The sequence below is a fragment of the Saccoglossus kowalevskii genome, chromosome 17 (assembly GCF_978046115.1).
Source record: "Saccoglossus kowalevskii chromosome 17, keSacKowa6.1, whole genome shotgun sequence".
Classification (NCBI taxonomy): domain Eukaryota; kingdom Metazoa; phylum Hemichordata; class Enteropneusta; family Harrimaniidae; genus Saccoglossus; species Saccoglossus kowalevskii.
Window position 1 is genome coordinate 30,947,188 of NC_140657.1, and position 144,179 is coordinate 31,091,366.

At 34.7% G+C, this 144,179-nt stretch overlaps 6 protein-coding genes across 8 annotated transcripts; 3 read left to right on the plus strand and 3 right to left on the minus strand.

Moving 5' to 3' along the window:
* Window positions 1-4,597: 4,597 nt before the first annotated feature.
* LOC102809490 (golgin subfamily A member 1-like) lies at window positions 4,598-33,927 on the minus strand. Of its 2 annotated transcripts, none has more exons than XM_085492324.1 (20): window positions 33,828-33,927; window positions 31,376-31,755; window positions 29,568-29,724; window positions 28,722-28,972; window positions 27,576-27,724; window positions 26,604-26,715; window positions 23,818-23,913; window positions 19,455-19,583; window positions 18,730-18,825; window positions 17,817-18,008; window positions 17,037-17,210; window positions 16,698-16,793; window positions 15,570-15,659; window positions 14,468-14,561; window positions 12,291-12,334; window positions 10,566-10,652; window positions 10,062-10,181; window positions 9,197-9,430; window positions 8,402-8,488; window positions 4,598-7,734 (listed from the first exon to the last, which is right to left on the minus strand). In XM_085492324.1, exons 2-20 carry the CDS (start codon window positions 31,550-31,552, stop codon window positions 7,675-7,677), a joined length of 2,445 nt encoding a protein of 814 aa, XP_085348450.1. In that variant the 5' UTR covers window positions 31,553-31,755; window positions 33,828-33,927; the 3' UTR covers window positions 4,598-7,674. The 2 variants fall into 2 exon arrangements, with proteins under 2 accessions (XP_085348450.1, XP_006818909.1); XM_006818846.3 differs by having other exon boundaries at window positions 12,153-12,334.
* A 41-nt stretch (window positions 33,928-33,968) lies between these two features.
* LOC100366817 (uncharacterized) lies at window positions 33,969-37,120 on the plus strand. Its single transcript, XM_085492128.1, has 2 exons — window positions 33,969-33,997; window positions 34,243-37,120. The coding sequence occupies exon 2, from the start codon at window positions 34,362-34,364 to the stop codon at window positions 35,298-35,300; it is 939 nt and encodes a 312-aa protein (XP_085348254.1). The 5' UTR covers window positions 33,969-33,997; window positions 34,243-34,361; the 3' UTR covers window positions 35,301-37,120.
* Window positions 37,121-38,246: 1,126 nt separating this feature from the next.
* On the minus strand, window positions 38,247-104,495 carry LOC102809948 (uncharacterized). 2 transcript variants are annotated; one of them, XM_085492325.1, is made up of 41 exons: window positions 104,340-104,495; window positions 78,010-78,101; window positions 77,487-77,554; window positions 76,886-76,990; window positions 76,341-76,391; window positions 73,801-73,877; window positions 73,526-73,649; window positions 69,083-69,240; window positions 68,762-68,918; window positions 67,679-67,840; window positions 67,425-67,466; window positions 66,737-66,856; window positions 66,492-66,584; window positions 65,916-66,008; window positions 65,622-65,669; window positions 65,315-65,431; window positions 62,920-63,090; window positions 60,486-60,518; window positions 58,527-58,604; window positions 58,011-58,148; window positions 57,031-57,114; window positions 56,685-56,897; window positions 56,417-56,512; window positions 54,981-55,076; window positions 54,343-54,438; window positions 53,081-53,267; window positions 52,353-52,449; window positions 51,929-51,989; window positions 51,079-51,186; window positions 49,490-49,555; window positions 49,100-49,376; window positions 46,456-48,957; window positions 45,154-45,645; window positions 44,357-44,822; window positions 44,072-44,178; window positions 43,523-43,756; window positions 42,804-42,977; window positions 42,399-42,580; window positions 41,625-41,871; window positions 41,313-41,359; window positions 38,247-40,763 (listed from the first exon to the last, which is right to left on the minus strand). In XM_085492325.1, the coding sequence occupies exons 1-41, from the start codon at window positions 104,390-104,392 to the stop codon at window positions 40,734-40,736; spliced, it is 7,842 nt and encodes a 2,613-aa protein (XP_085348451.1). In that variant the 5' UTR covers window positions 104,393-104,495; the 3' UTR covers window positions 38,247-40,733. The 2 variants fall into 2 exon arrangements, with proteins under 2 accessions (XP_085348451.1, XP_085348452.1); XM_085492326.1 differs by lacking the exons at window positions 62,920-63,090; window positions 65,315-65,431; window positions 65,622-65,669; ... (12 more) ...; window positions 78,010-78,101; window positions 104,340-104,495 and adding an exon at window positions 60,619-60,829.
* Window positions 104,496-116,943: 12,448 nt separating this feature from the next.
* LOC100313699 (paired mesoderm homeobox 2-like protein) lies at window positions 116,944-124,163 on the plus strand. Its single transcript, NM_001168154.1, is given in 3 exon segments — window positions 116,944-117,441; window positions 122,635-122,819; window positions 123,416-124,163. Coding segments are annotated over 3 exon segments (729 nt in total). The 5' UTR covers window positions 116,944-117,194; the 3' UTR covers window positions 123,713-124,163.
* An 89-nt stretch (window positions 124,164-124,252) lies between these two features.
* Window positions 124,253-128,415, minus strand: LOC100376224 (alpha-galactosidase MYORG-like). The gene is made up of 2 exons (XM_002737571.3): window positions 126,565-128,415; window positions 124,253-124,932 (listed from the first exon to the last, which is right to left on the minus strand). The coding sequence occupies exons 1-2, from the start codon at window positions 128,309-128,311 to the stop codon at window positions 124,652-124,654; spliced, it is 2,028 nt and encodes a 675-aa protein (XP_002737617.1). The 5' UTR covers window positions 128,312-128,415; the 3' UTR covers window positions 124,253-124,651.
* Window positions 128,416-129,512: 1,097 nt separating this feature from the next.
* LOC100376071 (alpha-galactosidase MYORG-like) lies at window positions 129,513-134,127 on the plus strand. Its single transcript, XM_085492327.1, has 2 exons — window positions 129,513-131,513; window positions 133,249-134,127. The coding sequence occupies exons 1-2, from the start codon at window positions 129,734-129,736 to the stop codon at window positions 133,527-133,529; spliced, it is 2,061 nt and encodes a 686-aa protein (XP_085348453.1). The 5' UTR covers window positions 129,513-129,733; the 3' UTR covers window positions 133,530-134,127.
* The last annotated feature ends 10,052 nt before the right edge of the window (window positions 134,128-144,179 follow it).

Genomic DNA, 144,179 nt, shown 5'->3' on the forward strand with positions numbered 1-144,179 from the left:
TGATATTAGTCGTTGTTCTTGATGTGTACTGTCTACTGGAAATAGTTAATCTATCAATGATGTCATCATTGTAGCACCTATGTAAACTGGTTGTATTATTTCTGTTTCTTTTTCATTGAAGATTGGGTTGAACATTTCTAGACAAATGTAGTGGCTTGTTATTAACTACTTCACTGTATAATCTTCTTGATTGCTCATTGGTTGTTGTATGTTGCATCTGTGTGTTGGTAGTAAATAATCTTCTTCGTTCGTTATTCTTATTTGATTTGGTACTTGGGTTATTGGTGGCTCGGCTTGGAGTATGTGCTTGTAGTGGAGTTTTCATGTTTGTTGCAGTTTTTATATTGCTGATGAATGTTGATGTACTCTGGTGTTTGTTAAGATGAATTCCATCATATTTAATCATGTTTCTCTCGATATTATCCATGGAGATGAACATTGTTGTACTTCTTGTTAATGATTTGAGGTACCCATTAACTACAATCATTACAGCCAACTTTTTTATATCCCCGTGTCGTCTTGCAAAGATTCCACAAATGAAGATATTTGCATTGGATTGCTCATTTTCAGTCACCAGTAGCCTTTCATGTCTGTGGATGATTTTGCCTTCAGTAATTCCTTGATCTATGTCGTTCCCATCTACATTTATTGTTAAGCTTTGAAGATTCCCTGGTAGTTGGTTGTCTACTAGTGCTTGTTTCATGTTGTCTATGGTTGCTCCACTAAATGTGAGAAATAAGTGGTTTTTTAGCAAGATGTTTCTTCTGAATGTGAGTTGACTGAGAATCACTCATCCCAAGATGTTCAACTTGAGGTGGTATATTTCGTGTCCTGAACTGTTTGTATAGAGTTTTCCTGTTTGTCTCAACAGCACTATGTGTACCATGATGTTCATCTGTTTTCTTAGAAGGTGATAGAGGAAGTGAACTTTAAATAACTTGCTCTACTTCTATTTTATTTTAATCATAGCAGTATTTCTATTAACTTCCAAACTTAATATCGCGATATTTCGCTTATGAGCATGATGATTTGTTGAGTTGGACTTGGGTTTGGCTAACTATTTGAATTTAACAGTGCATGATCGAATCTAACGGGATACACATTGTCAGAGTCAACTTGTTGAAAGGCAACAGTGTGACGTTTCTGTGCTCTTTCGTTAAAGGAAGAACTGAAACTATATCAATTACCTTCTCCTTGCATGACCCAGACCAAGCCAAACAAACACTAAAACTAAGGAGCAACTCTTTTATCCAATATGTCTAGCCATCTCAGACTTTGATGTATGTAGTGTTCTCACTATTTTACTACTATTGTGATCTAATTGTTCACAGTAAATGCATCGTAAGCACACCACCCTAGCCTGCCCGTCCCAAGACGACTGTATTACAGATCGTGTAACCTTATTTTAGAATACACGATCCATTCACACGGTTTCTTATCCATTCATCCCTCTTCCCGCAAATATGTTGAGGCAGTAAACTAGAAGATATACCTTGAAAATTCAAGATGTTAGAATATGTATATGGCTTGTTTAGCGCGACTTGGTAAACTGCGTAGTGCTAAATATCTGAGATTGGTACTAGAAAAAGTTGGTCAAAGATAGTTAACATGAGAGATCGTCTCCGAGTCAACGTGACTACCATCGAAAACACTCTTTAGTGTTTAGTTTACTCCCATTCTTAAATACAATAATTATTAAAGTCATTTTTACGTTCGCTTTCAATCTTCAATCTTGTATAATATACACCAAGTTGTCTTTGTAAACCGGTAATGGTCAAGTCGTCAGCATAAAGCAGACACATTAATTTTAATAGCCCAATATAGATCCCGATACAGATATCAGTCTGAAGCATGTGCATGACCAATTCAAAACTCAATGATGAATAAACTGACAAGTTTAAAACTCGTTGTTTTTCATTTTGGATTTCAGTATTTCATAGGTTATTATATTATGGTCAATTCTAGTTAACGTTTTTTTTTTCAAAATCGACGAAAGCGCAGTACAGGGCGATACTTTCCAAATAGTAGTTTCAAGAATGAACGGGTTGTCAAATGTGCTGCGTTTTTTACGGAACCCCCAACCCAGACTGAGCTTCTACTAACAGGCAGTTACATGTAACGAATACGAGTGTACATAATATAGCAAGATTTTTTCCAATAGCCGAATTCAATGTAATATCTCTACCATTTTTCACAATTTCCCGATACCCCTTTTTAAATATTAGCCAACTTGTTCCTCTAACCCAGTGATTTTGAGAATTATTCCAAATCTGGTGTTATAAAGGTACAGCAGTTATACTGGTTATAATTTACAGTCAGTACTAATACACTTGACTGCAAGTATTTCAAATTATAGACTGTTCTTCCATTTTATTGTATATCATGTAAAATCATGATAACCATTAATACAATGTCCTTGTCTGGTAAATAATACTCAAAACATTCTTGAAGTAAAATTGAATGCGGAACATACAAAGCAATGTATGAGCAGAAATGTTTAGTTTGGATCTTTAGCAACTTTTGTGAGAATATGTTTTTCTTCTCATGTTTCGGGAAGTTTATTTACGTTGACCTGCTTTGAATAGTTTGAAGACTTGCATGCATGTGTTTATCAGCATATAGTAAATGTTTTAAACATGGTTTCAATCTTTACTCTACTAGCCATGTAACCTTGGATTATGTACCAGGTATACGTTTACTCACTTCGCAATGAATTTTGAATGGTTTGGTTAAATGTCAGTGACACATATTTGTCCTGTGGTAATGAATTGTTCATGGCATACAAGCCTTGTAATGATGGAAACGAAGATATTTACTTTCTATTTCTTTGCAAATCAACTAAACACTTGAGAAGTAAATTCTTGTTACCTCTGACCAAGACAATTAGTGGAAAGTGCGAGAAAACTACTAAACTATTGTAGAAATTTTTTTTTCGTATATGCTTTATGAACAAAACAAATAAGAATTTGGGAAATAATACATCAAAAGAAATCCGAAACTTTTTCACCTGTTTTTGGAAGTTCAGAAATAAGAAACTTTCATAGGTTTTCCGTTGACTTGTATGTACGACTTCTTTTAAGCAGTTTCAAAGGCTAATAAGCCATTGTTAATGACATAGTCCCCGATTGGAATTAGGGGAAATGTTATTCATGCCAAAAATAAAGTAATATGGGCCAAAAGCATAATTAATAATTTAGAGTGAATAATTGGCTGGTATTATATCAACAGAAATTAGATGTATTAAATGACTCTTCCAAAATCGTAATATATGGTCAGAAATTAAACAGAATACGCTATTCATGCATTTTTTGTATCCAAACTGAATTTCCTTTGTCCAGGCTCATGTACAGAGATAGTTAATGTTCGTATCAAATTTGAATAAAAACTAACAAATCCTGTCCAAGATACCACATTTCAAACAAGCAGCCTGTCGGCTGAGATAGCTCCGCTGTTAGCAATGCACATTTCAATTAATGAACTGAAGATATCATTAGAAAAGAAACAAATCTGAGAGGGGTCTACCTGAGGTACGTATATGTGTAGTATCAAAGCAATCAGACTTGCTGTTTTCAACAAGAAGTTGAAAATATCACTTTTTTACCAAAAATATTCATGAAAATTATATAATTGAAGATATCATCACGAAATGACATAGTATCAAAGCAACGAGAATTGTAGTTTTCAAGAAGAAGTTGAAAAAGTAAAAAGTTGACACGGACGACAATCACTCATATGATAAGCTCTGCTCGACAAAGTCAACAGCGGAACTAAAAAACAAGCTAGATGCCAGTCGACCATATTTAATCTGATTATAGAACAAACTGTATTCGAATATGTATGATGTATGTGCCAAATATGATTGAAAATGGCCCCTGAGCCTTGGAGATATGGTCAAAAAGCAAGATGGCTGCCAGACAGCCATTTTTGATCTTATCGTAAAACAAATTGTCATGGACATGTAATGTAAAATTTACAATGTATGTATAAAATTTGAACAAAAACTGACAAAGCATGCATAAGATACCACATTTTCAAGAAAGAAAATGGTTGTCAGTCGGCCATCTTTGATCCGATCGCGAAACCAATTGTCATAGACATGTATAATGTATGTACCAAATTTGAACAAAAACTGACAAAGCATGCATAAGGTACAACATTTTCAAAAATACAAAATGGCTGCCAGTCAGTCATCTTGGATTGAACCACTGTGTACATGTCCCGAATAAAGTAATAGGCACATGCGTAACTGCCTTTTATGGTATTCGGTAAAAGACTGATGTTCACAGGTATATTGTTTTTAATGAAGATATTACACCAGAATTTCTACATAATAACTAATATGGTATCCAGGAGGGAAAAATAGTTAGTACGTTAATTGAACTGCAAAGATACATAGAAAATAGAGTCTGAATCGATTAATTACTATACAACTCATTAACATTCCAGCAGATGAACTTAACATTGGAACTTTTATCATGAACACATTGTGCAGCATGTATAGCATTAACATAATAATGGCTGCAGCCACAGAATCTGTCATTCACAAATCTAATACTTGTGTTCTGTAACATGTTACACATAGTACAATAAAATAAACTCTGATATCAACATCTGAATTTTATTTTATATAATTCACCTTATGTTGGTGCATCTCTTTCACATACTAACTAAAACACACTCATTGTATGATATTTTCTATTCCTGGCAAAGAAACAACCAATACCATAGTTAAAACTTGGTTCTTGCTGAATGAGATTGCTAGGCAAAGAACCACTGCGTTGAGTACATGTGGTATATCCCGAGTCAAGTGTGGTTATTCACTGTGTAAAGTGTATTATTCTATTCTTAGAATATACTTGTAAAGGCTACATGGTTGTCATTTGAAGCAAATACAGCGCTATGCATAGTATCTTGTTACAAACACAGTTGTTACAATAAACTTCAAATCTTGTCTCAAATGTTCATACACTTCTATAATAGTTTATAAATTTAATAGTAAATTTATAAAGTTTTGCAACATTGTAGACAGCTGATAGACTTGGTTTGGTCGAAATCATAAACCAGCAAAATTACTTTTTAGGTTATCAAAGTTTTAAGAAACTCCTGACATGTCAGCAGTGTCCTCAAATTATCAATGGCTCTGATTGGAATTTATGTTCTTATTTAGAAGCAAGAATTGTCCTCTGAATGTTTCACAAAAATGTTAACCCAAAACACATCTCACAATTTGTGTGATAGCCCAGTACATAGTCACGATACTTGGAACCATGTCTGCAGTATAGACATTCTTATTGACCGATTTAATTTGAATTTATTTTAAACAATGCATGTTAAACTCAATGTACTAAATAGTATGACGTGATGTTCAACTTTAGACATACTGTCTACTGAAACCACCAGTCAACATCACCTTCCTGCAACTATGAATTTTGAAAGACCAACTGATTTTTCCATTCCAAATATTTTTATGACTTCCTTGTAGACTCCATGCGGAGTTGTCTTCTCTTGTCATAACATGGTAGTAGCAATCAAACCTAAAGTTATACCATGTATAATTATTACACAAGACAAGTTGATAACCAATTACAGAAGTGTATGAACATTACCAACAATAATTTTAAGCACAGAAAACTTTTACATGTAATCTCATGAAGCCTGTAAACCTAATACAACAGGATGTAGATAGAAAACATTTTGGTGGTTGTCTTTCCCTGAAAAAAGAACTGACAATTTACCTTAAAATACAGTCTTAGTACAAGTAGACCTATAAATACATCAAGTACTGTATACTGGTATGAGTTAAACAATTCACTGTTTATATATGCAATAAGAATGAACCACTTTTAACCAAGAAATTTTATAGTATGTATGTATCCACTACTCTACACTAGCAACTGCATACACAATAATTCTTGGGTATACCCCTCCTTCAAAGCCATCAACCTGTGCGTATTACCATTCAGTATATTACAACAATGTCTTCTCATTATCACTCTGTACAGCAGAGATTAATAAACTTTCAAGAAAGAAATTGCACAGACATGCCCTACCCTAAATTACAATACACAACTTTTCTGCAACCAACTTTTTTATTGCATGCAATGAAAAGTCAATAACTTTTTATAACTTAAAAAATTTATATAATTTTACTTTTTTATTTAAAGATGGGAAAATGGGGGATGAGTCACATACACAACAGTGTAATGAGATAACAACTGTATATAAATTAGATATTTTTCTTATAAGGCTATTACAATTCAATTATTTATTATACTACATGCACTATTGTTTTCAAATAAAAATATTGGCCCCATCTTTCCCTATCTCACATAATTTCTAATATATTTACTGTTTTCAGTAAATTAATGATCCGAAGATCACATGTGACCATGCCTTGGCAACCAGAGACCATGCCTTGGCAACCAGTAACCACGCCTTGGCAACCAGTGACCACGCTTTGGTAATTCATCAGTGGCAATGCCTTGGCAACCAGTGACCAAGCCTTGGCAACCAGTAACCACGCTTTGGTAATTCATCAGTGGCAATGCTTTGGCAACCAGTGACCAAGCCTTGGCAACCAGTAACCACGCTTTGGTAATTCATCAGTGACAATGCCTTGGCAATTAGTTACAAGTGGTAACCAGTTACAATGCATTGGTAAATAGTTACCACACATGCAGCAACCAATTACCATAGTTTGGCAAACAGTACCATGTTACTCAATTTATCCTGATGTCTGTTTAGGTATTTTGAAATATAAATATGTGCATCATTTTTTATTCCTATCAAAATGAACATAACATGGTAATCTAAGCTTGATTGACAATAGGTTAGGTGGCAGTGTTACAATTCAGAAATCCTACTCTAGGCTACTTATCTTAGTGTTAAATACTATGCACATCCAACACAATAGTAGTCATAACACACTGATGACAATTCAAACAGATCATTTTTAGATGTGGTTCCAAAGAAAAATACTGAACCCAGATTACCTCACTCCCTGTATGAAAATATATATTCTATGTAACCCTTTGACCTCCATTATTAATTGTTGGTACCTTCCCCAAAATGGTCATGCTAAAAAATGTTATTGTTCCTAGTTGATAAATAACATAAATATTTTTAAGGAATGTTAAAATAGGGCTGTGAAAGGGGATTTGTTTTAAGTTCATATATTGGTCGGTGGTCTTTGTCAAGTTTGAATTATTTGTAGCCACCTTGTACTGATAAATGGGATGAACATATAGAAGAAGCACTGTGTTGGTTTCACAAACTCAGTCATTAGTCAGTGATTTGATAAAACAGACATCAAGTGCAAAGTAGATTTAGGCAAACTGGTGTACAGAGCAATTCTCAGAATCTAAAATATACATCTGTTTCATTCGGCGGTGATCATGTGACTTTCAAAGTTCAGTGCTTGTATTTGATGAAAAACACGTTTTGTTGCTGGGAAGACAAGGTCAGAATAATCAGCCATATCAAGTGCAGTTACATCTGCTATTCTGTGCTTTGTTTCAGTTTACAACTTCAGTTTTTTTGTCTGCTGTTTCTGTTTGATGTAAATGCCATCTCTTTGACCTTTTCCCATGATGCAAAGTGCAAAGCACTTCAAAGTTGTGTGACTTTGTATTGAAGATGCTGAAAATTGCGTGTTGTTTTCTGAATACTAGCTGGTCATCTATACTGCATTTTGAGAGGTTTAGCTGGGGTGGGTTTACTTCCAAACCAGGACATCTGTGAAAGAATATAGAAAAACTTTTATTGTAAAAATTCAATAGTCAGGGTGGTGTGACATATGAACTGTTAATTAATGTCTTAATATAGTAGGCATCTTAATTAACTGAATACATTATTTTGCAACATTTGGTTTAGTATGTTATGGCCAGGTCCAGAAGATACAAGGCTTAGCAGATTCCAAATGTATTTTGTTGTTTTCTGAGAGTACTAATTGATACAGACATCAAAGATTTTTTTTAGTATTCTGTATTTTCCTGTCTGGTTTAATCTCTCATATCATTTAACATAAATCTTATACACTTTGTAAAAAAAAATATTCACTTTTTCTATTACTTTTACTAACAAAAAAAAATCTGCTCGCCATCCCTGATTTTACTCATGAAAAAAACACTTTTTTGTGGCGTGGCAAGGGAAAAAGTGGTCTGGCCCAATAGCGTAAATTTGACAAGGGACATTTTCAAAAATGTTTTAGTAGTAAACATTCAAATTATCATCTCTAAAGCAGCAGAAATTTAACAGTGAGAATTTAACAGAGCTGAACTTTGGGTGCACTTTTGTCTACGGAAATGCTTTCTTCTTGGATGCAAAGATCAAGCCATGAAATCACATTAAAATGTTCAGAGGCTTAATAAAGTAGTGTAATAAAATACACAGAATTCCATACCTTCCATTCTATTGTCTCTTTCACTAGTCTTTCTTCTTGACGTGAAAATTGTAGCAACACAGCTACAGCTTTAATTAACTGCATAGCCTATGAGTGAAATGAAAAAAAAGTGGTAACTATGAAATACTGACTCCGACTCTTGATATCATGACCCCCCCCCTCGTTAATATCTTTTTGTAAAGTTCACAAAAACATGGAATTGAATGACGTTCACAATATTAGACCAGTCAGTATTTTTATCAAGAGTGTTCAGAAACTATATACCATATTATAGTATAATAGTCATACTACTGATATATAGCTACAGTGTATACTTTGTGATATTTCTGTGATAATTTTATTATTATATATCCTTTTGTGTATAGTGACACGTTCTATTTCAATCATAGCGCTTATTCTGTCCAACTGAAATGCCTACATGTTGGTGATGTGGTTTACGTTAAAAGAAGAAAATTTCAGAAACAAATGTTTTGAATGAATGTAAATTTTTTTTTTTTACAGAATAGTCAATTGAACTGTGTTCAAAGACAAATGTATAATTATACTTTTTGTGTCGTTGAATAGATAATACAATAAACATCTTCATACTATATTGTAAATTGATAAGTTAGAAAATCCCTGTAATTATCATAGTAATCTTCTGCATGCATACACAGTGAAATGTTCACTGCTATAAAAAAATTTCTTTCCTTTTTACAATTGTAATTAACAAGCATATAGGAACTTATTTAAATTGTGGATAAAATGTAGAAATCAATTCTAGTAGGTGAGTGACATGACATACATTGAACATACCTCTGGGTCTGAGCTGCACATGTATTTGAATATAACATGTCTAAGATACTGGAAGTTAGTGTCTCTAATTTCATGAGCTTTGAGCGGTTCTATAGTAGCTCCATGCCCCGGTGGAAGAGGAGATATATGTGTTTGATTCATGCCAGATGGTACTGTTGATGACCGAGGTATCATCTCTCTTTCCCTGTCTCGATTATTGATGTCATCTAAATCAGTACCACTACTTTGTATTTTCTACACAGTGAAAACAAATAGCAAAACATAGTCAAATTATCTGCACCCTGTCCTGAATGTCAATTCTTTTGAACCAAATCCAAACTACCATTATTGCGAAGATCAAATAAAAAATGTAATACAGTGATATGGCCATGATCAAATCAAAGAAGGAAGACACTGATATGGCCATGATCAAATCAAGGATTGAAGACATTGATATAGTTATCATCAAATCAAAGATGGAAGACATTGATATGGTCACAATCAAATCAAAGATGGAAGACACTGATATGGTCACAATCAAATCAAAGATGGAAGACATTGATATGGTCACAATCAATCAAAGATAGAAGACATTGATATGGTCAAAATCAAATCAAAGATGGAAGACATTGATATCGTCATGATCAAATCAAAGATGGAAGACATTGATATCGTCATGATCAAATCAAGGATTGAAGACATTGATATAGTTATCATCAAATCAAAGATGGAAAACATTGATATCGTCATGATCAAATCAAAGATGGAAGACATTGATATTGTCATGATCAAATCAAAGATGGAGAACTATGATATGACCCCGACTATAAATCAAAAGTGGAAGATATGAATGTGATTAAATCGAAGATGGCAATTATACACTCACCAGTTCTCTTTGCAGAGTCTTTTTCAAGTCAGATAACCTCTGCTGTTGCATTTTAATAGTTTTATTCTTCTCAGCCAAGTTATCTTCAAGTTCACTGACTAACTTCTTCAACTGATTAATCTAAAAAGAGAAAGACAAAGTTGTGCCACCTCAGGTCTTATTTTAAAAATTGTAATTTTTTATTACCTAATAAGAAGTACACACACACAGTTCCTGTGTGGATACTCTCTGTACATATTACAATGGAATAGCCAAACCCTAATTGATAAATGCGTGCATGTACAGACTCCAAACATTAATATTGCTGCTGAAGTATTTTGACATATTGAATGTAATAATGATATCTAACTGTAAAGTGGCAATCAGACAGCACACAATGGCACAAATCAATACAGCTAGCATTTCAGGAATATCCTCGCAAGAAATAACTCAACTACATTAGTGTATGGGCATACAACAGTAACTATTATAATAATATTTCATCTTAATCTTTATCAACCTTACCTCAGAATCATCAAGATCACCGTCATGTATACTTGTACTTCGTTGTAATGTTTCTATGTTTTTATGTCTCTCTTTCAACTCATTTATCTATAAAAACACCAAACTAGCAGTTACTAGCAGTCACTGCCATATAAGTGTTGAAGTCTCAGTATCACGGCAGTATGTTGACTCATAAACAGTGCAGTATTTGAAATAAATGTATGAATTATACGAGACATGAGATTTTCAAACAATATATTAAATGAAGTTGCATTGTGAAAACGCTATCTGTTCTGAGACAATATAGATTTGAACTTGAGTCAGTAGACGCAATTTTACTGTTCAGCCAAGTTGCTGCTCTAATACTTCTGTGACTTGTTGAAAATATGTTCATATGTAATAAGTTGCTGTAAACCCTTAAATTTTCATTGCCTCATGCAATGCTTTCATTCATGCTTTGATCACCTGAGGGTAATAAATACATCACCGGGTGGATTTGGCGACAGTAGTCAAGTCATGAAGTGGGCCCTCTGAAGACCAAAAATGGAAATGTTTTATATCAGATACATGACTGATTATGATTAGGGTGATACTATTGGATGATATTTAGTTCCTCACACACTATATTGTCCACCATATTGATTCTGTGATTGTTTGAGTAGAAATCTAGGACGCCTCACTCCCCAATGAAATGAATATTTTTAGCAGAAAAAATTAGATGGTTTACAGTAATAATAAGAATTTTAAATATTGTAGTGAGACCATATTTGAAAGAAAGAAATGACATCACTGGGTTATTTCTATGATATAAATGATCTAAATAACATTCAATAAAACATGATTAGAAAACTGGTGAATTAACGCATTAAATATTCATTCGGCATTTTCTCTGATAATTAAATCCATGTGAACAATATAGAACTCGCTATTTTTAAATTTAAAACCCAGCGGATGTGATCAAAATAGTGAAATAACACCAGTAAAAATAAATGATTTTATAGAACACATGCATGACATCAAATGTTGACAACATACACAAACACAAAGAAACACCCCACATATCACTATAGAATGAGATAACAGTGTACCACCACCATCACCACCACCAGAGTATAAACAGATTGTTAATATCACTGTCCAAAAATATCAGGGCTAGGAAGATTAACATCAATTTTAACCAATTGCCACACATAAAAAACTTGTTTTCTCATTCTTTTTCAACAATTTTGATTAAGATCTGTAGGCAATGGAAATTATGTCAATCTGGTTCAAAATAAAAGAATAAATTATTGAAAAATATATAAAAATTTTAAAAATATTTCAGCAACATTTTTTGGGATAAGTATATAGCATTCTGAGTGTTTTTGCTGATTTTACAGGAATTATACTGATAAACGTGATTTCTATATATCAGCTTTGTTAAGTGGTACAGTGATGCAAACAATAGCAGAAATTATTCAAATGGCAGATGCCAGGAACATAATCCTTGATTGGCTAAATTTTCACTCTTTAGGTATGGCTAGCCAATGGGGAGGAAGCTTACAAGTCAGTGACACTGTACCCCATACACAAGTGACATAAGGGGTTGGATGGTCTCGTCAAACTGACCCTCAAGTGACATTGCTTAACCTCCTCCTGTTTTTCATTCAGTGTTGTTTGATACATTAATAAAGTATCATTTTTGCTTGTTTGTAATTTATGTGCTTCACTCTGGACTATCTGACATCTTTCTAAAAGTTCTCTTACTTCTTTTAACAGATCTTTATTCTGTTTTTGGATCTTTTCCTTCTCTGTAATAAACAAAATAACAACAATTAAAATACCTTGTGCAAAAAAAACACAAAAAATCGTATCAAAAACAAAAAAAAAGACATCATGAAACAACATGCACCAGCAACCCAGCAACCCATCATACCAAGTTGGTTGAAATCTGCCTGTGTATTTCTAAATCAAAGAAAGCTTAGAAAGAACTTCTGTGTACTGAAAGTACTGGAGACATATTTAGAATTAAATCAAAATTTAAGATTAGCCTTTCAAACAATAAGCTTTGTGACTACCCCGAGCATAAACCCCTCCAGAGTATAAGCCCACCCCTCTGTTTTTAGACATTTGAGGGCATCCCCGAGTATAGGCCCATTTTGTTTGTATGGGGATCGACGGCATTTATAAAAATTGCATGTAAAAAGTGTATTTCATTGCATAATAATCGTGAGTGGTACGGTAGTTTGGTTCCTGCTTTTACAAGAAAACTTGCATTAATTTCAGGCCGGCGAATGTACGGAACATGGTTCTCACATTTTCTATTCTGTTATTTACTCAGGATGAACCCTGATGTTGCAATACTGATGTAATTCATATTTCTTTTGAGTAGTAGTTTTAGAAACGCCAAAAATGTGACCTTTAGAAAATTGCGAATCAACAGCTTTAAGGAAAAAATAACTGTTTTTTTGTCGAAATCAGATCACATTTTAATATCGCGTTAATTCACTTCCGCATTGCGTTGAAAAAATTACTTTGTCAATAATCGGGAAACTTCGTCTGTATGACACAGACGTTTGATTGGTTAACGAAAGACGTGACCTGTTAGGTCAAAGGAAGTTGTTCAGGTCAAGTTATGATGCAAAACACCATGGCGTAAATTGCTTTGTATCAAGAGTTTGCGTACGATTGAAAACATTCCACAATGAAGATAATGATAAAGATCTTGCCTTCGACTGTTTTTCCAAAGACCTTACCCATTTTTGCACTGTAAATTCAGATGGTATGTAAATCGTATTGTAATAAAATGTGTGTATTTTTATGAACATGTTTGTTTCTTCATTGTAAAAAGTGTTGTGGAAATCAAAAAGAAAAATGCAATTTGGATAATTTGTCATGCTTGGGAAGATGGTTATAATTTTAACCCCCCCCCCCCCAATATCTTTTCTTAGGTGGTCCTTGAGTATAAGCCCACCCCCTAATTTTCCCAATTTTACATGTTCAGGCCCCTGGGCTTATACTCAGGGAAGTACGGTAGTCTGTGCAATGTCCCGAGGCACATTTTAAGTACCAAATTTCATCAGATGATTAATTCCTTGAAAAATCCATAGAAATGATTAAGTAAGTATCATTGAAATGTGATGACTAGAACTTAAGGAGGTATGTACGACCTAGAAAAAGTGCCATATGCGAGTACCAAGTTGCGAGTCGCAAGTAGCAAAATATGCCATATGCGAGTGGTAAAAACGGCATATGGGAGAGATAAAATATATCATTTGCGAGTAGCAAAAAAGCCCTATGCGAGGGGTAATACAAAGGCCAGGAAAACGGGTGTATGCGAGGGGTGGAGTCATTTGCCAGTTTGCTCAACAGCTGGATTCGTTTGCTTATAATAAAATAACGTACGTTCAAATGTGTGTATCACAGTTAAATCAAATATTTACCATGGTTAGGAAATGATGTGTACATGATTGTTTGAGATTGGCATGATGTTGTTGAGGCTTTTACTTTAGGGGTGATTCATATATAAAAATAATGGTAGCAAATAGGTGTCAACACTATCTAGCCTAGGTGTCAACCGGCGCACGCCGCCCGGTACTCAACATTACAGTCAACCAGTGTACGCGGATTACATTGCGAAGGTTGCAAATAAAAGCAGCTTCAACTACTATTTCCATGTAGAGCTTTTTGTTTTTGAACCATAACCCAAAGTGTATGTATAAATAAACATTTTAAATACTATGCAAAATATTATTGTATCAAAATGATGGTACGTTAATTAATTAAAAATTGATGAATTCATTCAGTAAACCCCAATAGCACATAATAACAAAATGATAATAAAACTGACAGGATGAACTACAGTTAATAATAATTCTTTAATTACATAGATTTCAATCCAGAATTGGACGAACAAATTCTTGAACAATGAAATAATACTTTACCATGAATAACTTCTTTAAGATTCTCTTCTTTTTTTAACAAATGTTCATGTAATGAGTTAACTTGTTCCTGCATCATTGGAGTTTCTTCATCGACCTAAAACATAAGTTATTGAAAGAGAGAAGTGGTAAGTAAAACATAAGTTATTGAAAGAGAGAAGTGGTAAGTAAAACATAAGTTATTGAAAGAGAGAAGTGGTAAGTAAAACATAAGTTATTGAAAGTGAGAAGTTATCAGCAGTAAATATTCATAGCAACCCCTCCAACATGAGGTAGCCATTGTCATCAATATTAATTTAATTTTATAATCATTATTTTTTTAACAAGTCATTGGCATGAAATAATCCCTGAAACAAGTTGGCCATTTTGAAGCAGAACTTGAAATGAAGTGTGACATGACGTAAGAAGTCAAAGATTTATGAGTGTGTGGTATGAGACTGCAAACTGTGTTTGTATCAGATTGTCCTTGCCTAAGGTATCGTTGTAAGTATTCTTGCTAATTATTATTTTAGCTTTTAAACATTAGACAAATCAGCAAAAATATTGCTAACAGGGTGTTCACATATGGCAGGTGGTCTTTATATATATAACCAGATGTACATTACTTGGGGTTTGCAACGTGCATAGTACTGTATGGTGACATCATGTCAAGATCCCTATCAAGTCTCATTTCGTAGATAGCGAGACTGGTGCTACGACTTTCTGACATGACATATATCAATGTTCAAGATTTACAATAAAACATGTCTCACCACTATCATAGTGAAAGAATGTAATACATCGAAAATGTACAGAAAATATAGTTATCGTAATCCGTCATATCGTGATCAGCTATTTTGATCCACCTGGACATCCCAGTATCCTAGTTACCTTGGGCATGCGCATTCGCATTTTTCTGAGTTGATACGCTTATGCGAGAGCAAGATTGAAACGGGATCTTGGTATCATGTCACCGTAGTTGCAAACCCCAAGTAATGTACCTCTGACATACATGTAACCCATTATAAAACACAAATAAGTTTTTCAACACAATAGCAATTCTGTCATATTGGTATGATAGAAACATACCAGTAAATATTGTAGCGATACACAATTGATGTCTTACCTGCTTTGCTAATAACTCAGCCTTTCTTGTCATTTCTTCTAAAGATCTGTTTACTGATATACACTCCCTTTCTTTTTGCCGCAGTCTTTCCTAAGATGCAATAATAAACCATATATACATGTACAAAATGATCAAAATGGTAAGCATTTAAATTTAACAAATCACAGTCCTAAAAATTCCCCCCAAACAAACATATCAGGCTTTTATTAGTCTCTATTGAAAATACTATATTGAAGTTGTATATTTACCAGATTATTGTTATGTATTTAAACTAATATACGTAATATAGACAGATTCAACAGTTTGTATTGGCATGGTATTGGCAACACATGTTTCTGCTCAGTAGCCGAACATTACCAAGTAGTTCTGCAAATTTGGTTGTGACTGGATTTTCAGTATCTCAAAGTATCACAGAACCACATCATGATTATCATGAGTTTAAAGATGAGCTATATCAAAATCAATATTTAATGTGAAGCATTTTTCATTAAGATTAGTCTGAGATTTGTTGGTTGATTTTTTTTTATGTATTGCCATAAAGTGCCTATTGAATTTATAGGATGATTATTGTATTCGTGTTATCACTGTGTCCAAGTGAATTTTGAATATGTACTACCTACAAAGGTTAGATATGTTTTGTGTCCAGTCTAAGCAGAATTAGAACAGCACTGCAAGACTAGATTTATTGTTATGAAGACAATAATAACTGTTGATAGATGGTGCAGTACATCACATTTTTATCAGTATAATGTTGTAAATTTCAAATTTGATTTTTGGTGATGTTACTCAAAATTGAAAAGACTTTCAACTTTATGCACAACAAATTAACACTGATCTAGCAAGCTAACTTTGATATACTGTAAAATACTTTATTTTCGCTTGGAATTTAATTTCGCTATTGTCGCTGTAGGAATGATCCAGCGAATATACCTTTTTTCCTATATTTCACATTCAACTTGTCAAAAATCAGTGAAAATAAATTCCATACAAAACACCAAAAAATGTATTTTCAGCGAAAATTAATTCCAGCTAAAATAAAGTATTCTACAGTAATACAGAACATTCTCCAGAAAGCACACATGCTTTCATCTATTATTAAAGCAAAAAGAAATAAGACAAGAATCTGACCTTTAAACCCTGGTAGTCTTCTTCTATTGTACCAATTTGTTTCTCATGTTCAATTTCTTTTTCAAGATATTCAGTTTGCAAATTTTCTAACTGGTACTGATAAAGAACATAATAGAGAAAGTTAGAATATTTTTATGCGAGCATATAATATTTTGCTGTATAGTATATTTAGGATAATTACACTAGCCTGAAAGTTTTGCATCTACTGAGAATATGTTCAATGCATGTGAATATAATGTCAAAATTAAAACTTTTTAATTTGTAAAATGCTCAATATATTGAGATTATAGCATATCACAATTGAAAAGACTAATAATAGTCAAACTCTTTTATACTTACTATTCTTTGCTGATAGTTTGCTTTGTCAAATTCTTTGGTTGTTTCTAAAGCAATAAGTTGACTTTCCAAGGCACTAATTTTATCATGTAAATGTTGTCTCATTTCTGTTGTCAGTTGTTTAGCATCCAGAACCTGTTGTCTTGATCTATGTAGTTCAACTTCCGTTTGAACTTTCTAATAAAACATAAAATTGTTATATGATGAAATAATACATAAAAAGTAAATTACCGTCATTTGACATTGACCATTAGAAAACTGGGAGCGAGGTTTGAGAAAAAAAAATGTACAGAATATATTTTTTTTTAAAAAAAGAAAAATTCTACATAGAAAACAGCACACCCATATAAATTTACCTCAATATTACCTCTAGCTAGAAAGTGAAGGAAAATAATTATTTTATCTTCTATCTCTCACTGCTAAGCTGCATGGCACAAAGTGATTCATAATCCATCTTGGTAATACATGTATTACATATGATCTCATCAGACTAGACAAGGTGCATTCATTTGTTTTTGCTTTCAAAAAATATGAAATATTAAAAGTAGATACCCTTTCCTGACTTTCATATTGAGAGTACCAGTATTGGAGGTTTTTAACCCTTAGACAAATATACCTACAATGTAACTGACCATGCACAATTCAAACCTTTTATGGGGCATATATTGTTCAGGGGTGATACCTCACAGATTTGCAAAGTGGGATTACAAGTATTTTTCTTCAATTGTTTATTTCTACACTACTGGGCAAACATGTATGTGCATTGCATTAAAGTTCACTGACCTGAACCTCAAACTTAGACTCTGCTTCATTAGCTAGTTCAAGATTTTTAAGTGCCCTATCTTCAGCTGCTTTGAGGGAAACCTTAAGTTCTTCTACTTGTTTCTCAAAATTCTGTTTCATTGTCTGTGTCTGTTGTTGTGTCAATGCCAGCTCTTCATTGTCTTCAGCCATCTTGCTGTTTAGATGAGATATCTGCAATTGTGGATAAAATATTGTATTATTCTGATAGATGTGTGTGTGGCAGCAAACACTCACCATGCTGTTCAAAAATGATGTGATATTATTTGGTAACAGTGCCCTCGATGTCAGTTTTCAAAAAAATTATGTACCGGTAACTACTACAAATGTATTTAAAGAAGAGTTAACAATAATCCACTAGATATTTTTCGATGTGTTGGTGTGAAATATCAATTATTTGAATTTCTAACATCAGCTTGATTCCAAATGAATTCTACAAGTTAAAACTATGTACCGTACACATATTGCGAGATATACTGGTGTGTGTGGATCAAATCTAAACACTGCACACTAGCGCAGTATCATAGCATAATGAGATATTTTAGGGGTCCCTAGAAGAGGCCCAACATAAAGTCTATAAAGTGGTCATTATCTGATGAAAGTGTCCACAGACATTCCAAAATCAAAGGGAAAAGGGGGTCTGCAGGCAATGTGTTAAAAATAAACATCAAGTAATTTTTTTTTTAATATACAAAGATGTAAAAATCAATCTACAGAAATTATTTTTGATTTTAATAAAATTCTTTTACTATGCAAATATTTCCACCCAAAACTAATCAGATCTTTGCATTTTTACATCGCATCTTTTTATATTTCAGATACATATATTAGTACATATACCAGGTATAAACTGCATGTAGTTCTCATATTACTAGTATACCGTAAGTTTCTTTACCTGTTGTTCAAGACTGGTTATTTTGGAACTCCAAGTGGTTTTTACATCATTCACATGCTGTCTAGACTCCTCAAGCCTTTCCTCCAATAAATCTCTCTGCAAAACGCAATAATATACACTAACATACAACAAGGTTTATGTAGCTAGAGTGGAGATGAAATAATAGTATTGAAGCATGACTTTTTATTATACATCTTGATGCAGAAACAATGGTTTTAGTCATCCATAAAAACCTGTACAATGCAATCTTTACAAGAATTTTTTGCGCCAAAATTATGGTCCAACATTTTGCATACTTTTGTTATTTTTGGACCAGAAAGACATAATTTCCTATTTGCTATAGTAGTTGATCAAACAATATGAAAACATTATGCAAGTATACATTGTGATAGTTGATACAAATACTGTAAAACGTGTTAAAAAAGCGACATGCAAATTGTGGTAAATGACGCAATAACGAAATGCTGCTTTATCGAATCTCTCTTGTCATTGTTGATTTCCTGTTTTCACAATACTTGTCTGTGTAATTAGGAAGCGCCCCAGATTTTTATGTTTCGGATTACTGTATACAAATCCCCAAGTCTTGGCCATTTTGAATTTATAATAAAGTCATCAGCGACATCTTGAATCAGTTCGCTAAATTCGCTAAAAAGACATGCTTGTATAAAGACGTATTAAAGACGTGTTCAAATGTGCTATAAACATATACAAAAAAAATGACTTACTTCAGTTTTGGCAGCTTTTAGTTGGTCATCGCTATTGAGATCATTATCTTGAAGTCTCTGTTCTAATATAACTATTCTCTTCTCTAGATGTGTAATTGTGCTTTCTTTTTCTTCCACCAAACTAGACATCTACAGTCAATGAAAGTCACATAATAGTACATATATTAGGAAATAAACAACATCTTTCTAAGCAAGTTACATAATAAACAGAAATAAGATTGGAAAAATGGAATATGTGAGTTTTAGTATCAAGCATTTATAAATTACACCAGTCCATATAAGGGAATTTTTCATATATGGACCTTTACAGATTAGTTATATACATAATACATTAGTAACATCAAACTAAGGCCAAAAAACAGACCTGTTTCTTGAAAAAATTGTGAGTTGTTTTATTCGTTTTTAGTGTTTTATTCAAATACACCAAAACATATGTGTATAAACTGTCCTATCATATATTGACACTCACACAAACCAGAAACAGATCAATTTTTGTGGCCTAAAAAAAATGTTTTATACTAAGTGCTTGTATATTTAATGCAACTTTATTAAAATTGTTGTACAATCGTCTTATACAGGCTTATACACATGACTAAGGGAAAGATTCTCTACTCACAATATTGAGCTAGTATTGTTTATTATTCTTGTAAGCCTAAACACAATGACAATCACAGAAATGTCCAAACCCCAAAATATAATTTTAAGTCAGTCCCAGACGTACATAGTAGAAATGTTGCTGTGAGGAGAAATGAATCTCCTGGTCTAAAGTCTATGCATGGATATTTCTGCCATATACACATCATGTACAAAAATAATTCAAACGATTTTACTTCTGATCAATTCTTGCATAAATCAGAAGGTTAAATAAAAAAAAAAATTATTTGTGAGAATCGTTGCACTGGTATATAGTTTGCATCATTAATTTGTCAAACACAATTATGCTCTTGATGCTAACTTATTCATTTTACACATATGGTTGTGTACTTTAATGGCCCTATAGTAATCAAGGCGTTAGCAGAAGTTCAGATAATATACAGGTAAAGTATGATAGATATTCCCTGACTAAGTCATGTGTACAAGACCAGGTATTTAGTATACACTAGCAATATAATTAAAACAATACAGGTTTAACCCTTAATCTGCTAGATATATTTACCAGATAAGGGTTAATACATAGTATAGTATAAAGCCATAATGTCAAAATCACATACAGTATAGGTATACATACATAATTTTGACATTTTGGCTGACATCAAATTTATATAAAACTCTACCTTCTTTTTCTACAATTCCAAAATGCAAGCAAGAAGTAAAAGGTATGATATTAGTGATAATAAAACATATAAAGTCAATGAAATGGAAATTAAGTTATGCATATGTCAAAAACTAGACCTAAAAAGACAATGTTTCTTCAAATATGATATGCCCAAGAATTAAAGTCTATTTATAGCAGGTTAAGAGCTCCATATAAAGATGTATGCAGGTGACCATATAAGGATGTATGCAGGTGACCATATAAAGATGTATGCAGGTGACCATATAAGGATGTATGCAGGTGACCATATAAGGATGTATGCAGGTGACCATATAAGGATGTATGCAGGTGACCATATAAAGATGTATGCAGGTGACCATATAAGGATGTATGCAGGTGACCATATAAGGATGTATGCAGGTGACCATATAAGGATGTATGCAGGTGACCATATAAGGATGTATGCAGGTGACCATACAAGGATGTATGCAGGAGACCATATAAGGATGTATGCAGGAGACCATATAGGGATGTATGCAGGTGACCATATAAGGATGTATGCAGGTGACCATATAAGGATGTATGCAGGTGACCATACAAGGATGTATGCAGGTGACCATATAAGGATGTATGCAGGTGACCATACAAGGATGTATGCAGGAGACCATATAAGGATGTATGCAGGAGACCATATAGGGATGTATGCAGGTGACCATATAAGGATGTATACAGGTGACCATATAAAGATGTATGCAGGTGACCATATAAGGATGTATGCAGGTGACCATATAAGGATGTATGCAGGTGACCATATAAGGATGTATGCAGGTGACCATATAAGGATGTATGCAGGTGACCATATAAGGATGTATGCAGGTGACCATACAAGGATGTATGCAGGAGACCATATAAGGATGTATGCAGGAGACCATATAAGGATGTATGCAGGTGACCATATAAGGATGTATGCAGGTGACCATATAAGGATGTATGCAGGTGACCATATAAGGATGTATGCAGGTGACCATATAAGGATGTATGTAGGTGACCATATAAGGACATATTCTGGTGACCATATAAGGATGTAAGCAAGTGACCATATAAGGATGTATGCAGGTGACCATATAAGGATGTAAGCAGGTGACCATATAAGGATGTATGCAGGTGACCATATAAGGATGTATGCAGGTGACCATATAAGGACGTATTCTGGTAACCATATAAGGATGTATGCAGGTGACCATATAAGGACATATTCTGGTGACCATATAAGGATGTAAGCAAGTGACCATACAAGGATGTAAGCAAGTGCCCATATAAGGATGTGATGATATGAGGATGCAGACATGTGACCATATAAAGATTTATGCAGATGACCATATAAGAATGTATTCAGGTGACCATATAAGGATGTAGGGAGGTGACCAAATAAGGATGTAAGCAATTGACCATATAAGGATGTGACGACCATATTACCATATCATTGACTGAAACAGATGGAATGTTAAATAATCCACAGTACTGTATTTTCTCTATTACAGGTAGTAGTGCAAATGACAAAGGAGTGTCTTTTCTAGGCAGAACAATTCATAAATTAAAGATCAAACATACAGGCAAATTGACATGTATGTTTTCTGAAATGTAACTTAATATGTATTTTCTCAACTATAACTATGGTAAAGTATTTGACTATCAAGCATACATAATCTAGCTATAATAAATAAACAAAAGAATATGTCTATGGATTATTTAATTTTTCACTCGTTTGAAAGTTGTTAGAAAACACTGAACCAATTTCACTATTTTATTGATTTTTTTACTTTAAAAAAATTATTCTTTGCTAGAGATAGTGATTTATTTTAGTTAATACACAGATATTAAATTGACTGTCAATTGATTATTTTATAATTAATATATTCTAAATTTAACTTATTGTACTGGTCTTATTTAAATTATATGATGTTCATAGTTAATGTATTTTTTTTTTCGGAAAACAAAATAATATCAATTAAAATCAAATCAAATGAAGAAGATGAATGAATGTTTGCACCAAAGTTGAGAAATAAATAAAATCAAAATAAATTCAGGCAAAATAAAGAAATCATATTCTGAAACATGCACACAAATAGTGGTCCAGTGTTCTCAACATATATAATGGATAGGTAAGTAAGATGACAAGCCAGATGACAGTAGCTTGCATAGACAGGAAAATACCCAGATGACAAGAGTGAGTAAAAGTTCATAGTTGAATGACTTAAGTATTTCATGCGGATGCTTTAAATCTTTGAATGTCATAATGCTTCCCACCAACATGTAGATGCAGCATATTGTACATTTTATGTATTTTATTAAATTTGTTATTTCTGACCAAATGAATTTAAGGTAGAAGTCTACTCATAAATTTTGAAAAAGTTCGTCTTAAATTGCATGGTAATGTTCATTAGTTTATTGTCTCATGGCACAATGAAATAGATTTTATTTGGTGTATTACAGTGACCTAGTTTGAGAAATTCCTTAGTATACAATCCTATAGAATACAGTGTTAAAGAAAAAACATTTTTTGACAATTTTCAAAACCCAGATGTTTGAAATAATTCTGGACAATAAAAAGTTCCAAATTATTTACAATATATGATTTTTTTCCAAGCCTACAATTTGAGATATGGCATAATATCTCTGCAACAGGAATCAATGGTAAAAGCACTGACACTGGTCACTATCCACTAAAATAAAACAATAATTTTCTCAAAAATTTCTCAATAAATATCTTTAAACACCAAGGAGTACAGTTTATTGCAAAATGAATAAATTCTGGGTATTTACATTTATGAGTAGACTTCTATCTTAATTTCACAGTAGCTGCAGGTCTTGATCAACATTTTAATATATTAAACAAATTCGTCAAGTTTATGATGTGAAAGCGGGCAAACTTTTGGGGTTATACACAGAAGATAGATAGATAACTGTTCCCGGATGACAGAGCATTAATAAATTTGTGTGCATATCACATGCAACATGGAACTCAGCAATTTATTCATTTATTACAACTGTTATTTTTACAGCAGAATAGCAGCTGAAATAAATGTTGATTTAAGTGATGAGAGTTACCTGCTGTCTAAATACATCATTACTATGCTTTAATGAATCATAGTCATCTTGAAGGGTATTTAGTTTACTTTCTAGGTGGTGTAAACTACTGCATTTCTAGAATACAGGAAAATGAAGGAAAGGAAACACAAAACAACATGTAACAAATTAAAACAATTGCAATACATTATTGACATGCATCAAAACAAATATGACATAAAAGATAAAGGATAACAGTAATTTATGTGCAACCAATGAAGTGTCTGACATTATTGAGATTGTATCTGCAAGAAAAAATATGAAATGAAACTCTCGGTATCCATGGATTATAAATAATCAGTGACATTTTTTTAGTGATACCCTCATACATATCAAAAACAGCTTTTCATTAAATTTCTCATACCTTTCGCAGATTATTATGTAGTTTTCTACAATATCTTTTTTTTTATTTTGGACCAAATAGACATAGTTACAGGTTTTGATCAAACTTTTTGAAAAAATATGCAATAAATTATGCAGGTTTATTTTGGAAAAGTAATAAAACTGACATTATTGTTAAAAGAGAAATAATCTCTTTATTCTTCATGCACAAAGATAGATGCACTATAGAAGTACCAGAATGCAGGTAAAGAAGTGGCTTCAGACTTTGATATTTTGATAATATCTCCAGGTCACCTACTGGTTATTAAAATACAGACTAGACCAAGAAAAAAAAAAATTTTCTGGTCAATTTGTTTTCAGAAATTAATGCATGCAGGCTTTTTATTTTTATTTACAGTTTGTGCTTTCATTATGATTTTTTATGAAACATGATTTTACTTTCTCATTTAAAAAGAAATCGCACAAAATAACTGAAACTAAAACTACGATGAACATATTTTTCACTGACATGTGCTAATCAGAAAATGAGATATTTTGTAGAGAACCCTAGCATTTTCGCAATATCCATTTTGTAAAAACCATGAACAGAAATAATATAAATAACCTAATAAGAATAATGCCCTGTATAGTCGTGCATTGTGTGGATGCTGCTGACACATGTAAGCATCAGATAAAATTAAAATCAGATTGTAGCTGCGATAAAAAAAACATGAAATGAAACTCTGCATGCATTCATAGATAATAATCAGTGACAGAAACATATTTTTAAGGATACTCTCACACATATCAAAACAACATTTACTGACAAATTGTTAAATTTTGTAAATTTAATATAATGTCTTTATAATTTATTTCGAACCAAATGGACACAATTTCCTATGAGTTAACATTTTTGAAAAAAATGGAAAAATTATGAGGGTTCAAGAGTCTTAATTTGTTATTAATATTTCACATAAACATTAGATGATACAAAGAATATTAGAGGCACCTTTAAAAAACTTGTATACATACATGTATAGGAAGCAATTTTCACTATAATGATCAATTCTGAATTTATTCTGACTTTTTATGAGGCAGAAATTTGTTGTCAATATTTCTGTGCCACAAAAAAGCTATCACTAGACATTATGTTGGATCAAATTTACTGATATGATTTCAATGTACCGGTATACTCGCAAGTTTACCCAAATTATGAACCCAAGAACAAACCGAAAATTGCTTATATTGTTATTTGTACCAGACAAATCTTCACAAATTTTTTCAGGAAAAAAATCCTTAGATATTAGATGTTCAGCCAATTTTGTCCAAACCAACAGCCTCAAATTGATAAAATTGTGAACATTTGTAGTTAATAATAACAGTTAATAAAACTAAGTCATGATACATTTTATTTGGAATTGGAAAAACTATAGATTGAATATATAATTACCACCACTTTAATAGATTATTGACAATACATGTATGACAATAAACAGCTGGATATATAAAGAATAATTATATCTATCTGGGTATGATCACTACTACACAGGGTAACAGCTGAACACAGTAGGATTTGATTTAGATATGATGTATAATTTCTACCATGACACATATACACCAGTCAATATTGAATGTCATTGATAGTGATAGTAAAGCTAAACCTAACTTACAATTATTTTATTCACATATATCTAATAACTCAATGTCTACAATGCTACAGAACCCCAGAAGGCAGTATGCATGACACCCCCTCCCCCCACATCCTACAATATCTGACAGTATTTTGGCCTACACCAATTAACTTCAACTGTTATACCTCAATTTTTGAACTTTAATATCAATTAACATATTTTTGGAATAAAAATAATGAGGCTTATGCACGAGATCTGTTACTTTTCATTGCTGTTATCACTTTTGTTTTCTGAACATATCTCTAATAGGATCATACATCAAAGTCACAAATCTTACTTTAATGGAAGTACGTGCTCTTCTAATATAGCAAATACTGTAGAACCATTGAAGTTTTTTAATTCATAATTGTAAAAGACAATTTGTATTGCCTAATTTTAGTTTTGGTTGTTAGGTCCTTGCTAATTACTATTAACTACTTGAAAGCTGGAATTTATTCATGAGATGCTTCATTGTTATGTTTTTTTTTGTGAAATATAATAGATGTGAAATAATGACATCAGCAAAATTGTAGAATAAAATATCCCCAACTTTTAATAATTCTACAGTATTCTTTCATAATTTATTTTTAGTTTTCCAAATCACCATTCGACACAAATATTAGAAGGAATACTGCAGGGACATCAACGGTTGGTTAACTTTGACATTTCACCAGAAGTTGTTGGCCAACTACGTATTGATCAGCTGTAATATGATTGGTTGTAATTGTCGACTGGTAGATTTAAATATCATTTCACTAATACATGTAACACACCTACCTCCGATATTTCTTTATTTAATTCTGCTACTTTTTCTGTATAATTTGTCTTTTCTCGTTCAAATTTTATTATAAGATCTGCATTGTCCATTCGTCCTTGTTTTAAATTATCTCTGTAATGTATATGAACAGGAATTTTTAATATGAATGCAATGAAAACCTCGCACGAATTGTAAAATAGTAAGATGAATCTACATTTATAGAAATTCTAATGCAAATTGGATATGTTTTGAAAAAACTGTGTTTATTGCAGACTGTTGTTGCTAGTGTCATTGCTTATTCACAAAGCATGCTCATTATGTGTTTTCTTTTGTTTTGTAATCAAAAATTTCCAAGCGCTCACTCGTCCTAAAATGCTGTTGGATAGAAATACTTTTTTTTTACATGCACAACATGCATGCAAGCTTCCCATGAGATTTTCATCACAGTGTATATAGTTAAGTTGCTTAACCTTACCTTATCAACCCTTGATACAAATTAACATATACCAAGATAAAGCATACTGTAAAAGGGTTAATTATTCACTGGGTTTTAATTTTGCTTATTTCGCTGACTGGAAAATGCGCTAAATTAAAATCCAGTGAATATGTAAAATTTAGTATAGAACACATTATCTAAATGATAAAACCATGAATTTAAAACCTACTGAATATGCCTGAAATGCTAAATCAGTGAAATTTAAACCCAGTGAAAATTAGTCATTTTACAGTAGTGCTAAAACACCAGGAAGGAAAGCATGGGGGTGATATGCATAACAGTCAGCTGACGAGGTATGTAGGTTTTAAAACATTCCTGCTGAGATTATAGACACATAAACATTATAAAATACTACCTATTTTTAAAAATTACAATGTATTTTTCTTTATCACAGTTTACTTTCCATTCACTGGGTGAAACCAGTGAGTATACCAGCACCCCTAACCCTCCTTGTATATAACTATTCAAGTAAGTTCTACCTATGAAATTGACATACCTTTCTTTTGTAACTTTCTCTAATATCTTCTTATTTGTCTCTAGGCTTGTCTCAAGACTTTCTCGAAGACGGATATTTTCTTCTAATTGTTGTGTTTTAAGTTTCAATTCATCATTGCACTTGGAAAGCTCCTCTTGACAATTTAAAAACTAATTAAAAAAAAAGCAATTAATGATTACATGATTAATCTATAATTGTTATCTGTGTAGTGTACATGTACTTTACAGAAGACAACCTGCAGTCCATATAATGAGCTGCTTGCATGCATTAACCTTTTCAAGACCAGGTTTTCTCCCCAAATTTGCCTGCACTTTTTTCTTATATTCTTCAATATTTCTGGAAATGGACAGTAATTTTAGAGCCAATAGACAAAACTTGAGTCAGTTTGGCTATCTTTGTCCCAATCTTCTCAAGGAAAGAGCTATCAACGGCACTATTTTTAGTGAATTTATGATGAAAAGAGGGAGCACGATTCTTTAAATTGTATAAGTTTTCCATCAAAATTTTGGTTCAACATTTTTTGATACATTTTTCTATCATAATAAGTGTGATAATAAGTTTTCTATGATAATAAGTGCATGTATATATCGCTAGTTACATAAACATCATAATTTTGGCTTTGTTTACATTCTATTATTAAGTCTTTGAAACTTCTGTGTTGAGATCTTATCACTGATAAGGACAAGTTTAATAGGACCCAAGATTTGGAATCATCAACTCCAGTTATAGGATACGTTCCCTTATGTCACAAAATGACACATAGCAAGTATCAATTTAATCAAACTAGCAGTATCAAGAATTTTTGATCAAAAATGACAAAAATATTTGCTAAAATTATGAAATATTCAAATCTAATAGAGGTCTATCCAAAGTACATGTATGCATATACCAAGTATAAACTAATTGGAGTAGAAGTGTTCAAGAATTACGAAAATGTTCATTACAAATAGAGATTTGTATATATTATTAACAAAATGATCAAATCTCATAGAGGTCCACCCAGGAACATATGTATCAAGTAGAAAAAACAATAGGGTTAACAGCTTTCAAGAAGACAGGGCGATGATGATGGACAATCGTCTATACCAGCAGGGCTTAAAAATGATGTATGTTGAGATAGGTGACAAAAGACAAAAGTTTTCTCACCAAATGTTTAATTTTCGCCATTTCTTGTGTCTGAAATCCTTGCAATTCATCACTTTCTTCCCTATTTTTAAAAAAATTTGCTTCCAATTTTTCAACTTTGTCTTCAAGTACTGATTTCTCTTTTAATATGCTTTGTAATTGAGTTTGATATTCCTCTTCTTTATTCTGTAAAACTAGTGCATGATCCTCGCTCATTTTGGATCGCCGCACCTGGTATTCTTCATTCATCTCTTGTATTCTTTTTAACCCGGCTGAAGAAAAAACAGAATATTCAGGAAACAGTAAAATCTGACTGAGCTGACGACAAAGCTGTGAAATGACAGACGGGATGCCTTCTTTCTTGAAGAAATGTTGCTATTTGACAATAAATAATGGTATATACATACACTACTAAAGTTTACTAGCATTCATGGTAACAAAAGTTACAGCTAACCACTGAACAAAGATAAAACAATACATAAACAGTTAAAAATAATGTAATAACTAGTGTAATATCCATAAATCTGTTATAATTGGTAAGAATTATAAAAATGTTTTCAAGTGTTTGTAATACATCCTGGGTGAAAAAGACCCAGAATTGTCAGTATCTTGGATATAGTGAATCTGTTTGATTCAACAGGATCACATGACTTTTGAACATACAGGGTTGACATATTGTGTATACAAAATGTCCTTGTTTTATTGGTAACACAATAGAAGTGGAGTTAATGCTGCTATTCTGTGTAATATGTTATAGCTGCTGAAATATGGCACTGATTACATTTTAAAGGTTTGTTGCCTGATGTTTTTGTTTGATGTCTTCTGTGACAATTTTTTCCAATGAATAAACACATGAACATATCTTACCATCCTGCTGTTTTTCTAAAGCGATTTCTAACTTGTCCTTCATTTTAATTGCATCTTTTAACATTGTGCCATACTCGGTGACCTTGCTATCTAAATCTTTGATTCGCTCATTCTTTTTGGATATTCTTAATAACAGTTCTTCTTTTGAAGCTGATGCCTAAAAACAATGTAGAATGTAAATCATCAAATATTTTGAGATTATTACAAGAATACAGCAAAGTATGAACGCAACTAGTACAGTGATCGTATCAACCACTGCATAGAGAAGATCAATGCAATCCAATTCTGCCTGAGAGGAGACTGTGGAATTAGTGTGATAACTTTATTATACATTTGTTACTGCTAGTACAACAGTTACAGTGTAATCAGGTATAACAGCTCACAATGTCATAAAATAGTATATGTTCCTGCACGGCCGTTTGAGCCACAAACTACATAGTTGCTGTGTCAAATGTAAACAAAGGAAAGTATTTGAATATGACGTAAATATGACGCACAAATATTATGAACAGATTCAGACAGTGTTTAAACAAACAAATGTTTAAAAAAAAATGACAGCCTCAATCAACAGCTTCCATTATTTAAGAGTAGGATACCAAATTTGAAAGGTATAAGGTGAAGAGAAATAGCTATGAAATGTTGGTTCTTGTAGCTAGCTTGCAACCTGTTCCCACGGCTGGTTCAGATTTATATTATTTTATTTTTTTTTAATGTTAGTGAAATGTCACAAGTGTTGTGATTAGCACACACCAATTGAACAGCATCTGGGCTTTCATCTAAAAATTGCATGCTGGGTACACATGAAAATAATTTAGTTCATGGTAATGTTTAAACTAATACTCTAAAGGCAATAGGGTTTTTGACTGTCTACTACAATGCATTTCAGAAATGCACGAATTTGATTTATATAAATATTTATAAATGTTCCATAAAATTCAAATAAATTAATAATGGTTGAAAACCCCTAGACCATGGAGTTATAATCTGTTTATACCTCCATGCCTAGACCAATCACCACACATTCAGGATGCATAGCTGTAAATCGATCAATGACTGAAGAAAAGATGTGAAGCCTTATGGGTAATGGGCATTGCCAAATGGCTTCTACAGCCAATGGAAGAGTCTTCTTTGGGTTATAATAAAGCGTGAGGGTCTTCCGTGGTAAATGTTTTATAAATATTTTATAAATGTCCATAAATCAAATTCATGCCTTAGTGAAAATGCCAAGTCAGTGCAATCAACATGTACCGGTATGTTAATTTATTCAGCCTGTAAAAAATTTTGTAGCAATAATCATTTAGTGTTTTTAAACTATCTTACCGTAATATCATGTTCAATGGCAATAACAATTTTATTTCATTTTGTATATCATTTTTACAACACCAGAAATCACAGCAGAGCTCTTGGGGCAACAAGTTGACAACTAAAACGTGAATTAGCTGACAGCTTGGGATTTGAATAAACAGTTGGCTAACTCTAGATATGACAACACATGTTGACTGTCATGCCTCCTGTCTGGGATTGAGCATATCAAAGATGGTTTGGGTATATGAAGGTTGGATTTAAAATGGGTTGAAACAATGCATTATCATTGATATGCTGCTGTAAGACGACTGAGAGTTTGTGTAATCCACAGCTGTACACTTTAAAGCAATGTGCACAGCAGGTGCATTGTACCACAGACAGAACACTAAAGAGCAGTTAATTTTCTGAAAATTGGTGAACCCAATTAGTTACTGGTAAATATGTAAAATGTTTGGGCTTCAATGACAATATCTCCAGTGCTATTATGAATGGAATAAACTTACCAATGGTGAACTTGTCCTTGATTCATTATCACTTTCCACTGATTCCCTTCTTCCTGCGCTATTTCTACTTTGTGGTTCTCTTCTCGTTGCCTGGCCGGGACCGGGACTGCTAAAGCTACGATTCAAAGGATTTTCTCCATCTTCTTCAACAAGTTTCTTTTTCAACTTAGCAAACATTTTGATTGCAGCATCTACACCAGCCTAAGCTATGACATTAGCACTGTAGATGATATGTACAATATGTACAGGTATAGTTCTGACAGACTATAATAATATTAATATACTACTGCAACTACGACTGCAAATCTGGATGATATGTACAGCTGCTGAATAACCAGAATAATCCTCTCCAATAACTTATAGATGAAGTACCTTGTAACCTGGTGACATAAATAAACAGAATATAAGCTGTAAATTTGTGTAACTCATAGTGCATGTCAAAGTGAGCATATCACTTTTGTGAAAGGTGTCACATTCATTTTGTGTTCATTTTGAAAAAAATACTATTTTCAATCTAAAATGTTGATCTGTCAAAAAAATGATTTGGATCAGTTCATGAAATTATTAAAATTAAGAGCTGTACATTAATTGAGTATTGAGAGGCATATAGTTTTAATTTCAAATTCAGCTTCTTGTCCAAAATTGTGATTACATATTCAGATCCCGGCAGATTTTGAAATCTGATTCAAGATGCTAACTGAAATGACAAGAATTTACATTAGTTTCCCAAATTAGATTTGACAGGCAACACAAGAATATTAAGATCAGATGGTATAAATGTGAATGATGTGAAAATAACTCCTCTGACAAACCACCAGGTTACAATATATGTTACCTCATGTTGTCTCGATAATTGTTGTAGAGATGACAATCCATAAAGAAATGTAATTCATCTTCAGTTTTATTATGAAGACAGTTTATGCAAGTTCTAATTTCATTTGTTGTTTTAGTTGAGTGTGTCTACCTGTTTCAATAGCAAGGTTATGGTTACTGGTTCTAAATTTACATAAAGTGTTTCTTTCTTTGAGGGGAAGTACAGATAAATATGGTTCATAAGTACAAGTATATTTAAACATTACATATGTTCTAAGCTTTGTTTTTTCTTTAAGGCATTTTTCCCAGAATTTTATCACATTCATAATATTAATTTGTTTCGAATCCTGTGTTAAACTGTTTCCCACAGCAAAATTTTGGATAAACTTTTTCTATTGATGTTTTACCCATTTATTGCTATCTGTATAGAATAGGATTGGATTGGATAGGATATTTTATTTGGAATGTACACAAAAACAAAACATAAAATAACACAACTAATCTAAAATAATTTTAGAATCTGAAATACAAAATTAGCTAGAATACTACAAACATATTTGTCTACACTTGAGAAAATCTTGATAAACAATTCTTCAGTTGGCAAGATTTGGTAATCAGGTGAGTAAACAAATAGTGCATAGAGGAATTTTTCCAGTGTTCTGAAAAAATGTTATGTTTACAATGAAAAATGTAATGTTTTTCATCACCCACGTCATTAGAGTCATACTTGTTACATACCCTGTCAATTTTATTTATTTCCCTGTGACGGCCTGTTTCAATTGGCAAGAAGTGGGCTGAAATACGGAATTTGGTTAATGCTACTCTGTGTTTTTTATAGTTTTTTATACCATCCATCATCCATATTGATGACCAGTTTTGTTAAACTGACTTTCCACATTTATTGAGTAACCTTTCCTTAAACAGATTTCAAAAATTTGCCTGTTTGTCATATTTGTAATTTGTTTTTGGACAAATTTATACCAAGGATCGTATTTAAACCCACTACATGTACTTTCTTTAAATGCAGCTTCAATAATTAAGTTGTTTGTTTTCTTACATGACAATCTTTGATAAAATTTCATGACAGTAGTACAAACATCAATTACAAGTAGGGAACGACCAAGTTCACCTCTACAAGCAATATTGTATATTGTATATGTAGTTTATACCATCTATAAGAAATTTTAATATAAATATATTACGGCAGGCACCTTGTTGTGTTGATTTGTTGACCGATGAACTTGCTGGAGTCATGATGACAAAACAGATAATCTCCCGATTAGAGAGTAGGTGGGTGCATGGTGGGTGTGTGGTATTATTTATACCGGAAATCATTATTATATTTTTTATACCAAGCCAAATATCATGCATAACAACAAGTGTAATGTTTATATCACTGAAGTGTAAGGACAATTTTAAAACTGTAAAATAAGTCAGCAACCCGATCCCAAATCCACGATCAACGCGATATGGGCGATCATCATTCAATGATTCGCGGAGGGTCACTCAGGCGTCAGACAGAATCCGGCGACCGGTGAAAGGACGATGGGAAGTTGTAATTGATAATAGTAGGGTGATTTGTAATAATTAGAAGTAAACGTAACCTAATGCTCAATATATATACAGAAAATATACAAACCTCTCATTCAACAAACGAAATATTAGAAGCAAATCGTAAGTTCACTGTAGTTAGCGATAGGACGCCATATTGACTTTCGTGGCAGTCTGCACAGCCGCAGTTGTTGTGATGATGTCACAAGGTCAAAGGTTGGAATACACAGCTGGGCGACTGGGCGGAGAGAGAGAAAGGTTTGTGAATATTTGCTGTCGGTTGATGTGAGTTATCGAAGTTTGAATCTATGATTTGTCGTCGCTACATATTTTCATCATTTTATATTAATCTCAACGATTGCAATTATAGGAAAATACTGTACATGTAATTTTCTGAGAATATTCAAGTTACCAGATTAATTAATTCCTAGCATTACAGTTCATTTCATTTAAAAACATATTTGTGGAAGATTGGAGCGTAATATTTTTTTTTTATTTGTCAGGTATTTATGTCCCCGTAACCCAACATTTAACCTCTCTGTTGATTGGGACACGATATCTAGCCAATGAAACTATTAACCAATCATCAACGACGAGTCTCACACAGCACACTGAAATCAAAATGGACGACATGGATACAGGTGACCGTCGGATATGGTCACCATATGACAAGTCATTCACCAAAGTAACTTTAATACAAGGTTCAGGATTGGCCTCTCCGAATGAAGGTGCCACTTGCATAGTGGAAATCAGTCGATTGACCGGAGGATGTCACGTGACTGATGACGTCGTGGGATACCCGCTTGGAAAAGAAACCAAAACATGCATTGGTGAATATGATGCCGACTTATCCGAAATCGTAGATGGTTGCCTAGAAACCATGAAGGAAGGTGAAGTTTGTGAACTTCACATTCCAGAATCAACATTGATGGAAAGAATCGGTGTTGATTATTTGTGCAAAATGAGAACGACAGTTTGTGTTGAAGATGTTGACAAATTGAACATTATTTTGAAGATTGAACTCAAACAATTTACTAAAGTGATTGAAAAGTGGAAAATGTCTCAAGAAAAGAAAATTGAGACAGCTGAGTATCAGAAAGGCAAAGGAAATGTATGTTTTCAGCAAGGTAAAACTGTACTTGCAGCAAGACGGTACAGCAAAGCGTTAAAAAGTCTTATTACAGTTGTTGACATGAAGCATTTAAATGATTTGCCAGTCAACATGAAACAACACTATACAGCATTAAAGTGTTCATGTTCGTTGAACTTGGCTGCTTGTTTACTAAAATTGAAGCAGTTTTCAAATGTTGTCAAGTTGTGTTCTGATGCATTAGAAATTGTGGGAGAGAATGTTAAAGGATTGTACAGACGGGGACATGCTTTTAGGAAACTTGGTGAATTCGAAAGGGCCAGGGAAGATCTTACTTTTGCACAGAGACTAGAACCACACAATAAAGCCGTGCAGGATCAGATAGCAATACTGGATCGTGATGTAAAAGAGTTGGATGACAAGTATGCAAAAGCCATGAGTAAAATGTTTGGAGGTCCTGTAAAATCATAAAATGAAAGGTTAATCATGGGACAATTTAAAAAAAAAATTAAACCAACTTTTCTGAAACCGAAATCTATTTACGACTAACTTGCTTGAAGTTAGGCCTTACTCCATGGTCCATCCTTACAGCACATTAAATACTTATTTTTCTGTGTGCTAAGTTCACAACCCTGTCTGTGTGTCTATTCCACCAATATCACTAACCATTGCATTTCAATGAAACTTGGTACATTAAGTACCGGTACTATGCGAAAATGCTCAAACATAATTAGTTTTTTTATTAAAATCTGTGTAGTTATCTATTTGCATAATAATTAGTCAATTTAATTTTCAGCATTTATTGAGACATCTCAAGTTATAATTATCCCATTTTAATGAAACTTGCTACACAGATACCCGAGGCAGCAATACACATATGTGATTAGTTTTGGGTGAAAAATCTGCACATATTTAATTGCTTAATTTGCATAATAATTATCAGCTTTTTCACTGATATCTCAAGAACTAAGTAACTTTGAACATCGATGCACGGGGCAATGTACAGGTGTGTGTTTAGTTTTAGGTTTAAATCTGTACATAATAATCATCTAATTTGAATATTAATTAGCCAACTTTAATTTTCATCAAAAATGGCAGAGCGGAGCGGCGTTGTTCATCATTGTCCGTCAATCCATCCATCAACAATTTCATTTTCAACTTATTATAAACTACTACCGGTAGGTGCATTGGTTGGGTCTTTGTCAGATTTGTTCATTTTTGTTGACGATATCTTCAATTCCCAATTTCTTGAAAACCCTCAGCCAATTGCTTTGATACTTGTTATGAAGGTACCTTGGGTGGGCCTCTATCAAATTTGTTTTATTTTGTGATGATATCTTCAATTTTCTAATCAAAAACAAACATTTTTGTCATTTTTGGTAAAAAATCTTATATTCATCTTCTATTTGAAAACTTTCAGCCTGATTACTTTTGGTTGTGGTAATAACAACTGAGGTCGTGTGCACACTTATATTTCAAAAAAAACTCAACACATTTCAATGAAACTTTGTACATAGGTGCTCTGGGAGTCAGATGTGATTACCAGTAGTTGAAATTCACGCATATTAATGAACTAATTTGCATAATTAAGTAAGCAATTTTCTGATATCTTAACCATTTATCAGATTCAAGTTAAACTTTGTGCATAGCAGACTGCAAACCACAGATGTACAATTAAATGTATTCCTTTTACTTTAATAAGAGCATTCTGTTATGATAATAATCAAATTATTGCTTTCATATTGTGATTCTTGTATAAGGTAGTTTGCTACCTTCAAAATTCTTGAAATTGAGCGAGAGAGGGTTAAAGGTTACTGTCATGTTCAAAATTCTGAAATAAAAACATTTGATCAATTGATCGAAAATGCGTGTTTTGAGCAGTTTACAATTGGTTCCTATGGCAGAAACATTCCATCATACATTGTATTTCCAAATTTTGTTTGGTGACCTTTGATCTATTGATGAGGGCTACATATGACAGTCACGATTGTAGAATTGGAATAATAGTACATTAGTAAGTTATCCATGCAATAATGTGTTTACATGGATTTCTATGGAAAATTTTCAAAAATGGCCATTTTTTGGATTATTTAGCATGTTTTCTTGAAAACACATCCTTAAAATCTTTAAATACGAATGACTTGCCTGTATGTAAGTTATTGAATAATTTACTGTGATCAGTTTTTTATGGTTCTTAATGTTACTAAATTGTGATATTGTATTCTAATTGTATAAAGTGTTGTAATGACGATCTAAGTTGATTAAAATAAATTTATTATTAAAATTACAAAGTTGTTGATAAACCTGCATTTATTTTGATAAACTTGATGAAATGGTTTTGACATCTCTTCCTCAACTTGTGCACTCACTGTTTTGCTTACATTATAAAGTAGCAATATTAATAGAAGCTCACCATTATAAACTGTTACATTTGAACTATTAATATTGCTACTTTGTTAGCTAAACAGTGAGCTATATTATAATACTCCTGGTTGGGTTGCTTTTTTGTTCACAGTAAGGCTGCATGTACATGATCTATTTTAATAGTAAAATTTTTTAACAATTCAGGGTTATTGATGATTCTGTCATCTCTGATTATTTGCAATTGATTTGACTTGTTGATTTCCGTGTATGTCATCCAACACCGAGTTTTATTCGTCAGCTATAATTACTAGTCATCAAAACAATATCCAACATACCAAGTAGATATTTGATTTGAATTAACATGGAATGTAGCTGCAGTTTCATCACAATTTGTGAAATAAAACTGAATTTTAACACCCTAACTATGAACCACATCTAAGCAATTAAGTGTTTGCATGGCACTAACCATGCATTCGCCAGATGGCCATAGCGTGTCATTGTTTACAGACAAGCGTCTAGCCATGAGCCTTTGCATTTTTAGCTTGTGTTATCGTCGCTTGGGACTCAATTCTCGTGCAGGTGACAACCCTCCCGCTTTAAAACACACCACACAATGTTGACATGATGGAACAAAATATCAGATGCAGCATCAACTCAAATATTCTACTACAGCATAAAGAGATAACTGCAGCTAAGAAATTTAATGTCAACTGCAACAATTATAGGGAAAAGGAATGAGTCTATAGCTGCAGTTACAGCATTTGCTGTTAACTCCTGTAATTGGAGGTTTTGTCATTTGCTGCAGCTGATGGGAGGGGGGGGGGGGTGGTGTTGCTGTCAGTTTTTAGGAAAGTGTAATTCTATAATTTGCTGTCAACCGCAGCAGATTTAGGGGTACCTAAAATTCTTATTTGCTGCAGTTATATAAGTAAAACAAGATAGGAAATTATTGCCAGCTTTAGCAAAAAGGGAGGTCTTGTCAACTGCAGCAATTGCAGTGGAGGGGGGGTACATATACGAGCAGTACATGCATAAACAGAGTTACACCAATGCTTAGTTTTGTAGTATATAGATTTATTTGACGCTGATGGCCTAATACTGTGTGTAATGTGACAAGATATAACATGTTGAATTTCAAGTATCCACATTTTCAATTGTCTTCGACTCGTAATACATTTCAATTGAAAAAAAAATGCTTTTTCTCCCAAAATATGTAACAGTATGGCAGTAATGATTATGTATGAACGAGGTATGTTTAAAAGATAAGAATTGAAGGAACCATTTTATTTGGAAAAGCGGTGTTTTTACATCATATGTAGACAACCACATAGTAACTGCACCACTCTCAAAAAGAAAATAGATCCTTGTATATTCATGAAATTTTTTTTTCTAATACCGTTAAACTTAATATCAGTAATAGTTTAGTTGTTCACCACAATTACATAACTAATTTACACAAAAGACTTTTGGCATACAGAAGACGCTGAAGAAAAGAATTAATTACATCATATAATAAATTATTACGTAAAAAGAAACTATATGATCTTCAATGAAATCAAGCATCACTAGAATGGAAGAGCCGAAAAATTAAAACAATCATACAACTTTTGGAGAAAAAAGGTATTACTACAGTATGCTTCGAAATAAAAAATAATTAATTAAAATCTAAAACCCCTAAAATGAACTGGTTACTATGATAACAGATCAGCCATTTAAAATCAAATTTCCTATTGGCAGCGTCATACTACTTTATTACAAAATTAAAATTAAGTTTTTGCATATTAAGTACGCTTGAACAATTCCAAAGGTGATAAATAAAGGTCAAGTTTAGATGTAGCGATAGCTACTTTGGTGAAACCTATGTCACTTTTATCATTTCATGTCAGAAATGGTCCACATTTGAAAAAGATTCTCTGAAATGTTTAACAAACATCGATTGTCAGACTGGCTGAAATTCCTTGCAAACAGAAGCTTAATTTTCAGTTGGCGTGTCAAATCAAGTACACCTTCTAGATGACTCTGAAGACACATGGATATACACTGTAAATATACACGTAGTTGTTGTTTAATTTAAATCTAACATGGGCTGACATTTTAAAAGTAGGCATACATTCCAGCTCTCAGCTTCATAATTTTTCTTCCAAATTAAAACAAGATTTTTATAAGAAATCCAACATGGCAACAAGCCAAACATTGAGTAAATAAAACCTTCCTTGTACTGTTACTAGTAAGAAAACAATAGCATAAATAGAGTCCTAAAAAACAAAGATATTTACAATACAATCTCCTCTAATGGCCAGAAAATAAAAAAAAAACATTGTTACAGAATTAGAAAGCACCATTTCCACTACCTATAAAATATTACAGGAAATGCATAATATATATATTCAATTGTAAAACCATTAGAAGTTAAAAGAGAATTCAAGCTTGCTTATAAGTGTCTTGATTATTTCATTATAAATTTGAAAATTATCTTTCCTTTTTTAAGAGTTTGTTTGAACACTATCAAGTACAGTTTGTGTATTTCAGTTTCAACAAAGCTTGGTTACTCTAAGGAATGAGAATCTTGAAAATACATGAGGGATGTAAAACATGCAGATAAACACCTACTATATACTCAACTTCTAGGTTGTCAATCATAAATAGTATTTAATTAAATCAATGTACGTCATTTACAAAGTAATTGGAAGACACTATCAGCACCAGTGTATGTACAACATAAAAAGTAAAATGGCAGTGATAAATAAACCCACAAAGCAGGTGTTTAGTCAATGTCAGGTAAGTGTTCATTCAATGAATTTGGGTTATGTCCACTCCTGCAAGTGTTCGTCTAATGTTCAAGCAATATTAAGTGAGTGTTCATTCACTGAATCCAGGTGATATCTACTCCTGCAAGTGTTTGTCCAATGTTCATCCAATGTTGAGTACATGTTCATTCAATGAATTTTATAATCAATCCATTGTTTATCCAATGTTAAGTATTGTACAGGTAAATATTGAATCTGCCGATTGAAGCATTCATTGAGTCATCTATGCTTGTTTTGATCACAGTCTGTCTCTGCTACGCATCATCTGCAGCCAAAGCACAACCTCAATATCAGAAGATATATTGATGGTCCTGATGTTTGTTAATAAATAACAACAAATGTCAAAAAGCCTCTGGCACTTCAGAAAAACTGGTAGAGCCAGGTTGTTGGTACCAAAATCAGTTGTTGAAATTACAACAACTGGAAAGGGAGCCTCTGGAATACTTTGTCAGAAGAACTAGTACAGCCAGGTATTGGTACCAGAGTCATTTGTTGATTATTAAAAACTGCGGAGCAAACAGAATCTTCTATCAAGAAATGTCCATCATAGATATTTATCACTGATTCTAAGTAATCATCTTCTTCTTTTCATGAGTTGGCAGCAGCACATCATGTCATTTAATTTCCAAGCAATAAAATCTTCAATCGGTAGACACTGATTTATATCATAATTTCCATACCCCCCTCCCCCCACTTTTCTGCTCACCCCCCTCTCTTGTACTTCCATCCTTTCTTAGTGTTTGGCCTGATCTTGAGCTTTATGCTGGAAATAATATAGAAAAAGTGAAATTACCACCATACCAACTATTTAATTTGACACATGGACCTTACAGGTATTTTCCCATGTTCATCCATATACAGTACTACCCTTATCTTAAGATACAATATTAAGTTTGATCGAAACTTTTACACAGTAATTTCCAGCCACATTATTCCCTGTAATGGGATACAGTACTTGAAGAAAAACCTTAATTGTAACCAAACTACTTTTTCAATTCAAAATGGCTGCCTGAGTAAGGCTTAACTTTATGGAGTCTCTATTTTCATGGGGACAACGTTGCTCGTTTTCATTTATTTGATTAAATATTACTCAGTAAAATATCAAGAATTTGTAGTGCTTTTAAAACTTCAACATGTTTATTAATTATAAAACATATAACAAACATTTGTGATGAAGTTCAACAATCCAATATTACATATAAATGCTATCCAACAAACATTTCCCATAATGCCACAGTCCCATAGTGCCAACACAAGAATTAGTTTGTGTACTGGTATAACTTATAAACTGTGCCACTGAGAAAACTCTTACCTCTAAGTTGATCTTGGCCTGCTTAAGAACATCATGAGTTTTGTCCACTGTGGAGGCAAGTGAATTCAAAAGTTACGAGCAATGTCAATTTCAAAAAAAAAAATTAAATCAATGAAAGCAAAGTTATTCACACCAACAACCAAGGTTTAGTCATTCATCTTAGGAATACAATAAATGTCTTGCAAACATTGTTTTTTATTTACCACTGATAACAAAATATTGACACATGAATGGTATCATGTATACCCATTGCTAAAGTGTACAACTTACAGAAAAGGTGTTCTGCACAAATAAATCAAAAATCCTACTTACATTGCCGAGCAATAGCGTTTTCCATGCCTTTCTTAAGCTGATTCGTTTTTTCCAATCTCTCCAGGGCATCTTTGAGCATAGCCTGTTGTTTACTGATGGTAAACTTGAGTTTTTTGTATTCTTCTCGGGAATAGACAGTTTCAACGTAGAAGGTCGCCATTGACTTTAATCCTTCAGCAAGGAATAGCTGCAGACTTTCCACATTGTGTGTCATTTCCTTTAACATTGGTACTTCATGTGAACCCTGCTAGAAATGAAACAAAAACAGATTATTATTATTATTATACTATCCTCGGGGTGGAGCTACGCCACAAGACATTGCTAAGGAGCGCACCACAGTAACCACGTATTTCTATGGGCTCTGCTGTGGAAAGCCGGTCGAAGAGCCAGTGAAAATAGCTAAATTCAAGAAAACAACACAAACCCAACCTAGAACAACCAAATTTATATATGTTGCACACACAGGGGTAATCTTGTTACACTGGTTACAAAGTACGGTTTTCTGACAGTTTTCGGCCTTTCTTTTCACTGTGATGGTTTCCAGGCGATGAAAATGCCCAGATGTCCACACCCGAGAATTATTTCTTTAGTTATTATTTAACTGTATGGCAACATAATTCAGGGAAATCTTGTTTCTCAGACTAGTTGACACTCACAGTATCATGGGCTAGTATTATCCACTCATGCTTTATTGCAAGATAATACTAGCTCATGACGTCACTCGTATCTACTAACAAGTGATATCAGGTGAAAAATTATTCAAACACTGATTACCTTAATTGCCATTCGTTGGCGTTCATGTATTCGCGCTTCCATACCAGTTAATACAACTGATATCTCTTCCATCTGCTGTTTGAGTGATTCATACTCTAAAACGTCTCCGATGACCTTTACATCTCGTCCTCTGTGTTTCCTGGTTTGTATATCGCCACCAGACATCCTTAAAGGTGACACACCTGTTGACAAATCAGTGTAATTGGATTTAATGTTTTATCAATATTCAAAAAAAATGATCAAATCTTGTCATCACACACACATTTTCAAAACCTTGGCCTCACACATTTTTTTTTGTAACTTTGCAACCAGTAAAGTGTTCCATATTCAGTAGAAAACAACAAAACAGCTCTTCCTCTTTACAAACAATTACACACAAATAATTTTAATGTAAACAGTTCTAACCTGACATGGATGAGAGGATTGGGTCATCAAGCTGTACAGTTCCATGTGATCTAGACCTTGGTGAAATACTTGAACCATCTCTAGTATAGTGAGGACTGGTTCTACCATTATATAACGTTGGCATTGATGAGGCTGATTTCATACACTCAAAATTATCAGTTTGAACAGGTTTATCTACAGATTAAAAATTCAAAGATGATTATATTAATCACTGTGGCAGCATGTTATCCCTGTCCACATCCACAGCTAATGTGATGTTCAACAGGTGCATTTTGCAAAAGTAGCGGTAGCATCAATTGCTCATAGTTAAGCATTCTCGTTTTTCCGAATAAACAAAACAAACTATGCTCAATTTTATAAAACAGCTAATCAATAATGGAATAATATCCAGTGTTTGATAAATCCACTGTTTCACATATTACTCAATAAATCTGTTCACCCAGTAGTACCGCCATCTTATGACATGTTTGTGTAAACATAAACAATGTAGTACGCACTGCATGAGTCCCACATCAAACAACACAGTGACGTATTATCCCTATAGTATTTGCTCTATTACGGTAGTAGCGCTTGCACTGTAAGTCAGTGAGATTTTTCTATGATCGCAATTTTAATGATTTAGTGTACAGCCAATACAGTTTATATATGCTTCTATTGGAGAAAATACAGTATCAGTGTATGTATTTTATGGAAGGTTTTGAAATTAGAAATCAAATTACCTTCAAACAGTCGCCTTGGACTGATTCTATGCAAGTCTGAACGACTTGAGGATTTGCTTTGGGATGACCTTGAACTTGGTGACAGCTTTTCATTGGACAGTTCTTCAAGTTTGACTCTGAGTGCATTATTTGTTTCAATGCTTCTTTCTAGCTGAATCCTCAATTGTCGAAGTTCTTTAAGTAATTCACCCAGATCCAATCCAGATGATGGTGATTTTTTACTGGATCTAGAATCTAAATTATAATAAACATAAAATAAAGAGATTTTAGATTACAACATATAAAGTACACTACTGGTAAAAAAAATTTTTACTTTTGAATGGCAAACATTTTCCTACTAAGATGTTGCATTTCTTTTGTATTTTTCAATATTTTTCATTAATGCTAGATCAAATGAACAATAATTTACAATTGACGACACAAGCATAAGAAAATTTTAGGGGAAAAAATTATGCAGGTTGATTTTGTGAAAGGTGACTTTGGTGGTAAAGGGTTAATTGTAATCCATAATTGTTAAATCCTTGAAGTCTGAAAGAATTGAAAATTTACCATCTTTCGTCAACTTTTCAACAAATGACAGTTCCATCTTCAAAGTGTTGTTAAGTTGTTTGCCTTCTTGGATTTGGTCCATTAGCAACTTCTTCTCTTCTTTTAATCTGTAATTACAACCAGATACAACAGTTACACTGATAGGTTCTCGCATCTTTCCATCCTCAATATCAACCAATCAAAACATAGTTTATACATGGAAGGACAAGGTTGAATATACCCACACATCATGCAATAGAAATATGACAAATTTAAATAAAGTAGAAACTGAATCAATGTTCTTACCTCTTAATATCAGACTGTGACTTTGCATATTCAGTCCTAGCTTTATCCAATGCCTTCTGACTGTGTCTAACTGCCCTTTCATTCTCAGCAATCTTCCTATCCTTATCACTGAGTGCTTCGTTCTTCACATACAACTGATCCTCAATATCTGCAAACTGTTTGTCTTTCTCAGAGAGCTTCTCCTTCAATCCGGCAACTGTCTGGTTCTTGATGCGCACCTGGTTGTCTGAATCAACAAGTTGTTGGTCTTTTTCAGAGAGTTTTTGCTCTAATCTTGAGATGGTTTTGCACAGTTCGTCTAATCCAGCTTGCGATTGTTGTTTTTGGTAGAGCTGGTTTTCAGAATCCAAGAGTTGCTGGTCTCGTTCTGCGAGCGTATTCTCTAGCGCTGCGATTGCTTTACGGAGTTCAGCATTGTCAAGACTCAGCTCAACGTTAGTCTCTTGAAGGTAGAGGTTTGCAGCTTCTGAAAAAACAAACATCAATGATGAATACAATGTAATAAAATTATTAACAAGCTGTAAATAATACTGTAATACCATTTCTTCCACAAATCAACTTTTTATGATCATCAAGTGTTAATGTTGATTGAAAACCATTTGACCAATCAGAGGAATTGTGCATTTGACACATACTTGTTATCTGTCGATGTGGATACACATGCATCTACTCATTGTATTTGAATAAAACTCAGAAATATTATTCAATTATTTATTAAATAGAACGGAGGTACACAATTGTGGAAAGCCATAGTATTCAATGAAATAAAAGTTACAAATGAGTGAAACTAAACTTACCGCTTCCATTCTCTGCAATCATGGCTAATTTGTCTTCCAACTGTTTCCGCAGCTCGTCATTAGTATCAATAGATTCTTCCAGTCGCTTTCGTAGGGCACGAATCTCATCTAGATGTTGTTTTAATGAATCCTCGGACTCATCATCACTGTTACCTCTTGATTCAGCTCTCTGACTGTATGCAACATTTTTAAAGACTTCAAGTTCGTTTTTAAGAGATTTAATCAAAGCTTCACTCTCTGCAAGTTTTTTACTCTTGTTGTTGAGCTCTGCAAGCAGATTAGTGTCTGCAAGTTTTGGGCGTGACTGCAGCTGACCAGATTGAGAGTTGGATAGTGTTCTTTGAGGGGACTGGGATCGAATAGTATCTTGACTTAAAGATGTACTGATGTCTGTGTCATATCCTGACTGGGCATGTGGCGGTGTTTGGAAGATATTTGATGATCCTATATCAGCCTCTGACACTGCATGCAAATAAACACTTGACCGTGATTCTGAAATAAAAATGACACATTATCAGTTAAACCTATGCATGACAAAACACCCACATAAACTTTCAATTTAATTTGTGGATCCTTGCATGTTAAAGTATAATTTTGGAGTCAAAAAGTGGCATTATTGGTCAAATATTTGTGCTGTGTTCTATTAAACTAACTTTCATCAATTTTTACTAAATTCATAACAAAGATGTATCATTAAATCATACAGATGCACATCAATTTTGTTTGGGGATCCCTGCATGTATAGTTTTGGGGAAAAAATTTCAATTTCGCCCATTTTTTTTTTTTGGGAACAAACATTTTGACCCCAACCCCCGAAAAACATTCCTTAATAAACTGCGAAATTGTCAATATATGTAATATAAAACTGAGCAATGCATTGCCAACAAAAAGCAAAAACAAAATTTTAAAATCATTGTATAAGAATTGTTAGGAAAGAAAGGCTAAAGGGTTTCTGTTTTATATTTTGTTTAAAAAAACTAATGGTTACGCAAATGGTAAATTACAGGACGCATACAAATTACTGCTTTTAGTGTCACGATTAGTTGGTTCATTTCACAAGTATCATAAAAGTTACAGAAAAAAGTTTGAAAATCTGTTTTGATTCGCTTTCATTTTCCGTTATTGGGATAAATGTAAAATTTCAATATGTACGTATGTGCACAAATGTTTTAAAACTAGCTTTATATAGAATAGGAGTTCACCATCAAGGTCAGTGATCCTTATTGGCAATATTTCTAGAAGAGAAACTATCACAGAGAACAGACATGGTTTACATCAACTGAAAACACACAATAAATGTACCTGATAGCGTATCATCCAAGTCTTCTATGAGACGTCTACTCTGATCAGCTTTGTCTTTGAGTGAGACCATTCTATGAGGGCTGACACCACCAACAAAACACCATTCACCGACTTCATTCTGTTTAACCAGTGCACTCATTGTGTTGACAAGTTCTAGAAGGTGACTCTTTAAAATATTACTCAAATTTCTAGAATCTACAAGTTGTTTCTTCAAAGCCGCGATCTCAACGTCAAGCTCTTGGAAACTATGCTCGTGTGTCTGTGAAGAAGAAAGCGGCATTTTTTCTTTCAAGTTATTCAGATCATCCGCAAGGAACTGACTCTCTAGCTCAGCCACACTCTTTTCTTTCTTGAGCACTCTGTTTTCCGCAGTTAGTACCTCCTTCTCGTCAATCAGATTTATTCTTTCCGCTTCCATAGCTTGAAGTTTATTTTTAAGAGCACAGTGGTTTTCTATAAGTAGCTGTAGCCGACCGCGCAAAGCCTGACCATCGCACTGTGCACCACGGAAATCAGTTTCCAAGTTCACATACTCGTTTTGTAAACTAGAGTTAAGCTCATAATAGTTCTGAAGTTCATTCTTTAGTACCTCCACCTCTTCTTGTAGCTTTCCCAAAGCTTCCTCGTTGGCAAGTACTTCATACCATGTTCTATCCGAGCTATCATCACAAAGACTGACACAGCTGCGTGAAGGGCTGGAACAACTGCGGGTTGGACTAGAACTACGGGAGCTAAGTAACTCTTTAAGTTTTTTCTGAAACACGTAAGCCACCTTCTTTGCTTTCTGTAATTGCGACTCCAGATCTTCAACTTTCTTTTGCAGCTCTCCAACATTTGCACACTCTTCGTACTCTGTAGCAATAGTTGATGGCGACGAACCCACATCATCATTTTCGCGATAAACAAGGGCAGAAGACCATTTTGGTTCATACTCAACATTTGAATTATAGAGGTTGCTTTCACTTTGGCTTTTGCTGAATGCTGGTGAAACTGGAGGTACAATGCCTAAAGCCTTCATACGATTACGACATACTTTCAATTTATCTGACAATTGACGGACAGTTGCTTCAGTAGCCTGAAGCTTTGAAGAACTTTTCTTATCTTTTGACTTGAGATGACTGATTTCAGCTCTCAAGTTATCAATTTGTTGTCGAAGAGCAGAATTCACATCCTCAATCAGTGGAGTTACAGACCCTTGTGATTTTCTCTCTGGTGACACTGCCAGTTTTCTTCTGGTGTCAATCAGTTCCTTGTGTGTTGCTTCGAGCTCAGTTTTCTGACGTTCTATCTCTTGTGCCATATCAACAATGAGCTGAGGATTGAACACTGGTTTCTCCTCATCTGTGGAAGTATCCAACTGAACCTGTTTTCTCAGCAGAGTTTCCACCTCAAAGGCTTTTTCCAGCTCTTCCCTCAAATGCTCAAGTTCTTTATTTAGTGCTGCAACCTCTTGATTTCTTTCAACCAGGTGTTCTTTGCGCACCCACTCTCCGTCAAACTTTCCCAGTTCAGATTCAAGCTCTGCGTTGTCTTTTTGCAATTTTTCAATTGCTTCCTGATGCTTGCTCCTCTCCACCTTCAATAGATTATTCATTCCTCTAGCTTCATTCAAGTCAACCCTCTGCTGTTGCAGCATAAGTTCATACTTCTCTCCATCGGAGCGATGTTTTTCCAACTCGCGTTGCAAATGACAGACTTCTTGATCTTTATTATTAATCACTTGTTCAAGATCTTGAATTGATTTCTGATCTTCCTGGAAGCCATCGACATCATCTTGAAGTTGACCATTTATATCTTGGATTTCTTTAATCTTCATCCGAAGAGATCGGTTTTCATCTCTCAATTCAGAATTATCTTTCAACACCTCAGATAACTGTGTTTTAAGTTTGTCAAGTTCTTGGAAAAGTCCAACACTAGTAGAGGGGCTTACATTGGCAGGGGATGATTTAACTTTAGTCAACTTATGCCGGACATCGTCCAATTCCTCCTCTTTGTGTGCTAATGTGTTGTCTCTTTCTTGGAGAAGAGTCTTAGCCTGGTCGAGCTGTTCTTTGAGAACAGCCACAATGCTGTTGTCTTCATCTTTGGAGTATCCCGCTGGGTTTTCCAGCGCAAACGCAAGTTGGCGTTGTAAGTTCTTGTTATGGTTTTGAGATTCCTTCAGCTCTACTTCTAACTGATTAATACGCTGTGTCTGATTACTCAGTAAAGCAAGACGTGATGATTCCTCTTCATCTTCTTGTCCAGGAATACTCCTCTGATCATCCTCGTTTATTTCTCCAAGGGTAACATTATGCTGAGTTGAGACAGTAGTCTGGTTTGCAGAGCTGATTGGGTACTCTGATAGGTCCATGTGGCTGCTTCGTTCGGCTATTTCCTTCTGAGGCACAACTCTGTCAGGGCTAACATTACTGTTACGTTGAAGTTCTTCAAGACGACTTTGAAGTGAGGTATTCCATCTTCTACTTTCATCAAGTTGCTCTTTAAGAGAGCCCAGTAAATCTGAAAACAAACAAAAATAGCGAATTTAAGCCTCCCATCAACACATTCAGTATAAAAACAATAAAAATAGAAGAACAGTTTAATTAAATCAAAAAAAGGTCGGATTATATTTCACAATTTAATTCAGTAATAATAATATTACCTGCATCACTACTGAAGCCACTAGATGACGGTGATAGTGGCAACGAACGTTTGAACTGATCTCTCATGTTTTTAGTCTCCCTCAGACTCTTTTCTAGCTCTGCACGCAAGGCTTCTACGGCCGACAGCTGAATCCTCAATGCATCTTGCTGTCCAAAGTCATCATCATCTACATCCGGCATGGTTGAGTTCTGTAAACTCATGCTTTCGTAGATAACTTTCTCAGCATATAGAGCCTCTTTCAGCTTTTTCACCTCTTCCATGTTTTTGTGCCATTCCTTTCAAATTAAAAGATACCAAAATAATCAATACACAGAACACAAATTCAAATTTCTTCATTAATTTTTCCATTCAAAAATACAATAGAATATTTCATTTTGTTTACATTCACCTCTTGGTCTTTGTATTCTCTCTCGTCACGTTCTTTCTTAGGAGAGTCCATTTTATTTTGCAAGTCCTATAAACAAGGAAACAACAGTTTAATAATCCCACAAATAAATCATTAAACAATGGCTAAGAATGTAATGCAACAATTATTCTTGTTAATCCTATGAATACTACAGTGTTTTTTTTGGTGCAACATTTTGCATATTTTTCTATAATTTCTGAATCAAAATTTATGAATACACAGATTTATTTGGAGATAAGTGGCAAATGTTTATACACTTCTGGTCATAATGTTTTTGTAAGTGCACCTAAGGGTACTTTTGCAAAAGTCAGTGACTCCCTAGCTTAGCTATATTTCACTTTCTTGACTCACACAAATTTGACTAGTGCATAAGTAATTTTGTTCACAGTAATTATAAGTACAAGCCTGTTTTTATGTTTGATGAATTAGATGAAGCTGTATAGTATAATAGGTTTGGTTTTACACACTGTTAAGACAAGCAATACATCATGTAACATCTTGATCTGAATGATGACACCCCATGAGGAGATTATGAACGTTAACCTGCCAAGATTTTCCAATAAATCATCTTCAATAGTCCAATTACATTCCATAATTTATATTATTTTTCTATATTGCAATTAGTATTTCATAGTATAACTAGGTTTTTTAAAATTTTTTTGTTTACAGAAAATTTTATTTGAAATGTTTGCTGAGATACTATGCGAAAGTATTTTTAACTGATTCATGATGAGTTGCAAGTTTGAAATGTTTGCTGAGATACTATGCGAAAGTATTTTTAACTGATTCATGATGGGTTGCAAGTACACAAAATTGGAAAGAGGCTACCACCACCACCAGTGATTAATTTTCAATCAAACACATTTTTTCTCAGGTGTCTTTTATTTGATTTCAGGACATAGATAAAATTATGCTCGTTTCTATTGTAGTTTATGCTCTGAGCATTTTTTGAAGATCACAGATAAGCAAATCAATTTTCTAATAGATCTAATTAACTTGCTTTGATCATAAAAAATGTTTAATTCTGTAAAATGTTTCATCTAAACCATAGTCAACTTTTGTCACAAAATAAACCGGCACATGTTTTAATTTTTTTTTTTAAATCTTGTTAATGACCTGTAGACAATAAAAACTATATTTTATTGGTCTATATAGAAAAATAAATAAATGTGCAAACTGGAATAATAAAATGATTCTGAAAAAAATGATGGCTTTCAGTAATTGAATCCTTAAATATTTATAATTTATATTATTATTATATTCAAGAAATATGTGTTGAAAAAACATCAACATATTTTTGTATTCTGAAAATCGTGGACTTGAATAATAGGAAAAATAAATGTCAAAAAATATCTACATTGCAATCTTAATAAAAATCATAAAAATAAAACAATCATATTACATCATGTTGGTATCTCCAGTCATTGTTTTGTAAAAACTATAGTGTATATATGCAAATAATTACAGAGCAATAAAAATCAAGTAATCAGAGCAATAAAAATTATCATATTAGTAAAAATGTGATGTATGTAATATGTTATTATTATATAATTAATATATTTTAATTTTACCTTAATTATCTGGTCCTTAACATTCCCGGCATTAATCAGTGCATCAATGTTCTCTTCCTTTGAGTGCAGTTCAGTTTCCAAATCAACATTTTTCCGTTTTGCCTGGGCCTACAAATAAACATCAGAATATGAAAACCATAGCATCGATGGCTTAAAAAAGCATCATGGTTTGGGGTGTAGCTGCTGTTGTGCTAATGCATTGACAGTCACAGTGATAGGGGTTTTGGCTGAGTGATGCAGTATGGTCTTGATAAATTAATATAGCGTACAAAAAGTCAAGTTATACAGATATTATTTGAAATGTATTTTTTTAGTCACAGATCTTTTCAATATCTAAGAAGTGTAACATACACGAAAATACAAATCCATATCCAGCTGTAGACTCTTGATATTAGCCTTCATAACCGCCCATACTGGAAGCGGGTAAGATGTAGAGCTGTGACTGAACACATCACAGCGTCTGAAGTATGTGTTCATAGTTGCAACTGATCTCACGCTGTCACTGGCAGCATACGCAGATGTACAGGTAGGAACACCATATGGATGTACAGGTAGGAACACCATATGGGTTGACAGCACAATATTGTTTTGTTTGTGTGTGAGGGGAATTGACCATTATTCGAGAGGGGTGGTCAACTTAAAAAAGGAGGGTGATTATAGTGATCAACCCACAGTTGGAAAGCAGCTGAAGACGCCTAAGACGCCTAAAACCCCTCTCAGGACCACAATTTCTACAAGTCCATCTAATTATGTATAATTAATTGGCAAACAGATAAATATCAGTACATCTGCTGCATTCTATTGACTATGTCACATAACAAAACACTATTATCTAAGCGCAAACACTTACCAATTCAAGATGAGCCATTTTGTCTGCACGTTGCTGTTTTTGCAATTTTTCTATAATGTTCCTAAAAAAGAAGAAAAACAAATTAAACATTGTGACTACCATATTGTTTATATTAGTAATGCATACACTTATGTAAATGAGAAATATGCATAAAATAAATTGTATTATAATGATCCAACACCAAATAGATGCAATGTTTTTATTTCAGTGTGTTTCTAATAGAACAAATATGGTAAATTTAACAGCGTTTACGATGACTACATGTCAAGGAAATTGTGTGTGTTTAAAGAACAGTAGACAGAATGTCACAGCTACAAATATTTCTAGGATTCAAACAAATTTCTCTCTTGAAATTAAAGCAGTTTACAGTATTTCAGTGAAGGAGAAAGGTAATATGAACGCCATGTTAAGAATGTTTACATACTTAGCAGCTGTGAATTCTTCATCTTGTTTTCTGATGTGAGCTTTAAGTTTCTCAATGTACTCATCTCCTTTACCGGCTGACAATTCATGGATCATAGCTAACAGGGAAATAAATCAACAGTCAATATTAATAATAATAGTTTGAATCAACTCTTTCAACAACTGTCTACCTTTGTCACCTTTCACAAACTAGCTTTTTTACATATCTCCAACCCCTTCAACACCAGTCAATATTTGTCACCTTTCACAAACTAGCTTTTTCTGTGCATATTAATTAGGTTATTTACATATCTCCAATCCTTTCATCACCAGTCAATATTTGTCACCTTTCACAAACTAGCTTTTTTCTGTGCATATTAATTAGGTTATTTACATATCTCCAATCCTTTTATCACCAGTCAATATTTGTCACCTTTCACAAACTAGCTTTTTTCTGTGCATATTAATTAGGTTATTTACATATCTCCAACCCCTTCATCACCAGTGAATATTTCTCACCTTTCACAAACCCTTTCACCACTATTATTTACCTCTGTAACCTTCCAAAAAATTGTTTTATTCAAAGAATGTACATGTTGTCTTGATTTAAATTCAAACCCTATTTGAAAATGTTCAGAATTTGACAGCTAACATTCACAGTAACAGCACTTTTATCTCCAACTTTGCAATTTCTGTGATGTCATGTGACACTTGTATCTCCTACATTTCTAGGTTTACTCCAGTGCTTACCTCTTTTATCAAGAAGTTCACCCTGAAGTTTATTGATCTCTTTCTTCAACCTGGACACTTCAGAATTGGAAGACGCAAGGGGACTTGTTTGCTGGATGGCATGGTTAGCTTGCAGTGAACTCTGAGGCTGTTGTTTCTGCAAGGCTAGTATCATGCGATCTTTGTCGCGACCATTTTCAACAAATTTCTGAAAGGAACAAAGGGTGGTTAAACAAACAAAATTCAATACATGCAGTTTACTGAAGTTCTGTAAAACGCTATTTTAAGGGAATGTACAGTTACAAAAATTCACAAATTTTGAAAATCACTGAAAAATAGTTTCTCACAAAATTGAAAGTCAAGTATTTTCTAAAATTGTTTACCCATAATTCTTCTAGTAAATTGATAAATAATTATTTTTGGAAGTGGCTGGATTTTTAGAAGACAAATTAAATTTTTTTTTTAATGGAAAGATTACGGTATTCCGCTTTCTTAATTTATCCTGAAAATAATTCAGTGGACACTAAATGTCAATCATGTTCTGACATAAACCACAGCTTTTTTTCAGATCTTTTCGTTTGAAAAATTAAACTTTCCTGAAAAATCAAAATAAAAGAAATATGCAATATATAAAATACAATAAACTTTACAAGTTTTAATTGTTTTTACACGATTCATGCATTGTTACTTTAACATGCAATTTACAAGATATTTCTAGCGCTAAAGAAGAAAGTAAGGTGTACCGTAATTATCCAAATACTCAATATCAAAAGCTATAAGCATACCGGCAAGTCAGTCGCTCATACCTTTAATCTATAATTTGGACAGTTAAGGTATAACTAGTGTTTCCTAATGCAGACATAACAAAAATGACTGAGACAGCATATTTCATGCACACCAACCTAGAGGACAATGCATAGTATTTAGAGCACCAACATTGGGACAAAAGCAATGTATCAGAAAAAATGGAAAAAAGACAATGAACTGTGTTTTCTTTCTCAAGGTACAAGAAAATAACAATGTACAAGAGTAACATGTATATAACATAATGAAATCAAAGATGGTAAAAGACAACAAAGAAAGAAATCTAATAAGATAATAGTATACATGACTAGTGTACACATAAAATACCATGCACAGTTCAAAGCTTATTACAGATACGCAAAAACTACAACCAAAGCTAAAGCCGATAGACAGCCAGTAACAGCTAAACCCGACAGACAGCCAGTAACAGTTATAGCGTCTTTACCCAGACATGCTTTTTTTATATTTTTAGTTGTTACCTCAATCATTTTATCTCTTTCCCCGAGAGCAGCTCTCATCTTGTTCAGAACCGTGTTTTGCTCTCGATCAGCACGTGTAAGCGTGTCCTCGACGCTCTGAAAGTGAGAGGTTGCCATGGTAATGATGGACTTAAGAGAGCACTCCCCACAGAACAGAATTCCTTAAAGTTTACATTTCAGGTAACCATTATACATACATTAAATAAAAATCATTGTAGATATTCATTTATAATAAACATCCATCCCAAAAAATTTTAATTTTAAACACATGGCAATGAAATGTAAAGGGAAGATTCACTATGCTTCACTTTATTTGACTGGGAGATGAAACTCAACTAGCGAATTTTACTCGGTGATAAAGCATCTAAGGCAATATTAGTCATTTGACAACTCTGTACAAAAGCCCCTAGTGACAAGCTCACTGGAAACTATTCAATCCTATCAAACAATAGGTTAATTATTAATACTTTACAGATATATATGCCTAACCACTGCAAGTACATGCTGGCATTCCTGATGGACAACGACTGATTTAGTAGCGGTGTTACTACGTGACTCCAAGCATCATTAGCTAACAACATAATACAAAAAATTATACAGTTCAACGAACACACACACAGGGTAGGATTTCAACTTACTTCAAGTTCGCGATCTCTCTCACTGATTGCCTTCTCCAGCTCTCTAATGGTATTGTCTTTTTCAGCAATTAACCGATTATGCCTGTCATTGATTTCCTAGAGTACAAAATAAATAGTGTAACCATGAAAAAAGTTCAGGGGAACCATAAATAAATAATCTGATTGGCACCTATGATCACTGACATTTTGTGGTTTTCCATAAAGCTGTATATAAAATGGTTACACTGAGACATTGGTTTTTGAGGGAAAAATATTAAGTGCATACAAAACATGAAGTTTTACCTGTAAGTGCAAAGACACATATAAATTTAAATAAAAATTGTGTGATATAAGTATGAAGGAGGACAGGGTTATTAAGTTATTTTTAGATCTAATAAAATGATGCTTAAATTTAAAAAAATTAAAGAATGTGTAATCACAACAATTAATTTACCCTTTTTTATTTTTTTTTCTAGAAAAAAAAAAAGATTTGCTGCAGACAACACACAGTGAATTAAGACTATCGGTAATCCAAATCTGATGATATGCAGATATTTGTACGTATATTTTTACGTGCAATAAACCAGAACTACGTGTAAGACATAGTTGATTAGAATATAGCAATACATCCACACTTTAAAGAAATACAACAATGTATGTATTATACATTACACACATTGATATTTAAATTATCAAAAACAATTAACCATTATTCGAAAAAAGGAGACTAAAAAACAAACTTTAACAACTTCATAATAAAGTCAGCGTACTAAATACCTGTTGAAGTGACACAGGTCTGGGGGAAATATCCCGACGCGACATTATTTTTAACAACCAGAGCACATACAAACTAAGAAGAGCTGCTTCGTTTACGCGTTACAAGACGAGACATGTTGCTACACGATATTGTAGATACCCCTTCTATAGTAATCCCACAAAGCAAATAAGAACAACAATAGCCTAGGTATTTCAGTGAGGTCATTAATCCGTTCTAGTCAGCAATGTGGTTGTACGTTCATGTAAACTATAGGCCAGGATTCAAGTGATTTAATAACCAAGGTTTACCAGGCCCAGGTCATAACCAATGCATTGTGGTTTGGAAGCTACTGCCTGACCTTTGAACCCTATATGACATCTAACTGTTTTCTATTGTAGTGATTTTTTAAAGTGACCGCTATACAGACAATGTACACACCTCCTCTACCATATAAAGGTCACGCCTTCCTTTATTGATTTTTATGGGATCTGATGTAACTAGGATATTCTATTGCGCCAGTGAAATTCGTACTGAAACTGTCAGATGCAAGATATAAATCGTATAATTACATATAAACAAACTGATAACCATAGCAACAAAAACCGTGGTAGTTGAAGCCCGGAGGGGGAGGCATGCTTTATGAATATAGTCATACAACATAAGAATCTGTTATACACAATTCTGTGTGCAAGTGTTTTACCTTAATATGGTGGTCTTTATCGTGGATTGCTTGCATCAAATCATGCGAGGCTTTCTCATGAGCGGCAACAGCTTTGCTTCTTTCCGCCATCACATCCTTCAGTTAGAAAAATAAGGAAACTGACTTAATTATGGTTTTTAGATGAAATGCTGAAAAGTGAGTATGCACAGCAAAAAATGCAAACCAACCATGTCTTCAGCTAAAATGCAATCCCAGAATTCAATAGTACGGCCTTCATGTGACAAAAGACAACAATACAAGTACATACCTCAAGGAGTTTATCCCGTTCTTTTAAGCGCACATTGAGCTCCTGAATCATACTGGCTTCGTCACCATTAAGAAGACTGTCAGGTCGGGCACTCATTAACAAATTCTCAGCAGCCGACTGGACACGATTGTCTTTAGATTTCACGGCTTCCTGCAGTTTACGAATCATCGCTTCTTTCTCAGCGACGACCCGATCATGATTGGAAGCAGAATCCTAATCAAAACAAATTATAATAGTAAAGTCAGTCAAGATCTACATTTAATCTAATTTTTTTACAATAAATATCTGAATGTCATGTTTATTAAGTTGTGCAGAAATACATTACAATAGATGAATAATTAATTACCGCTAATGATGTTCGCTGTAAATCCAAAGCACGAGAGTACTCATCAACCTGTGTGCTCAATTCTTGAATCTGATTCTCCAAACGCTGTAACAAAATAAAAAAATTACTGTTAAAGCTAATGAATGTCAAGTCGCCTTTACAAAATAAACCTCCATAATTGTTTGTTTTGAAAATTTGGTCCATTTGGTCCAAAATTGAAATGGAAATTATAGAAAAATACATAAAAATGTGGTACATCCAACAAGTTTTTGGGAAAACAAATACTGTAGAGTACTTTATTTTTGCTTGGAATTAATTTTCGCTGGAGTAATTATTCAGTAAAAATACAATCTAGCAAATATACTTTTTTTTCCTATATTTTACATTCAACGCATCAAAAATCAGTAAAAATAAATTCCATACAAAACACCCAAAATGCTTTTTCAGTGAAAATTAATTCCAGCTGAAATAAAGAATTTTACAGTATGGTAACAAAAAGATCCATCACAGATGTTTCAGATGATTGATGCTATTATGACTGGTGAGCAACATTTGCTAAAACATGTAAAAATAACAATACAACTCATTGTTTTCCAGAATACAGGCAAAATGCTCAAAATAGTGAAATTTATATAAGTAAAATGAAATGATTTGACAGTTTTATTGAAAGTATGTGACTGAGTGTTGCAAGCATTAGTTTTAAACTTTGTCTGAACTATAGGCTTTAAGCATGACACCCAAGATCACACATCCTGGTACTTTCAGGGGTCACACATCCTGGTACATTCTGGGGTCACAAATCCTGGTACTTTCTGACAGCACAAAATCACTATCAATGAGAACTTTGCAATTACTGTTACCAAAAAATAAAAGCAGAGTCATTGAATATAATCAAAATTATTGCTGTTGTAGAACAACAATACCCCCCGAAACTCTCAGGATGTATGACCTTTTGGGGGTCATATGTAAGACATACAAATGTATATAGAGGGTTAACTTACCAAGTTCTTATCTTCTGTCATTGTGATCTCACTCAGTGCCCGTTGAACATCTCGGTCTCGATCCCGCAGAGTCATGTTTAGACTACGGATTTCATCATCTTTAGATTCAATGATTTTAAACTTTTCATCAATAGCATTCTGTAAAAAGACAAAAAATCGTATACATAATTAATAAACATAAAACCCAAACATTATTAACAGAGAATTGCATTCAACCCACATTTCACATAATGCCTTAATTATCCCTCACCAACATTTTGGTTCAACATTTTTACAAATTTCTTTATATTTTGGTCCAACTAAATATACTACCAGTATTTCCTAGTTGGTTATAGAAATTGATGAAAATTATTTGGGTTATTTTGTGAAAAACAAAAAATGTTGACTTTGGTGTTGAAAGATTTAAACTTCTAATAAATTCAATAGTTTCATTTTGTGAGTTTTTTTATCCCAAGATGATCTCTATTCTTCTGTGATGTAGCGCCCTCTAACACTACATATGAGAAATTCACTTACTTCTGCATCACGTTCCCTTTTCTTGAGTTCCTGACGGAGACTTTCAATCATGATGTCTTTACCTACAGCTTTGTGACTCTGAAAAACAAAATAAAATTCAACTATCAATATTAAATGCCAAAATAAATTGGTGCAAATATTGCCATGAAATAAATATTAAAGTTTTTATCACTTTTCTATTGATCTACTTATTCCACTAATTTTTATAAGTTTTAATAATTTGCGTGTTGATATACTAAATCATAATAAAGCATAAACCTTATTAACCCATTGAATGCAAGTCAACTACTTTTCACTGAAAGCCATTGTAATTTTTTCTACATCCTATTCAAAGGCAGCCAAAAAATTATTTCCATTTTGTCCAAAATTAACAAAGAAATCATCAAAAAAAAGAGACACAAAATGTGGAAAATGTTGCTCAAGATCAAGTATAGCCAATGAAAAAAAAAAATAGAAAAAAAACCCCATTAAAATGTACAAAATGTTCAAAAAACATTTTGGCGGGAAAATTTATAGCATTTAAACAGTAATTTTGAAAAGCATATCTCCACTGTAATTCATTTGTACATGTATGATGCTGCAATAATAAATAATAAACTATTAAATTTTAGTTACTGTAGAATGACTAATTTTTACTGGGTTTAAATTTCGTTGATTTACCATTTCAGGCATATTCAGTGAGTTTTAAATTCACGGTTTTATCATTTACATAATGTGTTCTATGCTAAATTTTAAATATTCACTGGGTTTTAATTTAGCGCATTTTCCAGTCAGCGAAATAAGCGAAATTAAAACCCAGTGAATAATTAACCCCTTTACGGTACCCAGAATGCTCTTAATTTTAGAAAATTTGCAAGGAATAATTTAAAAAAAACATGAAATGTTCAATACAAGGTACCAATACATTTGTTACTATTTATGTCTCATGAAAACTTGTGACACGTAAAGATGCATGTACTACTGTCATATATTGCACTGCTATAATTGTGCTGGTAGACTCCACAAACAAACAAACATTGAAAATACTTGCATAAACATGCCAACCCCCATCACAAAATATCATACTAATAAAATTCAAATCAAGCCAAACATTTTTAATACACGTGAATACACGCTAATAACAGATATAAATAGAGAAATATTTCTCACAAATAAATAATAAAATGATTGAAAAATTGTTTTAATTTAAAACGTACACAGATTCAATCTGTAATTTATAAATAACTCTTACCAACATGACTAATTGGAATCGAGTCAAATACTGCGTGTCGTTCCAGATTGACACAGACATTTCAGCCACACACGTACGTACATACACACACAAATTAATCCTTTTTTGAATATCTGGGAATGTTTTATCCAATTCCATCCATGGAGATGAACATGAAATCGAGGAATGCCATTTTGTGACACATCATGACTAACCCATGGCGATGTATACATGTATAGTTATACGTATTATGCAAATTAGATGTATTTTGGGCCTTCGAATTATTAGTCTGCTATAAGGGAAAATAAGGGACAACATCTGTTTCTGTTTACACAATATAAAACTGCATGAATCTCCAAATAAAATGTACATATAGCTAAACACAAAAAAATTTGCCTGCAATTCATGATTTATTTCATCTTTCCAATTCAACAAGTGGTGTTATTCTCCCCGTGAAAGCTATGCCACCTGTATACCAAAATGGAACATTCCAATAAAATCCTGATAGAAAAACAATAACATTCAAACGTTGTGCTTTTTCTACACAGAAAAATTAAAATTACAATTTTAACATTCCTCATGTAAAACAATTTTGATATTTAATTTTAATTTTGCAAATTTCAATGTGATGTAACCTCGTACACACTCATAACACCTGTTGCAGCCACCTCAATACCACTTTGCATAATTATCTGACCATGGCACATGTATACAACAACAGAAATTAAATGAATAATTTGAAATCTTACCTCAGGTGCAATCTTATGTTTCTCCATAACCTCCTGTGGAAAAAAAAATTATACAGGATAAGAAATACGAGAAATTCAATGTCATAACAAAAGAAAATTGGTAACTATAGAGATATGTACATGTTGTGGTTACATTTCTATGTTTTTCAAGTTCAGATCTAGCACTGTTTTGACATGACTGGCTGAAATCATCATCTTCAACATCTGTACTATCAGTTTCACTGCAGGCCTTGTTATCCTTACAGGGATGACAAAAACATCCTTTTTGTACGGCAATATTATTATACAATGTGGTACAGTACATATCTGGTGCTGAGCAGTCCATACTATGCAAGTACTGAGGCAGCCATACATTTGGATATGATAGATTCATAATAGGTAAACTAAGGGTGATTACAACCAGCTGGACACTATTTGTTACATTGCAAAGAACACTGTTAAAAGCTATTATGTATCCTGGGTCATATAGTCACTCATTAAATGCAAATTATTAAGTATATATACAAAGTAAAAAAGCAAATATTGTTTCACATTCTTGTATCAACAAAGAAAAGTCTCGCTTCGTAGAATTCAATTTTTGTTTTCTTTTTTTTTATAGAAAAATCTGAATATGTTTACAACTGAATTTAAGACAAGAAATCAACACATTTCAAAGTAATTGGGAAATCATACAATCTCTATATTCTTGAAAAATTACATGATGAATTAAAATTTTTACGATTAATGCAACATTAATTAATTTTATGGTCAAATATTAAAAGGAAACCCTTTCACATACCCTTTCGCGTGGACGGGTTTCATGTTCTCTGCACGTAATAAGCTCGGTTATTAAGCATCCTTTTTTGGGGATGCCCGGTGGCCGAGGGGAAGACGTGTAGTGGCGTGAAGCTAGGCGATTAGGTGCCGTACGCGAGCGCCAGTTCGAGTCACGCACGCAGTACGTGTTTACTATAATTAGACATAGTCTTTACCTTGCCGTTTATTCGGTGTTATTTGCTTACTTTACTTCCTATGTCGACAGCAACTATGAGTTTAGAAGTATTGGAAATGTACTTTTATTGGAAATGTACTTCTATTGGAAATGTACTTCTCACAGAACTAATATGACACATATGTACCCATGGCTTGTATGTACTTCTATTGGAAATGTACTTCTATTGGAAATGTACTTCTATTGGAAATGTACTACTATTGGAAATGTACTTCTATTGGAAATGTACTTCTATTGGAAATGTACTTCTAACAGAACTAATATGACACATATGTACCCATGGCTTGTATGTACTTCTATTGGAAATGTACTTCTAACAGAACTAATATGACACATATGTACCCATGGCTTGTATGTACTTCTATTGGAAATGTACTTCTATTGGAAATGTACTTCTAACAGAACTAATATGACACATATGTACCCATGGCTTATATGTACTTCTATTGGAAATGTACTTCTATTGGAAATGTACTTCTATTGGAAATGTACTTCTATTGGAAATGTACTTCTATTGGAAATGTACTACTATTGGAAATGTACTTCTAACAGAACTAATATGACACATATGTACCAATGGCTTATATGTACTTCTATTGGAAATGTACTTCTATTGGAAATGTACTTCTATTGGAAATGTACTTCTATTGGAAATGTACTTCTATTGGAAATGTACTTCTAACAGAACTAATATGGCCCATATGTACCCATGGCTTGTATGTACTTCTATTGGAAATGTACTTCTATTGGAAATGTACTTCTAACAGAACTAATATGGCCCATATGTACCCATGGCTTGTATGTACTTCTATTGGAAATGTACTTCTATTGGAAATGTACTTCTATTGGAAATGTACTTCTAACAGAACTAATATGACACATATGTACCCATGGCTTATATGTACTTCTATTGGAAATGTACTTCTATTGGAAATGTACTTCTAACATAACTAATATGACACATATGTACCCATGGCTTGTATGTACTTCTATTGGAAATGTACTTCTATTGGAAATGTACTTCTAACAGAACTAATATGACACATATGTACCCATGGCTTATATGTACTTCTATTGGAAATGTACTTCTATTGGAAATGTACTTCTATTGGAAATGTACTTCTAACAGAACTAATATGACACATATGTACCCATGGCTTGTATATACTTCTATTGGAAATGTACTTCTATTGGAAATGTACTTCTAACAGAACTAATATGACACATATGTACCCATGGCTTGTATGTACTTCTATTGGAAATGTACTTCTAACAGAACTAATATGACACATATGTACCCTTATCTAAAACAAAAATCAGTCAGATATTTTACTTTCTGTATTTGGCTAAACTTAGTGAGAAATGTTGTTATTGGTTTCATCATGTAAATCAAAAAAAAAAAATTCTGTGTTCCAAATCAATATATATTTTAATAAAACTTACAGTTATTATTTTATCCTTGTCATCAATTCCTTGTTGTAGCTTTTGAATGAGATTATCTTTATTTCTAATCTGATCTTGGTGATCTTGTAAAATCTGCTGGTAATGCTGCTCTATTCCAATCTTTTGCTCACTTAAATCATACTTCAAGTCACCAACTTGTTTTGTCAAATCCTGTAACAACAAATCGCCTGTTAAAAATGGCTCCATTCTGGGTTTAATTTGCCAGCCATGATGCATGCAAATGTGTGTACCTCATGACCCCAGATTGACCTGCATGTTCAACGCCCCATATACATTCCAGAGCATAGTGATTGATTCATACACTCAGTGATTTGATTACTCACAAGAAAGAGATACTTCTAAGGTTTATTGCTGTGTTCTGGGACAATTTGATAATATAAATATGCACAAACTGCAGATTTCAGTTTTCCCTCTATTTTGGATTACAGCAGCTTGCAGAACTTGATTCAAAAGTATGATATACAACAAATGATACAAAAATAAATGGAGAACATTCTAATACAGTACTTGCCCTAGTACACGTACCCACATTTTATGAACAAAGATATAACTTATGGTAAAAAATTTTAAAAAAAATTAAAAAGTATGATTACCACTTTTTATTATATGCAGAAAACCTACCACTGACCATTGTGATAGCCATGTAAAATGATTAAAATCAGTTGGTATGGCTACAAATCCAGAAATATTGGAGCACTGGAAGTTATGATGTCTAATCACCAAATTAAGCTTAATTTTTATTGGTGTAATCAATCAAGGCCACCTCATGTTAGAAAAGGCTTCTAAAATTCAATTTCAGAATTATGTAGGGTATATTATTTCTCAGAAACTGTACAAAGTTCAATTTCCTGTGATGCTTACAGGGGTCAGTGAGATGTTTTCTACAGATCATACAAAGCAGGAATGTAACATGAAGGATCCATTAAACAATTAATGCAAATTTTTATTTATTGGAGCTTCAATTGGAGATGTGTCAAAATTTGAAAGCCTATGATATATTTGCACAATTCCTGTATATTCCTGTTACAATACATACATAATGAACATTGATGCATCAGCTCAAAGTATTATGTACAACTACATTTACATCTACTGTGATATTTCAGACTGCATAAATTAATCATAACACAAGTACACAAACCAATTGACAGTTAAATCTCAACTAAACAAACATTGATTATCAAAAACACTTTTTATTGACCTTTTAGTTTTGTGATCGAATATTTAAACTGTCAGTTATTGTCAACAACCAGACAGGGCTGCATATATTACTGCTGACAATGAAATCAGTGCTGAACATTTCAAAATTTTACAGTACTGTATTTGCTCTAATAGTAGCATAAGAACTCACATTAATGATCAAAATAAGTAACATTTTTAATGATTTAGTATATAACTAATGTCATTCTGGTTTATATTTTTATTCTGTTAGAGATGTGCTTCCAATAGAGCAAATACAAATAGTATATACCAGTAAATTAATTTTAATTAAAAGTATTGATTAGACTATATAAATGAACAAATAAATAAATAAACTCACATTAGCATACATACATATTACGGAATTGCTTAGTGTATATACTATGGAATATTTTATTTTCGCTGGAATTAATTTTCGCTGAAAAGGCTTTTTGGACATTTTTTATGGAATTTTATTTTCACTGATTTTTGATGAGTTTAATGTGAAATAAGGGAAAAAAGTATATTCGCTGGATTTTATTTTCACTGAATCATCCCTTCAGCGAAAACAGCAAAAATAAAGTATTCTACAGTAATGTTACTTGTGAATTTAATAAACTTGTTACCAAAGTAATAATAAAAATACTGTGACAATTTGTGATTCAATCAAAAAGTTACATTCTTTAAAAGACCATTTTGCAAATTTTTCTGACTAAAGAAATTCACAAAACATTCGTCTCAACAAATTTGAAATCTGTTTTTGGGGTACAGATACAATGATTAACTACTTTTTTTGAGGTAACAAGTTCATGAACTTGCATTATTAACTTGCTATATTTTAGATGACTAAAATAAGACGCATGTTTAGATACAATTACTGACTATCAGTTTAATATACTAACTAACTAAGCCCTTATATTTACCGTAACACTGTTCTTGGCACTGCTAAGCTTTTTACCTAAATGTGTAATCACTAACACATTTCTGCACACCTTACGTTCATAGCTCTGTGCAACAAATAGGCATCCATACACATACATCACATGTTCACAAAATAATAATAAAAAACGAGAGAAAAATTAAAATAAAGTAAATAAAAACAAATCTTTACAATATCAACATAAGCAAATGTCACCAAGAAAAAAAAAAAAGTTTAAATATTTATGTTATTTGCCTTTAGAGGGCGCTGTCTCACCTTAATAGCTTCCTCCTTGTTCTTCAGAGTGTCACTGGCCACAAACTCCGCCAGATCTTTTCCTTGCTTCAGACCATCAACCTCGGTTTGCTTACGAGCAAGTGATTTTTGAAGCCTCTGTTTATAAAAAGCAAAATGTTAGTTTGAAAGTGGCAATTCCTGGCTACTACTTTTATGTTTTTAGTTTGGTTAAAATAACCACTAACCATGAATACGAGTTTGTTTTTTGTTTTATCTGAGCACTCAACAGAACTCAACTATTTTTCCCGTCACCAGAGCCTGATCGTTATTATCGATTGCCACTTACGGTGTCTTCCAAACGAGTTGGTTCAACTCTAGCATAGTTCGGGTCAAACTAGAATCAACAAAATTTGGAACAATGTACGCAGTTAGGTGTCATGTAAATACCCAGCATGCATTTCAATAGCAAAGCATACATACCTAAACACTACTCCAACACTGGTACAGCCCAAAAGCAAAATAAAAAGTAGGGGAAAATTTGCCTCCTTGCATTTTAACTTAACCATAACCACCTTATGCAATAATGGTACAGCCCAAAGCAAGGTTAGAGATGGTTCTATCAATGTAACATACAACATACCTCACATTCAAGTTCGCGTTCATGAAGTTGAGATTTTAAATTCAGAATATTATCTTCTTTTTTACTTATCATCATTTGTTGTTCCTCCGCACCCTGGAAGAGAGAATTTAGAAAGAGTCATTGATTGGTGTCAGTGTCAGACCAGCCACCTCAATGAGTCTCAACAGACAGTCTATTTCAAAAATACAAAGAAGCCATCTTGATACGTCATAGGGGCAACGTTAATGCTAAATATCAGTAATTCTACATTTTTGTTGAGCAAAACCATTTAGATTGCTAGTTACCTCAAGCCAGGTTATTCGCAAACAATTCATAATATTTTTATGAAGTCAATGAACTTTTGTCCACTAACTATAGCTATTTTGGGAATACCAGACAGTGAGTGTTGAAGTAAGAGAAAGTCAGAACACATACGACAGGAACTTGTGAACGATTTGTCATCAACAAAATTTCACTACATCTTAATAAAGAAGTATAGCAGTCTTTCAGAATACCATTTGTTTAATGAAGTAGATGTAGTATAGAAGGTAATTTTGAGCAGCGTCTCATAAGTAAGAGATAACAATGTTAGCATACCTGACATCTATAGAGTTCAGCATTATGCATGGCTTCTTTTGTTTCTTTTATTGTCTTCTCTTGTTCTTCAACTTGATCACAAAGTTGTTTTACCTGCACAATCATTGAAAAACAAACAATAGATTAACTTCTATGTGATGTTTAGAAGCTACTGCGAAGATGTACATTACAAGTTTATAAATAATTATTTTGGTTTACACAGATATAAGATAAAGATGGAGGCTGCAATATGTATATTTCCTTACCTCTTTCTCCTTTTTCTGCAACATTTCAGCAAGCCCTTTGATGGCTTTGTCTCTCTTCAAAGCATTTGTCTCATGGTTCTTGATTTCCTGATCTCTCCAAGTCATCTCATTCTCTAATTCCTAAAAATGGGGAAAGGAATTTAGAAGCCGAGCTACCAATAGAGGTTCATTGACCCAAACATCTGACTAATTTCAATAGTTATTAAAGTTGAAACATCACTGCCAGAACAAGCAATGAAATACAAATGTTTTTAACATTAAACAATGTATAAAAATGATTAAATATTAAAAGTTGATATTCTGCCCTGACCTTTTCACACAGTTCATATTATATGAGAACTGGAGGTTCTTATCCCATGCATGAACAAAGCCCCCTAACTCAGTATCTATTGTTTACAAACTTAATTTAAGCAACTAGCATGAATTAATATTCTGTACTTAATTTCTTATTGCCATCAACAATATCAATATTTCATAGTGTACATGTTGGACAGGAGATGGTACCTCACAGATTTACCAACTACCGCTTTTAATACACTATTTTGTATTTATTTATTGGGGCTGCTACTCAAGGCTACAACATTTATTCTCAATCTTGACAGGAATGCTATTTGGTACATTTTCATCTTTATTTGTGATTAGGTAATCATTCTATTTACAGACAAGAATTGATTAAACTGAGACTCACCTTGAGGTTACTCTGTGCATCAACCAAGGCCTTATCAAGATTCTGGAATATACAAAGGTATAAAACATGTGATTCATGGCTGGCTACTGTACACATACATCACTAAAGCTAACACATTGACAATGGTGAAACAAAAAAATCCGTTCTTGAAGTACCCATTGTAGACAAAAATCACACTGACACAACAAAAGACAAATTAGTATATCTACCTTATACCCCAACCACACATCAATCCCTTGATGCAATACACATACCTTAAGCTGACTGTCCTTATCTTCAACCAATGAACGGAGAGTTTTAGCCTCCTCTTCCATGAGTCTTTTATGACCCACATACTCTTGCTTCAAATTTTGAATTTGATGTTCAGTTTGCTCTCGTTCAATATCCTTCTCAGTGTCAATGATTTCTTGCAGTGTCTAAAACAATCACAATTATGTCACTATTACATCACTGTGATGTCATTTATTTACATTTTTGCCGACCAGCATGCCCATGTCTGATAACAAATGAGGCCAAATAAAATTAAGTGTGTTTCTGGTAACATTGAAAACAAAATTAGGGTAGGTAGGAATAACTTTTTATTTCATGAAGTTAATTATTGATTTTAAATTTTCATTATTCCGTAGGACTGCTTGGCCCATACTGTTTTATGAAAGTATTTCTCAATAAGATACCACATCTTGCATGTTCAGGTTGACATTTTGGTTCAAAAATAAAGAACTTCAAGTAGAGCTGAATGGTACAGGTGCCTATTTTCCATAAAAAGATAGAGGGTCAGCCTGAAAAATCTAGGCAAGATCTGGTTACAAGAAACGCATTATTTTTTATTTGTTCTAACACTTAATGAACAGCAATAAGCATGCGATCTGCAGCGATAACGTTAACCATGTTTTATTAACATGAACACATACATGTATATTTACTAACAATAGCATCGAACAACACCACTATATTTAGACGTGCACACACTCGAAATGAAAACGAGTGAGAGAGTCTATATGAGCAGGTGACAAAAATAAGAAACTCATGAACTCGCTAATTTTGGGCTAGAACTTTGGTATTCTCAGGGCACCGAAAACAAATGTTTGACAGCCTATAGGCAGTCAACTGCATTAAAACTGCTTTTCAAAAACAATGTAGTGAGCCATGTTACTAAACCTTTGAGCACCAACATAAAAAAAAACTGAATAAATTCCCATCAAAACCTGTCAGCAATGGGAAATTATGTCTATTTGGTAGATAATTAAGATAGGAATTATAGAAAAAAATGCATAAAAATAGGAACAATTTAGCAACGACATTGTGTTGCACCTTTTTAACCCTAAAATTTGTTTTACCTGGACTTCCATCTCCTTCTGAGAAGCTGCTTCTTTCAGCTGACAGATGTCTTCCTGCAAGGCGATGACTTGATTATTGGATTCCGTTCTCTCTATGTTCATTTGATCAATCAGTTGATTTTTAGTTTTCAAAGCGTCATTCAACTGAGCTATTATTCTGTAATAGAGGAATCACAATTTAATTATTACGAGTGAATGGTGTATGTACAAAACAGTGCTAATAATTTTCTTTTTAAATTCATAAAAAAGTAAAAATCATACTTCTGTACTTTTGATCCTCAATATCTATAGAACTAAGAGATAAGATTACTGACAGCTTACCGATCTTTTTCCACAATAGTGCCTTTCTGCATTTCCTGAAGCATGGTTCTCTCTTCTTTACTTGATCCAAGCTTTTTCTCGTACTCCGCAATTTTCTTATTTGCCTGTCCAAGCTCCTCCTGTGCTTCATCAAGTTTTTGACGCAACAGTTCCGCCTCCTGAAAACAAACATAAAAGATGTGGAACTTCTGTGAAGCTAAAAATAGAACTATATTTTGTTGCTGAAATCAAGAAGCAAATAAGTAAATTTATTACCAAACGCTTCAGCGTGGTATTAAGAGTTTGTTTTCAGGGGTGGGTGATACCAAGGTGGGAAATGGATGCACATATGGGGTTAATTCCTTGAATTGCAATATAGAGGGTTCAAGCTGAAATACAATATATAGTGTTTTCATGTTTCGTCTGATATTTCTGTGGTATTCTGCTGCTGTAAGTAATGCACGATTTGTTCCGAAATTCAGTATATTGTGTGTATTCCAGGGTTATTCGTTTTTTTGCTGAAAACACCCCTATTTTTTTAGTGGCAGAGTCGAATAGTCTGACTCCCACTGGGAAATCTGCATTGTTGCTTGAATGTGAGTTAATTAAACACCTTTTCCAGACCGGCGAAAGAGTATACAACAGCCAATTTTAACAGCCTGTCACGTGATTTTAGTCTGAATGTCAACATGAAGAGGCTAGTCCATTTTACGCAGGAGTAATTGGGAGTAGAATATGTGAGGGATAGTATCAACAGAGATGTGTATAGTGAAAAGTAATATCTATCCTTCATTTGCATCTCTGAGCATTTCTGTTTTAGTATATTGGTTTGAAAATGTTGAACTTGCATGATTTGCAATGTGTTTTTTTAATGGGACTCCCCTATTGATCGAATCCCGGGTTTGAACGAGAACGGCACACCACGTGATTCGTTTGAATACAATGCTGATGGCAAACATGCCGTGTTACTGCAGTACTGCACTGACGGGATGACTTACTGGTACTGCATGCTACAACTTCGCTTGTGATGTTGCTTGTTAGCCATGGATTACATGAATCTTGATTACCAGTCAAATGTTGCTCATTTGACGTTGGTAATCTTTATTTGGAACTGAGTAACTTCCTGGTACTTCGTACTATGATAAAAATCAGTCAACATACATCAAGTTCTCTCAATCGTAGTATTCCATGTGATGTACACCTAATATGCCAAAAATGTTGCTGAACGATTTGAACTGAATAAAAATAGCAGACGAAAATTTGTTTACAAAATAAAAATACTTCGGTTGCCAATGAAAACCGGTAAAAAACAAGCAATATGTTTTCGGCTGTTATCATGGAAGGGACATGAACGTGAAGCTAGCGTCTGTTTATAACTAAAACCGGGCACCTTATACGAGGTTCGCAAAATAACATGGCAGTCATTAGAAGTCACTTTATTTTATTGTTAGGACGTATTCAGCCGTTAAATGTATTATTTCCAACCGTTTTGCGATAGTATTTTCTAGATTGGAGGCAGCATTTACATTTTATTCAAAGTTCAAAGCTGCGTTGGGATTCCGTTGACAGTGGTAACAATGTCGGCGCCGGTGATCTCTTACCAGTGCGCAACGTAGCCACAATAAAAGGCATGATCATTTGGGCACTGCTATTACAAGACTTTGGCTGTTGCCATGGTAGCGGTGGGTCAGGATTGTTTTTCCAATTAGTGATGGTACGACCTGCCTGTCAAGTATGAACCGTGACAAAATCAGCCAAGCCAAAAAAAAATCACAGAAGAGTTAAAAAGCCATTCCTGCTGAACAGTTACTCTAACTTCGGGGTCAACTTTCTCATTAATGAAAACAGATATCAAAAATTCAAATAGTAACTTTTTGCCCACACTCAAGCCGAGTACAATGAGCTATGTCTGAGGTGTTGTATCACAGGGAGTTGGACAAACTTATGTATTTTAATAAATTATTAAATAATAAAATGTTATATAACTTTTCTTTTACCCCCCTCCCCTTCCTGGTATCTATTTCAAGTATTTTTGTCAGGTTCAAATCGCTCACCAGCATTTTTGGCATGTTAGATGTACATCACATAGAATACTAGGATTGGGAGAACTTAATGTTTGTTGACCACCTGGAATCTGAGTTTTATAAATCTTGAAGGGCTCTCGGAAGATCCACCCGCTGCCTGGACCCGCAGTGAAATCTCCGATTAATATGGAGCCGCAACCATCAACATCGATATACCATGAGGTTTCTGTTGGCGACGTTGCGGCGTTACTCAGTTCCAAATAAAGATTACCAACGCCAAATTAGCAAAATTTAACCGGTAACCAAGACTCAGTCCATCCACGACAAGCAAGCAACATCACAAACGAGGTTGTAGTGTGCAGCTCACGAGTCAGCGACGACCGATTTCAACGAAAGTCATTCCGTCAGTGGAGTACTGCAGTTGCACGGCATGTTTGCCAATGCACAGATCTGTGGAGGAACTTTTAACTTCAACATCAACCGTGTATCGTAGTCGCCCAGTTTAAGTTCTGGTTCTGTCGTGGTCCCAACTAAAGGGCGACAGTCGTCGTGTCGCGTCCTGTTCGATATGGGACTCATAGCGACGTATACAACGCGTGTAAAATACATTGTTTATTTACATGAAATTCGAACACGCGCTGCGCTACGACCACCGCGCTTAAACATCCACGAGTTATTTATTCGGACAATGACTTAAATTAGACGTCTGATTATTTTATTTTCACACGTACAGCGACACGCGTTCTACACTGACAAGCGTTGCTAGGTCGCAGCACTGTCTTGGAGCATATTAATGGGCAATTGGGTTCCCCGATCTAAATTTCTATCCCGGTTTGTTGCACGTTCTTTTTTTAATATGAAATAATCAAATATGGGACATGTGTATAATAACAGAACCCCACACCCTCCCCGTGGCTTCGCTCGTGAAAGTACGGCAGCAGGATACACCGCATCACTCGTGAAAATAACTTCCATACGCAATGAAAGCCACGGGGAGGGTATCTGTCATAATACTTCATTATCACTGAAAACATTTTTCCCCTGAAATAAATTCCAGTGAATATGCCATTTCCCCCATACTCTATTGAGACACAGCGCAGTGAAAATTGGATTCACATGTAATGCTTGAAAACATGTCAGAAAAAATAAATTAAGTGAAATTCTACGTGACTTCATAATAGTTGGAAATGAACACATTACACCCGACCCTACCACTCTATATACAATGTAAACTACACCCCAAAACATCCTTTCACCCACAGTTACTACCGTGTTTCACCAGTGTATTCTATTTGACGTCAGGAGAAATTGAAATAAACAAATTAATTATAATTTCAGCCTCTAGTTGACCACTGATTAAATAAACTACCTCGTCTTTATGTCAACTTGCAGTTATTCGTTGCCTACACCAGTGACTTCAAAATATATGTTTCAATCCCAGGAATTTCACTCGCTGTTAATTGCATGGGAGTGGCAGTCTTTAATGAATTTCTATTGTCATGTCAATTTCTTGCGATTACTCGAACATTAAGGCTAGCTGTAACCACATACCGCCTAGGTGCTGTAATTAAATCCTGGTGTAAGCACCATATGAACTATGAACAATGCATGTGAAGCCAGCTGTGGGGTATATTCAATCCTATAGATTTCTCATTGTTTGGTAACTATTTGCTGCAAATGCAACAAAAATCAATATAAAAATATTACCCACACAGCATTCTACAGGTTACTTGTATCTTATAGTGTTGATCAGGTGACAGAAGTAAGAAACTCATGAAATTTAGGGCAAGAATTTTGGTATTCTAAGGACATCCATTTTGAAGGCCAAGATTTTTAAAAATACCTTGGGCTGATTGAAATTGTGCAGAAATTACTGAAGGGCATCAATGCATTCAGATTGAGCAACGAGGCATTTGCTTCCACGGCCTCTGAATTTCAAGCCCTGCTCTATGTCTCTATTGATTTCCCTTGAAATGAACAATACTGTTATTGTTTCTTATGACTTTGATACTTTGTAAAAAGCTGCAGCTACTGGACGCAACCATTTTCACAAGAGATACAATTTATTTGAAATATACAAGAAAATTAAAACGTGTGCAAATTTAGTTATTATCTATAGTAGGAAAATAACCAGAATCTTAATATGTAAAGAAAAATCCAACAATTGGTGCAGATGCTCAACGAACACACGACGATGTTTTCTCTTTTTTTTTACACTCTCTTTCATATTTAACTGATGTTGTTACAAAAGACAATAGAGTCATCAGTCAATCACAACTAGGAATGTTACAAGGAAAACAAATAATGAGATAGTGGTCAGGACCACTGTAAATTATATTATTTTGTGGATTTTAAAATTGTAATGGGTAACCGTTGCCCCATGGAGTTGAATGTGATCAATATTTGGTGATATAATTTGAAAAAAAAAAAATAACCTCACCTCTTCAGCGAGCTCAGCTTGAGCTTTGAATTTGCTTATCTCCATCTGGTTCTCTACCCTAAGATCATCCCTGAAATGGGTTGTCATGGTTTCCTTTTCATTGGTAAGACATTGGATGGCAGTACTGCAAATCAAATAAACACAAATGTTCAAAGCTCACCATATACATGTAATGTACTGAAATCATCACTTTACATGGATTATATCCATACGTGTCATTATTACAAGATTCTTCGGATTCAACCTTTATTTTACAAAAAAATTAAAATACATACTGTGCTTTTGTAAGAAGTTTATTTCGTTCTTCAAGGTCCTGCTTCAAATTTTCAATCTCAATTTTCAAATCAATTATCTGGAAAATAAATATAAAATATTAACTGCAAGAAAATGTAGCATATTAATTAGCATAAAATTAATATTCATTAAAAATCTATAGTTTGATATTACTGCAGTTTACAAACCCACCACCATACTACAAGTATGTATCATTAGAATAATATATAATCTATAGAGAAAACCCTCAGTAATATTATATATCCTGACATACATAATGTTACACTCTGAAATCATTTATATAGCTTTATTGATGTATTGGGAGGATTACAGAGAATGATTGTGCAAGGAAACATTGTTCTAATTTGAACAATCAATCAACTGTCGGGAGCCAAAATGGTCGCCAACATTTAGATGCTATGGAGATCATTGTAATTTGATCATTTAGTGCACATTTTCAACCATTCATGCAAATTCCAAAAATCAAATATTTCACATAATAGTATCAGAATCCCAATATTGCTATATGTATGACATCAGAACTTTAGTATGTGAAAATAAATAATTGGATATGACTAACGGCAGATTTGACTGAATTGAATACACTAATCAGTAAGTGATAAATGCACAGCAGTATAAAATGGTAGACACACAAGTACAAATATTTTGGATTCCGTCACAGATTTTTAGGAAATAGGCAACAAGATAAAAGCTACAAATACCTGTAAAATGATGACATTCCAGCGCTCAATCGAATCAATAAAAACATTTTTAATATGTTTGCTTCCAGTCGTCATTTTTGTTCAAACAACTGACATGATGTGACACAGTGTTGGTTGGACATGTAACAGGTGTTGGGGACGTCAGAAATCAATGCAGCCACGAGGGACACACATTTAATGAACATATATTGTACAGATTTAGCTTGGCTTTTAAGGGATGGAAATGAACTATCAGTAGATTTTAAGATCTGAAATCTGTGTATATTTTTGATAACAGAAAAACAGTGATTTGTAGAACAGTCTTATTCCCAAAAGTGATCAAATTCATTAAAAACATAGATCAGAAATCAAAAATAATTTGTTCGTGAGAAAGAGTTATCATTAATTCAGCATGAGAAACATAGAAATCAACTCACCCAAAGATTGGAACATCAAAATGTGAAATCACTAACTATGGTTCAGTCCCCACTACACAATGATGGAAGGATAATAATGCCTCATTGTACGGAGGCAGGGAGCTACCTTATTATGCAAATGAGCATTTGTTGCTCTTTTCACTCTATTGTAACACACTGTTAGAGAATATAAAATAGCCAATGCAAATGAGGCTAAGTTCAATCGCAACACTACATATTGTTTACAACTTTTTCAGTTAAATTGATGAAAAATAAAAATGAATTCAGAATCATTATTTTATTAACTGTGATTAGAATTTTGTAGTTGCACTATTTTCAAACTTACGTCTGTTGTTGTGGAATGACCCATATCAAAAAAGAATGAGGTCAACCCAATTTGTCCAAAGCAAGGGTCAAGTAGCTTCATCAACATTTGTGATTTGATTGCTGAGCAAACACTGACACATGTTTTATTGAGGTATGATTTTCAGTACTTAGTGTCCAGAGTCAAGAAAGAACTAAAACAGTTGTTATAATGCAACTACCGGTACATATACAGTACTCAAATCAACATACTTGAATATTGAATATTTCTGCCACAGTGATTTTTTTCAAGGGGTTAGTGAGGTACATTTATATGGACTATATAACATGCAATAGTCTTGTATTAAAACAGACATGTTGGGAAGATATTGGGGGTGTTCTTTCTAAGCTTTATTTATTTGCTCAGTGACATCACCAACTAGCTCAGTGACATCACCAACTAGCTTAGTGACATCACCAACTAGCTCAGTGACATCACCAACTAGCTCAGTGACATCACCAACTAGCTCAGTGACATCACAAATTAGCTCAGTGACATCACAAATTAGCTCAGTGACATCACAAACTAGCTCAGTGACATCACCAACTAGCTCAGTGACATCACCAACTAGCTCAGTGACATCACCAACTAGCTCAGTGACATCACCAACTAGCTCAGTGACATCACCAACTAGCTCAGTGACATCACCAACTAGCTCAGTGACATCACCAACTAGCTCAGTGATAGCTTGTTGCTTAGAGAGAACACTAGAAAGTGTTATGGTCACAGTATCGCAGTGTAGATGGTCTAGCAATAAACAAACACAAAATTGTATTGACTCTTTTAGTAGCACATAAACTTTAAAATGACAGGTGTGTCTATAGTCAAAATAAGTTGCATTTAAATGTCTGCTATACAATAAATGATTATTTCCATTTGTTTAAGATGTGCCAATACAGTATCTATTGTTACTTTTCTCTTTCACCAAATACGACAGTCGACAAGAGCACTCATAACACCCTAAAAAACTATCCAGTTACATGAAAAGGTAAGGGTTAACTCTTGACCCAGTGGGATCACCCAAGATAAGGGAACTATTTATCTTTTCAATGATTTTGTACCTCATTAGCTTCTGAACGTCTTGCTTTTACTCGTTTGTTTCCAAAAGAATGCTTTGATGATGAAAGAAAAAGTATTTACGAGTGGTTGTTACATGTTATATTGAAACCCCACTCTTGGAATATCAAACATCCAAAACTTCATACTCAAACATATTTGGCGTGGACGGTTTCCATTTAATGTTGTTTTAAACACTTGTTTGAAAGTAGCAGTAGTAATCAATGTGTGAATTACGAATGATTTATGATGTTTTCAAATGATGGTACATGTAGTTACTCTATTGATATTTTGTACATTTCATAGTTTAAGGCCATAGCATGTTGTTGATGTTTACAAATAAGTGTCATGAGTCTTTGCATTTTTAGTGCATGTTGTTATTGTCACACATCAACACTATGTAATACATACAATGTATATGCAAGGTGGTAACAATCAATACCACATTATTTGTTGAGCATGTAAACAGAGAGTATAGAAGCCGTTTTCAATATTATTCTTGGGTAGGGACAAAGTAATTCCTGAATGTGAACATGAAGCAGTAACTTACCCCACGTTCTTCATCTGTGATATCTCTATCCTTCTCTAGTTTTTCTTCCATGAAGTATATTCGGATCTTGAGTGCAAAGTTTTCGCGCTTTAGCTTATCCACACGCTGCAAGTAAAAAATCATTATTTATATTTTACACATTACAGGTTTGATAATGCAGCAGGCTTTTCTTTTCGTGGTGAAAATAAAGAAATCGACAAAAGTGACATGACTGTGGCTTCTCTATGACAAATTTACATGGTGCAAGTACTTCAGCATTTATAATATATGAAATGTTAAATTTCGTAAATTGTAAATGAATGTACAGTAGTATAGAATGCTTGGTAATATAGTCATTACAGTCATTGACCCACATTGTATTCAATATAGGTTCCAGGTTTTTTTCTAAAAAAAAAAAACTGCAAGAGGGAACGCTGCAATTCAGTGGAGCCACCAAGTGGGGGAGATAGGGTTCTCCCTACGAAGGTGTGGAGTTTTTGATAATTCTAAGTTAAAATGGAGCATTCTATGGCTTCCTTGGGGCGAAAATTACTATCAGACACTTTAATTTTGTATTAACATCTGAGAGCATTAATCTAACAAATTAATGAAAACTACTTACCTCCTGATAGTCCCCCATGGTACGAGGCATGATGGGAGACATACGACCTGAACTCATGTTCTGTATCACTGCAAATAAAATAAGTTATTATTAATATCATGTTTCAAGTAATATGAGGTTATTACGAGGATACCTCAAAGTATGCACAAAGACAGTATAGATGGAGCATCAACCGAAGCGCAGCGTACTGTCTGAGTGCATACTTTGAGGGATTCTCAGAATAACCTTATTATTATACATCTTTTCCTTCCAAGAATACATCTTGGGAATGCCGAAATCCGAAAAGTTTAGAACAGAATCAGCGAAATTGGTCTGTAGTAAGTATTGTTACAATCACTAAAATGTTCCTCCAACTATTCTCCGATAAATGGTCATCACCAATTTGCACGTAAATATTTGATTTCCAGTATTAATCAGTGATATAAAAATGTATAAATTGCAAGTTCAAGTACACAGAAATTTGAAAATGAAATATTGGATATGTTCACAACATATAATAACACTCGTATGTGATATAACTTACTTGGCGGTCCTTCGAGTCGATCAGTGAAGTCCATCCCGTGAGTGGACCGACTATGGTCGATTCTCACCGGAGGAAGTCTGCTGATATTTTCACTGAAGGTAAAATAAAATAACAAATATGAGATAATTGCAAGGTATGGTTAAGGACTAGAAACAAATTTCAAATAAATTTATTTTCTAAAGATCAACGCTGGTGAACATCTTTTTATTTTAATTTAAAAACAGTGATTTTATATTTCATGAAAATGGACTTTTTCATTTGTTTTTTTTTTGGAATAATATAAAAAAATATAGAACTGATGACCAGAAACCTACAAATGTATATGTCATACTTGTATTCAATATAAATTTAAACACAATAGATAATCATTAAAATATATATTTCCTTTGACTATCAGTAGTTTTTAACATACAAAACAAGTTAGCAAATATGCCTGCATCTATTTTGATTTATTTCTCTAGTTTAATAAGTTTTTAAAGGCAAAATTAAAATATCGTAACACTTTAATAAAAATTGTGAAGACAAGGAAATATTTATTTATTAACTCCTCTTGTTTGTTTGGTTAAACTATTTACTGAAATTGTAAAAAATAAGTATGATAGATGTTTACTAGAAATCATTCTACACTTGAAAATAATGTGAAACATGTCATACGTGTAATTAAACCGTCCCAAGCGACGATAACAAAGCACGCTAACAATGCAAAGGCTCATGGGTAGACGTTTGTAAACAACGACATGCTATGGCCGTCTGTTGCATGCGCAGGTGACGACTCCCTCGCTTTAACAACATAAGAAATATTTATTAGAGGCACCAAGAAATAGGTAAATATATTCATAAATATATGAATATGCAAATGAATCAAGTTTTTACTACATAAATGTAAGCGAATTGCTGCATAGCATAAAATCAAGAATACAAACACAATGCAAAGCAACCATACAAAAACATTGACATGAACTTCTGAAAATTTGATTCAAAGTTTTCAAACCAACCAAAAACTTCTTAGAACAAATACAGAACTCCTAAAATCAACAACCAAAAGCAAAAACAGCTTTGAGATAAAAAAAAAATATCAAAAATAACCTACATTGACTTAGCAATCCTGTTATAATCCATCCTGATGCAAGATTAGGAAAGTTATGCACTTTGTTTGCATGGAGACAAGATTCCAAACACAAACTAATAAATATGCGGAACTTCTGTGATGTCACAAACACCAAGTGTCATTTGCATATTCCATTTGCACACTGAACTGTTCTAATTATATGCAGAACTTGTGACATCACAAACAGCCAGTAACTTATTTAAATATCTAATCAATATGCAGAACAAATGACATCACAAACTCATTTGCATATTATGCTCAAGCTTATTCAGAACACTTACACTGCTACTTATGGATTCTACTGTTCCATATCAATGGAAACAACATTTTTTCAGGCAGATTTTTATCTACTTTGAACAAGACAGAAGAGTCTCCTTTTCAGAAAAAAGGTTGATATTCCTCCAAACACTACTTATTTTATTTTTTTAACTTCATTGCCACTTCCATGGTCTACCAATTTCAGCCATCTTAGGTCAATTTGATGACTAAAAAAATTAGGACAGACCCCAGGAAAAATTGCTCAGTAAATTTTCGAGTGAATATAAAGGGCGGAGAATGAAAGTTATTTTATTTTTGATAAAATTCAAGAAGCAAAGAATCTTTTTTTTAACCAAAAAAAACTGTTTTTTACTGTTTCTATATTACATTACCTTCAACAACATTTTATTTTTTGGGCTGGCCAAAATAAAAACAAAAATCTTTACAGCAACAGCTCACCAATAATCACGTCTACTATATATATAAGTATTTTTGAAAAGTAAAGTTAGTTGAGTTAAAATATAATCAGAGTTGTTCATACTCTGAGAAAATAATTTGTTTCTAAGCATGAATTATTTTTTTAAGTGAAAAAATGTGTTTTAAACTCAATCTACGGCAACTTTATTTTTGTGTATTTTAAAACAAGGCTCCTCATTAGCTTCTTATTTGCATACAGAAATTCCCCTTGTGACGTCAGAAGGGGAAGTCGCATGGCAGCTTGCATTGCCGATACGTGTAAATAAAGCAAATTTTTTCTGCAGTTTTCTCGTCTTTGACTAAATTTTCACTTATGTACTTGTTCGTCGAGGAGGGATGGACCATAATGAACACATAGTATCAATTTTTGTTGCATGGGGTTGAGTTAGATGCGAAATATGTCCGTTCTGGTGTAGCTGGTCACCGTGATCGTCAGCGGCGCATGTTTGTACACTGTCGCTGGACAAAATAGAATTTGACGCCGGAATTATCTCGTTATTTAGCAGGTTACTAGGCACGTCACTACACTGTTTTATTTCATTGATCGTCTGAGTAAAACTTTCAAAATTAAAATAAAAGAAAACATATTTTGACATTCTAAACATTAGACTATAGTGATCACTATAAAATAATTAAAAAAACGACAAATCACAGTTACTAGATAAATGACAGCCGCGTGGAAATAAATTGAAATTTTGTTGAAATAGGTGAACGCGTCGGGTCACGACGAGGGCAAGTGCGTTAAAAGCGGCGTTTAATTGGATAACAAAAATAATCGAGATCGACACGCATACAGATAAATTCAGAGTGGATTTGAGTTAGCGTGATGCATGGCATGATTGTCATAATTATAACATCATATTAAAACTTTATTTGGTGGGAACACATTGACCAAGCCGGGATTCTTATTTCATAAATTATTACGCAGATCAAGCTGCAAGCATGGATGTAAAAAAAAATTCGACATTCAACACCAATCACCAAACAATTCAGAAACTTTTAGCCTTCGAAAATGAAAACAATTAGCAGTGTGTAAGGGCTGTGTAATTTCCTGTTTCTCCGACGCTTCGTTTTCGTGTCACTGTCAAAATTATTGCTACCTTTTACTTAACAGGGACTAAATGGTCTCTATAAAACGATAATCAGGATCGCAAAAAAAGTCAACTCATTTGAAACACTTGCCGGACATCTCTCTCTCTTCTGAAATCCGCCTCGGTGATGGTCCGGAATCTATTTCTTTCAAAAGTGTTGCGCCAGGTTTATGTTGTCGGCGTTTCTCTTTAAACCTAGTTGTTTTTTTCATGGACGAGGACAGTTTTTCCAAAAAAATGGAATCTGAGGTCAAGTGGCTTTCGTCCACTGATGTCGCACCTTCGGATCGATTAGAAACGTGTGAATACTTACACTATGACTATACGTTTCACTGCAACTGCCCACAACACAACATCTAAAAACTCTCTCTCTCAAAAAAAAATGAAAATATACAAAATAAAAAGAAAAAAAAACGCCGACTGAAAAATGTATATCGTTTAAAAGTATACTGAATGACCAGTGTTATTACGGCTCAGGGGTATGACTTCCTCTCACATTTTGGCATTTGGTGGCGCACTTTCGGCGAGAGTCGGAAATCCGGAAACAGTCGACCGTTTCAGGATAGATGGGCGTGGCTACAACACGAGAAATATCCCAAATTTACTTGGATATGAGTAATCATTTTCCGCAAAAAAATCAATAACTGCCCATTTCAGTGGGACACAGATCTAAAATGGGAAACGTGGGGGTGGGCATTGCACAGGCACTTTAAGTATTTCTACTATTAAGAACACACAATAATATGCAATAATTTTCATGTGAAAAATACTGTGAACATATGTCTTTAAATATATCAATGAAATGTGCCACAATTTTGGCTTGACTCAGGAAATTTGTAAAACTTTGTCCGTCAAAAATAAACAGATACCGGGTACACTCGTATACAGTACATAGTCAATTCACAGTCAATATTCAGTCAGAAAATATACTTTAAATAATTAATCTTTGATTAATTATACTGCGAGAAAGAATCGATCATTATTTATTATCATTTGGCAAATCAAATACACTGTGCAAAAATTGATGAAAAAACAATTGCATAATAATGGACTAGCAAAAGTATTCCAACGTTTGATTGTGGAAAAGGTGAATTTACATGTACACTGCAGCGTACCTGGATATTTCACTATGGAACACACATACCATATTAGCAGCACATGTGATTATGTAAGCAGTCATATTTTAATAATCTAACAGATGCACTTTGAATAGAGCAAATAGAGTGCATATTCCCATGATATTCTCATTATTATCCAACTTTTCCTCTTTGTAATAATAATTTATTGTGATATAGAAACACAAAATGCCAGCGAAAAGCATGCCGGTGTCATCACATGCACTCAGTGACATAATTATATTTGTTTTGTATGTTGTAAACAGAGAAACATGTACAAATGTGACGTGAACGTGACACTTATGTCTAGATTCCATTGATTTGGGTGTCAGATATACATGTATGATAATATATATTATTAATGATATTGTGTATATAGTAATAAAAAAAGGATATATTGACATGAACATGGTGACAATTTTTAAAACAATCAATATTTATAATATTGAATTTTTCAGTACTGAAAATGTGAACATATTAACTTCTTCCTTAAGAGGCTCTCCATTTAAAAACTGAAGGATGGGCAAGAGAATTTTGGAAAATTAGCGTAGATGGACAGAAAGTCAATTAAAATGTTTGTGACTAAAAGAATGGGAGAATGTGAATATATTTGCAACAACAATAAATAAATCTTGTAAATTTACAGTGATAACAAATGTACCGTTAATTGCATTTTCCAAACAGCTAAGGCTAATATTTCTGTAATTCTAAAATTCTGACAGACAAATCTTTGGGAAAAAAGCTGTGACATGCATGTATAAAAATAATGCACCTTATGCATCTTATTTAATTTGTTTGATCTCATTTCCTCTTGTATACAAGACTACATGTATAAATTTCCACAAAATTTGTATTTGTTTTGGGATATTTATATAGTGTTGGATTAAGATGGGTTGAATGCATGTTAACAAACAAATGCTTAAATGTCACCATAATGTACCATGATTCAATGGTACAATACCAGGGATTGAAGCTACTCCCTTGACTAATACCACATATACACTGATTGTGATACATTTTAAAAGATAATATTACCAGTAAAACATTTTACAAAATATTGTATGAAATCCAATCTGTGTACATTGTGTCAGTATTGCATATACAAAGAACTGGTGGCAGCCCACATGCAACACTAAGTCAGTGTGAACTTGACACCAAAAAAACATATCAGGGGTATCTATAAATATAAATATCTATAAAAATTAAAATGATTTTTCTGCACATGTGTGTACATAATGAGAGACACGTAATTAGATTTTTAATACCGTTAATACTTTTCAAGGATATACTATTTTTCCATAATCTGAGTTGTTGGAAATCCTGTCAGTCTGAAAGTTGTCTGAAAACAATTTTTAAATTAGAGTTCTGTGATAATCTCCATTCGATATATTGGAATAGCTGGGAAACAGAGCACACCAACCATCTGTGTTGCTTGGTCAATATCATTAACAACTCTGACTCACACCCTACTACACAACACACAGACAACTTCCTGGTTGGTGAGAAACCTGATACATATGCTGAATAATTCACAGATGTCTGAGGTCGAAAATACTGGGCATTCACTTTTTAATAATTATTTATTATGGAGATGGATCCAAAACCAAAAATATGGAAACCCATTGAACGTTTCACCAATATAGAATGTTTGACGAGGAACGAGGGATTTCAATCCTAAATCCTTCAGCATGATGGGGGGGGGGGGGGGGAGCTCGTGTATATGGCTGAGATTCAAAAGGCTATACTATAATACTATCACCAAGGAGTGAGTAACACTGTCCCACCCAATCCATCTTTGCTAACAACTGAGCAGTGAGATATGGACAATTCATTGAAGCTGCATTATGAGTCACTGAAATGTTGACTAAGAAAAAATGACGTGCATATGAAATCTCTGAAGAAAAAAAATCAAGAAATGATTACCAGTAACACATCTACACGACAGATTGAGGGACAAACAGAGAAGAACTCCAAATTTGACTCACTTTCACTGTAACAGTAACGCAGCCGCTCAATACCATAGTTATAAGTAGTCTTGTATCATCACACTGATAGCGTCACAGTGTCCAATTTCATATAACCTCTAATGAGGTCATGATATTTATATTCTAAGGTCAAGGGTCAAGATACAATAATTAATTTAAAATACATCCAATATCAATTCAAACTATAATAATATTTTACCTTCAAAGAAGACTATTTTCCAAACATGTTATTGTGTATTTCCGAAGGGGGAATGCTTATAAAGTGAATAGCTGAAATCAATCTTTAACAAATACATCATACCCATACATCATGCTGCTAATGCTTAAACATATTAATTTGTAAGATGCAGAAGTTGTTGCTATGGGTAACAAACTACATTGTATTTTTAAAATTCAAAATGTTCATAAGAAGAAAGTGGATTTTTTTTTTTACTTTCTACATGTAAATTTTGGCATCTACTCAAAAAGTAATAAAATCCTCCAACACTGTCAACTATTTGACCATAAAAAAAGGTTTTATCAAAATACCAGTTAAACATAATAACATTGTTTTTAAGGAGTAGAATATCAAAACATGACCACATATCATCATTTAAGGAATTCAAATAACCACACTGGTAACACAGACAAAAATAAAATTGGAGTTTACACACAACAATGCTTTAATCACACTACAGTAGCAATAAACATAAAACCCCACCCACCTGTTTTCAACTTATATTGAAAATATAATCACCATTCAAATAAGATTACAAAAAGTAGCGTACACTAATTTTTTCAATCTTGTTTTGAATCAATTTCAGAAAGAACATTACCAACACAATGGAGGCAAATATTAATCAAGGTGTTAAGGAAATAAAATATTGTGTCTAATGTAGTTAACTGATTTACACATGTATAACAATGAGGGGCAGTAAAGTTGTACTACATCACTAGTTATATTGGGGTTATATGCAATGTAACAGTTTTACCACATTGTGTGTTCACAGTTCTCATGATTCGGTCACAGAGAACGCTATATTATCATGACCAGGCAAGCTTGTTGAAAGTACTATATCAGATTTAGATTTAATTCGAGGTTGATAAATACATGTATTATTATTTCATTTTTGCTTTCTGCATGGTTATGTGCGCAAATACTGTAATTCATCATTGTTGGATCTAATCTCCACCAATTACAGAAAGTTCAATGTCAGAATAAACATTATGATAATATTACCATTTATATTTCATATAATATTTACACAAAAGTTTGAAAAATGTGAATGTTAATCACATGGATATTCACATTCTGTATGCTGGACGAGTGTACATTCTATCACCCATGTATTAACATAGGGCTGAAACTGTCATACAGTGATGTATATATTTATTAACAGGTACATGACACCCCCGTTATATTTTAAAAGTATAATTTCCTACACTTTGTTTCATTATCTTGAGTTTCAAAAAATAAGTTTCAGACTTTTTATAATTGAATAGGTCATATCAGGTTCTTCTTTTTTCACTCAGAAGAGTTTTAACTAATACACAACCCAATTACGCAACTTTTGTAATTAGGAGTATTTTGTTTGCTTGTCCGTCACAAGCATATTAACTCACAAAATATCAGCATTTTCCAAAGACTATCATGAAAATGTATTGGTTATTTGAGTCAACCTTAAATATGGAATGGATGGATATAAGTATAGTCAATACTGTAAAATACTATTTTTGCTGAAGGAATGATTCAGTGAAAATATAATCCAGCAAATATACCTTTTTTCCCTTTATTTTACATTCAACTTTTCAAAAATCAGTGACAATAAATTCCATACAAAACATTCAGAAAGTCTTTTCAGTGAAAATTCATTCTAGCTAAAATAAAGTACTTTACAGTGGTTGGAATTAATGTTTGCTGAGAACAGTAATTCTGTGTATTGAGTTTTGTAATGTATACAATATAACACTGGGCTCTCTCTGGAATTTGCTAGGTAATAGTAAATTTACTAATCAAGAAAAAAAAGTATTAGTAAACTTTGTCTGGAAACTGCGGAGCATTTTCCCGCGACCGAGCACAACAGGGAAGGAGAGGGAGGTGTCCCCTCTGTCGTCCGCCGAAAACAAGAACAGCATGCTGAAAATGGTGCTTGCTGGTGCAACCTGAGCTCTAATTTTGTGTGTAATTTCATGACATCAAATTAGGCAGTCTGCTCCACAAAATGTACCATTTATGATGGTACAACAAAACATCACAAAACATCTGGTAGACACCAGAACCTTTATTTGAATAACTCAGTATTAATTAAACATATTCATGATAAGCTCACATTGTTAACAGTGGGGAAAATAGTCATCATTCAAAAGTTCACTGCCTAGAACACAAGTCTGTGAATAAATTTTCACGGGAAATTTCTCAGAAAAAAACTCTATGCCAATCAATATTATTATGAAGTAATCTCTTGTGCTCATCATGCAAACCCGCATGTTGACGTTTATGACGACACAAAATGACTATTTATTTTCATCGAAATTTCTGAATTAAAGTGAAAAAGTAACTTTCGGTCTTGTAACTCGATCTCAATGCTAAGAATGCCCGGTAAGAATGTTACACAAATTATAGTATTTTTCGATCGATTCGCTAACATTGTCTCACCTTCCATTAGCTGTGGAATCATAGCCCTATGTTGCCGACCGCATTATTTACGTGACAGACACTGGCCGGCCCATGTTCGACATACAACAACAAAAATAAAAACAAGACGTCCGAATGAAATTGGTAGGGCAAAATTAGATTGTATGACGCACCAAAGAGCTACGGAACCGCAGCTAACCTTCCATTATTTCTGAAATCGTGCTGCAGTACGATCAACTTTCCGTTTCTTGGTGCTGTCAGGGTTAGGACACCCATATGTTTCTGGTTCTGAACACGATTTAGCGGTTTCTCCATCTCGTCGTGAAAAATACTCGTCGAGCAGTTGTCTGCTCCTTTTTGACGTAGTCTCCATTTTCAATAAATAAACAAATCACGTGTTTGATAAGGGCGACATGAAACCGTTCCATACTGAGAGTAATGTCGCGGGGTATCTTGAAACACATGTCGACCAAACTACGCATGTGCGATGACACCAAAATAACTTTAGAGTGGAAAAATACATTCAGTGGCAGTTCCGTGTTGATCGCGATCACCATGTAACAATTGTTGCAATCTTAGAAGTAACGGGACATTGTTTAACTTTAAAATGACAATCACTCAAACCGTAACACGCGTGATGATCATAGTCGAGTCTTGACAATTAAATGAGGGCGATTTGCGAGGGTATTTTGTACAAAATGTGTTCGTAAATCCTACTAATAGATATTTATTTTGTTCGTAAATCTCGTCCAAATTTCGTAATTTACGACATTTGCGAGCGACAGCGAGAGCACAGTAACATGTTGAAAAGAAAAACTTTTTTTTTTTCAAATTACTCAACTGCTTTACAGCTTACACTTTGAATGTCACTAATAGATTTTATAGATTTGTCAGAAAAAGAACAAAAGGTCCATCTTGAATTAATCCAGGAAACTATTATATGTACAATGTGTGCATCTATATACATAAACCATCATTACATATATATACAAAACCAAAATCAAAAGACCAAGCATTTTCCAAAACATTTAGAATGATTCAATGAACAATATATATTATGCAATGATGGTAAACTATTTTACCTGCTTTTATACACTTGGTACAACAAACAACAAACAAAAGAGGGACTTAAAAAGTGCATGTCAATGTAGATGGTAACAAATCGGGTTTGCATGTAAAATCTTAACAACTCACCTAGTGTAGCACTGAGTAAATGTTAAAGGTAAAAACAATCACTGACTCAACTAATATACAGATTTTAGCTTAAAGCATGATGTGGTATTAGTGTCATACAATCTTTTACTGTTGCTATGCACATCCTGATTTAAGTTTACTTATATTAAGGCAAGTCAGCTGTTAACAGATCAAGATATTGGGTTATTTTATTGATAATCATAAAAATTATTATACATATTGGCTGGCAAAGATGTGCAAGTGGCAAACACAAACAAAACCTACCGGTATATTAGATATTTATTAGCATAATTTAACATAGTAATTATTGTGCTCATGAATATGCATGAGTTACAAGACACTTGTGCATACCACAAGACACAAGAGTCTAAATCCCAATTGATGGTCATAAATTAAAAATGTGCATATTTAATGATATGAAAATTAATAATGTGCTTATTTAATAAGCTGACACTACTACCAGATTTTAGAATGCAACATCTTACATACAAAATTAAACCAAAGTTATTAATGTTGACAGGAACGACAACAACAACGACAACAACACATCTTCAGCCTCAACCCTCCTCTTCTTGAGGGAAAAGAAATTACATGTTGACACCATTAAATAAACCTATTAATGTTGAATTAATAACTGCAACTGTTTTATAGCAGCTTTACTTAGGTAACAGATGTGGGATATGACACTTTGTGCACATAGTTTGACATGCAGAGATTACCATGTACATTATTACACAGTGGGTGGTAGAAGTCAAGCAAGTTAATACATTCCGTCAGTTTGACGGAATACACGACTGTTTTTTCAACAATAAATATAACAACTTCTATCTTAATTAATTGAGAATTTTTACGATGAGGACATTGTAACTACAACGTCTGAAAATGTTTCAACATAAAGTACCTGTAGTAAAAACACCATATAGCCACATGATAATTGTTATCACTGTAGATTAGAGGAGACCACTGCATTCCTACTATGTACAACAGGGAGCAGAAACAGAAATTACCACCAGCTCACCTGTGCTCCCTAACAGGTACACTTACCGGGGGTAGTTAGAGAACCCTTCAGAAAAAATCATGGTCTCTAAAAACCAAACATCACATACCTAAAAAGTCAACAAGTTGAACTGTACAATCTCCTCAGAGGCTACACAGAAGCATGAACCATCGATCAAAGCGTATAAGCCATACAGAGTTTGATATTACCAGCGATTTAGCACCCAGATACCTTTTAAACTGTGTATTGTACTTCACCTTAGAGAAGAGTGACCTAAGCGATGACAATAGCACTTCTCTAGTATCTTGGTTCGATAGGTCAATATTAATAGACTTTTATACTCTAAGGGCATACAGAGTATTACACATGTTATCAAGTAGCTACAAATGCAGCACAAAGGCTATTATTGAGCGTTCCAATTTGAATCACCAGTGGGACCCACACAGTGATATAATTGGGTCGCTAAGAGCAAAAAACTAATTAAACTTGATATGCAGGTTATATTATATTCAAATATAATAAATGTGTCAGACAAGTACTTATAAAAAATATACTATAGAGATCAGGTCAGGTGACAATGAACAATGCCCAGGTAAGTTATTCGTACATTGTTAAATATGCCAAGACATGTAGCTAGGATATTTTTAACAATGGTGATACCCACCATCAATAATGCATAATAGAATGACTTCACCTACATTTAACAGAAAATACTTTGTGCCAGGTGACTAGAAAACATTAAAGTTTATCTTATCAGACGTTATGCACATTGTACACAAACATGGTGAGAAACTGCAGAGAAATTGAAATTTATTCTGCATGTCTGCACGTCCCAAAAAGATGCGATCTCTCTAATAGAAAGAAATACAGGAAGGTTGTGGAGGTCAAAGCGACCCAGTCGAGCAGAATGCATGTTCAAATTTTGTGTACTGTATTTGACACGTGTTGTGTATGTCACATCAGGGATTTTTTTAAACAAGGGAACAGGGGTGCAGCGCCCTCATGTCATGGCCATGCTCCTTTACCCTGGGGAGCAGATCCTCTGGCAACCATAAAATTCTGATTGACCAGGAATCACATGTGGCCATAGTCTTCAACTGTGACCTGTATGATAGTAATTTTGACCCCAAGGAAGCCATAGAATGCTCAATTTTAACTTAGAATTATCAAAAACTCCACACCCTGGTAGGGAGAATCCTATTTCTCCCACTTGGTGGCACCAATGAATTGCAGTGCTCCCTATTGCATTGTTTTTCTAGAAAAACCTCTGTCACATGGTACAAGTAGAGAACACATCATTGTGTGATGGCGCTCTATTGCACTATGGTAGACCATTTGACAGTTTTATGGTGACACATGTGACATTGTTTGCACTTGACATAATCAAGTGTTTTTCCCAGTAGTTCTACCACAAGCTTGGACAATTGTAGTAAAAAGGGAAAGCATTGCATTACTTCATTGATGTATAACGAGTCAATATTTTTAATAATGATTGACTGAGCCATGTTAAAAATCAGTTTGATAACATTTGCATGGATGTGTAATAAAAATATACACCTTAACTTTCTCACCCAAAGTTGTCTGCACTTTTTTTGTATTTTGTATGTATACATGTACACAATTTTAGTCAATCAAAAATAAAAATAAAAAATTTGGCTATTTTTGTCCGAATCTTCTGAAAGAAAGTGCAGACTATTACACTTACAGGACTATTTTGTGAATTTGTGATGAAAAGATGGCAGTGGTGGTGAAAATGTTAAGATCACACACACACACATACATACAGTATGTGTATGAGAAACATACACTGTATTTACTCTATTAGAAGCACAACTCTAACAGACTCGTTGCACATAAACCAGAAAATTAATTCATTGTATACTGAATCATTAAAATATGACTTATAACCATAGCACACCTACAATGTATGTCATTTAAGGAAGTGTATGTGCTACTACATTGAACATGTAATAGAGTGAATACAGTGTTGTGTGGCTCACCGAAAACATCAACGAAGGTTGATTTTAATATTCAATTACACGAGTCAACATAAATAATATGACAGACAGGTGTAACAAAGTGCATGATAAATGTAATTTAAATTCACCGCTGTAATCTATTATTGACAGCTGCATGCCCAACTCTAAATTTATAATTATAAACATATGCAGCGTTTACTTGAAATACACACACAACAATTTCCATAGGAATCTATGGTAAAAGTATTATTTCAAATACTGTAGAATACTGTGTTTTCGCTTGCATTTAATTTTCGCTATTTACGCCGAAGTAATGATTCAGTGAAAATAAAATCCAGCGAGTATATTTTTCCTATATTTTAGATTCAACTTGTCAAAAATCAGTGAAAATAAATTTCATACAAAGCACCAAAAATGTCTTTTCAGCGAAAATAAATTATTTTACAGTAAAATAAAATTAATCTCATAACAACCATTGAGTACCAATTTTACTAAGTACTTAACCAGTACATATGATGTTTTCACCATATTGTAACCAAACAAAACATAGGAAACAATGGTAAAATGCTCAAAAATTGTTATTTTTTGTTGAATAGTATAGTGTTTTGTCTGGGTTTAGTGAACAATACCATAAAATATTATCACATTACAAACATCAAGGAAATCTGATATCTGTTACAATGGTAGCCATGTACTGGTACTTACATGTATGTACACTACTGATCACCTGACTCTGGAGCAAATTCCATTCAAAACCACATGTTATCAGAATTTAACAGTACAGAGAAACCATGGAGACCAATCAAATTATACATAATACAATTGTGCAGGAGGAAACATCCATTAGTGAAATTGATGAGTCAATGATCACAAATTGCTAGTATTAAACATACAGTACTATAAAGTAGTTAGAAGGCGAGATGACGTCTACCTCTAACACTTTGCTGACTGCAGCAACAATGATCTCTTGTACAATGTAAATGGAAGCTCACATCATGCTTACATGTACCTAATTATAAATACATCAACTAGTTTTCAACAGTTGCTGTGTTATAAGTTCACCCAAACACTGTGCAGTTCATAAAAACAGATTTGTCTCATTATGACCCCAGATTATTATTAAATTTAAAGCAGTTTTACACATCATGGTACCGTGACGAACACTTCATGGCATAGAAACTAACCTGTAGTGTTTTCAGAACACAAACTGGAGCAGTCCATTCATACACTCAATGCACCAAGATTTAAAATGTATCAATGATATAAACAAGCTTTTTATTATCAGTGAAGCACAGTTCAGCCACACGCTCACCTGTGTGTGGTACAACAATACACTCCAATGCAAACACATGAATAGTATGCGACATTTGAAAAATTGGAAAGTGCAAAGATCGACTTTTCCCACATCTTCTGGTAACATCTGTAGATGCCATTAAACTAAAAAGGATTAAAAAAAATTCACATACTCTACTGACTGTCAAATTGTTGCTGTGTTCTCTCTGATAATTTGACATATTACAAGCATTTTAATGCATGTGGTTTGTTTCAATTACTTGCATATCTCTTTCCACTTTTCCTATTGCATAACATTTATACTGAGCATGCAGGTTATGAAAACATACAGTAACCAAGGCAACAAATGGATCTTCTGCATTACTTATTACAGAATTCAATGCTGATGGTTTAATTTTAGCAGAATTTACATTCAAGGTGTTAGTATAAAATATTAAATCAATTACACTACCATGTTTAATACACCACCTTCTGACACTGATAAATACCATTCATATCAGCTATGCGTAGAGGTTTACAGCAGATAATGTTACTTTTGTATTAATGCAATTTTTTCATTGCTAGACAATTTCAGGATTTTATGAGATTTATGAAGACAAAATTTTTTACTGCTCCAAAATTAGTCTCTTGAAAAATTGAAGCAGTTTACAGTATACGTAATTAATAACATTGTACGTAATATCCTCCTCAATCTGTCACATGGCGACCTAAAATTGTCATTTGCACTCCTTTCTGAAGTAGTGCTCTGGTAAGCGCCACCCCTAAAAAGCATGATTTTTGGAGCTAAGTACCCTGAGCGGTAAGCCGGACGAGTACATTATTTAACAGAATCAAATTGGTGGGGTAACTATTGGGACAATCATGAAAATAAACAGAAATCATTACTACAGTGTGTATTAACATATCCAATGTAGTGTTATCATAGTACATGTACCGTATATACATTACATCCATGCTGAAAAAAAACTACAGTTTTTAATAACATGTATTTGAGAAGGACATCATTGTCAAAACAGAATTCACCCTAGTCACAATAATATTATTTCTTTTCGTCAGGTTCCATTCATTTTGACTGTATAGGCTTTCAGTAAGTGATGTGTTAAATTAAACATATTTGATAATAATATTGGAGTAATTCACACCTCAAATTGTTGTTCCTTGACTGGGCAATAGAGTGACTGTGCTTACAACTATAGCCTTTGACAAGCTCCTGTACACTCACAATTGTATTTGACTACTTACAAACTAGGATGAACAAGATGGTGGATTTGATGACATACTATAACACGCAATTGTTCTATTATTAGCTAATATTATTACTTTATTCATTAACCATTACCAGAGTCATAACTATTCCGTATAAGGACTAAGATAAAGTTACACCTATAATTAATTTATACATAGATAACAGTAGCATCTTCCATGAGGTACAAGGCTATTTTCTTTATGCAAAACCCTACTTTTCCAAACGTTTGTTAAAATTGTTAATTCATATATTATAAAGTATTTAATGGTCAGACACACTCTGCATCTCATTACACTTGCACTTAAGGTAGCGGGACTATTATTTGCATACTTGTTTTCATCTTCTAATTGTGACTAAATGACTACAAATAGACCCGGGAAATATATATTTTTAGAATCGCCAGACTTCAAGCTTTTCACAAGTGTATTTTGCATGCCCGTATCTGCATTCTACGACGCGTTACTCAATCAAAGGTGAAAAATTACTTTTTCTGTAAAAAAAATATTTATGCTGGCGATAAGAAGTATTTTTTTCACTTTTCCTAGTTGTTCAATAGTCTGGTAAATTGAATGTGTCTGGTTAGTTTTATTCAAGCAACGCGTTTTAAAAAATAGTGTCCTGAATTTCAATTACTGTTTTAGTCGCATTGCCCCCAACTCAAACCACAACTCGTTGGTAAATAATCGATGAAATAGTTTGTCTGGACACATTCAAGTTCCTCTCATTGTCACCTTAAAGCTGTGAAAATTTGGTGTTAATCCGACGACAATAAGTATACGTTATTTTTTGTTAAAGACCTTGTATTTTGAAAAACATAAACTCCTAGAAAACGTCCATGAAGTAACAGCAAAGATTTTCAAGCTTGTTTATCGGCACAATCAATTTGTTTTCCCATCAAGGTCTGTTTTACCATGTGTAGGGACATCCAAATGTGTAAGGCTATTGGAAACCCAAAAAATAAAGGAATGGGATAGCTATATTTGGATAAATTCGGCATATGAAAACACCAAAATCAATGATTTTTTCAGTGGCTGTGTAACCATAGACCCTCCAGTAGAGGGTCTATGGTGTAACCTTGTGTCTGACACATTCATATGCAAATGACTAATCTGTGAAACAAACAGGGGCGGAGACAAACCACTCAAATGTTTGGAAACACTCATTGTGTGTCAGATAGCTACTGATAACACATCCTAACATTGCTTTGTCTTGAGTTTATCTTTGAAACTTATAGGCACACAGATTAAACCTGTGTTGTTGATTTTGGAAAACACTACTGAGGCTGCCTTGCTTCCCTTCAGAAAATCTACATTTTAACCAACTTACATGACATTCTATGTTATATTGACTTTATCATATGAAAGTTTATGGTGCATTTCATCAATTAATAAATAAATGTGAAAATCGTAATTTTCAACACAAATAATAGTCTCGCTACCTTAAGTAAAAGCTGCATTTTATTCATTTTTTCATATTTTTAAAAATATGCATGCTATTATGATAAATATATGGCATGTGACATATCACTATGTGTTTACTCAGTGTATATAAGTAAAGTTGATATTGGTGTAGTACGGTATGTGACATATCACTATGTGTTTACCCAGTGTACATAAGTAAAGTTGATATTGGTGTAGTACGGTATGTGACATATCACTATGTGTTTACTCAGTGTATATAAGTAAAGTTGATATTGGTGTAGTACGGTATGTGATATATCACTATGTGTTTACCCAGTGTATATAAGTAAAGTTGATATTGGTGTAGTACGGTATGTGACATATTACTATGTGTTTACTCAGTGTATATAAGTAAAGTTGATATTGGTGTAGTACGATATGTGACATATCACTATGTGTTTACTCAGTGTATATAAGTAAAGTTGATATTGGTGTAGTACGGTATGTGACATATCACTATGTGTTTACCCAGTGTACATAAGTAAAGTTGATATTGGTGTAGTACGGTATGTGACATATCACTATGTGTTTACTCAGTGTATATAAGTAAAGTTGATATTGGTGTAGTACGGTATGTGACATATCACTATGTGTTTACTCAGTGTACATAAGTAAAGTTGATATTGGTGTAGTACAGTATGTGACATATCACTATGTGTTTACTCAGTGTATATAAGTAAAGTTGATATTGGTGTAGTACGGTATGTGACATATCACTATGTGTTTACTCAGTGTACATAAGTAAAGTTGATATTGGTGTAGTACGGTATGTGACATATCACTATGTGTTTACTCAGTGTACATAAGTAAAGTTGATATTGGTGTAGTACGGTATGTGACATATCACTATGTGTTTACTCAGTGTACATAAGTAAAGTTGATATTGGTGTAGTACGGTATGTGACATATCACTATGTGTTTACTCAGTGTATATAAGTAAAGTTGATATTGGTGTAGTACGGTATGTGACATATCACTATGTGTTTACTCAGTGTACATAAGTAAAGTTGATATTGGTGTAGTACGGTATGTGACATATCACTATGTGTTTACTCAGTGTATATAAGTAAAGTTGATATTGGTGTAGTACGGTATGTGACATATCACTATGTGTTTACTCAGTGTACATAAGTAAAGTTGATATTGGTGTAGTACAGTATGTGACATATCACTATGTGTTTACTCAGTGTATATAAGTAAAGTTGATATTGGTGTAGTATGGTATGTGACATATCACTATGTGTTTACTCAGTGTATATAAGTAAAGTTGATATTGGTGTAGTACGGTATGTGACATATCACTATGTGTTTACCCAGTGTACATAAGTAAAGTTGATATTGGTGTAGTACGGTATGTGACATATCACTATGTGTTTACTCAGTGTATATAAGTAAAGTTGATATTGGTGTAGTACGGTATGTGACATATCACTATGTGTTTACTCAGTGTACATAAGTAAAGTTGATATTGGTGTAGTACAGTATGTGACATATCACTATGTGTTTACTCAGTGTATATAAGTAAAGTTGATATTGGTGTAGTATGGTATGTGACATATCACTATGTGTTTACTCAGTGTATATAAGTAAAGTTGATATTGGTGTAGTACGATATGTGACATATCACTATGTGTTTACTCAGTGTATATAAGTAAAGTTGATATTGGTGTAGTACGGTATGTGACATATCACTATGTGTTTACTCAGTGTATACAAGTAAAGTTGATATTGGTGTAGTACGGTATGTGACATATCACTATGTGTTTACTCAGTGTATATAAGTAAAGTTGATATTGGTGTAGTACGGTATGTGACATATCACTATGTGTTTACTCAGTGTATACAAGTAAAGTTGATATTGGTGTAGTACGGTATGTGACATATCACTATGTGTTTACTCAGTGTATATAAGTAAAGTTGATATTGGTGTAGTACGGTATGTGACATATCACTATGTGTTTACTCAGTGTACATAAGTAAAGTTGATATTGGTGTAGTACGGTATGTGACATATCACTATGTGTGTACTCAGTGTATATAAGTGAAGTTGATATTGGTGTAGTACGGTATGTGACATATCACTATGTGTTTACTCAGTGTATATAAGTAAAGTTGATATTGGTGTAGTACGGTATGTGACATATCACTATGTGTTTACTCAGTGTATATAAGTAAAGTTGATATTGGTGTAGTATGGTATGTGACATATCACTATGTGTTTACTCAGTGTATATAAGTAAAGTTGATATTGGTGTAGTACGGTATGTGACATATCACTATGTGTTTACTCAGTGTACATAAGTAAAGTTGATATTGGTGTAGTACGGTATGTGACATATCACTATGTGTTTACTCAGTGTATATAAGTGAAGTTGATATTGGTGTAGTACGGTATGTGACATATCACTATGTGTTTACTCAGTGTATATAAGTAAAGTTGATATTGGTGTAGTACGGTATGTGACATATCACTATGTGTTTACTCAGTGTATATAAGTAAAGTTGATATTGGTGTAGTACAGTATGTGACATATCACTATGTGTTTACCCAGTGTACATAAGTAAAGTTGATATTGGTGTAGTACGGTATGTGACATATCACTATGTGTTTACTCAGTGTATATAAGTAAAGTTGATATTGGTGTAGTACGGTATGTGACATATCACTATGTGTTTACTCAGTGTATATAAGTAAAGTTGATATTGGTGTAGTACGGTATGTGACATATCACTGTGTTTACTCAGTGTATATAAGTAAAGTTGATATTGGTGTAGTACGGTATGTGACATATCACTATGTGTTTACTCAGTGTATATAAGTAAAGTTGATATTGGTGTAGTACGGTATGTGACATATCACTATGTGTTTACTCAGTGTACATAAGTAAAGTTGATATTGGTGTAGTACGGTATGTGACATATCACTATGTGTTTACTCAGTGTATATAAGTAAAGTTGATATTGGTGTAGTACGGTATGTGACATATCACTATGTGTTTACCCAGTGTACATAAGTAAAGTTGATATTGGTGTAGTACGGTATGTGACATATCACTATGTGTTTACTCAGTGTATATAAGTAAAGTTGATATTGGTGTAGTACGGTATGTGACATATCACTATGTGTTTACCCAGTGTACATAAGTAAAGTTGATATTGGTGTAGTACGGTATGTGACATATCACTATGTGTTTACTCAGTGTATATAAGTAAAGTTGATATTGGTGTAGTACGGTATGTGACATATCACTATGTGTTTACTCAGTGTACATAAGTAAAGTTGATATTGGTGTAGTACGGTATGTGACATATCACTATGTGTTTACTCAGTGTATATAAGTAAAGTTGATATTGGTGTAGTACGGTATGTGACATATCACTATGTGTTTACTCAGTGTACATAAGTAAAGTTGATATTGGTGTAGTACGGTATGTGACATATCACTATGTGTTTACTCAGTGTACATAAGTAAAGTTGATATTGGTGTAGTACGGTATGTGACATATCACTATGTGTTTACTCAGTGTATATAAGTAAAGTTGATATTGGTGTAGTATGGTATGTGACATATCACTATGTGTTTACTCAGTGTATATAAGTAAAGTTGATATTGGTGTAGTACGGTATGTGACATATCACTATGTGTTTACCCAGTGTATATAAGTAAAGTTGATATTGGTGTAGTCTGGTATGTGACATATCACTATGTGTTTACCCAGTGTATATAAGTAAAGTTGATATTGGTGTAGTACGGTATGTGACATATCACTATGTGTTTACTCAGTGTATATAAGTAAAGTTGATATTGGTGTAGTACGGTATGTGACATATCACTATGTGTTTACCCAGTGTACATAAGTAAAGTTGATATTGGTGTAGTACGGTATGTGACATATCACTATGTGTTTACTCAGTGTATATAAGTAAAGTTGATATTGGTGTAGTACGGTATGTGACATATCACTATGTGTTTACTCAGTGTATATAAGTAAAGTTGATATTGGTGTAGTACGGTATGTGACATATCACTATGTGTTTACTCAGTGTACATAAGTAAAGTTGATATTGGTGTAGTACGGTATGTGACATATCACTATGTGTTTACTCAGTGTATATAAGTAAAGTTGATATTGGTGTAGTACGGTATGTGACATATCACTATGTGTTTACTCAGTGTATATAAGTAAAGTTGATATTGGTGTAGTACGGTATGTGACATATCACTATGTGTTTACTCAGTGTATATAAGTAAAGTTGATATTGGTGTAGTACGGTATGTGACATATCACTATGTGTTTACCCAGTGTACATAAGTAAAGTTGATATTGGTGTAGTACGGTATGTGACATATCACTATGTGTTTACTCAGTGTATATAAGTAAAGTTGATATTGGTGTAGTACGGTATGTGACATATCACTATGTGTTTACCCAGTGTACATAAGTAAAGTTGATATTGGTGTAGTACGGTATGTGACATATCACTATGTGTTTACTCAGTGTATATAAGTAAAGTTGATATTGGTGTAGTACGGTATGTGACATATCACTATGTGTTTACTCAGTGTACATAAGTAAAGTTGATATTGGTGTAGTACGGTATGTGACATATCACTATGTGTTTACTCAGTGTATATAAGTAAAGTTGATATTGGTGTAGTATGGTATGTGACATATCACTATGTGTTTACTCAGTGTATATAAGTAAAGTTGATATTGGTGTAGTACGGTATGTGACATATCACTATGTGTTTACTCAGTGTATATAAGTAAAGTTGATATTGGTGTAGTACGGTATGTGACATATCACTATGTGTTTACTCAGTGTACATAAGTAAAGTTGATATTGGTGTAGTACGGTATGTGACATATCACTATGTGTTTACTCAGTGTATATAAGTAAAGTTGATATTGGTGTAGTACGGTATGTGACATATCACTATGTGTTTACCCAGTGTACATAAGTAAAGTTGATATTGGTGTAGTACGGTATGTGACATATCACTATGTGTTTACTCAGTGTATATAAGTAAAGTTGATATTGGTGTAGTACGGTATGTGACATATCACTATGTGTTTACTCAGTGTACATAAGTAAAGTTGATATTGGTGTAGTACGGTATGTGACATATCACTATGTGTTTACTCAGTGTATATAAGTAAAGTTGATATTGGTGTAGTACGGTATGTGACATATCACTATGTGTTTACTCAGTGTACATAAGTAAAGTTGATATTGGTGTAGTACGGTATGTGACATATCACTATGTGTTTACTCAGTGTACATAAGTAAAGTTGATATTGGTGTAGTACGGTATGTGACATATCACTATGTGTTTACTCAGTGTATATAAGTAAAGTTGATATTGGTGTAGTATGGTATGTGACATATCACTATGTGTTTACTCAGTGTATATAAGTAAAGTTGATATTGGTGTAGTACGGTATGTGACATATCACTATGTGTTTACTCAGTGTACATAAGTAAAGTTGATATTGGTGTAGTACGGTATGTGACATATCACTATGTGTTTACTCAGTGTATATAAGTAAAGTTGATATTGGTGTAGTACGGTATGTGACATATCACTATGTGTTTACTCAGTGTACATAAGTAAAGTTGATATTGGTGTAGTACGGTATGTGACATATCACTATGTGTTTACTCAGTGTACATAAGTAAAGTTGATATTGGTGTAGTACGGTATGTGACATATCACTATGTGTTTACTCAGTGTATATAAGTAAAGTTGATATTGGTGTAGTATGGTATGTGACATATCACTATGTGTTTACTCAGTGTATATAAGTAAAGTTGATATTGGTGTAGTACGGTATGTGACATATCACTATGTGTTTACCCAGTGTATATAAGTAAAGTTGATATTGGTGTAGTCTGGTATGTGACATATCACTATGTGTTTACCCAGTGTATATAAGTAAAGTTGATATTGGTGTAGTACGGTATGTGACATATCACTATGTGTTTACTCAGTGTATATAAGTAAAGTTGATATTGGTGTAGTACGGTATGTGACATATCACTATGTGTTTACTCAGTGTATATAAGTAAAGTTGATATTGGTGTAGTACGGTATGTGACATATCACTATGTGTTTACTCAGTGTATATAAGTAAAGTTGATATTGGTGTAGTACGGTATGTGACATATCACTATGTGTTTACCCAGTGTACATAAGTAAAGTTGATATTGGTGTAGTACGGTATGTGACATATCACTATGTGTTTACTCAGTGTATATAAGTAAAGTTGATATTGGTGTAGTACGGTATGTGACATATCACTATGTGTTTACCCAGTGTACATAAGTAAAGTTGATATTGGTGTAGTACGGTATGTGACATATCACTATGTGTTTACTCAGTGTATATAAGTAAAGTTGATATTGGTGTAGTACGGTATGTGACATATCACTATGTGTTTACTCAGTGTACATAAGTAAAGTTGATATTGGTGTAGTACGGTATGTGACATATCACTATGTGTTTACTCAGTGTACATAAGTAAAGTTGATATTGGTGTAGTACGGTATGTGACATATCACTGTTTTTACCCAGTGTACATAAGTAAAGTTGATATTGGTGTAGTACGGTATGTGACATATCACTATGTGTTTACCCAGTGTACATAAGTAAAGTTGATATTGGTGTAGTACGGTATGTGACATATCACTATGTGTTTACCCAGTGTACATAAGTAAAGTTGATATTGGTGTAGTCTGGTATGTGACATATCACTATGTGTTTACCCAGTGTATATAAGTAAAGTTGATATTGGTGTAGTACGGTATGTGACATATCACTATGTGTTTACTCAGTGTATATAAGTAAAGTTGATATTGGTGTAGTACGGTATGTGACATATCACTATGTGTTTACTCAGTGTATATAAGTAAAGTTGATATTGGTGTAGTACGGTATGTGACATATCACTATGTGTTTACTCAGTGTATATAAGTAAAGTTGATATTGGTGTAGTACGGTATGTGACATATCACTATGTGTTTACCCAGTGTACATAAGTAAAGTTGATATTGGTGTAGTACGGTATGTGACATATCACTATGTGTTTACTCAGTGTATATAAGTAAAGTTGATATTGGTGTAGTACGGTATGTGACATATCACTATGTGTTTACCCAGTGTACATAAGTAAAGTTGATATTGGTGTAGTACGGTATGTGACATATCACTATGTGTTTACTCAGTGTATATAAGTAAAGTTGATATTGGTGTAGTACGGTATGTGACATATCACTATGTGTTTACTCAGTGTACATAAGTAAAGTTGATATTGGTATAGTACGGTATGTGACATATCACTATGTGTTTACTCAGTGTATATAAGTAAAGTTGATATTGGTGTAGTACGGTATGTGACATATCACTATGTGTTTACTCAGTGTACAAAAGTAAAGTTGATATTGGTGTAGTACGGTATGTGACATATCACTATGTGTTTACTCAGTGTATATAAGTAAAGTTGTTATTGGTGTAGTATGGTATGTGACATATCACTATGTGTTTACTCAGTGTATATAAGTAAAGTTGATATTGGTGTAGTACGGTATGTGACATATCACTATGTGTTTACCCAGTGTATATAAGTAAAGTTGATATTGGTGTAGTCTGGTATGTGACATATCACTATGTGTTTACCCAGTGTATATAAGTAAAGTTGATATTGGTGTAGTCTGGTATGTGACATATCACTATGTGTTTACCCAGTGTACATAAGTAAAGTTGATATTGGTGTAGTACGATATGTGACATATCACTATGTGTTTAACCAGTGTACATAAGTAAAGTTGATATTGGTGTAGTACGGTATGTGACATATCACTATGTGTTTACCCAGTGTACATAAGTAAAGTTGATATTGGTGTAGTACGGTATGTGACATATCACTATGTGTTTACTCAGTGTACATAAGTAAAGTTGATATTGGTGTAGTACGGTATGTGACATATCACTGTTTTTACCCAGTGTACATAAGTAAAGTTGATATTGGTGTAGTACGGTATGTGACATATCACTATGTGTTTACCCAGTGTACATAAGTAAAGTTGATATTGGTGTAGTACGGTATGTGACATATCACTATGTGTTTACCCAGTGTACATAAGTAAAGTTGATATTGGTGTAGTACGGTATGTGACATATATCACTATGTGTTTACCCAGTGTACATAAGTAAAGTTGATATTGGTGTAGTACGGTATGTGACATATTACTATGTGTTTACTCAGTGTACATAAGTAAAGTTGATATTGGTGTAGTACGGTATGTGACATATCACTATGAGTTTACCCAGTGTACATAAGTAAAGTTGATATTGGTGTAGTACGGTATTATGTGAATTCAAAAAACATGGTGAAAAGCCTCTTTACTGTACAAGACAACATTTTCAACAATATATATAGAACACATCTCTTACAATCTTGCTGCCCTCAAAAACTCACATAATCATATTGAAAAGCAGTGTATTCCTAGAGGAAGTCATATGAATTATACATCACATCTATCATAGGTGAGAATATAATTAATATCTAAAAATAGAAATGCTTCACAGGTGTGTTTGGGATGTTTAGAATGCCTGTATAGAAACCAATAAACTTGTTTATAATACGAACTAGCTTCAGTCTACTAAACTGTTCAGGCAATTTAAACTTCTTCTCCTATTTCAAGGGTTTATTGTTTAGACATAAATGGGCTACTGTAAATAGACACCTCGAAAAAAAAAAACGAAAAAAAAAAACATTTTTTAAACGCTAACAATTTCCCCATCAATACAAAAAAATGTTATGCTTTGAACTTGAATTTGAAAATGAAACTCACCTTATGAATATTTACATTATGATTATATACGTGTATTATGGTATTATGTAAATTGTAACGGTTCCCAGTACAAATGCAAACAGTTTATTGGACTGCAATACAACAAGGTGCGCCATGATTTCCGGTGACTGGCGAGACTCGCAAAACATATAAATACGGGTATAAAGAAAGGTCATGTTCACAGTCAAGGCACATTCACATTTTTCGCAGTTCTGAGTTCATGTATACACAATCGCGCCTCAAATTAGGATGCAACTGCAATTTTAAATGTTGTACCGTTACACATGGAACAATAATCACACCCTGTATAATGAGCACGGTTAGACACGTGTGCGTGTTCTCATTTGTTGTTGATGAGATGTGTGTGTCTTTGGGTGTAAACAAGACCAAACACGACGCCGAGATTCATTCATATGAAGAAAAAAACAAGACAGACAGTGCACATCATTCAAGAAAAATCCCACAAACACATATTTGAGCTAAATATGACAGGAATACTCAATATCTCGAACATTACTTTTATATGCACAGTCAATCGCAGAAAAAAAATCGTGCATCGTTTGTTTGAGCTGATTCGATCAGCTGGGCCATTGTATCACGCGCAGAACAACTCGGGGTACACTGCCCACACCTCTCCCTCTCTAGGAATTACTTACTTGTCGTCGACGTCGATGGGTAGGCTAGGGTCGTCTGCAGCCATGGAATCCATCTTGGTGTTATTGCTCGGAGAGACGTCGCGTAGTTTTCGTTGAAATTCAAATCCGGTGCGAGATAATAGTCCACAACGTTTATTTTGCCGCCATGTTGGATCGAAAACTGACGCATGCGCTCAAACTTTCGCGCAGTGCCGTTTGGGAGTAACAGGGTCGGACCAAAATGTATCCAGGGAATCAATGACAAGGAAAATGTTCCCGTTTTGCCTACGTACGAACAAACAATCATATCCTATACAATTTATAATCTGAGATCTGTATTCCAAATGTGAATTCTGTCATTAGAATGTTTTTATCGTACATCATTAAAATTGTTATGAAATTTGTTGTTTTTTTCCTACAGAGTGGTGGCATCTGGTCTGGCATAAAACTACTTACCCGCCTGCCACGTTAAATTACCGCATACGAACCTATTTATTGCATATGAATGGTACAATGGAAAATAATAATTGGTCTATGGAATTATATATGTTGGTCTTTTCATTGAATTTATTTCTGTTTATTTTATTTCTTCTACTTTTTCTCTTCAGGGGCGGGTTATTTTTTAATTTGAGGGTAGGTACAGCGAGCACGTTGTAATGATGAAATGGTACACAGCTTGTGATTATATTATTATTTAAAGTAGCAACTAAAATCCATGGCTGTTGTTTTAAGTGCTTTACTATAGTGCAATACTGTGATGTCTTTTTTTTTTGTATTTAGGGACGAACCAACTGGACCACTGGGCGATAACGGCGGTAGCTTCAAATGTTAAAACACAGATAACCATATGCCTGGGACTATAATGTGCCTGTATCCATCGCAACCACCGCTAGATATCTTTTTTTTTCGCTTCTAAATCATGTGCTTAATTACAGTCTCTCTATCCTCCAGAGAAACTGCGGCTTAACTTTGCTTCTTAAATTCTGAAATGCAAACGTTCATAGTAATAACAAAAATACATGTGCTATTTGATAGCATGTTTAGAAATAATAAAGTGTTAGAATAATTTTAAAAGAAAAACAAACAGTCAGAGAAACAGCTCATTCTCTTCTAATAGAAAACAATGCTAGTATATGGGTCTCATATAAACAAAGATGGCGATGGTTGCGCAGATCAACGAGTGCGATACTGAGACGTTCCCAAGCTTTAATTAAGTAATTTTCATGTTCTTGGAAGGTATCGAAGGAGTCACCGGCGGTAATCAGTGCAAGTCGCGCCCAGGTCAAACCTCATACTTGTGATTTCCATTGGAAGAGCGCATTGGATTGTGGGGAAATCAATGTTTATCAACACAAATGTCGCACATGCGCAGCGCGACGACCACCGCTCTTTAACTTATTAGGATTTCAACTCGGTCTTGAAGTATTTTTTGTCTGTGTTTACAATACACTCAATGAAGTAATGTTGTACAATATTTACATTTACTATTTCTAATTCTGAAAAGTATCATTTTGGCAAACTATATTGTTGTTTTAATTTTTCATGTTGTACTTCCAGAATTCAATATCTGTCATTTTTATATTCTGAATGATAGATTTGAATAAGTATCTGAAAAAATCACTGAACAATTTGTATAATTTGCTTTTATTTATAATTTAGCTCTTTTTGACTTAACCCATGACAAATTGATTTGTTAGAGTGATTCAAGTTTCCGGAAGGTTTCTTATCCAAAACCAACATGTTGCATACTATATATTCACCAAGAATGAGTATCCACAGACTTCTGATCTATAAGCCAGATTTGATGAAAATGTGTGGATATGTCCTGCAATCTGTTTCTTTGATTTTAGCAACCGTGACCAATCAACTTCCATTTCATTGATTGGCTATAATTGAATTATAATTCATTCCTGAGGATTGAACCAAACGTTAGCATACTTGCATATGGGAAACCAATGAATTAGAGGTTGGGTAAATGGTGAGCAACTTAAAGTGGGGGAGTCGTCACCTGCGCATACGCCAAATGGCCATAGCGTGTCATTGTTTACAAACAAGCGCCTACATAGTATGAGCCTTTGCGTTTTTAGCGTGTGTTGTCATCGTCGCTTGGGATTCAATTCCCGCGCGTGCGCAGGTGACGACCCTCCCGCTTTAAATTGTGCAAGACAGCTTAATCGGGAATCCGTTTCGTATACGGTGAGCAAAATGACTTTCTTCTGAAACACATCAAGTGACGTAATTAACGTTGACATCTGTGTTATCATATTTTTTGGATAGAGTGTTGCAAGGGCTACAATAACATGTAAAAATTGTTAGTCATGAATCAGTAATAATTTTTTTATCAAGCTTTTTCTGTTTTTCCCAACGAAAGTCTACTACGTCCTTTAGGGTTGAACATTTGAGGGGTCGATATTAAATAGTGGACTCATTTAGTTCAAAGCGTGGTCCCTATATGTGTTTCAGGGGGATACCCACCACATTTAGTTCAAAGCGTGCTCCCTATATCTGTTTCAGGGAGATACCCACCACATTTAGTTCAAAGCGTGGTCCTATATCTGTTTCAGGGGGATACCCACCACATTTAGTTCAAAGCGTGCTCCCTATATCTGTTTCAGGGAGATACCCACCACATTTAGTTCAAAGCGTGGTCCTATATCTGTTTCAGGGGGATACCCACCACATTTAGTTCAAAGCGTGCTCCCTATATCTGTTTCAGGGGGATACCCACCACATTTAGTTCAAAGCGTGGTCCCTATATCTGTTTCAGGGGGATACCCACCACATTTAGTTCAAAGCGTGCTCCCTATATCTGTATCAGGGGGATACCCACCACATTTAGTTCAAAGCGTGCTCCCTATATCTGTTTCAGGGGATACCACCACATAAAGTTCAAAGCGTGGTCCTATATCTCTTTCAGGGGGATACCCACCACATTTAGTTCAAAGCGTGCTCTCTATATATGTTTCAGGGGAAATGTTGCTCACCATTTACGGCAAGGATTCCTTAATTGCAAAATTTTGCTCTTTGCTCGCCAATTGTTTTTGCTCACCCCCCCCCCCGATTGGAAGTATTGCGATTGGGGCAAAGAACATTTCCCGCAGCTTGATTTTCTCGTTATAATTTCCACTTCCGTCTTTGTTAATTTACAATTTCCAATTAGACAAGAATAGTTTGTTGATATTACTGAGTTGTTGCAAAGTGTGTTACGCATGCAAATTGCAATGTTTTGTTCAAACAGAACAATAAAGACTTTTGGTACAAAAAAAACTAAAAAAACTGATTTTGACAAAATAATTCAGAAATTTATAATAAGAATATTTTTCATAATTACCGATTACACAAGGATATTACAGAAACAAAGAATAATTTTCTATATTCTCTATAGTTTTACCTTTAATAAATATGATTTTACTTGTTAAAAATACTGTATCTTTCTGCATAAAAACGAAAGAATTTCACAATGTCGAAAACGGAAAGTCTTTATCGCAGTGTTTTCAATTTTATTTAGGAAGGGCGAAATTACAAGAAACCATTTGCTTTTACTGTAAAAGTAACGCGTTGTTGGAGTTTCGAGACCGATTATAACATTTGATAGACTCACAGCATTGTTTGGTGAAAACATCAAAGGTATATCTCTCTAGTACCATGCAGCGACTTTAAGGCCCTGTGATTGTTTTTTGAGATACTCCTAGAACAAAGGGTCAGAAACCATAACTGGTTACTGGAAAGATCCATCATTAGTTTAGCTCTAAAGTTCCTCAAAGACGATTATATGGGATACTAGAGAAATGTGAGATGTGGTTCATCAACGGTGGACGATTCCAAGTTCACCTTTTGCTGTATACAAGCACAGTCCCTCTCTGATACTCGTATTTCTTTTCCACTGCGCCCATCTAGCGCCCCCAATATCACTTGTAAAATAGAAAACTAAATAGAAAACGACAGTAATATAATGGTTGCAGAACATAGTAAAACAACAATAACAAAAATACATACGTCAACAAATAACGTAATAAAAAATAACAATAAAAAAAACAACTAAGCATTGAATTGTGTCTACATCGAACCTTGTGTAAACTAAAAAGATGGCTAAATTGGGTTTGTAGTTTCGGTGACTAACCACAGCTGGAATTTAGGACTGAATCTGACCATATTGTTTTACCTCCGTTTTTCTGGCCTGTTTTTACTGATTTCGGAGAAATTTGTGTGTTTCCAAGTCGATACCATTGCACGTCATTCACCCTCGGATCGAGGCGCCCTCTTCGGCGAGGTCTGCTATTATGAACTACACGTAGAATCAATGTTGGCACCCATATTTGACACTAGACTGTCGGCAGTTGTCTCGCCTAAATATGTGCACAATAAGCGCGGTTTGAGAATAATAGAAGATCTCGCCGAAGAGGGCGCCTAGATCCGAGGGTGAATGGCGCCATGATATTCACGCCACTTCACTTGATATCAAATATAGTTTCTGACTTGATTTTTTTGAATAATTTAGTATTATTGTTTGATTTTGCTTATAGTATGCCCACATAATATACAATACGGCAATCCCCCAACTATGATAAACATGTATCGTCGACAAATTGTTTTTCGGCGATGCGCTCCGCTAGGATTTCCCTTAAGACGCGCAGTCAGTGATAGTCTAAATCGTTTCTTACATTCGAATTCATTGATTGAAATGGCGATGTTAATAAGCCTTTACAGAAATCTATTGTCTGTGTGTCTGTTAAAACTTGAAAAGCTGGTGACCCCGGCCTGCACTCTTGTTAGGCGGAAACATTTTGGAAAACAAATTTCTGGCCTACCGTTACCATGGCAACACCAGAAAACATTTAACCCTATAGGCTTGTATTATTTATTTCCTATTTAGTTTTGAACTAAATCTGGTCCGGTCTACGACGTGTTGCTGTGAACATGTGTTTGTTGCTGATTTTCTGAACGAATATGTTTGTTTGTCTGTGAATGTGTTTTTTTCTGTATGTTTTCTTGTAGTATAATTGATGCTTTTTTTCGCTTTTCAGATTGCTTTTTTTTCTTCAAATTCCTCACCCTATCCACGCCCGATTCTCTGAATGGTCTACCCTTATGATAAATCATAAACTCGTGTGTAATTCAATATTGAACAATAAACTAAAATAACCGTCACGTAAAACAGCGCCAGAATCCTGCCTCTAGAAAAACATGATTATCAAATTTCATCAGAATGCCCCGAGGCTAAAGCCGAGTTTCGTGTATCTTACTTAATTACATTTGATATAATTGCTAATTTTTATAATAAGCTTCATTTATAAAATTCTGAAAATGTAAATGATAATATCAACACGCAGTTAATGTATCAATTATTCACCAATGGTGCACGCTGGGAGATTCGACATGCCATGGTGTCTGGTTAATAAGCTCTGTCGCACCCATAGCACCCACTCATCCAATTTGAAGCCAATAACTTCCCCCCGCTTTGTGTGAATACTTTTAGTCTTATTAGTAGATAGATTATTTAAACAAATTTAGAAACATAGAGAAAATATAAAAAAGTCATGCCGGCGTTTTGTGGGACCTCTTTTCATCTTTGGTTCATCATGAGAATACGTTTGGTAAAGGAGATGATACATATATTTTGAGATTACCAAGGGTACATGTTTCAAGTTCCCTGTGGTGTATGACAGAAATGATACTGCCATCTGGATTTGTACTAATGTTATCAATATCTGTGAGTATTCAGAATGTAGTCACCAAAAACTATAATACCGTCATTAAAGTTGGGTATACGTACATAAATGAACCTCTTCCTGGCAATGCATAGTGTGTGAAAATGCATATGGATGGCCGATGGGGCTGATTAACTGTATATTCAGTAACTAATGATGGTATTTCCTCCTATTGGGAACCTAGCCTTGATTTTGCTCTCTTTTAAGTTCGGATAGCGTCATCCGTAGCCAGCACGTGCACAAGAAAGCGGAGGTAAAACAGTTCCAAGAACTTCAATTTAACACCAAAAACAAAACAAAATATGTTTAAATCCCAGTGGAAGTTGATAATCACGTGATATCAACAACGACCAGCGAGTCAGGGTACACGGGTGTTTGGTCTGTTATCGACCGCTTTCGGCAAGTAACATTTTTCGATTAACTATTTTCCCACGAAGTATTTCAGCCGTAAGTAATTCTCCAGCTGCGTTCTCCACTTGCATACACTGATTACTACATTGTTATGAGGAGTGGCGCCGGGGAACTCAGTGTTCGATGGAAAAGAAACCCAGTAGGGCAACTTGCGTGAGCATTTGCCTTGGCCGCTGTAGACATCCATAGTCCCGTTCGTAGCATATCTTTTATGAGAGCAAAGTTTCTTATGAACTTACCATCTTTGACTTGTTTTAAGTATTTACAAATAAACAAATAAATAATACCCGCCGTCAGTTCTAATTTGTAAACTACAAAGTTTCACAATTTGTTGTTTAATTCCAACATCAGATCGAAAGAATACTAGTATTTGTTCACGCGCGGCCCTTACTGATGAAATGTTGTACAAGAAACATCTTATTTCAAGTTGTTTACTCACTTTCGTGCTTTTTACACCCCGCTGTTTGGTTTCATTTCTTTCTCAATTGTAACACCAGACTGAGTGTAGTTTTACGGGGAGCAGGCGGGTAGCTGATACAGGTTACAGAAAATAAAAACGGCATTTTACGTTTTTACAGGAAATAAAATGAAAGTTTCATTTACAGTAAAAAAAAAGGTTTTACACTTTACAGATAAAGCAAATTCCTAATAACATTTTACATTTTTATAATATTTTCGATAATTTGTGTTTAAAGTTCAAAACATGGAAATTGCGTACGAATTACGATACTTAATTTAGAAAATGATTTATACGCTTAAAAAATAATTTTTTTGTACAAATTACTGACGAATAAAATAGCTGATTACATTTTACACATTGTTTATTTAAGTTACATTTTTACGAAATTAAAAACATGTGATTACAGTTTACTAAAATACCCCTTGCCGACCCTAGTTTACATATTCATACATGTTTTGATTTGACATGGACCTGAAACATGGTCTATTTACAGACCTTCACTCAGAAGACGTTCTCAATCGGCGACGAAAATGACGATGTCTGTAATCCATACTGAGACTATCAATTATAAGCGCATTGCTATTTTAATAACTAGAGTACACAGAGCTGAAACAGAGTAGGGTCTCGGATGCCAAGGCACGTCGTAAAACATTATACAGCTGAACAAGTGACGCCATAGTTCTTGGTGTGAAACGAACAACTGTTGCTTCATTTCACCGTTAAACTGCCAGTCTGTAAGTCACAGTTCAAAAGAGATATAATTAAACATGCTCTATACAATCAGTCCATGTATCCCGTGGAACTAGGATACTCGCATGTATACGTCCTAAATTAATCTGTGGCATTATATTATATTTTATTGTTTGTTTTGCCTCATATGTTTGTCAGAAATATTAATTGTGATACATTATTTATGTTGTTAACGAGATTATTCGCTGCGATGATCCTATAAGAGTAAATATGAGTACTACATGTCCGTCTACCTAGTGTCAATGTATGCGTTATCCTGTATCTAAGCGTTTTAAAATACTTATATGTCACAGTTATAAGTGTTGATCAACTGGCAAAGTGTTATTTTGTTTAAACCCTTTTTAGCTCCCTTCCTAAAGAAATTTGTTCATGAACAGAAGACTGACTACTCATGCACAATTGATGAAACAATTTGACAAAATACTAGATTAATTTGTCTAATCTCACAACAGACTTACTAACTTGATTAAATTTGTAATTGAAAACAAAAGATAGATTAAGGATTAATAAACAGCGTAATCCCCTGAATTGACAGTTTCCTCTTTAAATTTTGAATTAATATATAAATATACATTAGGGTATTTCAACAGTCAACAAGATTATATATTTTAAAATCAAGTTTTTGTAGAACGTAGTACCAAACTGTGGATTCTATAATAAAACGACAACAATAAGTACCATGTCAGTCACAATATAATTATATAAATAAGTGTTCTTAAGTACAACGTGGTAACATTTTCCATGTATTTTCATTTATGAATTATCTTGAATCAAGTGAAGCGACAACTCGGGTGTTCTTGTTAAATTCGAAGGGAGTGAAACAAATCCAATTCAAGTCTTCTGGTTTACTCAATGGCAACTCGTGAAACTCGCTGGAAAGAAACGCCGTACTATTTCATTTTACTGGTAAATTACTGAAATAAAAATACATTTCTTAAGTCATTCTTGCTTCAAACCTTTCAGCAACTTTTGTTCTTAGACTCGTATGCGGCGTTTTAAATTTAAAATTTTTGTTAATATTTACTGTAGGTTCTTAATTATTATTTTCCCCGGATTTTATTTTCTGCATTAATTTCACTCACCACAATACAATTGGCATCTATTTGTTAACATATTTGCTGCACGCTATTATTCATTCCATTCCAGTAATCTCTATTTTTCGCCAATTATTCTTGCACTGATTTTGTCCATTGTTACGTACTACTTAATATTATTTCTAAAAATACTAATTAAGAAGGACTAGCTTTTATTTTGACCGTTTTTTTCAGTCGCGTGATATCGTTTGAATATTTACTTTATATATTTTTATATTTTGAATATTTGTAATGTCTTTTTGGACCCCACTGAGTATTCTCTAATAACTAACCCGAGTGGTATTTTACATTAGTTATTCGGACTTCGCTGATTGCGTAAAACGGGTTTATATATGATTTCTTGAGTTGAACTGAACCAATCACTGGACTGAAACTATTTGTTGGGAATGGTTTAGAAATGTGCACACAGCCCATAGACCTAATGTATTCCAGCAAGCCGAGAGAAAAAACAAAACAACTCTTTGGAAAAAATATTCACATTCTGAATATAATGGTTCAACCTAACTTCACCAAACCAGTAGTTTATCAGTGTTCAAGGTTACTGGCATTACAACAGATTTGGATTTAGCTTTCAGAATACAAAAGTATCGACTATTTTTCAGTTCATGCCGATATTCATTTGTCATGTATTGTATTGCATGCCTTCATGATTCATTTTTGGTTGGAAGATACAATTTGAAACTAATATGAAATTCCAGCAAAACTGTAAAGACAATTTATAATGGAACGAGATATTGAGGTCCTGTAATTTTTGATAGTTTAGCTATTAATTATGACCATTTAAATAAAAAATAAATGTCAACTATCAAAGAAACAAGAACACAAACAATGCAATAGGTTGCGTACTAGAGAGAAGGTAGTCGTAACTGGCGACGGATTCTACCCAGTCAAGAACCAAGCTTGAAACATAATATTAGAGGAATGATTTGTTTATTTGTTCAAAATGTTAACGCCCAATGTCACGACAAAAATCTCCCAGCGTGACGCACACGGACAACGCACATTGCCGAAAACACAAGGTCCGACTCAATAGCGGCCAACACACGCCGGAACATCTATCATTAGTGTTCAGGCCACGGCGAAATCAATTTGCCTGTAGTTACAAATTTGCTGCGAATCAGTTTAGAATTTTTTAAAGAAATGTGAAGTGCATATACCCACTGTAACTAGTTTAATACACAATACAGCCTATTAAAAGCTGGTTTACATTTCGTTATTCGTTATGGGATACAAACATAGACCCGAGGACATTGATTAATGTGTGTATTTATTTCCCATTTCCTCAATACAGTGGAATTCGTTACTTCATTTAACGGGGGGGGGGGGGTCACGTTCGCTTGAACATTTTCGGATATGCCTAAAAATCCTATGTTTGATGCACCTCGTGAAATGCATGTTGTTACATTGTAAGGTGGTGTACTACTATTAATAGAATTGCAGACTAAATACTAAACGTAGTACATGATCCAAACCATGATATTGTGCTGATCAAATCATACACCAATTAAAATGACAATTAGGGGATAATCTCACTTGTTTCCATAGAAACAAAAACTGTACGATGGTTTCTCTTCCGAAAATATTATACGTTCACTTCCGGCGGTCATTTTTAATTGAAAACTCGTAGTGTTTATTTGAACTGTTAATGAAGTTCGAATATACCTATGTCACGTGATCACCCGCATCACTGTCAGATGGAATGACTCTGAAAGAACAACTCCGCACAATTGTTCGAATTAATATAAAGTAAAATAAGTAGCACAGTTCCTCTAGAGGGACTGTGTAAGTAGTTTCTTTGAATACGCACTGAACGTTGAAATATTTGCTTTGGGATGTGAAATGTTTCAGACAATATGCACCATGCAATATCGGCACTGGTCAGTTCGTAAATACGTCATTTCCTGTCTGGGTCACTCCTGGAAGTCACACACTTTTTCCAATTGCCTGCGATTTAGGGATCAAAACAGCCTTTATTTGAGTTTGATCATTTGAGATGATTTGATGGATGCTACAGCCCGTGGATCCGGAGAATATACTAGCAGCTCCTGGTCCATTCTAGATTTGGACTGTGAGGACACGATCCAACCACAGTCTATCTACAATTTGAGGGCTGAGAACGAACATAAAAATCTATATCATGGCCATCTTGGTCGGGGTGACCAACACGTGATACATGGCATAGAAATACACATGAAAATACAGATAAAACGACATACTGTAAAGGGGTTAATTATTCACTGGGTTTTAATTTTGCTTATTTCGCTGACTGAAACATGCGCTAAAATAAAACCCAGTGAATATGTAAAATGTAGCAAAAAACACATTACCTAAATGATAAAACCATGAATTTAAGACTCATTGAATATGCCTGAAATGGTAAATCAGCGAAATTTAAACGGAGTAAAAATTAGTCATTTCACAGTATATGTTCACTATAGTGACTGTGGTCATAACACACTACTCATAGAACAGTTGTTTTCGGCAATAGTCCTACAGTCCGCCCTCTATCAAGGGGTAGCGATATTTAAAAATTGTTGATCCATCGGCGGCACAGTGTGATATCGATCTGTGACAACACTCTAAACATGTCTACTCTCAAAACCCTGTTTCACTTGGTCGTCTACCCAGGCTGTAATTCAATGCGCTTATCTCCAACTCTCTGCAGATCATACCTTCCGGTTCGAAATACTAATAACAAGAAAAATACGTGATATCCCGGATGTCAATGTGTTTGATTACCCAAGACGTTTTTAAAGACATTTCTGCGGTCTTGTGTTTATTTTAATAATGTAGATACACACCTCTTTTCTGTGCACATAACATATACTCCTGCGCTGCTCGTGATAAGTAGAAAACAACAAATGAACGCGGAAAAATGTACAATATTAATCTGATTGAAAGAGTGGTTGAAAGGGACGGGCCGTTTGAAATCGCGGTGAAAAGCAGAAAGGTTGCCGATTGAGAAATTTGAGTTGACTGTCTGAGCATGTTTTGACATTTTGTCCATTTCAGACCGGCATGCATTGTTATTTCAATCGAGTGGGTACGAGAATAGTTTTTCAGATGACTTCCTGTTTTCGTCAGATTATCAGTGATATTGATTCACGCTCGCGATGGAGTTTCATGCCTTCACAAACTCCTTCGCACACATACAGCTCGACTTGTCTTCAAGTTGATGGGTGAATACGATTTCTGTGTTGTAAGAAAATTCCGATTGTTTGAAGTTCATGCAATCGGTGTCCGAGGGTGCTAATTTTGCGTCTGTGTTGCACGGACCACGATGGTATTTCTGCCTTCATATATTCAGCAATGTAGACGCCTTATGGAAACATTCACACAATAAAGATAAAATTGTGATAATGGTGATTGTTGTGAAGCAAAAACGTCACGGTAGTTTCAAACATAGAAATGCTCAGTATTAGTGTGCACGCTTAGCATTTGTGTTTTGTCTCAGGGGACTCGATAATATCGACACAAACATCATGATGTTCAAAGAGAATTAGTATTCTTTTGCTGAAGTGCTGAATTATGCTAACGCACATGCGCATTACATTACTGGTGCGTACTATTTAATAATTTGATTAGGTCTTGGAGTTAGGAAAGGGATATATACATATATAAAAGTTCGGAACTTTGAAATCTTATTATCTTTCCGACTCGGAAATATCACGTTGTACAACGTTTTCGTAGTAGAACAACATTGTGATATACTGTAGGCGTAAACGATAACCCCTTTCAAAATTGAATGAATTCAGAGAATATTGCAGAAACTTTGAGGGTTAATTTTCCCGCGACAGGCAAGTCGTGAATTTTGATTTAAAAATTAAAGCATATATGTGTTAGCCATGGCAACAAGTGTTGATGGAACTGAAAGTCAGCAGAATAACTCTCACGATGTACTTTAATTGTAACTCAATCTGTGATCGAGTGTTATTTAACCCCTTCTTCCAATTGACTCTTAAAAACAGTTAATTAATCTAAATCACGCTCTTGTGTCGAAATAAGCTTCGCATATGTGAAAGTGTGGACGGTTTTATCAATCCCCACCCGCCAGGCAGTCCCACAGCCTGTGATTGGCTGTTACTGTATATAGTTGTCAGTTTGTTGTTACTTCGACCAATCACAATGCTTGTCACGGAAAAAGGTGTGTCTATGTAGGATTAGTCGCTCGTGGGGGCGCCGCGGGGAAAGGAAGGGATCGCCTGTGTTGTTCGGGAAGTATTCTCGTGGGATAGCTCTGGTTGTCGGTGCTGGTGTCGGTATAGCGTTTTCACTTTCATCTCGAATAGTCTTATTTCCAGCGAGCAAGATAAGGCGCGACTAAATCTGACCAGGCCATGTGTGATGTGTTGTTGCGCTGGAGTTGACAAGATTTACGTTAAAGCACTGTTAGTATATAGCCCAGACCAGTTTGTTGCTGCTGTCCAGTTACGGTCAATTGTCCAGTACTAGCATGGACGCGTACACTAGTGGCAGGACCGTTCCGAACGTAATGTACTCGTCCAACGCTGACACCCAATGTCGTGGGTTTTCTGTGTGTCAGCTTCTAAATCTCCCTGACTTTTCAAGTTCACAATGTAAAGATAGCAATATACATCGAAACAATGTTTATAACGACGTGGAAGCCTCGTCAAAGGTGACGACTGACGATGTAGGTGACGATATAGAAGACTTAGAGAACGGAAACAAAATCAATGAAGGTAAGACAAAAATACCCTCTCTCCATTCAGAAAATGTAGTGCAGCTTGCGTAAAAGGAACGCATGTTCAATTGTTTCGGTTTACTATGCTTGGAGTATGTGTGTACATATATACCAGTTGCTGTTTATGTGTGCATACGCGATTACTATTCTATTTCCAGAATAAGTTAATGATGTAAACATAACGAAAGCAATAGACAATTGTTAATCAGAATATCCTATCTTATAATATACCCGGGGAATAAAACTAAAAATTCAATGTTTCATCTCGAATCCACGTACATAAAGCAATGTTGCTATCAAATATAATTATCGAAATTCCCTTTACGCTGTCCCGAGCCATGCCGATACATCTAAGTACCTCTTCTTTTGACATCACACAAATTACAGGGACGTGGCACGACGGTCGCTCAGCTGCACAGCAGGGTACGCAGTAAGGTCTGTAGGGTTTATATAGAATTTTCAATTAAAAGTTGGTTAGCGTGTACCATAACACCCGGCGGACTGACCGGTGTAAATTGCCAGCAATTGTCTTGAATATCCACCCTGGATCGTGATATGGAACAGTAAATGAATGAATTAAGTTATGGAATTAGCGTTACTGACAACGACTTTTAAGTTGAACACTATGTATAGGGTATAAGTTAGTATAGTACCATATACTGAGTAAAACTCAAACCACTTGTGATGATAGTATTTGTAAACGTTGTAGAACACGCTACTTTTCATTCACTGCAACCTAGGGTTAGCAGTGACGAAGTGTTCTGACAGGAAGGCAACCTAGGTTTAGCAGTGACGAAGTGTTCTGACAGGAAGACTCATTGCGGCATCCCGCCAAGTTTTGGCTTCTTCCCGCCCTGGTATGTGTCATATACATTTTTAAGTAATGGAATTATTGTTGTCATGCTGTTACAGAATGATTAATTTAGAAACATGTGTAATCAGTGGGTGTTAAGAACTGTAAACGATATAAACATACCAGCTGGTTTTCATTCATATTTGCATACGGCATATGTTCACTCTTAATTCATATATTTGATTACAAAAGCAAATACACAAAGTGTGTCTACATGCACGCAACCATACTCGATGTTTCAGAAAAGTACGGAACAGCATTGGAAAGCATTGTGATGTTCAGGAAATAACAGTAGTAAAACAAAAACGCCTGACTATGAATATAAACAACACATTACTTGTATTCACAATGTGTTCGGGAACAAGTCCAAAGATACCGGATAGCCGGTGTAGTTCATTACCACCCCGTCGAGTAAATAAATTGTTGACGTATCGGCGATATATTTCGTTTATATAGTACATATGGTTTGTTTTTGCTGTATTACACTTTGAAGAAAGCATGTTTTATTAATTTATTGTTAGTTTAACCAATGTTTATTTATGACCAAGAATCAAATCAAATAAGCTAACGAAAACTCTCGCCACTCAGCGTGATAGCTGCAACTCGTTCAGGATGGTATACAGATGGAGGTATTCTTCCATGGTCTTACACGACTACAATCATTGCCAGTTGTCAATACACCAGGCTTGCTGCCATAGTAACCGAGTACCAAGGATGGGTGTGATTTGACACGCCTTATACGACACCATTGAGACAGTATTTGTCATTATAAGCGCATGTATTGTTAAATCACGGAACTACTAACGTGGTTTGCTGTTCAATGGTTTAAATTTAAAATTATAGCAGAAATCACAGCCCCTTTTTTGTTGAGCGACTGTGCAGAATCTTCTCTTTCATTATCACAGATCTTCTTGCTGGTATATATTGTCATCTAGTGCGTGCCGCGGCCGTCGCTTAGTTTAGCGACAAAATCGTAACGGAGGCTATAACTATATACCCAAGAGTAACCATGTAAATCGTTAGAAAACTATATAGTGTTAATTACGAAAATAGTATCATCGTCAGATGTAGTGGATATTAGCAAAGTCTCAACAATGTCAATCTCATAGAATTGGACACATAACTATATACTATAAATTACTGTACGCTGTAACACAGGGGTTGTAAAATACCATCCCACCACTCTTTCACACACAGTGATATAGGAGGGGAAAGGGGGATTGCTGGTACAGGTTACAAGACATTTGTTGCAAGAAATAAAATGAAAGTATCATGTACAGTAAAAAATAAGTTTTTACACTTTACAGATAACGCAAATTCCTAATTACATTTATATAATATATTTGATAATTTGTGTTTAAGAATCAAAATTGGAAATTGCGTACTGAATTACGATATTTAATGTGGAAAATGCTTTATACGCTTACGAGAAAATAAAATCTACAAATTACGGACGAATAAAATAGATGATTACATTTTACACTTTGCCCATGTCTACGAATTTACCGGCGTTTTTTATTTATTTAAATTACATTATTACGAGAATAAATCAATTGATTATAACTTTTGAAAATACCCCTTGCCGACCCTCATATATGGACTGTGATTGTAAAATGCCACCCCACCACTCTTTCAGCACGTTCGGGTTGGTATAGTTCAGTTTCATCGCTGTCAAATAAATTATCTCAAAATCAGTGTGAGTCATTTTTATGTAAACAACTGAACGCACCGATAGTATAGATACTTTGGAGTACGCGTTGTTTATTTTGTAATGTAGTAAAAAGTACCTTCTATTTCAAACAACGTTCTGTCCAAGGCAATTATATGTTGACACTAATAGCACCCAGTTACTACAAGACATACATGCCTCTTGTAGAGTTTACTTTATATCAAAATTTAAGGTTAACAATAGCATAGTGTTTTTTAAAGGTCGAGCGGAAAGTCACGTAACAATCAGAACCTCGTGTTATATTGAAGATGCAATAAGGATGAAAACATGTAATTTTGAATATTGCTGTTTGATACTGTTTTGAATATTGCTGTTTGATATTGTTCTGAATATTGCTGTTTAATGCTGTTTTAATATTGCTGTTTGATACTGTTTTGAATATTGCTGTTTGATATTGTTTTGAACATTGCTGTTTGATACTGTTTTGAACATTGCTGTTTGATACTGTTTTGAACATTGCTGTTTGATACTGTTTTGAATATTGCTGTTTGATACTGTTTTGAACATTGCTGTTTGATACTGTTTTGAATATTGCTGTTTGATACTGTTTTGAATATTGCTGTTTGATACTGTTTTGAATATTGTTCATTGATACTGCATGTTAATAAACACATTGGATTATGATTTATCACAAACTAAAAACGTTGATGTGAACACCTAAGTATTCATTCGATGAAACAATGAAAGTTCATAGGGCGCATGTGCAATACTTGTTTTGGTACGTACATCACCGCACATGCGCATTAGATAGTTTTCATTTGATTGTTAGTGTACGATAAATCATAATCCAATTTGGTCCTCAAAATGCCTCATAAACAAAAAATATTGGAAAATACATGTTTTCGTACATATTCTATCTTTAAAGGGTGGATGTCGTCACGCAGTGCGTGTTCTGTAACAACAAATGTATTTTACACGCATTGTATACGTCGCTATTAGTCCCATATCGAACAGGATGCGTCGCGACGACCACCGCCCTTTAAGTTGGAGCTTACAAAGAAAAGTAGCATATTTTGAAATCAGAGCAAAGATTATGTAATATAATTAACAAATCTGATGGTACTTTTAATTGTCAGATATTGCGATTAAACAAGCACATCTTCAGGAATTCGTGTAGTCGTATTATCTAAACGGATCCACGCACCCAACGAAGAGGCCATATCCATGATTGGCAAAAACTCATTCAATAAAGGATGTGAATTTTAGGAAATAGAATTCACTTGCGTTTGAAAACCAAAACATACACGAGTTGCATTCAATGTCAATGTCACCTGGCTTAACAAGTTAAAAATAAAATAATAAAAGTATTAATATTCAAATTATCCAATATTTCTTCTGTGGTAACAACATTTACCTGGATTCTGTTGAAACTTTTTAAGCTGCTTCTGTCTGTGAATTTAAAAGTGTGGATCTGGGATGTACAACGAGGATGCAATGCCAAGGCAGTATTATCATCATCATAAGTATCCGAGTCTTAGTTTAAAATCCGTTTCCCCCGACAGCATTGATTTCATGACAGCGCATACACTTCACTGCAAACATTGGTTGTCCGACTAGTTTTTGTGTTCGGTTTCTTGGAGAGATTTTACATGTATATTGTGTTATTTTGGTTGCCATGCAGTGTTTTCAGGTTTTCCAGTATTTTATTCAAATATATGCTAAATCGATTATAAGTCAAATGAATAGAACCATTTATGTATGTGACATCAGCAAGAAAATAGCATAATGTGATATTATCACACGATAGATAGGAATTTAACAAGAAACAGTAAATTAAATGTCTAATTTACGACGACAGTACAGTTACAGTGTACTTCTGCCGTGTGTCGAATGTTTCAAGTCAGAATTCACTACGCAGACAACTACACATTATCCTTCCATCAAGTATAAGCTTTACGCTTCAAATTGTTCAAATAATATTATTATGAATATTATACCTTAGTAATAACTAGCTTTCAATGTTTGAAGGGTTTCACTCGATCTAATTTACCCACGCCATGGCTTCATCAGACGGTAGCCCGCAGCAGCATACCACTACGGACTCAGATTACCCATGTATAGACACTGAGTCGGACTGATTCACATTGTCCGGTCATCTGCTTATCTTCTCACATCATTGCACTGGACACGTTCTTGTTAATGTCTCCTGGCAGATCTTTATTCGATGTGTTTTCTCGTATTTAACGAGCGGTGATTAATGTCAACAGGTGTAGAAGTGGTCTGTCAATGTAAACTTTGATTCAATCTTGTTTCATATAATAAATGATAGAGCAAACACAGACACGACCCTTGGAGAGCGCTAAATACTGATCGCTAATCTTTCCCTTAATCGTTGATGTGGATAATTTAATTTTGTTGAAATGGTATGTGATGCTGAAGAGTTTAACACATGTTTGTGGTTTCCATGACAACCTATGACTTCCTGGGGGACGTGACACCCAGTCTGGAAATCGTATTAAATCCTCTGACCTGAACCACTGTATTAGCACATACTAGTCATAAATTCTTTAACGCGATGGCTGTGAGAACGACAGGGTTAAATCAATCGACATAGCTATGGGGCGCTCTCACTTCATGAAGTATAACTCCTGTTGTACAATTCTTTTCAGAAGAGAATACGAATACTGATGAGATCCAGAGTAAGAAAGCGAAAAAACAGCGCCGGAGCCGTACAACGTTTACTACTAACCAGCTTGGTGCCCTGGAGAAAGTATTTGAAAGAACTCATTACCCGGATGCCTTCGTACGAGAAGAACTCGCTAAAAAGGTTGACCTGAGCGAAGCCAGGGTGCAGGTTGGCTATTATATTTATATATATATATTTGTGTTCCAACATAACTGCATATTACTTGTTGTATTTTGCCGGTTATTTTTTTCTTGGCATTAGACGGAGGGTGATATTCAAAAACATGACTACAATTGTAATCAAATCCCAATACCTTTACTGAACAGTTTCGTACCGCTAGAACACGGCCCAGATTGACCCAGATTAAAGGCTCTTCACTTTACCATGAGTACTAAAGTATGGCGATAATAAACGATATACGTCAAAGTATAGACTGCCCTCACACGAGATATTGTAAATTTGAACGACAATGTTTACAGCGGTCGATACACCAATTTAAATAGATCTCTTTCCCGTAAGTCGAAGATGCAGCGTTTCGCGTGTGCGCGCATACCGGCCCTGGGGTATAACTGGAACATGCACGCCTGATATCGTGTTTGTTGATGCACAAATGGACGTCACAAAAATAAAATCCGCAGATTAACATATTTATATGTGCCATCATAACAAAAGAAAGTGTCTTTCTGCACCCCAGTTCATGTCATCTACACTTGAGTTACTCTCGTTGTATTTTAAATAATAATAATCCCGTTTTCATTTACTAGGTCTGGTTTCAGAACAGACGTGCAAAATACAGACGGAATGAACGTAATGTATTGGCAGCTCGACAAAAACTCTATCCTGCTCCAATTGCGGATAATAATATACTGGAACAGTCACCGTTGACGGCGCCCTCCACTCTCGCGTCTCCGGATTATCTCACTTGGACGAATCCTGCCAATAGTCACGGTAACATGATGACGTCACACGGATTGCTAGCTCCTACAGACAATATGATGAGTTCGAGCATAAATAATCTACGAATGAGAGCTCACGAATACCACGTTCAACACGTTGTGTAAACAGCGTGAACTTTAACCTATTCTTGGTACCACGCCTGTTAACAGCACCGTAACACACACCAGACAGGCGACCGTTATGTTTCCAAATATGGATGTATGATCTGAATATTCAGTGACAATTTCTGGTAACCTAGGTAATACGCATGCGTAAACGCCAGACAGGCGACCGCCATATTGCGCATTTGATACCAGAATGAGTTGAATGTGACAATACGTCTTCAACGAACACTTGTAATAAACATGTTATGAATTGTGTGAACATTGGACGACATTTGTGTATTTCAGTCAACTTTATTGTTAACTATATAGCTGTATGTTTTGTATCTTGAAATGGCGAACTTAATAAGGCAATTAGTTTTAAATATAATATGATTTGTTGTCATGTTTTGGAATAATAGTTGAAGACTTAAGATCTTTCAATTGTATTGAAATAAAAAACTATTGTATTTTATGATAAATTGTCCTGTGCTACTATAGGACCCAGTGATATAAACATGAATACAAATATTATTATATTAAGACAAAGAATATATCAATATATGTATTTGAAAAAATTGTTTATATTCATCGATTACACTTGGTACATTGTCACACTCTGTTTAGATTATAGATAAAACAGAAGCACCACCTAAATTCAGGTTGAGTTCCTGAACCCAGAGGATGCACGATTACATATTGTAGGAAACACGTTGCTCAACTCATGTCGATGTTTGATTTGAATATAGATATTCAAATAAATGTTCCTCATACCTGCTACAACGTTCCTTGCATCATATCCAAAGTTATTGTAGCTATGATTTAAATTGTGAAAGATATAATACAATACTCTTCAATTCAAATTGTTCAATTTTACTCAATAATTCAGAAAATCCGAAAAGATACATACACATTTAGTATCAAAATATACTAGATGAAATTATTTACTGCTCAACTAAACAATTAAATACTGTTACCAGGTTCATGAACCCTGGAAAACGTAGCAATTTGGTCAAGTTCAACTTTGTAATCGCGTAACCACTTTCCACCATCAACACCACTTTCAAAAATACCAAGATCATCTTTCCATTTCCCAGGTGGAAGATATATATCTCGTACCCGGGCTCCCTTCTCTAGAACTGGAGCAACCAGGAGGTCATCTCCGATAAGAAATTCAGAGTCGATAGTTAAGGCGGTTTCGTCGGTGGGGGCGATCCACCACACTGGACGTATAAGAGGATCTCCTGTAAAATAGACATGTGACGGGTTTAGTATAATGTAATCATACTAGCGTGTATATGTAAACGCCACAGTTGTGATCGTCGACATCATGTAAACGCACGAGGCCGAAGGCCGATTGTGTTTTAAATTATAAGATGTTGGCAACGACTGTGGCAATAGCTGTAACTATTGATATTTTTCTCCGATTTTTATTTTAATAGAACATTTCCCGTGTCAATATGTAACGGCTATCGCCGAAATGTTAACACTGAAAGCATAGCATATACTCTATATAACCGATGTCGTACATTAAATCACTTAGGGGAAAGGGTCGCGTTCAAGGGTGCCCCTCAGAGATTACGGTACATGATGACAACTTACCGGGGAACCTGGGAAAATGTCGAATACATCGCCTTCTTGAAAGGCTACGTGTCTCTATGATGGTCTCCAACTGATGATTTTGTGTGTCATTTCCCACAATGATACACGGTCCCCATCACAAGACCGATTACAACGAAATGGCATCTACTTGACCCTTAGTTTGCGCATCGCATTTTATGTGACATTTGCCTTGTCAATTTGCCAAGGCAATTGTGGCCACCTTTATGTTCAAAATCACAGCTATTGCCGCTTTAACAGCCAAAGACACACGATGACAAGTTGCGATTAACAATTAACACCAAGAAAGACGAAAACGATAACATTGAAAGATTTAGTGAGCAATGCTCAATGTGCGCTGAAAAAAGGTTAATTTACATACATAAATTACGTAAATACGACAGTACGCTCCGTCGTTCGCTCATTGATAATTCAAAGCTGGCCACGTGAGTTTAAAAGTACCATTCTAAACTTGTGTTTTCCAGAGGTTCGTGTTTGAATCTAACTATTTATTCATATTTCTCTATATCGAGGAAGAAATCTGTCTCAATCGAAAAACTGTAAGTCGCAATTTAAGCATTGCAAACCATAGACGTTACGATAGTCTATAAGCAAATTAAATGTGTGAATTTACTAAGAGTTATCCGACAGATGCGAGGACGTTTAAGGATATACACTAATTAACTGTGTGATGCGGTGAATTTAGATTTCCGACTTTTCGTTTTTCGAGAAACTGTGGAATATAGAACTTTTACAACAAACTACAATAAGGTATGTTTTAGACTTGGTATCGTAACACGACTTGGCTGATCTCAAGAAAGGGTTCCCGATTATGCTAATATAAACATATCTGTTTTAATAGTATGTAGAAAGTTACACTCTCCGTCTTCATGGTGGGAAAGCAACCCCTGTGTGAATTTGTCTGACAATCCAGTAAAGGCAGACGCTTTTAACAAAGACTGTCCGATTTACTGTTTTGAAAGAGAAACCGGCTCCAGAAAAAACAAACAAAAAAAGGTAGGTTTTGGGAAAAAGAAGGCATGGTTAGAACAATAATATGACAGGAATAAACGAATGGCTTGAATAAAGAACCACATGGCTTGGAGTCACGTCGTATGATTATTATAAATTTACATGCAATACAATGGTATGAACACCCTCTTCTGATTTACACAATTTATCAAGGCCAACTGTTGATGGCGCTAGTTCCACAGTGACATTTGGTAGTAGGGGCAGCAGATTTATTCCTCATGACTGTACTGAAATTTGCATATTACCTGTCTGTGTCGCTTCTTTGGCAAGTCTTATCATAAGTGGGGTGACAATTTCTTCGTGTACTTTCACCATCTTTAGCCCAATGAGAACAACCTCGTTATCGTATTGCCATGGTGATATGGAGAACTGCATCGCGGACATGTAAGCGGTAAGTTGCATCCATCTAATGTAAAGTTCTCGATCCGGCATGATGACGTCATTAGAGAAGTCCTCCCCGTACGCATTGCCTCCAATCATGTCCGGGAGGATGAACGGGTAACCTAGCAACCCCATCATGAGTGCCGTTGGTATCATGGTTTTCAAGCCGTTATCATAACCCCATTTCGAAAATTTGTCGAACATCCGGACAAATATGGGCCTGCTTTGCGTTTGCTGTCCTGCTCGAACCTCGATTTGATCGCCTAGGCTCGCCGCCGTTTTTACGTAATTTGTAGTGTACTGTCCCGGATGTAGCAACGGAGTTTGCGTAATGCAGGACGGTGGAAGAAAGTTTATTTCTCCGGCATCGAACTTGTACGAACTGAGTCTGACGTCATGACGTAATTCTCTCAGTCTGTCTACGTACCACTGGATGGCGTTATGGTTGGTAACATCGAGAAGGGCGCCCTCACCCTGCCACCACTTTATCAACGCCGGTTTTTTTCCAGACGCATCTTTGACCCAGTATCCTTTCCGTGATCCCACTTCGTATGCTTTGGAGTCAACATTGGCGAATGGAGTCACCCAGGCAGTTACCCTAAAACCCAGTTGTTGTAACGTAGAAACCATCAAAGCGGCTTTTGGAAATTTGTTTGTGTCGAATTCCATATCTCCATAAGTTGTCGACCATTTATCGTCTATTTCAAGCTGGCTATTGGAAAATCCATGTTTTCGAATTTCGCGGGCGTAGTTGACAACGATCGTCTGGTTTATATTCATCTTATAACGTGCCCACGTGGACCACACGGGGGATCGGAACATGCGCTCATCGGGTATGTCGTATGGCTTATCGAAATATTGTCCTGCCATAAACTGGTGAACTTTCTTGACATTATCACTGATACAAACTCGATAACGTAGTGATTCATCTTTGTCAGCTGAGTTCTGGTACGGCGGGACTGATCCGTCTGATTTGAGACATAGCATGTCATCGTTATCGTTGTTAATACTGACATGCAAAGGAATCTGATAGTCAAGATGGACTCCAACACCTTGGCTATTCACCCAGTAACGCTCTAGAATTGAACCAAACTTGGACGTACTTTTATCATCAAGACCAACGTCGCTCGATAAATAAGGTTGCATCGGTATCTTGGCTTCAATTGGCCAACGCTGATCAAAGAACCCACTACCACCGTACCAATGAGCTTCTTTGAGGTCAATACAGTTCACAAGCGATGCGCCAGGGAGGACAGCCTGGTATTCAATATCATAACATTCTGCTAGGTCGTGTATTTTTTTATTCCATGTCACTAAAACGTCGTCGAACAGTTCACAATGTTCGTGCGAGCTCAAGCTGTTGGCATCGCATTGCGATGACCTGAATTCGGCCGATGAACTTTTCAAACGAATGTAAACGACCTCCCTTTGGTCGGCGTTTGTGATAATAATCGACCGTTCGCCGTAATCGATCCGTAGACTCCCACCGATATAACCACCATATTTTGGTCTTGTTTTGTTTGGTAGTTCGTCAGATGAACAACAATAATACCACACAACAAAGGCAAACAAGGCGATGCTCAGTGATACCACGGTCATTCGGTTTGCCATGCTTGCATATCGATCTGCCAATGTAAAAAAAGTTCTACGGCACACAGGTCACGGTATACATAACGTCCGATTGACGAAAATGTCAAAAAGGAGACCGATTACACGCCGGTATTCTAATTCATGAACTATGAACTTTGCCCCGTGTCACGTGATTGTGGTACACCCAGGTTCAACGGCGTGGAACACAGTTGTCATGGTTACTAGCATAGCATTTATTTATTTACATTTATTTATTTAAATCGTGATTGGAACACCAAATCACCAGTACTGGTAGAACCATTCAGCTGAGCATTGGGACTAGCATTTCGGTTTTGGGTCACACCATTATTAAGAGGGTGTATTAAAATAAATTTAAACCTGAATCTAATTTAAACACGTCTTTCATCTCATAATGCATTTGTACAAACTATCGACTTTTTTTTTACCAAATATGTCATATTGGGTAGACATAATATTACGGACTTCCTGCCCGATTGCTTTGACAATTGGTGTGTTTGTTTATTTGGTGATGATACCTTAAATCATTTAATTTTAGTGAAATAAATTATATTGTTGACTTTTGAAAATGACCAGCTGGTTAATTGCACTGAAATCTGCAAATCAACAAATATGACATATTGACATTTTTTCGCGAAGTTTATGTTGTGTTTACCTTGTGTTACCTTATGTTGCCTTGGCATGTACACAAACACAATACGTGTAAGAGATCTGACTACATGTGTCTGGCACACTATCGAGTATAATTTTTTTAATAAATTGATTTGTCAATAATAAATAAATAAATAAATAAATAAATAAATAAATAAATAAATAAATAAATAAATAAATAAACAAATAAATAAACATTTTATGAAAGGAACTTGTGCTGTTATTTACGCGCGGATTTAGGGGGAGCCTCCCCTTCAGCCCACAAACAAAATTGACAAATCAATTGACAAACCCAGCCCACCGGAGGTTCGCAGACGTGGCCTTTGGCTTCGTCAATGGGAGCGCACCCCCCTTACCGAATTTCTGGATCTGACAGTGTTATTATTTCGATATTTTCTAATGCAGAACTGTACTTTTCTCAAATTACCTGAAGCTAGGCACTCCCTGACAAAATGGAATGACACGCCCCTTACATCCCTTAGTCTGTCTAGCCTCGTATCAAATCTCGCGAGAAAATGATGAAAAGAAAGTTCATGTCAAATAGGTCAAGAAGCCAGACAATTTCCGGGATTGTTATGTGCCGTGGAGTGAGATCAACAAGGGGACAACGAACAGGCGATTGACAAAGCAAGATAGAGTCTATGAGCGAAGCTAGCAGACGTGATTTAATATGATTTCCTGACCAGAATCTTTCATCGTACCGGCGCCTAGCACGAGTTTACACTGCAGTTGTGCTTAACCGGTCAGAACCGTTTCCGGTACATACAATGCGTGATGGGTCCTGCAGGGAATTTCAATCTGGTGAAGGTTATATTAAGCATTTTATTTATGTTTACGCTGAGTATATTAATATGGTATTTGCTGCCTTGTTCAGTCCTCACTCAGTACGGGGTTCCCCGAACTGCCACCATCGATAGTGATAAGGGCATACAGACATTGATAGTCGGTAATCTAATTCTGGATGGGGGCCAATTTGTGATTAAGAATCGCTCTCATTACGACAGGCTACGAGTCTCATACGGTGTTGGTGAAGATTTTATCGATGGTTTTAAGGAATGTAGCGTGCCTTCCCGTGTGTCGGACGATATTGTTGACACTGTTTGCGTTGAAATCCCAAACAAGATAAAGTTGACAGTAACTCATTCGCGTTATGATTTGATAGATTGTTACGATATCGAATGGACATCATTGTCGTGTGGTGTTATACCAATGGATTGTATGCACATGTCCAATTCACACTGGTACGGTGGGTCGGCTAATGTGTATCAGCAATGGCCCATTGAACGCCTTCACATGTCAATGCAACCGTACGTCACACTACGCGATGCTTCCGTTCTGGAAAGGTATTGGCTGAATAGTCGTGGCGTAGGTATCAAAGTGGACGACTTTATCCCGCTGCATGTCAGTATGAACAACGATGATATGATGTTGTGTTTAAAATCTGAATACGACTCGATTGTTTACTCCGATCAAGGATGGCCCTTTTTAAAACTAAGTTACCAAGTTTGTCTCGGCAATGACGTAAAAACAACACACCAGTTTATGTCGAGGAGACATTTTGATTTACCCAAGGGCATGCCGAATGAGGATTTACTCCGGTACCCAATCTGGACCACTTGGCCAACGTATGCAGGGGAAATAAATGAAAGTAGTATATTGGAATTCGCAGATAATATAGATACAAACTGGTTTTCTAAGGGGCAATTTGAAATAGACAGTTTCTGGTCAAATGAATATGGCGACTTCGAATTTTCGCCTGATAAGTTCCCCAATCCCCGGGGAATGGTAGATCATCTCCATAGTATGGGGTTCTTAGTGAGTGTCTGGATAAGCCCATTCGCCAGCATAGATTCCTATGCATTCAGAGAGGGGTTGGAAAAAAAATACTGGATTTTGGATAGAAAATCTCAAACGCCAGCACTTGTGAAATGGCCGAATTCGGCTTTTAATAACATCGGAGGACTTCTTGACGTCACAAACCCTGACGCTGTGGATTGGTTTCTGGGAAGACTGGAAAAATTACGTCATGATATTGGAATTGATACCTTTAAGTGTAAAGGCGGAGAAGTATATTACCTTCCTAACAGTTATACAAACAGTCATCCGTTGCGAAGTCCAAATGAATACAGTACAAAATACGTGGAAATGGTGGCCAGGCTAGGGGACAGGATCGATGTCAACCTTGCTTCTAAAACTCACAAGTTATCGGTATTAGTTCGAACGTTCAATAAAAATCCCTACCGGAATTATAATAATGGAATCAAAAGTATTATACCAACTGCACTGACGACGGGAATTCTTGGTTATCCATTTGTTTTACTGGATATGGTAGGTGGGGACGCTTGGGAGCAAGGCGATCTTGACGGTGATCCTGACAGGGAACTTTTCATTCGCTGGGTGCAACTGAGTGCTTACCTACCCGTCATGAAATTCTCTGTATGTCCATGGGAATTCAACTCGGCGGTTATTGACATAACTCGGAAAATGGTCGAAATTCACGAACAAGTTGTGACACCTATTATTTTGAGAGCAGCGCATGATGCAATTAAATCTGGTAAGATTATACATCCACCACTGACCCTGGCTGTTTCGTAATATCACACACAATGTTTTTAGTTTGGTCTAAATGTAAAATAAACAATGTCGATGTGAAAAAAGAACAATTATTTATTTTTCCTAACTAAAGTGTTAAAAACATAAAATAAAATAGATAGAATTGTTTTATTATATATAGGACAGTTCTAATTAAAAACATGATTTTCACGGCAGCTGGATATCGGAAAACGTTATTTCTCCAAATACAAGGAACGAATTGTAAAGACATCCAGGCACAATATATGTCAATATACATATATATTTTTGAATATATCAAAAAATTAGAATTTGTAATTATGACCAATTTTCATGAAGACCTAGTCTAATTCAACCATTTTTGTTTGAACATATGGTGAGTTAATTTCCATGTGTTGAATTAATCAACTATATAGTTCAGGCTGAAAGTTATCGCCAGTTGTCCATTTATGCAAGAAGATATGTTTTTAAATGTCCGTGTAAAATAATATCAAGGCTCGGTTAATAAACGATATCGTTACTATATTTGATAGAGTTAGCAACTAGGATCATATGACGTAACATCTGTTAGCTAGATTATGACTAAGACGTCGCTATTGTTGATTAACAGACTATTTTTGGATCGAGGTCTGGCAAGAGTCCGAGGCGAGAGGTATGGCAAGAGCCCGAGGCGAGCAATGTTATACTGTGAATTTGCGAGTTTTGGGTGTTTTTTGCATCGCGAGTTGTGTTGTCACATCGTACGTGTATTACGTAACTCTTTTTTTTTAGAGAAGGTCCGAGACCTGTATAAATCGCACCTGATATTTATCTAATGCCACACCCGTGTCTGAGTCAATAACATGTAGAATTCCATCTTAGCTCAGCTTGGCCAAGGCCATGTTGTTTATGTTCCCGGGATTGTGAGGTCATGTTGTTATGCTCCCGGGAATACTAGTTTATGTTGTTTATGCCCCGGCAATGCAAGGTCACTATGTTTATGTTCCTGTGAGTGCAAGACCATGTTGTTTATGTTCCGGGGAATATAAGATCATGCTGTTTATGTTCCAATGAATACAAGGTCATGTTATGTATGACCCAGGGGATGCAAGACCATGTTGTTTATGACCCGGGGATGCAAGGCTATGTTGTTCATGTTCCCAGGAATGCATAGTCATGTTGTTTTTATGACCCGAGGATGCAAGGTCGCGTCGTTTATGCTCTGGGAATGTTGTTTATGCTATCGGGAGTAGGAGGTCATGTTGTTATGTTCCCAGAAATACAAGATCATGTTATTTATGTTACTGGGAATGTAAGTTCATGTTGTTTATGACCCGAGGATGCAAGGTCACGTTGTTTATGTTCCCGGGAGTGCGAGATCATGGTGTTTATGTTACTGGGAATGCAAACTAATGTTGTTTATGACCCGGGAGCACGAGGTCATGTTGTTTATGTTCCAGGGAATACAAGGTTATGTTGTTTATGCCCCGGCAATGCAAGGTCACGTTGTTTATTTTCCGGAAGTGTAAGATCATGCTGTTTATGTTCCGGGGAAAGCGAGGTCATGTTGTTTTTGCCTCGGTAATGCAAGGTCATGTACTTTATGTCCAGGAAAGCAAGATCATTTTGTGTTTTAAACAAAAGTGCAAAATATGGTGAAAGGTGACAACAAGGGTTCACAACATGTTCACAACACTACGTTCTCTGCTGACACTAACTGTATATTAATCTCGTTCTAGGTACGCCCATAATCCGACCCCTTTGGTGGATTGCACCAGACGAATCAGCAGCCTTAGAATCCAGCACTCAGTTTCTTATAGGGGATGAATTAATGGTTGCCCCAATACTTGATAAAGGGGCAAGGTCACGTGACATATACCTGCCAACAGGGAAATGGATTGACAATTTACGTGGTAACATTCTTCATGGCCCCAGTTGGTTGAAAGACTACCAAATCGAACTGGACGAAATATCAACTTTTACGATTAAGAGAACTCCAACATTTTTCACTTTTGTTTGATGGCACACTTGATCTCAGAACCTCAATTTCTAAATCGATGAAGACCATCATTTTTCAAATAACTGTAATTTTATTGATAACAATATTGACTTTATGGAATTTAATGGGGCTTAGGCTGCGTTTTAATCCATGTAATACAAAATTTGTTGTACCAAGTGAGTAAACACATGGTGATATAGCATTTAACATAGTGTTTAGTATAGCGATAATAACATTCATATATCGACAAAAATGAACAAACAAATAATGTTTCCTTCATTCTAGGTCCAGTTTGCACATAAATAGTATCGTCATAGTAATATTTCACCACAGTCTGCTCATTTGGTGCCACATGTTTTTAAAAAGTATTGACACAATTGTCAGAAAACACGGTTAATTCTACTTAAATCAATACTAACTTATGCAAATAGTTATTCAAATAAGCATTACATACCGTTGGGGCCTTGCACGAGTTCAGTAATGTCTAGTTCAGAGATTAACATTTCGCAATCGTGATAATTTCAATCACAATTTATATGAACTTTTGATTATTATGTAATTATAATGTAATCAGTCGGATGTACTGAAAATAAAAAAATAATATTATATTATATTATAATATAGCTGATGACGTCAAACGGTTACACCCCTCCCATTTCACAATTCGTAGTGTGTATCAAGTATTTATAGGATACGAATATATGCAACTATGTGATACATGGTTAAGTCACGTGAATAACGAGACTGTCACAAAATTGGACGACAAACATACAATACTATTACAAAAGCGTAATTATGTAAAAGAATGAGTCAGTACACCAACCATTTCCAACTGTTTGGCTAGTGTCCGTATTTACAGAGCGTGTCCTGTTGACTAGGTCGATAGCATTCTTCTTTTCTGTTTAGGGTGTTTACATAATACAATTTTTCCACTTGTCTGCGTTCTGAGATGTCATTAACCTGAAATGCGTTCGCTTGGCACGCGCACGAATCTCACGCGGAATGCAGTCTTCGTTTCCATAAAACCATTTTCTAAAAATAGTTATTTCATACTCTTTGTATGAAAGCTCATTGGGGACATTTTGTAAACGGAAAAAAAAATAATAAGTCGAGATCTCGAGATAATAAGTCGAGATCTCGAGATAGTAAGTCGAGATCTCGAGATAATAAGTCGAGATCTCGAGATAATAAGTCGAGATCTCGAGATAGTAAGTCGAGATCTCGAGATAATAAGTCGAGATCTCGAGATAATAAGTCGAGATCTCGAGATAGTAAGTCGAGATCTCGAGATGATTTACAGTGCAGACGACATCTATGACCGAGGATCTCCACCATTGAAAGAGGCTAACCTTGTTCGGTCTTGTTTGTAATGTAAGTAACAGTTTGCTCTATTTTGCGAGTATGTCCAGCAAGTTTCTTGGCAGGCACTCAGTATGCATAACTAACTGCCAAGACCGTGTTTAATGTCACGCAAACACGTGTACACGTGTTTCATTTATTGAATGATCGGGCGGAGGTAATTAAAACTTGCATGCAGTGAACGCAATGCATACGTTTCGATGGGGAGATAAGTATATACCCACAAGCGTAAAATGGTTGTCGCGATTCGCAGGTTTCGCCAATTGCGGTGCACCAACATATGGAATATGACCGAGATTCCCGTGTGCAAAGCCTATCCCTATCTGTATGTCTATTTCACCAGTATTTCAAGAACCACTGGACGGATTTCGATGAAACTTGATACATTGATGCCCTGGGACAGTGCGCAGACCTGATTAGTTCGGGGTATGCCCACTGCGCAAATCTTTGCATAAAAATTATCTAATTTGTATAATAATTGGTCAACTTTTGGCTTTCCGCAGGTGGTGGTGGTGGTGGTGGTGGTGGTGGTGGGGGGGGGGGGTTAGCACGAGAGGGCGCAGTCCGATCTGGATGAAACGTTTCGAAATCAGTCGTCTGTAGGCCACCGTCGAAGCAACAACGTCCTTTTTACGATTTCTTTACAGAATAATCCTCAACAAAACTTAGAAACATTTCATAGAAAAATACAGGCTCTAAAAGTATGTCTATTGCAATACAATTCAACCGACAGCCAGTTTGGCGCCACAATATCTTGCTGGAGCCCGAGTTCTACGCGTGATTTTATTGCGTTCAAAATTGTTCCATTTCAAACTACGCATGCACAGACATTGCGGTTTCTCAAAATTCATACTAATTAAATTGTCACTGACAAAAGTCACTGAAAACATTTTGAGGAATTTCGAGCAATATTACTAGAGTGAAATATAAACGTGCTTCTGCATTCTCCATGAATTTCGTAATTTGCTATGATCAGGGTAAAGAAAAAAACTGTGGTTACTTTCAACATTTTGCTCGAGTCTGATCAAAACCGTGTCTCCAAAAACACCTTTACATCAGTTTTTCGATTATTTTTTTCAGCTCGTAACAATAGAATCAGTCAATTTAAACTATCATGTATGCTATCGGGAAGCATTTTACCGAAAAGACGATTTTTTCATTGCTCATGAGTATTAATTTATGCAAATGAGACAATTATTACGACCAATCGTGTCATGCACCCCTCCCTCTCCTGGCTTTCCGTTTATATCTCAAGTACTAATCTTCAAATTTCTATGAAACTTGCTAATACATGGATGTCACAGAGCAATGCACATACCTCATAGATTTTGGGTTAGTATCTTAAATACATGTACCTAATTTGCATACTTAATGTTTTATTTTTAATTTATATATAAATTAATTAACAACAGAACATAATTACATAACACATGTGGTAAATATGTCTGTACGATATAAATCGTCCATTAATCTGAACTGTCCTTATACGTTTAATACCAGCGATTTTGCCATATTTTTGGACACACTTTTCCAACTAGATTGTAGATTATTTCTATATATTTGTATTCATTTTCCCTAATGTTAATAACATTTACACCTCATTGATGTAGCAAAGCATATTTGTAACATAAGCGAAATACACTTCCACACACCATCACCACATTAACCAGTCGAATGAAAAAATACTTGAATATTTATTTTAGATAAAAAATGGCTGACGATCTGTATGAATACTTGTCTCGAAGAGGTTTGTCTTCTGACGTCATTGAAAAAATGGAAAGAGAGAAGGTAAGACGTCAAATATTGACCAAAATCAATCAAATGGTTTCATTATTTCAACATATTATTGTAGACTCTATTCCATCATCGTAAAATATTATGCCGACTGAATTTATATAATAATAATAATAATATCTTTTTATTTCGTACTGTGGTCATTGGCCTTATGTACAGATACAAATAAATACATAATAAATTAGATTGGAACGATCGCAGCAATATATACAAATATTGACATTTCTTGTTATTTTTTATAGCTGAATGCATTGAGTCAATGGTGAGAGGAAACTACCATATTTAATAGTTACATTTTGTTTTCTATGGTATTCTTTCAGATTGACCCAACAGTTATCCTTCTTATGGATGACGAAATGTTGTCTAAATATATCTCTTCTTACGGTGATATAATTGCAGTGGTGGATTTATGCCGAAGGTTTGTACAGACTGCTCCAAAATCGGAAAGCAGAAAGCATGCTCTACTGAACAAAATCAGGAGAAAATTTAAATTACGCAAAGCAAGACAGACAAGTCAGGATTCTTCATTGGAAAGCGATGACGACAACAACATCTCTGAGTGCCCAACAAGAAGGTTTGGAAACAACAATGCCGCTAAATCTAAACGAAAGGTTGAAATAGGATGGCTTCATTATGACTCCTCCTTGAATGCCTACAAGCAGATCCGCTCAAGAAAAGTAGGTGGCACAAGATGTGTGCCTGTACGGAAATCCAGTCGAAAAGACGAAATGATACAAATTGGTAAATCCTTGTTTTTTCCCAATGGTGTGTCCAACAAAGGAAGTGTGGAAGAGTTTGAGTTTGATCTCAAAGACATGCAAGGCAATACAGTAGATGATCATAGTACTGTTGGGGACCTGTATAGTACGACTGGATTTAGAATGTTACGTTTATATCTCGCAACAAAGATGAAGTTGTCAGAGGAGGGAGCTGAGCACGTTACAGAACCCCAAGCCCTAACAGATGAACCAACAACAACATCTGAGGCAAGTGGTTCTAATTGTGATCATGTTAACAACGAGCTACAAACCATGTATGCTACGTCTGGTGATCTATTGTCAGGAACTACAGATGAAATAGAAGCAAGCGGCGATATCATTGTTGATGCTGATTACAGTATAGAAGACGCCGTATTTGTGTCAGCAGAACAAGAGTATGACTCAGACACTGTACAATTTGGCAGAAATGTAGTTTATACTGGAAATAATATGGATGAAACCCTTCCCTACAATATTGATTCAGACAACAACTCACCTAATCATGATGACCTTGAGGTACGACGACCAGCAAGCACTAGACTACTATTGATTCACATTGATTGAGTAATGTGATGAAAGAAATGATAGACAGCTTTTTCAACTCAAGCATTCTCGATGATAATATCAATGTAAAATTAATCTTGCCGAATGGAGATGTTGAACTTGCCTGTGGTGATGGAGTAACTCGAGATTGTTTTACTAGCTTTTGGGCCGAGTTCTATGAAAGATCTACAGTTGGCAACATATATCGTGTTCCATTCTTACGACATGATTACTCTCGCGAGAAATGGGAGAACATTGCAAAGATAATTTGGAAGGGCTGGCAAGAAATCAGGTATTTTCCAATAAGTCTTGCAAAGTCATTCATGAATGAAGTCCTGTTCGGAGATGCCCATAGAACTGAGGACACATCTAATTTACAAGATGACTATTGCCTTTTCGTCTCAGAAACAGAGCGTGATATATTTCAAAGAGCTCTTAATGATTACAGTACAGTAGACGAGGAAGAGCTTATCGAAAAAGTCTTGACTGCCATGCTTGTCGTAAATCCCCAACAGCAGAAAGCTTTCCAGATATACTGCATGAGATTGCGCACAAGGAAATGATCCAGGAGCCGATGTTTGTTATTGATTCATGGAGAATGATTTTAAAACCACTTGCGACAGATATTGGCATCAAGAATCTTGACAACATATACAAAGAAAGAAAACCATGTGTAAGAAAAGTGATTAAGTTAATAGAGTGTCCCAGTGTAATGAGCATGGAAGAGAAAGTAGTTCACAACCATCTGCAGCGATATGTGAGAGAAATGGATGTGAAGATTCTTGAGAGGTTTCTCCGTTTTTGTACAGGATCGGACTTAATGCCTTCAGAACCATTAAAATTGGTCTTTGTACAGCTGGAAGGATTAGGCCGACGTCATGTGGCAATACACTTGAGCTTCCGATATCATATTCTAACTATCCAGAATTTCGGGCCGAGTTCAATTCCGTTCTACAGAGTGGAATATGGGCAATGGATATCGTTTGAATAATAATCGTTCATTGTTATCACTAAGAAGTGTTTTGGTTGTTTGCAATATATTGCACAGTTTAATGATTTTTGAAAAGAATATGTTGTTTGCATTTGTATTCCTAATTATTCGATTGATATTTTATTCATTTTAAAACAATTTGTTGTTCACTAGACGTTGATAATTCGTTGTTTGCTAAAATGATTGTTTGGTTCGTTATATGACATTTTGCTTCAATGGAATTCAATGGTGTTATGTTCTAACCTTTTGTTGTCAATGTTAAATATTTCAAACTGCTATGTCTTCTATTACAAGAGTATTAGTTGTTTTTATGTTGTACACATTAACTATTATAGTTGTATTTTAATACTCTCTTGGAGATCATTTAGATTGATATATTAAATGATGATGTTAATAAAGTGTTTGTTACAAGACCTGTATATTGTTTATTCATTTTATTACTTGTACTGTTCATTTATAACTAGAAAGTTCAATCATTATTTAAACGATAAACCCTATTTATGATAAAATTATTTAAAAAAAAAAATTAAAATATGTATTGCCTTGAAGCAGAAATATGGGCGTAAACGCTAAATAAGATAAGTTCTCGATGATTTCATATATCTTCATGGTATGATGGTTGCTCGTTTCATTGATCAACATTCTGTCAGTGCATCCTGTGCTTTAAGTTCGTATTACTGTGAGTACTATAATATATTTAAACAATAATAATGAACGACCAGCCAACCCATAATGGGCAAAAGCTCAATTTGTGCGACATATATGTGCCAGGTGTGAGTCGAGTACATATATAGAGCACCAAGTGTACTTGAGTTTTGTAGTGTTGTCAATACTAGTGGTTTTGCTGCCACCAACAAGCGGAAAACTTGGATACAAATCCCCGGGGGGGGGGGTCACTCTATATGCCGTTACTACCCCATGTGCGTTCCAAATTTAGCGGGAAAGGGTGGTGTTTTTCACCTTCACAGGCACTGGCCCGTGAATCTGCATAATTAAAATGTCTTTCTGGAAGTTGTTTTCACAATCTCATATGACAAAAACTAAGAAAGGAACTAATCTATCAAATTTTATTGTACATGTATTTAAATCATTTACATTGCGAGTGTACGAAGAACTAATGTGTGGTGTGGAGTAGCTTTGTAGTGATCGCCCGAGCGAACATCACACCGTGATTGGTACGCCGTTCATCTCTCTGTACTCGCGCTCTGTGGACATACCCCCACTTCGTTTATCGCATTTGCTTGGACAAATCACTCCGGGCTAACTTTAGTTCATCGACACGATCGGGCCACCCAGTCAGGAGGCCACGACAACGACAACGGCATCAGTCGCGGCATCTAGAAGCGCGCATTCTAGATGGAACATGGCGACCGAACATGCTTTAGCGTACAGAGCAGATGATGATGCCCTCACACAATTGTCAGATTTAGATATTGAAATCCGTTGTTATTGGCAATGGACATTTTATTTGATGATGATTTTAGTATGAATTACTTGTTATCTAACAATTACGCTTCTTTTTAAATAGTTTTTTTCTTATTTGGTTTCGAAAACAACATTGTATTCATATCCACGATACGGGGCCTTGATGCTCAATAATGGGATATAACAATAATCTGCTGCAATGACGTCATAAAATCCACTGGTATTGATAATGCTATAATATAATATCGTATATTTTAAAGTAAGTGTCTAGCAAGACATAGTGTACAGAGATACACATTCATCATCTAAATAGTTTACGGCTGAATATCATTTTCTAGAAGAGGGTTTTAGGGTGCAACTTTGTCCCTTATTTCATGGGCCAAGTGGTCCAAGTATTGTAACTTTATTGAATTATCACATGAATATCCCAGAGAGAATACGATTCATTCATTAATTCACATTAATATGAATAATTCCCGGTTCCCGACCGACGAGATGTAATTCTATTTGCGCATGCGTAACCACCGGGCAACGGGTGAGGGTAGGGCAGAAATAAAAAGTCAAAAAGAACAATAGTCTTGCAAACCTGAAAGAAGTTAGTGGTATATTCAAAACAAAACAGTGTATAAAAGATAGCGGTGTGAGCATGGGTGAGTAATAAAAGGGGAAGCTAGATGAACTATATAATGCTGCTGAGTAAAGTGAATTACCAGTCGAAAAAACATGACTTTTTGGAATAAATAAAAAGGACCTAGACATTGTTTTTTTAACTCCCAAATTGCCCCCAAATGTATTACGCTATAGCCAAACATAATTTGAGTGTTCGTTTTTCATGCTTATGCAGAATAGTGTGCAAAATGTGTGAGGCGGATAAGAATTGATTGAAAGATAATGGCACTTTTATTTGAGAGGATTGTATTCGCTGCGAGTTGGAAACACGTATGAGCGTTTGAAATATTCGAAATTTATCCTACCTTCCGGTTTGTTGACCTCGGATCACGCAATAGGCGTAAACGCACAAACGATAAACGTTTAAACGCAATCAATCAATTCGAGAATCGGGAATACCTGGTTGCAATGGTCATTGCACCATTAACATTTAGTAAAATTATCATTTATATCATCATATTTCTACACTGATTTCTACATTTTCCTACCTTGAAGCAACAAGACACATATTGGTGTCTCAAATGAATAACAGTGCAATATCATATTTGGAGTGTAGTGTAATTGTCACAAAAGGCCCCGACTGTGCTTGGAACATAAATAGTTATGTTATTTACCCCGTGCATACTAGTATGTTAAGAACTTTTTCGGAAAAAAACACACAACTAAGTCGAGTACCATGTTGATGGTTTTGAACGTGATGTCTAGTCCCGATAGAAAATTAATTCGCCAGTAACAGTGACTCAGAATGTGTCCATGACTGTCAGAATAATATTTTTTGTTGCAGAGGCATGTTTGTAACGTGTGTATACTTACAAAGAAGTCATTGAAGAAAACTGGCAAATTTGTAACGTGGCAGTGGAACTTAACTTGGTACTGGTAAATGTATTGCAAGGTGTATGTTGTAATAGAAACATACCCTAGTTCAAGCAACAAGTTGCAGTTGCTATGCCAGTCACATGGTCTTTTAATATTAATTCCATTTTGAGATTTAGAAACACACCATGTATACTCAGTAAGTTTACAACAAACCAGCAGGTTCGCTATGCCAATAACTGTCAACTTATTACGATTCAAATTCAAATATCTCTACAAAACCTAACCCAGCAACGCTGGTGATTGTTGATGATGACATAAGATGTGTGGACCAATCATATTGTCGATTGGGTGGCACATGGGGGTGAGCCTAAAAAAATATCGAACGGCTTTATCTCAGGGAAACTGAGATTTATGAGCTAATTGTATTGCATACAGAATATCTTTTTATTAACAGATAACATAATAAACATGTTTGAAACAATCGAAAGTGAGTCATACATGGGAGTCTCAATTCTAGCTAAATAATGTCAGACATGAAAGAAAAATAATTCAATAACCCTTTATAGTAAGTTGTCGTAGAATTGAATATATAGTGTCATCGGTCCGTTTTGGGAATATTTAAAATACAAATGACTTGAAATGACAATAATGTTTATTTCGTAACTCAATGAAAGAATATAATGGGTTGTAGAATCCAATAAAACTCTAAATCAGTATACAAGTCTATATATGTACAAATCAGTTTTCATGTATATAGTTTCGAAGTACAATGTATAAATCAACTGCCGCATATGAGTCAGAAGGAAAAGAAATGCTATTTTCTAACATATGCATACAGCATAACTCGAACAGTTCTTCATCACACGGATATGGCCCTTTGCTCACAGATTCGTCTTTGCATACTTCAATGACATCTTGTGTGACAGACTGTAGAAAGTTACAGCTTCCGTAAATTTCTGGAACTGAGAACATAATACAGGGGCGACCAGTAGGACTAATTGCGTTTCGCGAACGACTGAGTCTGTGGCAGTTCCATTCCAAAACAATATTATCCAGTTCGTCCTGTTAAAAAGAGTAACATTATTATTGGGCCTACTTAAGAAGGTTTAGGAAACATTACACACATGCATTTTTGTAATAGATTCATATTGGTGATGCAAGTGACGTCCCTCGACGTTTTTCGTTGTTCCTGTATAGATACACATGTATGATAAAGTTTGCATGCAAATATTGTATTTTTTCACAATCATACCTGAATCATTCTCATGAAACAGAATCGGACGAGATCTTTGTCCAGAGTATCACCAGTAAAACAGCCATAATTTTTCAAGCCCTTAAACAAATCCATCCAAAATTGGCCACATTGCGTTCGGAATATTCCCCACCATCTTTCAGTTCGTTGGTTCATTTGACTTGTTCCGTAGTAGAAGCAGTTTTGATCAGTTCTCATAAATCTTTGCATTTCTTCAACATGACCGTTTTCAGTGTCCATGTCCGCTCTAATTTTAGCTGGCGTACCACCTAAAAGTTCAACAGCACTCATAAAGTATCCTGCTACTATTCTAGGATTGCTGTTTGTATGATACGCTTCGGCCCATAAGACATTTCTCGAGTAGCCGTCAATGCATCCATTAACGCAAATTCCGTATGGCGAAAGTTTGTCGTACGAGTCTAGGTGCCACATAAAGTTTGGTCCGGGTGATCCGTACTTTCGGCGAAGAAGACAATGGCGTTTTCTTGCTTGTACGCCTTGTGGGTCAATGATCTTTAACAGAAGACGAACGCTTTCTCTGCTCACTATTAAACCTTCCTGGATGCATTTCAAATGCATCCATCTATAGCCATGGCATCTTCCAGAACCCTCCACTTGGCTTCTTATAAATAAAATCACATCGTTAATATCTGACTGGTGTTTTCTTCTGTATAACCCGTTTTGCTTCAGGAGTCGTTTCAAATGTCTCATACTCATAACAAATCCATGGTTGTGCGCCAATGAAGCCAAGATTTCTGTGTAGCTGAATCCCAATCTGAAGTACAAGTTGATTGCTTCGTTTCTATTCATTCTCAGAGAAATCTATAGTTAATATCGAAAAATTCATTGGCAATTGTGAAAGCATATGACAATAATAAGGCAATTGATAAATCACCGGAAAACGTGTTCAGAAAAATGTTCAGCACAACCTTGGTCAACCATAGCAGTCATTCGAGTTTAAACTTATCACGGTGTTTCAATGTGTACGCACTTAAAAATCCTGATACAAATAGGTGGTATTTAAATCTTTAACAGCCCCCAACAGAAATAAACATCTATTCACT

What these genes read in the sequence shown, in the direction of transcription:
- LOC102809948 (XM_085492325.1), bottom strand. Translation starts at nt 104,392, where the DNA reads ATGGATTCCATGGCTGCAGACGACCCTAGCCTACCCATCGACGTCGAC. An exon ending in TTAAGGACCAGATAATTAAG is followed by an intron (nt 49,556 to 51,078) that starts GTAAAATTAAAA and finishes CCTTGTTTATAG; the next exon opens with GACTTGCAAAATAAAATGGA. An exon ending in AATCCTCTCATCCATGTCAG is followed by an intron (nt 42,581 to 42,803) that starts GTTAGAACTGTT and finishes ATTTGTCAACAG; the next exon opens with GTGTGTCACCTTTAAGGATG.
- LOC102809490 (XM_006818846.3), bottom strand. Translation starts at nt 31,552, where the DNA reads ATGTTTGCTAAGTTGAAAAAGAAACTTGTTGAAGAAGATGGAGAAAAT. An exon ending in TGTGCAGCTCAGACCCAGAG is followed by an intron (nt 8,489 to 9,196) that starts GTATGTTCAATG and finishes TTTCACTCATAG; the next exon opens with GCTATGCAGTTAATTAAAGC. An exon ending in AAGAGACAATAGAATGGAAG is followed by an intron (nt 7,735 to 8,401) that starts GTATGGAATTCT and finishes ATTCTTTCACAG; the next exon opens with ATGTCCTGGTTTGGAAGTAA.
- LOC100376224 (XM_002737571.3), bottom strand. Translation starts at nt 128,311, where the DNA reads ATGGCAAACCGAATGACCGTGGTATCACTGAGCATCGCCTTGTTTGCC. An exon ending in CAAAGAAGCGACACAGACAG is followed by an intron (nt 124,933 to 126,564) that starts GTAATATGCAAA and finishes TCTATTTTACAG; the next exon opens with GAGATCCTCTTATACGTCCA.
- LOC100366817 (XM_085492128.1), top strand. Translation starts at nt 34,362, where the DNA reads ATGGACGACATGGATACAGGTGACCGTCGGATATGGTCACCATATGAC.
- LOC100376071 (XM_085492327.1), top strand. Translation starts at nt 129,734, where the DNA reads ATGGGTCCTGCAGGGAATTTCAATCTGGTGAAGGTTATATTAAGCATT. An exon ending in GCATGATGCAATTAAATCTG is followed by an intron (nt 131,514 to 133,248) that starts GTAAGATTATAC and finishes ATCTCGTTCTAG; the next exon opens with GTACGCCCATAATCCGACCC.